General features: G+C 39.0%; 8 protein-coding genes and 1 long non-coding RNA gene across 10 annotated transcripts; 3 read left to right on the top strand and 6 right to left on the bottom strand.

Moving 5' to 3' along the window:
* Positions 1–10,441: 10,441 nt before the first annotated feature.
* LOC110675697 lies at positions 10,442–11,574 on the bottom strand. Its single transcript, XR_002499722.1, has 2 exons — positions 11,088–11,574; positions 10,442–10,882 (listed from the first exon to the last, which is right to left on the bottom strand). It is a non-coding gene; the product is annotated as an uncharacterized LOC110675697 (long non-coding RNA).
* Positions 11,575–24,927: 13,353 nt separating this feature from the next.
* LOC5564504 (FAS-associated factor 2) lies at positions 24,928–40,325 on the bottom strand. Its single transcript, XM_001648785.2, has 5 exons — positions 40,054–40,325; positions 39,849–39,966; positions 37,257–37,713; positions 35,240–36,009; positions 24,928–25,770 (listed from the first exon to the last, which is right to left on the bottom strand). Exons 3-5 carry the CDS (start codon positions 37,633–37,635, stop codon positions 25,582–25,584), a joined length of 1,338 nt encoding a protein of 445 aa, XP_001648835.1. The 5' UTR covers positions 37,636–37,713; positions 39,849–39,966; positions 40,054–40,325; the 3' UTR covers positions 24,928–25,581.
* A 1,536-nt stretch (positions 40,326–41,861) lies between these two features.
* LOC110676654 lies at positions 41,862–43,321 on the bottom strand. The gene is made up of 2 exons (XM_021845380.1): positions 43,108–43,321; positions 41,862–43,041 (listed from the first exon to the last, which is right to left on the bottom strand). The coding sequence occupies exon 2, from the start codon at positions 43,012–43,014 to the stop codon at positions 41,878–41,880; it is 1,137 nt and encodes a 378-aa protein (XP_021701072.1). The 5' UTR covers positions 43,015–43,041; positions 43,108–43,321; the 3' UTR covers positions 41,862–41,877.
* A 4,076-nt stretch (positions 43,322–47,397) lies between these two features.
* Positions 47,398–48,910, top strand: LOC110675696. Its single transcript, XM_021841345.1, has 2 exons — positions 47,398–47,611; positions 47,678–48,910. Exon 2 carries the CDS (start codon positions 47,705–47,707, stop codon positions 48,839–48,841), a length of 1,137 nt encoding a protein of 378 aa, XP_021697037.1. The 5' UTR covers positions 47,398–47,611; positions 47,678–47,704; the 3' UTR covers positions 48,842–48,910.
* A 2,157-nt stretch (positions 48,911–51,067) lies between these two features.
* LOC5564497 lies at positions 51,068–58,328 on the bottom strand. Its single transcript, XM_001648783.2, has 3 exons — positions 58,217–58,328; positions 57,807–58,145; positions 51,068–51,436 (listed from the first exon to the last, which is right to left on the bottom strand). Exons 1-3 carry the CDS (start codon positions 58,289–58,291, stop codon positions 51,263–51,265), a joined length of 588 nt encoding a protein of 195 aa, XP_001648833.1. The 5' UTR covers positions 58,292–58,328; the 3' UTR covers positions 51,068–51,262.
* Positions 58,329–75,692: 17,364 nt separating this feature from the next.
* Positions 75,693–105,165, bottom strand: LOC5564492 (dihydrolipoyllysine-residue acetyltransferase component of pyruvate dehydrogenase complex, mitochondrial). 2 transcript variants are annotated; one of them, XM_001648782.2, is made up of 7 exons: positions 104,693–105,165; positions 84,094–84,278; positions 83,391–83,780; positions 82,664–83,045; positions 82,300–82,602; positions 76,715–76,871; positions 75,693–76,655 (listed from the first exon to the last, which is right to left on the bottom strand). In XM_001648782.2, the coding sequence occupies exons 1-6, from the start codon at positions 104,812–104,814 to the stop codon at positions 76,742–76,744; spliced, it is 1,512 nt and encodes a 503-aa protein (XP_001648832.1). In that variant the 5' UTR covers positions 104,815–105,165; the 3' UTR covers positions 75,693–76,655; positions 76,715–76,741. The 2 variants fall into 2 exon arrangements, with proteins under 2 accessions (XP_001648832.1, XP_021701071.1); XM_021845379.1 differs by having other exon boundaries at positions 82,664–82,997.
* LOC110676653 lies at positions 90,977–95,264 on the top strand. Its single transcript, XM_021845378.1, has 9 exons — positions 90,977–91,333; positions 91,387–91,529; positions 91,589–91,879; positions 91,953–92,174; positions 92,241–92,459; positions 92,523–92,822; positions 92,899–93,240; positions 94,018–94,180; positions 94,239–95,264. Exons 1-9 carry the CDS (start codon positions 91,264–91,266, stop codon positions 94,697–94,699), a joined length of 2,211 nt encoding a protein of 736 aa, XP_021701070.1. The 5' UTR covers positions 90,977–91,263; the 3' UTR covers positions 94,700–95,264.
* A 2,446-nt stretch (positions 105,166–107,611) lies between the features above and the next one.
* LOC110676652 lies at positions 107,612–112,754 on the bottom strand. The gene is made up of 5 exons (XM_021845377.1): positions 112,575–112,754; positions 111,470–112,501; positions 110,721–110,801; positions 108,358–108,653; positions 107,612–108,293 (listed from the first exon to the last, which is right to left on the bottom strand). The coding sequence occupies exons 1-5, from the start codon at positions 112,606–112,608 to the stop codon at positions 107,736–107,738; spliced, it is 2,001 nt and encodes a 666-aa protein (XP_021701069.1). The 5' UTR covers positions 112,609–112,754; the 3' UTR covers positions 107,612–107,735.
* A 3,175-nt stretch (positions 112,755–115,929) lies between these two features.
* On the top strand, positions 115,930–143,238 carry LOC5564484 (transformer-2 protein homolog beta). Its single transcript, XM_001648781.2, has 4 exons — positions 115,930–115,972; positions 116,035–116,612; positions 142,687–142,866; positions 143,057–143,238. Exons 1-3 carry the CDS (start codon positions 115,970–115,972, stop codon positions 142,838–142,840), a joined length of 735 nt encoding a protein of 244 aa, XP_001648831.2. The 5' UTR covers positions 115,930–115,969; the 3' UTR covers positions 142,841–142,866; positions 143,057–143,238.
* Positions 143,239–143,529: the final 291 nt, after the last annotated feature.

The raw sequence follows: 143,529 nt of genomic DNA, 5'->3' as shown, positions 1-143,529 counted from the left end.
CTTCTTCTTCTTTCTGGCGTTACGTCCCAACCGGGACAAAGCCTGCTTCTCAGATTAGTGTTCTTATGAGCACTTCCACAGTTATTAACTGAGAGCTTTCTTTGCCGATTGACCATTTTTGCATGTGTGTATCGTGTGGCAGGTACGAAGATACTCTATGCCCTGGGAATCGAGAAAATTTCCTTTACGAAAAGTTCCTTGACCAGCGGGATTGGAACCCACGACCTTCAGCATGGTCATGCTGAATAGCTGCGCGTTTACCGCTACGGTTATCTGGGATTTAGAACTTAAGGTTGTCAAATTGGTAAAATCAAGTACAGTTTCAGTTGGGTGTAGTTCATGAGCAGTTGATAAGTTGAAAACTTAAAAAAAAATACAAAATTGTTTTTTCGCCTATTATAGCTTGAGCTTGAGCTTGAGCTTGATTGGCCGCCCGTGGATGCACTCCAGTATCGCCAGATCAGCTGCACTTACACAAGGAACCAACCGAATGACTGCTTGGGACTAACAGGCATCCTCAGTGTATAAGTGCAGGTGATCTTCTATTTTTTAGGCAACAATGTCACCTGCCACGTCAGAATGCAGACCAATGAGGGGGGAAGGGGGAGGAATTGATGATGCATTGAACTGACTCCCACGTAGACCGTATATTCCACTGCATCCACGCCAGTTCATGCGGGAGTGTATGGATTGGGGGAAAGGCATGGCAGAGAGGTTTGCTTTTGTGGTTAGCAGACTGCCTATTTATCAGGCGTAAGATAGGCGTGCGCTTGGAAGTAGGAAGCGTTAGGGGAAACGATTTCTTGTCCGTCTCTGATTCTAGCGTTTGCTATGAACGAATAGTTTGAGTGTGATATATTAAGAATGGAAGATAGAAGCAAGTGAGAGATATGCAACTACAAAGTACGAGGAAAGGGACGGGCCTGGGATTGAACCCATGACCTTCTGCATATGAAGCAGAAGCGGAAGCCATCAGACCACCAACCCCGTCTAAAATTAAAGCTTGAGCTTGAGCTTGATTGGCCGCCCGTGGATGCACTCCAGTATCGCCAGATCAGCTGCACTTACACAAGGAACCAACCGAATGACTGCTTGGGACTAACAGGCATCCTCAGTGTATAAGTGCTGGTGATCTTCTATTTTTAGGCAACAATGGCACCTGCCACGTCAGAATGCAGACCAATGAGGGGGGAAGGGGGAGGAATTGATGATGCATTGAACTGACTCCCACGTAGACCGTATATTCCACTGCATCCACGTCAGTTCATGCGGGAGTGTTTTGGATTGGGGGAAAGGCATGGCAGAGAGGTTTGCTTTTGTGGTTAGCAGACTGCCTATGTATCAGGCGTAAGAAAGGCGAGCGCGTGGAAGTAGGAAGCGTTAGGGAAACGGTTTCTTGTCCGTCTCTGGTTCTAGCGTTTGCTATGAACGAATAATTTGAGTGTGATATATTTAGAATGGAAGATAGAAGCAAGTGAGAGATATACAACTACAAAGTACGAGGAAAGGGACGGGCCTGGGATTGAACCCATGACCTTCTGCATATGAAGCAGAAGCGGTAGCCATCAGACCACCAACCCCGTCTGTTTTTTCGCCTATTATACAAAATAAATAAACACCTGGTGCAAAATTCTACAGGCTTCAGAGAAACCTACAAAACCTATTAGACGACTATTCCACAAGCTCTTAATTATATTTTTCTCATGTCTTCAGAATGCTTCAGGATTTCTAGTAATTTCTCCAGTGATTTCTTTTTGAATACTTTCATAAATTTTTTCAGGGATGCTACATGCGATTTTTCAATGGATGCTTAGAAGATTTTTTTTCAGGATTTGGTCCAAAAATCTTGAAGCGCTCTAACACTTCCACAAAAGCTTATTCGTTTCGACACTTTTCCACAAAAACCTACAATAATTCCTAAGCCGATTTTTTCATTTATTCCAGGCATTTTCATAAGGATTTTTTTTTAAATATTCATCCTCGATTACTTTCAGGAATTGCTTAAAAAATTCTTCAGGCGTTATTCGATGATGTCTATTATAAACTTTTCAAAGAACTTCTCGATAAATTTGTTTCTAGAATTCCTCATTAAGTTACTCCAGAAGTTTCTCTTGGAATGTCTCCAGCATGTCATCAATATATTGTTGCTGCTTTGATATTTTTTGTGTAAAATTTCCCAATCTCCATAGATTTTTTAAAACGTTATTCAAGGTTCAGGGATTCGGTCCAAATACCTCAATTATTTTCTTCAAAACGTCTTGTAGAACATTATTTGGAGATAATATTTGTTTGTATTTTAGGATGAACTTCATTAAACATTTAGGAGGTTTTTTACAGATCCTCGAAGGAATTCAAGGAAGTCGTACTTAGAACACATTTTCAAAATTCAACGCAGATTTTTTATTTTTATTTTTTTCAAAACAATCTAAAAAAATTGCTTGAAAGTTTGATAAATAACTAGAAAATATATAAAGATTTCAATGAAAATTGTTCAAAAAGTAAAATGGAGGAATAACTGTATGAATTTTTGAAGATACTCTAAACGGAAATGCTGGAGAAAGTCCTAGAGAAATTAATGGAATAATTTTTGGATGGATGATTCCTGATGTGGTTACCTTAGAAAAAATCCAGATCGAATTAATGAAGGTATAAAACATTTTTTTTGGAAGAATTATTTGGAAAGTTCATGAAAAATTTCAATACAAACTCCTGAAGAGATCTGCGGAGTAATACGTGAAAGAAATATATAGTAAATCAAGCTGTTATACTGGTAATGTCATGAGTAATTCCAAAAAGGCCCTTAGAATCATACATAGAAAAATGTCTGTTCAATGTAGCAATCAAACTCTCATCTCGTGCTTCCTGTTAGGTATCTCTTATTATTCATATAATATGTATGGTCTCGTTTTTTAACTAGAAGTGTCTAAAGTAATAATTTCTAATACCATCATTCTACCAGCCTTAATTTCCCCAGAGAAAAAATGCAAAACGCTCTCCAGAAAAATATTGTGGGTACGTCAATGAAGTCCATACATCTGAATCCCATTTTAAAAGAAAAGCCCTTTCAGATCATTGGATAAACATTCTTAATTTTTTTCCTAGATAAATTTATTTTCGAAGATACTTTTCATTTGAAAAAAAAAAACAAGTTTTTATTCGTCTTAAATTAACTATTTGTATGTTTTGGAAAATTTGTTTAACCTGTAATTATTTTTTGAAACCTGGAAAACTCAGGGAATTTCATTTCTGTAAATGAGTAGACACCCTGCCCGTCTGAAGGCGGGGTTGGGTATTAGAGGGTTAACAGATTTGTATTGAACTTGTAGCTTTCATTCAAGAAAGGTAGTGCTCCGTTACAGCATAAGCATAATGTGTTCATTTTTGAAAATTTTGTTTCATTTTCGGCGTTTTTCTGGGCATCGATTCATTATGGCCCAAATAAGCGTATTGGTGAACCTGAACAATTTGAAAGTGGTTCCTTGTTGCTCAGTCGAGGATGGACTATCGACTGGTGAGATCACTTTATGCTACTGTTCTAAATGTGATTATTTAGAATTTATTTAGAAAACAAAGGGGATATATTTGTTCAAATAAAAGTTCGTAGTCGGTTACACAGCGTAACAAAAATGACATTTTTGCGTGTCTCAAGGATCAAATTATGTGTCTCTAGTAGATTTGGGGTAGCTGAATCTGGTGCCATTTTCAGAAATGTTCCAGCACGTCACAATTTTTAGCTACAGGTCGCCAAAGTTGCATAAAACACTGGTTTTATTCACATTTACATGAAATTTAAAGTAAACTTTATCAAAATGTTTTGTAATCTAATCCACCAAACATGCAAAATAGAACTTGAACTTTCATTTCAGACATAATTTGATTGAAATAGCTCGATTAAATTTCGATTAAACCGATTTTTTCAACATGCTTGCAGTCTCCATACAAAATTCTTCGTTTCTTCTACATGGCAAAATACAAAAAAATCTCTAAACCATTAAACAATAACTTTTCCGCATCGAAAGTATTACAAACTTTGATGATAAGTATTGTTATACACATAAAGTTTGAGTTCTGTGGCAAATTAATCCAATGTATTACCTTACAAGGTGGCAAACTTGCATGCAAGTTGACTGAAATAGTCATTTTTTGCATTTTCAACAGTCAATATCTCAAAAACTAGACGTGCTATGATATTTCTGAAAACGGCAATGGATTCAGCAACCTTTAATAAAGTGAATAGCGGTATTTTGGTGCTGGAGACAAAAACGTGTTCCGCAGTGTTATTTTCGAAATAAACCTTGTTTCATGTTTTCAAATATTTAAGTGCAACAAGTCTCATATTCGGTTTAATTTAGAATTGTTAGATATTATAAATATCGACTTTTCCTTTAGATACTGATAGATTTCGTTTTAGATTGTTGTTGCATGATTCGCATAATTAAATTTTTGAATGATTCGTCCTTAAATGTGTCTTCATATATTGAGTCAGTCAAGTTTTGTAATTAAGAAAGAATTATTTTTTATTTTTATTATATTTCATTTATTATTTTGTTGACTTTATTATGTTTGGAGAGAGGTGTATCATAATCACCCTATGCGATGATCTCTAGGACTCTTGTAATTATGCGTTTTGTTTACCAAGACGAAGTCTGTAATATAACCCCCCATTTTCCAAACTCCCAATGATTTCTCATGGAAGTGCAGAGGACTCCAATAGCTTCCTCAGAGATAGCAACACGTAATGCATTTATTCCATAACCTAAACTGGTCTGTATTCGGACGCAGCCGGCGCCGATATTACTTAGTACAAGGAATGAGAATTCCATTGCTTACACACTGAGGTTGGTACAACAAATCCTAAGGGATGGTACACAAATTATGTCACGCTAAATTTCGACTTTTTCGACCCCCTCCCCCCCTATTGTCACGCTTTTTGTATGAGTCCTCTAAAAATTTTGTAAGGCTTGTCACGCTATGCCTGACCGCCTCTTCCCCCCTTGGAGCGTGACATAATTTGTGTACGAGCCCTAAGTAGCATCCGTCGGTTCCTTGTGCAAGTATAGTTGCTCTTGTAATAACAAAGAAGCAGCAGCGGGCGGTCAATCACGCTCTTTAATCATATTGGTTAACATATTGACAACATTTGTTGGGTTTAGTAATGGTAAAAACATTGAACGTGCTAATTAAAAATATCCAAAATTCGCTTTTCCGAAACTTCAAAGTACTCTAGTTATGTTGTCTATTGATAAAGCTTTCTCAAACTAACTTCGAAGTCAACTAGTGTATGTAGTCAACTTTATCTTTCAAATGCCGAGTCTCAGTTCTATAAACAATTTTATGTGTAAAATATGTACTTTAATATAACAAAGCCTTATAAATAAGCTCTTATTTAAACTTCATAGAAATAATGGCAAATACACAAATCATTGTAACTTTTGATTTTCTCGAAGGAATTATCTAAATTTTTCAGAGAATGTGCTTAGATATCATGTGTTCTGAATGCTCAATGCAAAGCTGATGGTTTCTTGGCTAGTTTACAAATTAATAATGATGCACTGATGGGGAAAATTGTGAAGTGTGTAAAAATCCCTTGCAGAACAGCACAAAACCTTCAAATCATCATAACTTTCGATTCCCTCGTTAAAATATTTTCAAATTCACGGAGAAGATGCTTGAATACTATATCTTTTGAATGGTAGGTACCAAATCCTTGGACATTTTTTTTTGCGTTAATAACGGGTTTTGGCACACCGTGCTCATTATTTTCTCCATGAATTGATTCATGTATTTGCCCAAAAATTTCAATCAGATAAATTACTACAAAGATTTCTTCAGGAGTTCATTTAGTGATGTGTACAGACTTCCTAGGGAATCTTCACGAATCACTAAATGAACTGCTCTACTAGTTTCTTCGTCTTCAGGATTTTTTCTAAGGATAACCACAGAAGTGATCTCTGAGATTCCATCAAAGATTATTACATTTTTTCAATCTTCCAGACATTTATCCAATGAGTCTACCATCGTTTTGCTTAGGACTTCCTCCAAGATTCTCTAGAATTCTCCTGTGATTTTCTACAAAATTTAACAGGGTTTCTTTAAGATTTCAATCGGAAATTGCTTTAAAAATGTCTTTAGAATTTTCTCTAGAGATTCCTTCAGGTTAATTCCCCAAGGAAGTCTTAAAATATTTCTTCTATTCATTTTTCCAGACATGTCCCCGAGAAAATGTCAAGTGCTCTGAAAGAAATCCAAAACTCTTGAGGAAATCCTAGAGGGTTTCCTAGACAAAATGTTAACATAATTGAAAAAAAAATCAATCAAATCTCTGGATAATATTGTACGAATTCCTTGAAAAAAAATATGTGAGAATAACTGGAATGATTATTGTAGCGATTAACTGGTGCGAATTTTTGATAGAATCCAGCCGTTTTCATATGAATTCCTTCGTGAATTCATACGCATTTTGTTTCAAGAATTGCTCTAAAATTCTTCCGAGGATTATTGCTGAAAATCAATTGAGAACACTTCAAGATATTCCTCGACAAATTCGACAAACGTTCAATCAGTAAGTTTCTCTGGAAATTTCTGTAGAAACATTCCCCTAATTCATCCACAATTATTCCTGCAGTTTTTCCAAATAATTCTCAAGTGGATTCCTCAAAATTTCACACCAACAAAATACTAATGCAATTGTTCCGTTTATCTGCAACAGTTTCTTCAGGGATTCTTTTCAATGTTTTTCAAGGAATGTCTCCAAAAAATCTGCAGGATTTTATTCAGGGATTCAATTGTTTTTTTTTCAATAATTATCTTAGCCTATCATCCAGATAAACCTCCAAGACTTCCTTCGAAGTTGTAGAGTTTTCCAGAGATTCTCGCAAGAGTTCATCAAGAATTTGTACAAAAGTTTCATCAAAGATTACAATAGAATTTTAGTGATATTTTCTGAGTTTTTCTGAAATTTCTCCTACCGTATAGTGCCGCAATTCAGCGCACCTAAGACCAGGGGCCCAGATAGCCGTAGCGGTAAACGCGCAGCTATTCAGCAAGACCAAGCTGAGGGTCGTGGGTTCGAATCCCACCGGTCGAGGATCTTTTCGGGTTGGAAATTTTCTCGACTTCCCAGGGCATAGAGTATCTTCGTACCTGCCACACGAAATACGTATGCAAAACTGGTCATTGGCATAGTAAGCTCTCAGTTAATGACTGTGGAAGTGCTCATAAGAGAACACTAAGCTGAGAAGCAGGCTCTGTCCCAGTGGGGACGTAACGCCAGAAAGAAGAAGAAGAAGACCAGGGCTGTTAAGTGAGTAATTCTCGCTGAGGTCGGCCCACTATTTACAATTGGTGTTTTAAAATGTTTAAATTTATTCTCATTCGAAAGCTCCTGTCAAGTAAGTTAACAAGCTGTATTCGGTTAGTCAAATTATTGGACCCCTTGGTAGTTACAATCAAAACCGTTTTTGAGGACCTCTCGAGTTTTGCCAATTCTTGTCTCACTCAATCTGCCATAACTCGAAAATTTCTTCAACAATCCTTTCACAATAACATGGTTGTGGAAAGAGAAAACGTAGGAGCTTTATTTGGGAAAATAAAAATATTTGGCGGCCATATTTAATTTGGCCGCCATATTGGATTTTATCAGAAAAATTAAATTATCATAATGTTCGCAACCACAGATTCTGAATGTTTTTGAATCACTTCAAAGATGAGTTAGTGTATGTTTCTTTGATCAAAAGTTATGTGCGACTGGTGTAATTTTCGGTCATATAACGGTGCGGTAGCGATTTTTGCTTGCTGTGACGTATATGAAATGTGGAATCTCCATAGGGGAAGTGGTGGTAAAATGAACACCTTGCCTTTTATCGAGAAAAAACAAATCTCGATAAATTTTTATCACGCACGGGCGATTTATAACATAAATCAGAGTGTTCGAGTTGATACGTAGGTCAATTGAAGTGAAAAAATCAACGAAATCTAAGGTTTTTCAGTGAGGTAAATATCGTTATGATATGAGGTCAAATCTGATACCTTTAGAATTCTTTTTGAATGGGTTACAATCATTAATAAATATATTTTCGGTTGATTTCTTAAAGGTGTTAATTTTACCACCCATTTCCCTAATGCTTAACAATAGATATTATACAAGCAAAAAAATTGTGCGGTAAAAACTACCATTTTAGGGGGTTAACTTAAGCGCTCGCACCGGCAATTTTCAGCAGACCAGAAATGCGCTTGATTTTACCATGTCTGTAATTGGAATCAGATTGTTGTAAATTATTTCTGTCAAATGTACCAGTAATGCGGTGGGGTGTACCGTAAACATAGTAAATTGGTCTGAATTTCCATGGTAGTTTTAAGGATGGGCGTAGTCAGCTAGAATAGTTATTTTTACCACAGATTTTTTCCCCGTGTATGTATTGGTGTTAGAAAGGAGGGTTACAAAGAGAGGGAGGGTGTTAAAACAGAAGCCCCTCCTCCTAATATTGAAATATAATTATCTCTTGTAATGATCATTCGATTCGCTATCGGGCACACATATCTTGTTGTTCTCAGTCTAGATACTTCATAGGGATTACACGCAAATCATGCCACGCTCCAAGGTGAGGCGTTAAAACCCTTCGAATCTTCGAAATCTGCAAATATTCTATGGGAACATCGAATTGTCAGACGCTTCGGAAACCGGGCGCTCGCCTTTTTAACGGTAAATTCCGATTTTTTTCGATTGGAATCCATCATTATAACGTGTTCTACGCCCTAGATTCTAAACGTTGGCAAAATAATCATTGTTGATGAGTTGGTCGCTGTCCGGGATTCAAGGCGTCAAACAGTGCATTGCTCCAAAGACAAAAATCAAATTTCAAATTATTTTATCCGGCGATTATAACAGGGTGTCGACTACCTGGAAAAACCTGGAAAGTCAGGGAATGTCAGGGAATTTATTTTTGACCTGGAAAGTCAGGGAAAATCAGGGAATTTCACTTGAGGTCAGGGAAAAAATATCAATACTACAACATCAAACGAATTTATCGTCTGCAAAGTAATTGATCATGCTAAATCAATACACCTAATGGCTTTGCTTTGCAGCCGTGGACTCTAACCACTCGACTAAGGAACCAGGACCCAGAAAATTCTCCAGAAATTCTGAGGATGATTCTCAAAGTTCCTCGATTAGTTTTAGTAATCCAGAAAATCATTGATTCGCAGAAATTTCAGGAATATCATTTGAAATAATCTTGATAATCTATTGACCAGTGCAGGGAATGGTAATAGTAGTAGGCTTGAATTTCGCGAAAATCACGTGGCTTTCCCAGTACAGTAGTTCAAAAACGTGAATCTCATCAAGTAAGGGGCTGTCCATTAATTACGTAAGACAATTTTCAGGGGTTTTCAACCCCCCTCCCCCCATGGTAAGATTTTTTGTATGAAAATGAAAAATAAATTGTATGGCAAGTAATGTCGAATTCGTTTTTGAACCTAGGTTGGAACTGGCGCAACCCGTTCTGAATCACAGTTTCAACCCCAGCCTGATTCAGGTTCGACCGAACTATAATTTGCTTGGTGTTGGTTTGTTAATGTGTTGATCACCGACCCAGTTCCTAAAAACGAAAACGACATAAGCAAACTGCTGCCCCCTCCCCCCATAAACCCTTACGTAATTAATGGATCGCCCCTAACCTATGTTGGGTGCATGAATTTTCTAAAACGTTAGTGTCATTGACGGCTCTTAATGCGGGAAATGCAGCGGAAAACAGAACATTTTTCTACAGTTATTTTGGGTTGCCCTTAGCAACAAGTGTTTTGCAATTTTCAAGGCTTTTTGTCTACAGCAGCGATGGACGTGAGTTTCACTGGCTTCGCTGGCTGTGATTGGCTTTGTTTGGCTACTGTTGAGTGAATTTCAGATTTTTGCCCAGCCCTGCTATTGACAATTTGTGATATTACTTAGAGATACTCGTAGATGAATTCTTAGAAGAGTTCCTCGGAGCACTTTTAAAGTTTCATGCCCGTAGAGGACTACCGGTCTTATTTATTTATTTATTTATTTATTCCAACTGATCTTACAACGATCTCATTGAAATTTGATTTAAAACTAAATATATTAACATAAAAACAACTAATACAAATACACAACGGAAGGCAAACAACAATTTTCAAATACAATTTCAAACAATACGGATTGCTTATTACATAACATTTGGCATCATTCTAAAGTTCCGAACACCTATGATCACGGTTCCCACGAGTGATTGTAAAACTCCCTGAAGAAAATTCCAGCAGGCCAAGTCGATGGAAGTAGAGCAGTTTGCTTGAGGCAACCTTCAATTCCAACTTTGAAGGAAACATACGGTAATGACGAAGGATCTTTCCATGCAGGTTTAAGCAGTTTCACTACAGCAGAGACGTTTGGGCCCAGAGAATTTACAACCATCTTGGTTATATCATGTTCTGTAACATGGTTCTTCAGCCTCGTAAAGAAGAGCCAACATTTTCCATTCAACACATCGGGGACAACGGAAGCGTTAGGGTTCGTAGTATTCTTTGTTCCGCATAGCAGTTTTGGTGACGTAATCGGGGAAGCAGCGGGCGGATCAGTATTGAAGGTTCGAATAGATTGCACTTCAATTCCAGTTTCGTTCATATTAACATTTCTAAGGGTATCCTGGATGGCAGCAATTTGTTTCTTTATTTCCAAAATTTCATCTCCGTGTGACATCTTTACTTTCACAGCTTCTGTTCGAGGGCTCGCCTGAAGATTAACGTCTTTCTGCGGTAAACGATCATTTCTTATTTCACGTATCTGTTGGATGCACATATCACAAATCCACCAAAAATTGGATTTTTTTAGGTATGCCTTCAATTCGTCTCTACTAAGCCCGACGCACTTAAGGTGATTATAAAACGAAGCCAAGCTTTGAATTTTCAAGAGCACAAGACTGGAGAGTCTGACAACAGTTCGCGTTGAAAATCAATCAAATTGCTTGCTTGCTGGTGGTGATCAATGGGATAAATTGTCAACGCGGAGAGCTGTTTGGTTCTCAAGTCTTGTGCTCTTGAAAATTTGAGGTGTGGCTTCGTTCTATAATCACCTTAATGTGATACACTTTGCCGCATAAACCTTCGCAAGCGATACAAGCATCACCTCGGACGATTGAAGAAGAGCATTGTTTGCAGATCGACGGTGTATTGCCAGTTTCTCTCATAGCCATCCTATACAGTGCACAGCGATAACAAACAATTAGCGTTATGGCGTTCGTAATCGGTGCGATAGAATTTCAATCCACTTTTTCACGGTAACCACCATACGAAATTGAGAATTTGATGATTGACAAAGGCAAATATCACAGCACAATAGCATAATCCGCGAACGGGCATCGATTTTGCGTCTTTAACACACCAAAAAAATTAATGCAAACTGCAGCTTGAGGCAAGGCAGCATTCACGTAACAACACAACACAGCATTGCTGAAGGTACGACAAGTACAAGAGAAACATTAGAAACCTTCTAATCAGCGCATTGTTCAAGCCCTGAATGCATTCTGTTAAGAATATTTAGACATTTTTTTCGGGGAGAAAAACTAGGGGTAATTCATTGTAACCCGGCAGCCTTACGAGTTTCCCGGATGTAAGTTAAAGTGGCTTATGCGCCACTCCGATTGGAGACCACTAACCGTTTTTGGAGGTTGCCCGACCTTTTGAGACCCTTCAGGGGAGGGTTAAAGATTTTTCCAAAGTTATTGGGCGGGAAACGAGTTGGCTGACCTAGGGAAACAAGATGCCTCACGACGGTGAAGTCGTGCGAATCAGAAAATTTGTGTGAGAAAAAGCGAACTCTGCCGGTAACTAGACAATTGTCGCGAGGGGTATCATCACGGGCAGACTTCACCAGTAAACACATCGAACAAGCCACGTTCGATGAGAGAAAAATCCTTGGTTGGATTCAGGACCAACCTTCCCAGAAAATACTCCAAAAGAGACTACAAAAAAAAACGACCGAAGTGTGAAAATACTTCTACACTTACCGCTTCAGATTTCTCTCATACGAAATGCTGTTCAAAAACTGTTGATCTATCGTGTAACCCAAACTCCCATTTATTCAACTAATTCAACTTTTCATTTCAACATTTGTATTTACAATTCTTCTTTATCGACATCGAGTTCATTTGCTTATGGACCAATGCACGAGTTCACTATTTGACGTTTGAGCGGTGCCGAATTCACTCGTTGCCATGGTCACATAAATAACACGGCACCGCTCAAACGTCAGATAGTGAACTCGTGCATCGGTCCATAGGCCTATCTATCTACTATTCAATCCCTCTTACGCTAGTTAACTATAAATCTAATATCGTGCGGTATTCTTGTGCGGTGCGGTGTTCATTTCGATGAGCGACTCAAATTCAAAACTTAAAGCCTGCTACCGGCGCTCACGCGCGGCCAAACGGTACGGCTATTTGCAGCGGCCGTGTAGTTCCGGCGTCCAGAATAGAACTACGGACAACCCGTTCCGGTGGTAAGAGTCCACCAAACGGGGTAACCCCAATTCAAGGTGTGATGCGAAAAACCGTGCTGAGGAATGAATGGTCGAAGGGGTGAAAAAGATGTTCGGCCATTAACGGAGCCTGTGGGGCACCTGGGCACCCCTCACAGTATTTTGTCCCTTACCGCGTTAATGCAGGGCTCTGGCGTGGTGGACCTCTTTTCCCGTGCTACTCGTGGGATTCAAAAATGAGTACAATATCTAATCAAAACAATAGTAGTAGTGCAGGTAGTAGCAGTAGTAGGGAAGCGAACCCCTTCGCAAGAAGTGGGCTAGCTAGATCTCCGTTGAGGAGAGTAGAAGCAGGAGGAGGCAGCAGTGCACGTAGTGCCAGTGCTGGAACCCATATTTCATCCCCGGCTAACGCATCGGGTGAAGTTATGGATGGAGCGTGGTTGATGAGGGCCATCAATAAAAGTAGAGATGGGCTCTCTGCGATGGAAGTGGCTGCACAGCAGCTCGACTCCATAATTGACTTTGCGTCCTCGAAGTCTAACATCAGCAAGGACCTCAAGCAGGCCTTGCTTAGACTTCGTAAGTCAATGTTGGCGGCCAAGCAGAACCATGCTGAACCCATGGTGACTGTGGCTGCGGCAGAACCCGTGGAACTGAAGGTGCCGAAGTCTACCCAGACGGAACCCTTCGTTTTCGCGGGCAGCCCCAAAAGCGTGGAAGCGAATGCTTACAGCAAGCAATCGCAGAAGCGCGCGAGGCAGCCGTCAGGGGAGGAGCTACCCGGCGGCGCTCGTAAGGCCAGGCGGATACTGACCCCGAAAACCGGCAGAAGTGCCGGAAAATCGGACCCCAGCCAGGCGTCCCGGAAAGCCGAGAAGGGTGGGCCCGAAAAGGCTGGCCCCTCACGGAGTGATGGGAACAGGGGGTTGCGACCTTTGAGAGGTCCTCCATCACCACAGGTCAGGGCGGAGCAGGGGGGGGACGCCCCCTGGACAACCGTAGTGAGGAAGAAGAAGAAGAAGAAACAGGAGAAACAGGAGCGCAGGGATACCAGACCTAAGAAAGGTAGGAGGGTAGGTGCCAAGCGCGAAAAGGGTGATGCGATCATCATCAAGACGGAAGAGTCCAAGTACTCGGAAGTCCTGAAGGCGATGCGCAGTGACGCGAAGCTTGCGGATCTAGGAGCCGACGTACGCAGTGTCAGACGCACTCGTACAGGTGAAATGATCCTCGAGCTTAAGCGCGACAAGGAGCGCAAGGGCGCCGCCTACAAAAGTTTGGCGGAAGAGGTCCTTGGCGCTGGTGTTGAAGTGAGGGCTCTGACGCAGTCAGTGACTCTGAAGGTGATGAACCTTGACGAGATCACTAACGCAGAAGAGCTCGTCACGGCACTGCGGCAACAGTGCGAAGTGCAGGTGCCCACCACCGCCGTTCAGCTACGGAAAGGTCCGGCAGGTACTCAGGTGGCCTTAGTACACCTACCTGTGGCAGACGCAAATAAGTCCGCTAAGGTAGGTAAGATCAAGGTTGGTTGGTCAGTATGTTCACTGAACATACATGAGCAACCAGTGATCTGCTTTAGGTGCAGGGAACCTGGACACAAGTCCTGGGGCTGTAAAGGCCCTGATAGGACTAAGTTGTGCAGGCGTTGTGGTGAGGAAGGTCATAAGGCACTAGGCTGCAAGAACCCTCCCAAGTGCTTGATTTGTTCCGGCAAGTCCGTGAACAACAATCACCCAACGGGAGGCTCAAGGTGCCCGACCTTCAAACGAGCCATCAACGAAAAATCACAGTGCAGGTAACGCAGCTGAACCTGAACCACTGTGACGCAGCTCAGCAACTGCTGTACCAGTCAGTTGCTGAGTGGGGGACGGACATCGCCATCATATCGGACCCATACCGAGTACCCGCCGGCAACGGCAACTGGGTCGTGGATGGATCCGGAAAAATGGCGGCGATATGGACAACGGGTAAATACCCTGTCCAGCAGTTGGTGTCTACTACCTACGAGGGCTTCGTGATCGCCAAAGTAAACGGGGTCCTCTTCTGTAGCTGCTATGCGCCTCCGAGTTGGTCGACCGAGCGGTTCACGCAGATGCTGGACTGCTTGACGACCGCGCTGACAGGGCGAAGGCCAGTTGTAATAGCGGGTGACTTCAATGCCTGGGCCGTGGAATGGGGAAGCCGTAACACGAACCAGCGAGGTCAAATCCTGCTAGAGGCACTGGCCGTGCTAGATGTCGATCTGGCTAATGTTGGTGCCAAAAGTACCTTCAGCCGTAACGGAGCGGAGTCGATTATCGACGTTACTTTTTGTAATCCTGGCCTAACGAGTAGTTCGAACTGGAGGGTAGACGATGCCTACACTCACAGCGACCACCTGGCGGTTCGCTACAGTATCGACTACAACAACAGCAGGCAGCGGGTTGAGGAAGCGGCTAGGTCAAGGCCAAGCCCTCGTAGGTGGAAGACATCGTACTTCAATGATGAAGTACTTAGGGAGGCGCTCCGCCGTGAGCGTAACCTACTCGGCCTAAGCGGGGACGAACTGGTAGCGGTGCTTACGCGTGCATGCGATGCGACCATGCCTAGAAAAGTCCACCCTAGGAATGGGAGACCACCGACATACTGGTGGACTCAAGCTATTGCGAACCTGCGCCGTGCCTGCCTACGGGCCAGGAGACGGATGCAGCGAGCACGTACCGAGCAGGAGCGTGAAGAACGACGGGCGGTGTTCACCGCTGCCAAAGTCGCGCTGAAGTCTGAGATAAGGGCAAGCAAAAAGGCCTGCTTCGAGGGACTCTGTCAGAGTGCCAACGCGAACCCGTGGGGTGATGCCTACAGGATCGTAATGGCGAAGACAAGAGGTGCAATTGCTCCTACGGAGCAGTCTCCACAGATGCTGGAGGGGATCATCGAGGGGCTCTTCCCGCGCCACAACCCTAGCCCATGGCCTCCTTTTGTAGGACAGCCGGGGATTGGGGCTGGTGATGAGGATAGAGTAACTGATGAGGAACTTGTAGGGATTGCAAAATCCCTAAGCATGGGGAAGGCACCAGGTCCGGACGGAGTTCCAAACCTGGCCCTCAAAGTCGCAATCTTGGAGGCTCCCGGTATGTTCAGATCTGCTATGCAGATATGCCTGGACGAGGGAGTATTTCCAGATGCGTGGAAGAGGCAGAGCCTGGTACTATTGCCAAAGGCGGGGAAACCACCCGGTGACCCGTCGGCGTATAGACCAATATGCTTGATTGACACGGTGGGGAAAGTGCTCGAGAAGATCATCCTCAACAGACTGTCGAGGTACACCGAGGGTGTAAATGGTCTCTCAGGCAACCAGTTCGGCTTCCGGAAAGGGAGGTCCACTGTAGACGCTATTCTGACGGTTAAGAAAACCGCTGAGATAGCACTCCAGCGTAAGAGGAGGGGTATTCGCTACTGCGCAGTAGTGACTCTGGATGTAAGGAATGCATTTAATAGTGCCAGTTGGGCGGCTATTGCTGATGCGCTCCTGCGTCTGGGGATACCCGAGTACCTGTATAAGATTCTCGGAAGTTACTTCCAGAATCGGGTATTAGTCTATGACACAGAGGTGGGTCGGAAGTGCTTTCACATAACCTCAGGAGTCCCGCAAGGTTCCATCCTGGGTCCGGTGTTATGGAATGTCATGTACGACGAGGTGTTGAGATTAAAATTCCCGGCGGGTGTGGTCATCGTTGGCTTTGCCGACGATATTACGCTGGAGGTCTACGGTGAATCGATCGAAGAAGTGGAATTGACTGCAGCCCACTCGATCGCAATTGTGGAGGAGTGGATGAGCTCCAGGAAACTGGAATTGGCTCACCACAAAACGGAGGCAGTTGTTGTTAACAACCGAAAGTCGGTGCAGCAAGCGGTGATCAGTGTAGGCGACTGCACAATCACTTCGAAGCGCTCCGTCAAACACTTGGGGGTGATGATCGACGACAAGCTTACCTTCGGTAGCCATGTCGATTATGCCTGCAAGAGAGCCTCCACAGCTATTGTGGCACTGTCCCGGATGATGTCCAATAGCTCTGCGGTGTACGCCAGCAAGCGTAAGCTTCTGGCCAGTGTCGCCTCGTCCATACTGAGGTATGGTGGCCCGGCTTGGGGCACGGCTTTGAGTACCGATAGCTACCGTAGCAAGCTAGAGAGTACTTATAGGCTAATGTGCCTGAGGGTTGCGAGCGCGTACCGTACCGTGTCACACGATGCACTTTGTGTCATCACCGGTATGATGCCTATTGGTATCCTTATCATGGAAGACATAGAGTGCTTCGAAAGGCGCGGCACAAGAGGCATACGCAGGACTGCCAGAACGACCTCCATGGTCAAATGGCAGCGTGCGTGGGACAGTTCCACCAAGGGAGTGTGGACTCACAGGTTGATTCCGAGGTTAGATATCTGGGTCAATAGGCGCCATGGGGAACTAACATTCCACCTAACACAGGTCCTTTCGGGTCATGGATGCTTTAGACAATATCTACACCGTTTCGGTCATGCGGGTTCTCCCGAATGTCCAGCTTGTGCAGGTTTAGAGGAAACGGCGGAACACGTTTTGTTCGTGTGCCCGCGTTTCCGCACAATGCGTGACCGCATGTTTGCCACATGCGGTCGGGACACGACTCCGGACAATTTGGTCCAGAGGATGTGTGCAGACGAGTTTGGCTGGAATGCCGTTTCATCGGCTATCACCCACATCGTCTCGGAACTCCAAAGGAGGTGGCGTGTGGACTCGAGGAGTGACTAGTGCAGACGCTAATCAACAGGTGGTCCAAGGGTTCGCAGTCGGCTACGTAGGTCATACCGGTGCCCTACGGTCGAAATCGACCCTTACAGCGATTAAGTGGCCGCGGGGAGAACATCCTGGTAGCGCTGCTGTCGTGGCGCCGGCCTACTGGGTGGATACGAGCCTCTGGTTGTTCGGGGCAGGTGGAGGCCCCTTCGTCAGCAATCCCAGCTGGTGCTAGCTGATAGGGCCTGAGCCTTCAGTAGGTCAAATTGCGAAGCCCGCAGTATCAGTTCTTGATACCTGCGGTGCAGCTGGGCGCGGGCTTAGTGGTCGACCCTGCCCGCCTTCAGCGGACAACGGGAGGTGAGGACCACCCGGGAAGCTGGCAATGCGCCAGCATGCTACCTTGGTGGACCCCCATAAGCGTGTCATCGATGTTCGTTGCTGCATGGCTACGCAGCTAACCTGGAGGATGCGATGTGCAATAGCCCCTCTCCGAAGCAATGCCTTCTTGGTGGTCCCGGAGAGACGAAGGGTTTGGCGGCAATGGAAATGGTTTAGTGGGTCGGGGGTGTAGTCCTGTTTACTGCTTGTACGTAGTAAATGGTCCCCAACCCCACACTCCCGGACCTCGGTCCGGAGTCTGTTGAGCAGATTATCCCCCCATTGCTTAGAAGGAAAAAAAAAAAAAAAAACACTAGCTGATTTGGCTAAGGCTAGGGGCAAATCTCACCATGCGCATGGGAATCAAAAAGCATGGATGCTACTTACGATTTGGACGATGTCTACTGTCGTGGGGGCATTTGCGGTTTGCGGGCTTGGACTATTAGTACCACGTGTACTACACGCGGTCTCCTCTCCGGGACTCGACTCTTGGTGCTACTCGCTCGCTCGCTCGCTCGATGATCTTGCTTGCCGTTCTCAACGGCGCAACGACGGGGTACGGCCGTCTCACCAACGATTGACACTGACGGTGGTCTAGTGGATAGGGTCCTCGCCTCTCACGCTGGTGGTCACCGGATCGAATCCGGTCGGGGAACTTTTTTCCTTCACTTTTTTTTCACTCGGACGTAACGTCGTCGGAGCTGAGAACCTCGCCGGTAGAAACCGGCCTCGTTGCTTGGCGCCCTGCCAAGGGCGCGGGAGTAACGTACGCTGCCCTCTTCGGCCACGTGTACCGCCGGGACTTCCTTCGCAGCAGGAAAGCGGGGGGTCGAAAACGGTCGCTATCAAAATGGGGGTGGTGCGACGGGCTCGCAACGTGCCACAAATCTATTTAAAAAAAGGTTGATGGCGGGTATTGAACACTGACGCTTCATCATTCTGCACAAAAATCTTACCGCTTAATCCGCAAGTCTACACTAGCACAAAACCGCAAGAAACGCACTACGCACTTTCTACTAACTACTAACTAGTCGAGGGAAACGAAAGAAAATCTAAATTAATAAACCTTGAAGCACTTTCACACTTTAATTTAGTTCACCTTCAAGAACACACCACGGCGCGGTAACCAAAGTTGGACCGTTCTCGCCTCTTCCGCGAACCTGAACGAAGTGAACGAGCTAAGTCTGAGGGTCCTCAGATAAGGCGCGAGATGTGAAGGTCTTCGTCACCGGATATTACGCGAAACTAACGAAGTTAATTTCGCGAAGGTCAAGACTTCGCTTTCACGCACACCAACGTTCTAACTCGTCGGGTGAAAGCATCCCCTTTCCCCAAGATAGATCCTCCAAATCGCTGCCCTCCCGAAGATTATGAATAGGCAAGGCCGGGTCAACGATTCTTCAATATGATCTCGACAGGTCGATGTCCGAGGATCGTCACATGGTCGCTTCAACAAAGTTCGTATGGCTGCTGAGGTTTGGCGCCAGAAGGCTAGTTGGAACTCATTTAGTTTATGGACTGCGGTGTGGAGCAAGTGAGCTCAGTGAGTTCATTGAGTTCTATCCTAATATCGAAATCCTAAAATATTAACTGTAACGAATCATTGTGAAGAGTTATCATAGATATTCTAAGAAAAAAAAATGAAAACAATTTGGAAAAAAATATGTTATCCTGAAAAATATTTTTATAAGCATTCCTGAAATAGTTCTAGATTTCAAATGCTATTTTAAGAAATATTTAAGACTGAAAGAAATTCTCTAACATTTTTTAGAGAATCTTGGAGATGAGGAGCTTCTGGAGGAAATCTTTCAAGAGTTCATTGAGAAGTATTGAAGGAATATCTGGAAAAATATCTTAAGAATTTTAAGAAGAATTTCTGAGCAATCTATGTGGAATTCCTTGAAGCAATTCTCCAAGAAAGTTCTATGGCATTGGCTAGTATTTAGCCTGGCAAAAGAAATAGCCAAATTTGAGGATAGCTTTCTTTCACCAAAAAAAAGTATGGTGGATGATCGTAATAGTGTTGCCTCTTGTATAAAAAAGTTATAATCAGGAAGGAGTCCAAAATATTCGTTCATGCCTAAAATTTTAAATTAGGTCTAAGGTAGTTCACTAGCCGAAAACATCTTTGTTCATACGGATCTTCAAGTTTGAAAAGTAAATAGATTCTCAGTTGTTCAGTTTTATCATATCAACTTGAATAAACGTTCAAAAATGTCATCTGGCAGGTACATATATCTCAATAAAGTAAAAGCTTTTGATCAGTTTATTCATACGACCTATAACATAACGAATATGTATCTTCTTGTAAAAATCTTACTTATTTCGGTTCAAATTAACCAACTCAGTGGTCTGGAACTTTTCTGGAAAATGACTGGAAGGTCAGGGAAAGTCGGGGAATTTTATTTTCAAAATTGAGTCGACACCCTGTATAAGTATCCACTAGTGTTAATAGATAGCATCCGTTATTGAAACATGCATTTATAAGCTATACAAAGCACTAAAACTACCACAACAAGCGTAAAAAATGACAGTTTTCGGAGTAGCAGAAAAACTAGATTTTGTCGCATGTTTTCAACCATCCTTTCAACTAGCACGGAGAGTGTTGAAACCAAGATATTCAATGAAAATCTGAAAGAGAACATGGCTGAAGGTTGTTAAAGTCTATTTGATGTGATGAGAACACCCATTTTTACTTTGAATATGAGAAATTGGCACGGTGAGTTGGCTATGAAATAAAACTTATGAAATACTAACATGTAACTTTGATTATCGATTCAATCTCAAGGCGTTATATTGCTCGTTTGTTCGTAGTATTTTGGAGTATGCTGTATGTGTATGGTCTCCACAACATACTACCCACATTATCCGGATTGAAAAGGTCATCCGCTTCGCCCTTCGGCAGCTGCCATGGTCGGATCCGTTTAACTTGCCTGATTACACGTCACGCTGCAGACTCATTGCTTTGCAAACACTTTCTTCGAGACGCAGTAACCTACAAAGGCTTTTTATGTTTGACTTGATCAGAGGAAATCTTGACTGTCCATCGCTCCTGCAAAATGTTTCGTTCTACGCACCAAACCGACATCTGCGACAACGTGATTTGCTGCTCATCAGACGGCATAGAACTTCCTATGGTTTCAACAATCCGTTATGTGTATGTTCTCGATTATTGAATAGTGTGAGTGACTTGTTTGACTTTAATGTATCCAAATCTGTGTTTGAAAGTAGAATTAGAGTTTTAGAATAAGAGACAGTCTGAGGAATCGTACTAGATTCAAGAGAGTGAATAAATAAATAAATAAATAAAAAAAAAAGTTCCACTGAGTTCCACCCCACATCATGCACAGACATGTTTCTTAGAGTGTCCTCCAAGATGTATGAGAGATACAGCTGCAACTCTTCGAGATTTTTGAGGTATACTCCTTAACCAGCACAAGTATGAAAATGAGTTCTTTGTGATAAAACAATTCGAAAATCTTGCAACGCTATGTGGTCTTGGCTCAACCAGACATTACACCAGAGCAAGTTTATGCTTTAAATTATATATCTTGAATGTGGTTTCCAAGATTTTATTAAAATTTTATATAAAAAGTCGAAAAATTGTAAAAAAAATCGATTTTTTTACATGGAGGCGTATAAGTCACGAGTGAGAAGAGACATATTTGCAAATAACTTCTTACATCATTATGAGCAATTAAAGTAGGTACAAATTGCAAGGTTTTTCTTGGAAAATAATGAAATTGGCGCTTGGGACAGATTTGCGATTATGCGTACATTATATGTCATTTATGAAAATTGTAGCTCTTTTGACCAGAAACAATTTTCACTTCTATACCAAGGTGCTCAAATGGCTTGATCTTCCAGTTTTGATTTTTGTCCCGCACCTCCATCAACGCACTGTGCGTCAGTGCGATTCGAACTGATATGGTATATAATTATGTGTAATCATAAATACAATACTCTAAATCTTCTTCTTCTTCTTCTGCTTGTCTTATGTCCCGACAGGGACAGCGCCTGCTTCTCAGCGTAGTTTTCTTAAGAAGGAACGTCCATAAATGACGTAGCATTTTTTGGAAGATTTTTGACACCCCCTCCCACTTCGTAGCCTTTTTTCGCATATCTAATACATGGTTCGTCACAAAAGAGTGTACTCCTCCCTCCCCTCTAGTCATTTATGGACGGTCCCTGAGCACTTCAACTATTATTATCCGAGAGCTTTCTTTGGCATTGTTGCCATTTTGCGCATCCGTATATCGAGCACAATAATACTCTATCAATGGTTAGGGGAGTAAATGAAATTTCCATTACAAAAAGGTTTTTGAATCGAGAATCGAACCCAGACACCTCTGTATCCGCGGACCTTACATATTTTTGACCGCTTATCCCCACCCTTCCTTGAATCGGTGCGAACGCCATGAAAATTCAATTTTACCGATAAAATCCAGTATGGCGGCCAAATTCAATATGGCAGCCAAATATTTTTATTTTTCCATATGAAGCTCCTATGTTTTATCTTTCCAAAACCATGTTATTTTAAGGCTAAGTAGCCCGTCATTCGTTTTGGCAACAATGATCACTTTTCAGCTTGCATTTCAAAGTGATAAAACTCAGTCTTGATAGTTTATATTGACTTAAAAAAGTATCACTGTACGCGCTGACATACATAAAGTATGTTGATACTTTTTCAGCAGTGCCAGTGAAAAACCAACTGATTTTCTTTGATTCGAAATCGTGAGATGAATTAGCAACAATCATCAACCACGCGTACACTTTTCAATGACGGCCTACTTCGCCTTAAAGAGAATTTGAAAAAAAAATCTCTCATTATCTCGCCTTCTGATGACAGTGAGGGAAGGCATCTATGTAAAAGTCGCACGACAATCTCTATTTACATTGACGTTTTCCAGCCCTGCCTAAGACCCTAATTCCGCGCATTTTGGAAAATTAATAATGAACTAGCTTACCCGACGTGGCTAGCCACGTTCCAACGAAATTTTAAAGCGAAAAGCTTCTGATAGTCTTTAAAATCGCATGATACTGATGACCGCAAAATCGCCTAAATTTATGCTCTGGCAATACTCCATCGAGCACGTAGCCCCAATACTTTTGTAGTGTTCTATTCTGAAATAATTATAACCTTCTATGCTGTTGTAGTGTTTCTTATGTTGTGAAATCTTTCAAAAGTTCCAGAAGTTTCTTTGAATTGGAGTGTAGAATCGTATCGAACATTCTAGCATATTCGGAAGCTGCTGTAATGTAGTATGATTCATTGCCATTTTTCAAAATAGCAGTTGTGAAAAGACCATCGACTCAGAGAAACTCGAGTCTTCTTCTTCTTGACATTACGTCCTCACTGGGACAGAGCCTGCTTCTCAGCTTAGTGTTCTTATGAGCACTTCCACAGTTATTAACTGAGAGCTTTCTTTTCCAAAGTTGCTATTTTCGCATAGGGATGGTACACAAATTATGTCACGCAAAATTTCAATTTTTTTACCCCCCCCCCTTTGTCACGTTTTTTGTATGAGTCCTCCAAAATTTTTGTAAGGCTTGTCACGCTTGGCTTGACCCCCTCCCCCCCTCGGAGCGTGACGTAATTTGTGCATGACCCCATACGTATATCGTGTGGTAGGTACGATTATACTTTATGCCCAGGAAAGTCAAGGTAACTCCCATTACGAAAAGATCCTACCCCGAGCAGGAATCGAACCCAGACACCTTCAGCATGGCTTTGCTTTGTAGCCGCGGACTCTAACCACTCGGCTAAGGAAGGCCCCAAACCATCGAAACCCCGAAACATCAAGTCATGGAACAGGAATGTTTTAAGGGATCGTCATAGTAAGCATACAATTTTGTTTTAAGTATGCATCCATGAGTTGACATTGAGTCATTGAGCATCGACTCAAGGAAGTTTCACTGTAAATTAACAAAACTCGAATATTTGCGCACATTCATCTCGTTCATGTTTATCTTGCTCTTACATATGTCGAACTCGTTTTTGAACCTGAAATGGAACTGGAGAAACCCGTTTCACATTTTCAACCAGTGTTGCCACATTTCTATCTGTACCGAAGGCTCAAAAATCTTTTTTATCTGTACCATAGATTCTAAAAATCTGTACCACATCCAATAGAAATTGTTGAAAAAACTCCTAATGAACTTGGAAGTTTAAAATAGTTTTTATTGAAATGATTTAACTTGTAATATAATTAATTATTATTCAAATCTATGGAAATTGTATCTTTCAATTGTAGTTTTGAAAAAGATAGTTTCAAATTTCACAATTTTTTTGGATTTTGTGTCACAAAATTACTAATTCCAAAAATCTGTACCAATCTGTACTTTTTCGTGAAAATCTGTAATCTGTACCGTACAGAATCTCTACCAAAAACAATCAAAAAATCTGTACCTTTCCAGATAAATCTGTACTTGTGGCATCACTGTTTTCAACTCACACCCGATTCAAGTTCGACATAATTACAATTTGCTTAAAGTTGAAGTTCACGTTTTATTCTCCAATCAAATTCCAAAACAGACGACAATGATGAAATGTTCGAGAATATTCTACGAATTGGAATTAACAAAGTTCCAGAAAACTCCAGAATATTCTGTCAAGGAGCTATTATAGTACTCCACAATTTGCAATTGTTATGCTCCAATGAGAATATATATCAAGGTGTGGAAGAAGAAGCAATGGCTTTGTATTAGTAAGGAGAAAATACGTAAACAAAAATAACTACGTCACCAATTTACACGGCTTCTTATGGAAGCTCACTTGCTTGTAGTTGTGAAACATTTTGCACCGAACACGGATGTCACGCACACTAAATGTCTTTTCCACACCTCGGTATATATTCTCATTGGTTATGCTCTATTATTAAAATGGACAGTTGTAGTGCTCTTAAATTGCTGTTGTAGTGCTCAACGAAACTTTTCGATGAAACATTTCAAAGCGTTACTGACAGACAGACAACTCTGGGATTTTATATATATGATTGGAAATGATTGCTAATAATAATTTTAAGTACAATTGTGATGTAAAGCCGTTGTTTACGGATAACGGTATGATAAAATTTGATAATTTTCAAAATTTCGACAATTTTTGGACCAAATTTCTCCAAGAATAGGTACCACTAGTAGCACTTGCATGAATTTGTCAAACAACATCCACCCTTGTAATTCTCCAAGGAATTCCTCCAAAAACTACCCGCAGTTTTTCTTCGTGTGCGAAATTACGAGTTGTGATATTATTGAAAGATCATCAAATGAAGACATGAAAAAGCAAACAACAGTGCACTAATTTTAAGATAAATCACTTTTATTACGACTTTAAATAAGTTACGATAGAATAAGGAATCTACTTCAAAATATAACGAAACGATTAATATTTTTGTATCATCCACAATGGGTACGATCCTTATTAAGTAAACGTACGGCTTCTTCGTAAAAAAAACAAAACGATTGAAAATGTATGTTTTTTTTGCGGCATAAAAACATTTGTTTCATTTTACATTAGAGAAGAAAAAAGGTACATCACGAAATATTCCCAACGTGATTAGAAAAAAATATATATCAAGACAAATTAATCAATTTACACGTTTTGCGTCTTTAAAATACGAATTTATAGTTTTTAGTGCCCAATGGTTGTAATGTGTAGCTTCGAAAATGATTATCCAATTGTAAATGTTTTCCATCATATTTAAGAACAGAGAGAAAAGACACATTCCAGAGCAAACGAATGTGTGCAGTAAATAGGATACTCTGCATTCGCGTAACCATTTTCCTGATTGCATAACACTTAACGTTTCAGCATTTCACACAATTAACTCCACACGCAGTCTCATGGTTCAAATCTTTTCGCAATCCTAACAACTTCGTTCGCTTTGCTTAGGACTATTATATGCTCTCGATTGATTAACCTTTGCCATTAGGGTCGGTGCTCTCTCTCTCTCTATGCGTCCAGGTCTGCTACGAATAGCACTTCGCGATTTTTCAATCCCGCATTGACGAGCGTCGGTAGCGACACGCCGTTTGATTCGTTATGATTGGCCTCACACTGTAGCACTCGCTTCGGGAAGTTGGTGGTGATCTCAAACGAATCCGGTGCATCCGGATGGCAGAAGATAAAATTGTGAACGTCCTGTGGGAATGAAATGGGAAGACATTTAGAAAGTGCAAAGTTGGGCGTTCCTGAAAAAAATCAATGTTCGAAAAGTCATGGAATTATATTTTCAATTTACAGCATTTTTGTACACCTTTTTTTAGGGGGAGCTTGTTTCATATTGGCCACTTCCTCCAGGGCACTTGGAACCTAGTACAGTATGGTCTTACTATTCAGAATGTGCTTTTGAAAGCATCATATTAAAATTTGATGCACAGTTCGCTATGGTTTCGAATATAATATACATGACTCATTGGCGTAAATACGGGGGGGCTAGGGGGGTCTTAGACCCCCCTAGAAAAGTTCAAGCCCCCCCTAGAAAATTTTAACTCTCATGCTAAGTATACACCTTACATAAGGGATTTTTTCGATCAGAAGAGTCAAGCCCCCTCTAGATTTGAGCTCAAGTTACGCTAATGACATGACTGCAACTGCAAACATGACTGAACATATACTCCGGAACCAGTTTTACGGAAATGGCCGTATTTCGGAAGTTTACCAACAAAACTTACTGCGTCCACCGGCTTTCAAATGTTGAACCTAGTGATGCCTTTTTCTTTTAATGCTTTGATACAGTGGCTATAGTATAGCCGATTCTGGAAACTATCTGTGATTTGAAATTAGCCTACCTACAGGGGCAGTGAATTCGGCTTGATAACTTCCCATCCCACGAACTCGTTGGCTATACACTACCGTGCGAAAGACAAAAAGTTATTTTTACTTCATATGTATTTTTCCAAACACAGTAAAAATTTAGTACCGTACCAGTACCATATTATAGACAGCGCCATATTCTGACGGTCCGTTCCTAATGCTGAACATTCATTATTTTTACATAAAAATAGATAGTAGACTGTCAGTTCGAAACATGATTCATTGTAACATTTCATTTTCATTTTCATTTTGCAGCGTTTGGTGGGGCAATGAGAGCGCAAGTCAGTCCAAAGCCGGGGTAAGGGATAGGTAATGGCCGTAATAGTCTATGCGGACCACTTGAACACCATCGGAAAGGATAAGAAGGGTTGGGGTAGGGTATAGGGAATGGAGAAGACTTGACACAGTAATGCGATTAATGCTGCAAAATGTAAATGTGCTGAAAGCAATTTAATTTGAGTTTTGAAGTTTGATTTGACTTATTAAAATTCCAAATAGATCGGCCATTGTACAAGTAAGAAAGAATATGCTGATCGCTTTCTAGAAATTTTATAAACAACAAAATAATAACAATATGAGAGTGATGCTAAGGGCTGCTGATGGCACAATGCGACGCTTTAGGAGATTTTGATACTGAATGAACATTACTATACAGAGCGCAATTTAATCGATGGTGATAACTTTACAAACTTTATCTGTTTTTACACTGATTGACGATGCTGATTTATATAACAATATTTAAAAAATATTTGATATTAGTTCATTTGTTTGTGTGATCTAGGTGTTAATAATGGAAAAATTTTACATACCCTTGATGAAATACTTCCCTGACCAGAAATATTATATTTTGAGCGCCCTTTTCGAAGCTATTCTATCCAGGTATCCATGTACTGCTTTCAATCCTGAAATTATTCTTATTGTGCATGCTCATGCATTATATTAGTGATGCTCATAATCATGCAACAGATAAGAAGGAGAGAAAAAGAGAATATAGGAACAGTGATTAGTAATGAGTTAATTATGTAGTTTTGTTAGAATTATAAACAATTAAACAGCAGTAATGAAAATAAAAAATAACTTATAAAATTACTTTGCAGCATAGCTGAGCCTTTCGGAACGTAAGACCGATGTATAAAAATAATTTGTTTCGAAATTGTCCGCGTGGTCTTCTAGTGCCCCTATTAGATCAGAATCAGTCATAGACATACATATCGAATGCTCGCCATGACCCTATGACCAACATTTGTACATGTATAGACTTAGCTGATGTGGCTTTTCTAATAGGTAGTTCTTTCACTCATTGATTGTCTTCAAAACCTTGTCAAGTATAGAAAATTGATTTTATTTCATTTATTACTACATTAAAGCTACATTGTACTTATTAAGTATTAGGTATTATTTTATGTTTTTATCACTATTGATATTATCAAGGCCAGAATTCCCAGTGAGTGAAGAATTTTATAGTACTAGAACACCATAGAAGATCGCTAAACATTACCTAATCATGGAACGGCTTTTTGCTCTATTATTTTAGGTAGATGCTATTGATCTCCCTTTGCTCCTATCCGCAACCCGGTGCACGCGCCCTGTTGGTTTTCGAAAACCTCGTAGAAGATTACAAACCGTCAATGGCATTCCCAATTACTACCCCACATTGCACATTCAAGGGTCTGATTGTGCTCCTAACCCACCCTCAGTCTGTAATCTTCTCGCCAGTTTGAAATTATATTTTCCCGAAGTGAAAGTAATTTTGATGAGTGATAGCGTAGTGCAGCCCAACTGCATAGTACAGTAGTTTAACCAGAATCTTTAGGTCAGAAGATAAAATCTAAATTTTGTAATAAAAAGGTTGCCATTGCTTTGAAATTTACCCAACATCTAATCAAAACTACTAACAACAGCGATCAATTATCAAAATTCATCGCTCCCTGGAAAATATAATCCCAAGCCCAGGGAACATGATTCATTGTAACATTTCAAAACTAAAATACATGGTTGAGTTGTTTTTTCAACAAATATAATACGTAAAGTTCGTTTGCTGTCCATAATAAGGAACAATGTGTGTTCCATTGATGTAAATGACGTCCATAATTAGGAACATGCATGCGTCTGACTAACATATGACGTTTTATTTAATCTATACGTTTATGAAGGGCTTCGTGGCCTTGCGGTTAGCGGCGTCAGTCGTCTAGGCGTATTGTGCCACGGGGTGTGGGTTCCATTCCCGCTCCAGTCGGTGAAAACTTTTCGTTAAACGAAAAATTCATCGCTGGGCGAATGTTTCGTGTTGTCCGTTGCTTAATGTTAGTGATCGTTCAGTCTGTGCAGCCTATGTGCTGAAGAGTTGTTTTCCCATTTGTTTTTCTCTGTTACCGCACTCGAGACGTGCATTCGCAGTAGACCGTTGAGTAATAGACCGTTAAGTGAGAACCACAGAGCCTAAATCCCATGTGCTCCCCAGATAGCCGGGTTAGGTGATAATTTCTAGCTTTGCTAAAAGTGCGAAAATTCTATTAAAAAAAGCACTTTGTAGGCTGCGTTTAGGTTAGTGATTGCACGATAGTTTTCACACTCCAGTTTGTCGTCCTTTTTGTAGATGGGGCATATAACTCCTCCGGTAGCTGTTCCGTCTCCCAGATTCTGACTATCAACCGATGCAGACATGCGGCCAGCTTCTCCGGACCCATTTTGATAAGTTCGGCTCCGATGCCATCCTTGCCAGCGGCCTTTTTGTTCTTGAGCTGTTGAATGGCGTCCTTAACTTCCCCATCGTGGAAGCTGATTGGTTACCACTGTTCGCAGTGCTGACTTAGCCATCACCTTCGCTGCTCTGATCTTCTGTGTCTGTGTTCTCTGTGTCCTTCATGTGCACATCGTAGTGCTACGACTACCTCGCGTCCGTCCGTTTAAATGGTCCCATCCTTATCCCCGCACATTTCAGCTCGTGACACAAAGCCTTTGCGGGATGCGTTAAGCTTCTGATAGAACTTCCGCGTTCCTTGAGAACGGTACATCAACTCCATCTCTTGGCGTTCCACCGCTCCCAGGCGGCGCTTTTTGTCCCGGAATAGGCGGGTTTGCTGTTTCCGCTTCAGTCTGTATCGTTCCACGTTTTGCCACGTACCATACTGCAGCATTGCAGCCCGCGCTGCATTCATCTCCAAAACCTCCTCGCACTGCTCGTCGAACCAATGGTTTCTTGAACTCCGTTTCTCGTACCCGACGATGCTTTCGGTAGCGTCGTTAATGCTGCTTTGACTGTCCTCCAGCAGTCCTTCATAAGGATAAGTGCCGTCCATCGATCAAAACGTAGTCGATTTGCGATTCTGTCTGCTAAGGTGATCTTCAGGTGTATCTATATGGGAGGCTGTGCTGGAAAACAGTGCTACAAATGGTTATATTCTTAGATGCGGCGAAATTTATCAGTCGTAGGCCGTGCTCGTCCCATCTACAAAAGGGCGACAAGTTTGATTGCGCCAATTATCCAGCGATCACAATTTTTAGCGCCGCCTACAAGGTACTCTGCCAAATTCTATGCCGCCGTCTATCACCAATTGCTATAGAATTTGTTGGGCAATATCAGGCAGGATTTATGGGCGAACGAGCAACAACGGACCAGATATTCGCCATCCGCCAGGTGTTGCAGAAATGCCGCAATACAATATACCCACAAATCATTTATTCATAGATTTCAAATCGACCTATGATACAATCGATCGAGAACAGCTATGGCAGATAATGCACGAATACGGTTTCCCGGACAAACTGATAAGATTGATCAAGGCGACGATGGAGCGAGTGATGTGCGTAGTCCGAGTATCAAGGACACTCTCGAGTCCCTTCGAATCTCGCAGAGGGTTACGGCAAGGTGATGGCCTTTCGTGTTTACTGTTCAACATTACTTTGGAGGGTGTGACAAGAACAGCGGGGATATACACGAGTGGCACGATTTTCTGAAAGTCCGTTCAGTTACTTGTTTCGTCGACGACATTGATATTGTTGCACGCAACTTTGAGACGATGGCGGATACGTACATCCGACTAAGGGCTGAAGCTAGGCGAATCGGACTGAACATCAATGTGTCGAAGACGAAGTACATGATAGCGAGTTCATATTGACGGTGACGAAATCGAGGTTGTCGAAGAATTCGTGTACTTGAGCTCACTGGTGACCGCCGACAACGACACCAGCAGAGAAATCCAGAGACGCGTCGTTACTGGAAATCGTACCTACTTTGGACTCCGCAGAACGCTCCGATCGAGCAAAGTTCGCCATCGCACGAAGTTAACCATCTACAAGACGCTAATTTGACCGGTACTCCTCTATGGGCACGAAACATGGACCCTACGTGCAGAGGATTGACGCGCCATTGGTGTTTTCGAACGGAAGGTGTTGCGGACCATCTTCGGCGGAGTGCAGATGGAAGACGGAACATGGAGAAGGCGGATGAACCATGAATTGCACCAGCTGCTGGGAGAACCAACCATTGTCCACCTCGCAAAAATTGGGAAGCTGCGGTGGGCCGGGCATGTCACCAGCATGTCGGATACCAACCCGGTGAAAATGGTTCTTGAAAACAATCCGAACGGCACAAGACGACGTGGTGCGCAGCGAGCAAGATGGATCGATCAAGTTGAGGACGATCTGCGGACCCTGCGTGGCTGGCGACGGGCAGCCATGGACCGAGTCGAATGGAAACGTCTCCTACGTGCAGCAGAGGCCACCCAGGCCTTAGCCTGACTGGTAAGGTAATGTAAGGCCGTGCTCGATCGTCAGCCGGTGGGCGCTGAACTTTTCAATCGTCGGTCTGAATTCCCTAGATTTCCGGAAGACCATTGCCCCTGAATTTTCGGAGGGCCATAGTGCACAGTTTAGCTTACAATTCTTCTCTGGCATTCGTGAGCGAAATTAAATTTGTTCTTAAACAAAATTATTGGAAAACAGAATGTTATTTAAAAAGTGAAGGGGCGAGGCAAATAGGTTGACCAAATATCGAAATTTAATACTAGAATTATGTGGTCTGTTTACTATATTTTACATTTCTATCAAAAATAAGCCGCTAGAAGTAATAACTTAAAGCAAAGCTAAAAAATCGTTACAATCTTCTATTGCCACGATTAATGCGTTATATGTTTAGGTTATGTTAGGTTAAGTATATTCAAAGCGTTTTTTTTTCTCTTATAAGCAGGTGAAATCAACTCACCTGTAAAAAATCTGATCTGGAGGGCTGTTACAACAGGCGCGAATTTCGCGATTCTCGCGGATTTCGCGATTTTCGCGGATTTGTAGCGGATTTGGCCAGCCAAGCGCGAAAATCGCGGGTGTATAAAATTCTGTCGCGAAAATCGCGGTTTCCTAAATCATGCGGAAATAATTGCGGTTATATACATACAGTCGTGATTTCATAATTAGGAAATTTCTATTTAAAACAGAAAATTCAAGTCTTCTCAATGAGAGCAGTAAAGTTCAGTTAGTATAGCCACTGATATCAAAAATATTGTTCAGGGAAATATAAAAAGCAGAAACATTTTATCTGTAAGTTATTTTTATTTTATTCGGAGTCGAGGGTCGCTAATCACTCAAGAGATAGTTCCTCTATAAATTCTTAATGACACTAATCTTAAATTCTATTGATTCTATTGATGGCGATCTATAGTTTCTTGACTTTTAGATAAACAGGAAATAGAAAATTATACCGTTCAAATCCTGTGAGTTTGAAGGACATTTTCTTCCGTTAAAAATCCTACAAAATGGCGCTTTTCAAAACCACTCAGCACATTTGGATTGGCGTTTAAAATATTTGAAATCAGAAATGTGTCAAATTTACTGATCATGTATTCATGATATGTCAAAATATTAAACCGTGTAGGAATGCTAAATTTGTTCAGTTTGATTACATAAATGCATACCTTCAAAGTTTGTACGGATAATATGCGGACACTCTGGCTGAGCGTTGGCGCTGCTGTCATAGTTGGTTACCCTATGAAATCTTAGGATCAATAGAAAAGTTCCCTTTAACAATAGATAGCTCCACAGTCAGATTATGAGTTTTGTCAGTGAAGAATATTGTAAATCTTGAAGATACAAATTACTTGAAGTTAATGGAAAGCAGCACTGACAGTTGTATGTATAATTAATGCAATATTTGATGTAAAAATAAAACTTCTTGCCGTTTAGGCTGGTCACCATAAAACCATTTACGATCTGCTTTGAAAACCAGTGCAACGATTGAAGCACCACCACAACACCCAAATAACCACTAGCCCGCTAAGTCGCCTTCTCTGACTTATAAGTCCATTGTACAGCTAACATAGGGCATGCCAGGCCTGAAATTACAATATATTGGTACGCAGGGCGAACTAAAGTGCTATTTGGGCACACCGGTTAAAAAATTAGCACCTGATGAAATCGCCTAAAATAATAGTAGTTTTTCTTGGTATATTTTTGTTCAGCAACAATTTTGTAAAACAAAAATGATTATTTATAAATTTGTAACTTTGGAGAAAATTGTTGAACACCAATGAGTGAAGAAAAATTTAAAAATCATAATGAAGCTGATATCAAAACTACTATTAATTTGAGCGATTACACCTTTTCAACTACACACTTACAAAAAATCATTGAATTTTACGTCATATGTTCCCGACATATTGAAGCAAGTTAAATGACTTGAACCTATGTCACAAATGACGTAATTTTCCGTCACAATACACTGAACATTATTTGAATCACAAAAAAATTCAATCACATTGGACGTGATTTTATAAAAATGACATATTTTTAAGTTCTAATGCCATCAAATTTTACATTTTTTTTTTATTATTATTTTATAGGCACTCCGTGCTCGTGGCCACTACTGTGCCGGACTCAGTTGATCTGTAGCTTCTTTATCGATACAGATCTATTTTCAACTTATCTATATTTACATCTAGTTTCACTCTCTCCTACTCTTTTACTCTCACACCGAGCAAGTAGGAGAGAGCTCTGCTATTAGTGAGGCTAGCTGCCTGCGAAGAGGGTCAGTTTGTCTAATTAAAGTCTTGTTAAAATTTCATCAAAATTAATTTCAGGGTGGCTCAGATTTGAACCTGTAGAGTTGGACATTTTGTGTGAAACGTCTAGAGAGTTTAAAATGTATAGTCGAATGTACTGCCAATGACTTATGAATATTACTGAAAAAAATGTAATAATTTTCATAAAAACATACATTTGTCAAACATATCAAATTATCAAAACAATCTTAAGTCTTTTTACCTCTAAAACTGGAAGTTTCATAAAATATAAAACAGTTTTCATACAATGAATGGCATGCATTTGAAACTTATTGTTTAACTGTCTTCATCTCATAAATAAAACAATATTTTTTGCAACATTATTTTCTAAAACAATATGATGGTGTTTGCCTATCCATGTATTTCATGAAAAAATACAGTATTGGTGATCTAATCGTATAAATGGCAATGTTTTCGCTCTCGATAACATCACCAATTAAAATACAGTGTAAAGTTAGATGAGATAAAAAGTCAAGATTCAAATAGCAATTCAAGGTTTTCTATGCTTATAATTGACAATGTAAAATTACTGTGTATGTTTTTCTTCTTAAGATATCATTAATAACTTCATTTTGCATCTCCTATTGTATGCAAAGATCATATCGAATTGTGTTAAGTATTGTTGCAAACTGGGCCTCCTCTCTGCTTGTAGCGACACTACCATTTATGAATTTAAACGATTTTCTACAAAAAATATATTGAAATGTTGATGATAAATAAATTTCGAGTGATATTTTTGTATACGATTTTCTCCATGAAAAACTCGAATTATTGGATTTTTCCGCTTTTTACCTGCCTAATTTACTTCAGTTAAATAATATATATTTCATCATTTAACTCTACCCTTAGTGTTGACAGAAATGCGTATAAAAACTTGTCTTGCTCAAGGGTAGATACTTTAAGATAAGGCGAAAATAATCACTTAGTATCATTGAAAACTTGTATTTAATCAAGCACGTTTAGGCATTTTTTTATAATGAGTAGTAAAGATGTCAATGAAACAGATTTTTTTAAAGGCGCGGATTGGTGTTTCTAGGCGCGGATCGAATGTCTGAAGTCGCGATTTTCGCGGATACGATTTTAAGATTTCTGTAACAGCCCTGGCAAATGAAATGTAATATGTTGTTAACAAAATGTTAATAAAATCTTAGATTTGTTTTACCAAATTAGGATGACAGTGTTGTCTAATAACACAGAACACCTAGATATAAGAAATAATGAATGTAATGTTTGGAATGATACTAAGAAAGAAATTAAAAAAAAAGCAAAGCTAATTAAATTTCCTTTCCCATATGGTTGGTGAACACGCAAAAGCACATGGTTTCTCAAAAACGTTCCTAAAATAAATTCAAGTCGATTTCAACATAAATTATCGACATAACATGGAAGAAAACATGTTATAGTACAAGTCACTTGCATTTACACGATAGTTTTTGCTGCTTTTCTTTGCATTCCATGACGTTTTCCTTAGGTGGCCCATATTGCCCCAATCACCCCTACCCACTTTTCCCCCAAAGTGCGGTAAGTTATTACCTCATACTTATTATTTCTGTACTCGTTTCGTTTGATTAGTTAATCAAGCAACATTTGGTTATTTCGTTGAGTAAGCTATAGACACCGCATTCTCAAAGATACCCTGTTACGTTACGGTAACTGTTATATCATTTTAATCCTTTGTAAAATATTGACTAAAGATTAAAATGAAATTCCTAATGAACTTTTTACATGAAATCAGAACTTACCTTGAGGGTATTGGACGCATGGAATCTCCGCTCTAATCGCAGGCCGCTGGGAAGTTTGAAGACTATGCTGATTGTACCAGGTGCGCCAGGTTCCGGCTCGGAAGGCACTTGGGTAGCCAGTTCCAGCTTGAGCCTCTCGATGTTTTCCAACCTTTGCTGCTCGGCTAACTGTTCTTCTACAATCGCTTGTTGGGCGCGTAATTCCTTTTCGCGCTCTTCCTGTTTCCGACGTTGCTTCTCCTGGTCGGCCCGCAGCGACATTTGGTATGCTTCGTCCTGCTGCTGTCGCAGGGTCTGTGTGAGATCACGTTCCAATCGTTCCTGGCGAGCTTGATTGAGCCAAACTTCATTATCGTTGACTACGGTTTCCATGCGTCGTATCAATTCCTCGGCACCACAGTAACCCTCCATGCGACCCATTATAACCATTTTGTTCGCTCTAAGAGCGATTATGACCAGCACTGGATACGTTCGGGCATTGATCGAGTGTGAAACACGGTATCCCTCTGGGGAAGATACATCGCATGCCCAGAACAGCATTCGCCGGTTGACGTACTCAACTACCTGAGGATTGGAAAGGGTATCCCTGCAGAAACTGGTCGTTTCGCTTTTTGACTCGGAATGCACATAGACTAGTAGGAATTTGAGCTCCCGCTTGGCATCGTTCAATGCTTGAGCGTAAGTGCCCTGATAAAATACCGGATGCTCTGGGAACTTCTCGTTATAATTTTGAATGAAGTTTAGAACATCTCCTAAAGGATCGGTTACAACTGCAAATAAGATAATTAAATAAAATGTATTGAGTGAATTCATCAAGTTTTATATACAGTGCCAGTGGTCGACATTCGTTTCGTCGAGCTTCTAAAATGGATCAAAAATTCCTGAAGAATGATTCAACAGAAATATTTTTTGAGCGTATATAACTACAGTCATCTCTCCCTTACTCGATATTGAAGGGACCATCGAGTTAGGGAGGTATCGAGTTACAGAAATAGAAATATTAGTAGTAGAACGCTAATGGCGCTGTTCTCACAAAACTGAATTAGTTTATTATCACCTTTAACTGTATCGTTTCGTTGTTTGTTCGATGGCATGTTGTAGTGGATGATTTTAAAATTTATTTGACACTTTGAGGACCGGTACTCAAGCTGTCAGCACGTGGCAAACTAGATGTTGGTAACACGAACAGTAGCGACATTAGCATTCTTAGGTTAATGCTTCTACTGTTACAGAACACAAAAGCAGTGCAACTGCGTTCCAAGGGACCATCGAGTTAGCCATGAAAACCAACTTTTACTATGGTTCTCTAACTCGATATCGAGATACGGAATATCGAGTAAGGGAGAGTTAACTGTAATATTTTTTCATGAGTGGGTAATGTACCATACATACACTAACAGAAAAACTAGTTTATTACAGTAAATAACATTTTTTATGGCGAGAATTCGTTTAGCTCAGTTTTTTTTTTATATTCTGCGACATCGAGAAAATATCATAGAAAGAAAATCATTGAGAAAGTGTCATAGCACCTAAAAAAATGTGTATTTTGACTAGATACTTCATGATATATTCGCTAAAAACACTCACCTGTTGTATTCATAATTTTTTTTCAGCATGAATTCAGGGTTCATGGAAAATTGAACTTAGATGCAATTCGACTAAATGAACATCTCGATCAAAAGACATTTGTTGAGTTTTTTTTATATAATCTACTCAAGAAAGAGTATTGTTAAGTACAGTCAACTTTCCCTTACTCGATATTCCGTTTCTCGATATCGAGTTAAAGAACCATAGTAAAAGTCGGTTTTCATGGCTACCTCATTTGCACTACTTCTGTGTTCTATAACTCGATACCTCCCTAACTCGATGATAACATCGAGTTATGAAGAGTTTACTTTATAATCACGAATGAAGAATTCTACAGTAAAACTAATATCCTGGTTTTGTGACCCTTTTGGATAAAAATTTGAACTCGGCTAAATTAATGTCGACCACTATATTAACCATTCCAACTTACTTCGTTCTCGATCTTTGAACAAACTGAGAAATGCGGTCACTATCGACGACAGCGTGCTGTAGCAAAAGTTGAACACATAGTTGACCACAAAGCCAATCATACCACCAATTCCGGATGGCACTGGAACGCTGGGACCACGCTGAGCTGCAAATACATGCTGCAGGAAGCGATCATTCACAACTTGTGGTGCCCGAGATTCGGTGGCGTAAGCGGACGGTCGTCCTTCGCGGATGTTCAAATGCTCCTGGAATGCTACCTCTAGGTCCCACTGATGGCGGATTAGAATGTCTCGGCACACGTTGATGTCATCCAGTCCAGTGATGTCCTGGAACTGCAGAACCTTCTCTGTTTGCTCATTCGACATGCCGTCGTTGTCCATGGTCGAAGCGTGTGAAACGATAGGTGTTCAGAGCGAGAGAGCCGTCTTGATGCTTCGATGGAGATGTATTTGAAGAGTCTGAAATAACAAATCAAATTACATATCGCAAGAAAAACTCCATTCCTTCTGCTTACTAGCAGAAGATCTGAACAAGGACATTCTTCGTAATTGAATCAAGCAGTATGTGTAGAGTACCGTAAATTCGGGTGAAATTGATCAGTAGGGTGAAATTGATCACTGTGTCACACGATTTTATATCCCTCTAATAGAGCACATAAACCAATGCAACCTATGTAAATGAACGTTGTTTGTCTTAACTATTGTCAAATTACATGTTGTAAAGCTTTTTGTGTTATGGAATGTTTATTTCTATTAAAATAATAGGAAATTCCATCATCGTGTTCTGTGTGGTACTGGCAGACATCAATAAACTTATAGTTTTAAACAAGGATTTGGACATGGTGTCAACCTGAAAATTTGTAAGGATGCTTGAAATATATCCCCAAAACGAATTTTATCATCAAAATTCGTGCCAATTTGTTCATTTTGTTGTAATAATTGAATTTTTGTATAGATATCATAAAATTCCTTCGGGGTTGCCTACATTTAGGCGTTTTCTGCGGTATTGCTGAAAATTAATTGTTAATTATTTCTATAAATTTTGCATTGTTAAGAATTTGGCAAGCATATTTGGATTCAGGAGGCTCAAATTAAATAAGTAAAGTTGTTTTCAAAACTAACAATAATTGTTTTAACAGGTGATGAATTTCACCCCGAAATAGAATTCCTTGATTTTTTATTTTAGAGACGATTTTCAGCACTAAAATCACAACTGTATGAAAATTTGAGTATATAAACCAATGAAGCTCACCGTCCTACTTGTTTTCCTGCATTAAGTTGTTTGGACTTGGCAACATCATAGAAAACAGAATGTAAAACAGTGAAAAGTGTTCAATTTCACCCGAAATTACGGTACACGTGGAATAGGATTCGCTCGAAAGTTGGATCCGCCGTAAACAAGAATTAGGGTGATAACAAATCTCAAACCCAGATGGTGATCTAACGGGGCACATGGATAACATGTAAATCTATTCGCTCGGTAACAACAGCTACACATTCGGTTACCAATGTTTTTAGGGCGAGATCACAAGTTATGCGAAAACTGTACAAACGTTTGCCTCAAAAGGAACTAGGCAACACCCATTTATAACGTAACGCTTAAATTGCAAATTTTTGACCCCCTAACCCTCCCTAAAAAGCGTTACTTTTGTATGAAAAATTTAATTTTTTGGTATGAGCCGTAACATTTGAGCCTACTCCTCCTCCCTCCAGAGCGTTACGTAATTTTGTTTTCACAAAACCAAAAGTTTTTTCTTGCGAATTCTAGAAAAGTCCTGGACGGATTGGATAAGAAATATCTAGAGATATTTTTGAAGGCATGCCTAGTGGGGTTCTTGAATGGGATTCCAAAAAAATAACCTTTAAACAAATCACTAGAAGAATTCTTGAAGCTTTTCTTCGAGGAATCTGTGGAGAGATTCCTTAAGAACCTGTGAAAAAGTCGAATCACTAAGGGTATCTTTCGAGCTTCTAGAATATTTTAACTTATTCACAAGCAGAAGAAAGGAAAAGTGACTTAAGAGACCATTTCGACAATACTATACTTGCATTGCCGTTTCGCAAACAATTTGAAAAATTACAAAGGCGAAGTTAAACTCACATACATTATGTTTAAATAACCTTAGTGAGATATATGATCGGATTCTTTACGGAATATTTATGAAAACTTTCATCCCCTGGCTCCTGTTTTGTTTTTGTATGTTATCTTGGTTCCTGTTTGATCTCGATCTGATTTTTTTTTGTATTTTATAAGTCAGTTACACGCAAACTCGGTGGAAAACTCTTGTCTGATATACGAGTTCTAACGTTTCTTTTTTTAAGACTTTCAGTCGCTACCAACCCTGCTGTGCATGACTATATATTATGGTGTTAAAAATCGCGTAACGAAACCGTCTAACTCCCTAAGCATCCCTTAATATAATCTGAAGCCAATTTGATCATTAAAAAGATTTCCAATACATTGGAAACTAATGCCTTTCAAAATATTGATTTTTTCCTCAAGTCGAGATCAGTGACACTAAATATCACCATGAATGGATGGGGGAGTTCATAGTAGGAAAAGCAGTCAAACATCCCGATCCCAGCTTACTTACCGGAACAAAGAAGCCGTCCCAAATCCGAGCACAATTCGTGGGCCTGTTATTGTTGGAGTTGTACCTTGTAGGAAGCTGCACGCTGATCGTGAAATTCCATTCAGCAGCACTGCGAAACCTGCTTCAAATTTTCCTATCAGTGTTTGTCCACTCTTCGTTTCCACCGGATAGACGTTTATCCCCCTGCGTGAAGAACCTTCCGTACCTTTCTTTTTTTGGCTTTTCTGCGGGCACAAGAGGCTTGAAATTATATAACCGCAGGCTTGAATTCCTCCGAAAAAACACGTTCCTTCCGAGGACGACCACTTTCCGCGTAATATGTCGCACCGAAATTGCAGATTATTAGATGTTTTCTACCGATTTTTTCACAATATAAATTCACCCGAATAAAATAAGTTTGTTTCGCTGATATATGATGATGGATGTTGAAAAAATATTGCCCTTCTCGTTTTCTCGCATGCAGCTCTCCTGTTTTTTTTTGACGACGTCTCCACCAATTTGACAGTTCTCGCACCAGCCTCTGTCACTGGAAAAACAGTCCCGATCTCTGACACGTGCGTGGAAGTTGTGGATCATGAATATGTACACTCGAATATTTAAAAAATTCCACCGACATTTGAGTTGATTAACAAGTTTCATATTGCTTCTTGCATTCGTTATTAGATTATTCGACATTTTTTCAAATCTGTCAAAAAGATTCCCACTTATGACTGACAGTTTTATTGACAGTTGATTTGTGTGAATAACAATAACATCGAGTGTTGATATTATCACGTTAGTTTCTATTTGTTTGAATATTTGTTAACCTAAAGCTTTGTTTTATAAACTAACTACTTCTTTTACCACAGCAAGGAATGGCAGCAATAATGCAGGCTGTGAAACAACGCCACGCATCATCCTGCACGGTATATCACGCACTATATGGATATTATTTCTTAGGTCTCTCGAGAGCCAAGCTCGCTTTTATCTATGGGAAGCACCGGTCAACCATAAGCAACTGGATTACCACGTATGAGCAACAAGGATCGTACGGAAGAATTCAGAATAAAACCACCACTCGAAAATTTGGTATAGAAAAACGTCGCTGGCTCGTCGATCTATATAAACAAAAACCACTACTTTATCTGCATGAAGCTGGAAAACTATTCGAAGATCATTTCCGGATGAAGATATCAGCCTCATCCATCTGCCGCATACTCCACAGTGAAGGGTTGACATGGAAGTGTCTTGAAAGACGAGCAATACAAGTTAGGCAAGATGATGTATACAGATTCTTCATGGAGCTGAACTCATTACCATGGGATTACTCGAACCTACTGTTTTTAGATGAAGTCTCTTTTGACAACCGAGGAATGCTTCGTAATAGAGGTTATGCAGAGAAGGGTAAAAGACTAATCTGTCGTGGAGAGTTTGTTCGTAAACCACGAGTGTCCTGTCTATGCATGATTGGTCAAGGTGGTATGTTGGAATGCAGCTACACAGAAGGAACATTTACCAGATTGAATTTCTTCCATCATATTCGCCAGTTTGCGCTCCAAAGCGATAAAGTTGAAACATATCCTGGCATACACTCAATTTGGATTCTAGATGGTGCACGGATCCATTGCGACGCGAGCATCATTTCTTACCTGAGATCGTTGGGTATTTACCCGATTTTTTTACCTGCATATACTCCCTTTTACAACCCAATCGAGATCGTTTTCGGAACCATAAAAAGAAGAGCTCAGCAAGACTGCAAAGAAAATGATACTCGTGATTTGAAACTGTTTATTTCTGAAATCATGACTAGTTTCTACTCATACAAAATGGATCGATTGTTTCGAAAATGTGGTTACATAAACGGGGGGAAGTTTGACCCAACTGTTGCTTCTCCGGAAAACATAATCGATCTAGGTTTCGAAGAAAATTCACACAAACGAAAAACAGTTTGATTAGGTTAAAATCAATCATTCATTGTTTTATTTCATTAAAATACATAATTCTTGTCCTTGTTCATAAAACTTAATAAAGCACATACAAACCCAAATTTTTACATGTGATCCATATCCTCCATGTCAATGATTTTTGACTTCAACTCCTGTCCCAGATCGTCTTCCTGAACCTTCACTGCCGTCTCCATGGCATTGATCATTGAATCACTCAGCCTGTCTCGTAATTCCAACGCCTCTAGACGAATCTTGAACATTTTCAGTGAGGCGTTCAAGCTTTCCACATTCGATTCGACTACGTCGAAAACTTGCCGCAATGCAACGACCTCTTCGTGATAACTATTATTCACGCTGTGTGCTACTGATAGTTCTCTTCGAATAGCATTGACATGCAATCCTTCCTTCACACGGAACAGATGTGCAAGATGCTGCGTAGGGTGATCCTTGAGTGATTCTCTCAGGTGGGCAGGACCATTTAGTATGGAGTTAGCCCAAAATGACCATGCCATACCGTGGACATCCAAATGTTTACCGTGTACTGACCTGAGCTCATCCGCCAGCCCGATTACAGCTTGTGTTGTAGCAGCACCCGAACGATCCCGTTCAGATGGGTCGATTAGGTTCTCCTTCACCGAGCTCCAGACTGTACGATTACTCACAGACAATGAGTACACGTGCAAAAGAACTGTTATTTCCTTGTTTCTCCAACTTTGTAATAGGTTGCTGCTTTCGGTGAGCTTCTCCAGAACGTAGTGTCGACGGCCCGATTGAAACAACACAAACTTGCCAAATTCCTTCTCAGAGGAAGATTCATTTTCCGCCCACACTGGGGAGGTTGTCCCGTCCGCTTTCACATCAAAGATAACCTCTCTATTCAAGTGCTCCTTGGCCAAGTTCCATACCTTACGAATGAAGCTTGTAGTACTATGGGCAGTAACTTGCCAGCGTGCAATATACGATCCGGAAGATTGACCTTTGAATTGCCGTTTATATGCTAACAGGACACAACTGAAAAGATCCTTCTCGACATGAATGGAGCATTCGCCATCCTCGGAAATACTGCTCTGTCCGTTTTCACGTGAATGGATAGCGGCACTCGAGTTTTCCAATTCATCCAATGTTTTGTCCAGAGGATCCTCCGGCAGCTGCGTACTCCATGCATCCGGCAACTCAAAATCATCCAGATATTCTGCTGCTGGTGCATCCGCATCGCTATCTGTTTCGGTTCCCTCGTTCATGCTGCCCGACCGAAAACGCTTTCTTTCCTATTCAACCAAAATTTAGTCATTATAGTTTGTGTTTAACTCGTTCGTTCTATTTGTAATACTTACAGAGGGATTAGAAAAGCAGTAAAATATAAATTTTCGAAAATGAACTTGAATCAGATCCGAAACACAGTCGGGAAAATACCGATACACAGAACAAAACAAAACAAACAAATGTCAAAAATGTGGTTACAGTGGAGTCTACAAAAATCGACCCATAAGGTAGCACTTGCATTTTGCGATTATCATTTACTATCAATTTTTATGATTGATAGTAGATATGTTTGCGCTACATTGCTATATTTAAAGAAAACGATAAATGAAAACAGTAAAACACATCAATTGAAGCAAAATTTTCAAACAACGAGAATATATACCTCTGTTTATTGTTATATGGCAAATCGCGCTAAATGTGGACTTGACTGTTGACTGGCGAGAACATATTTTGGTGTGACAAAATTTTTTGAGCAGGGGTCTAATACGGTGGAAAATTTGCAATAAATGTTTCACAAACAATTGCTATTGTGTTGAACAATATGAAGCGCAAAGTGAATAACAATAAAATGTGTTTAAAGTAATTCATACCGAACAGTAAAAAAAATAACTTAATGTGCTGATATTGTTCAACTATATTGGAACGAAATTTCTTTCGGCATTGTTGAAATGTTTTATATCATTTTGTCAAATGGGTTGAAATTTTTATATCCTTTTGTCAAATGGGTTTACTGCTTTTACTATAAGTAACTTATTTCCAACAGTTTGGCAAACAGTTGCCCACTTTGGTATTTGTGAGTGATTTTCATTATGCACGCTTGAAAAATTGTTAGTAGCTGCAAGCTAATAAAAATAAATGTTAATATTTTTATTGGAAAAAATAGGCACACATTTTTATAAAATTGTTGTTACATATTCCTCAAACAAACTCAAACAGTATTTGATTCTAGCCAAAATTAGGAAAAATAGAAAAAAATATATTGATCAGAGTACGAAATATATACAATCGCTGAGTTGATGTATTTTAGCGTGCATTTTCCTGTACAGATTTTGAAACCGCCAAAGTACGAAACAATGAAAACAAATAGAAATCTACTAGGTTTGCGAGTTTGTTCCGAGGTTTGTTCTGTTTCCACGTCCCAGAGGACTTGCCAAGCGGTAGCGCTACCTACTTCCAATGCCGCGCTGTTGTCCGAAACGTAAGTAGTTAACCGGGTCAAAGGTAAAACAAAATATCGAACATTTTCGTCAATTGCAGCTCAATCAAGTCAAAGGCCGTAAAAGGAGAGTAGCGGCATCAAATCATCGGCTCACTGCTCTCAGGTAAAAATTAAAAAAAAGTTTTTCAACCCAAGTTGTGAAACAATTCTTTCGTAATCAGTGTTGCTCAGACTCATTTCCCCGAAAATAACATTTTCCGAACTACGAAGCCACGAACAACTACAACCATGCTCTATCCTCCTAAGATAGAAAAGCAAATGGTTAAGCTTGAGTCACAGACAAACAGACGTCACACTCTCATCAATGTCCATCGACCACCTTTTTAACGGTCGATTTGAGTTAATGGTAGGTGGCCAACTCACCACTCGCAGCGCTCGCGTCGTTTTTGTTCGTGTTTGACGTTTACACACTACCGCCACCTGTTGGCCGATAGGCCAAACACACCGATTCTAGCATTGGGCGTATAGACCAATCCAGTTGCCTGCGTAGTAGTGCAATGTTGACAAAATTTTCTTTGTTTGATGTGAGAACTGTCACAACATTGCTTTTGTTTGCTGTGAGAATCCAAATATAAACAGAATTGCTGCAAAACAACCACTTCCTTGTTGGCCTGCTGTTGACCGAAAGCTCAATAACGTCAAACAAACATCGATACGTTTTCATTCTGAGGAAATCGACTTGTGTAAGATTGATTGTGCATTGGTGTTCGTGGCAGTTTGCTTGGGGACCTCTATATGTTCTCGCGACTATGATTTTCATCGAAATTTGTTCTAAGTGTTACGTCTGTTTGTCTGTGCTTGAGTACTGCACACAAAATCGATCAATTTCGATCCCAGAGAGCCACAATTTAAGTTTCGGTGAAATGAAATGAGTGAGTGAGTGAGTGCGAATCATTTCACCGAAACTTGAATTGCGGCCCACCGAGATCGAAACTGTCGGATCCCATGTGCAACACTCAAGCCCAACCACCTCCCCCTCCATCTCAGGAATACAACGCACAGTTATACCAGTTCATGGCTTAACAATTCGAATTTCGGGGAAATGAGTCTGGTCAACACTGTTCGTAATGCAGTTTTCCGGAAACCGGACCAATTTTGACTCTGAAGATCAACAAAACAGCTAGTTGCCAGCAAGCACCAAGCCAGCCAAGGAAGATGCCAAACCTTCTTGAATACCATGCCCACACAGTGACGGATCACTTTGGCGTTCAACATCGGATAACTCGCTCAAAACATAAACGTTGACGTAAAACATATTTTTCCCATGTTATAATATTTGTCTTCTACCATTTGCAATGTTAAGCACAAAATTCAACCGCTAAATAACGGTGTTTTTGACAAATGTTTAGTTGGTACCACACAGCTATCATTATATGGTTGTTTTCTGTAAGAAGTGCCGTCAGCATTCATAAGCTCCCACAGGTGGTAAAATTCAAATGTTATAGCATGTTTTATACTCGTTCGCTTCGATTTAGTATGAATTCATCTTTGGAAAACATTTTACATGAATTTTTATTCAAAACACCGAATATTAGCACTTCTAACTAGTGATCCATAATATGGACCAGGAAATGATTGTTTACCACGGTTATGGATCACTTCCAAAGAATGTAGATTACTGCTATTTTATGCATTGGATTCGACATTTTCAGACAATAGCACTAAGGAAAAAACTAATAAAACTTCAAGGTTTGTAAATTTCATATTTTAGCAGACAAAAATGGGTGGAAAACTTGGTGTGGAGCGGAAACAGTTCATGTCTCACTTACTACAATGCAGTATCACAATAAAAAGGGCATTTTACCCTTGTTTCCAGCTCTAACACTGCTATATTTGCAGTAATATATGTCACATTGTTAACTTTCGCCATACCATGCAATAAAGATGCATTGAGTTGAAAATCTCTTGATTTTGCGCACTGATCCGTAATATGTCACAATTTGATCCATAATATGAAAAATGATTCATAATATGGTTTTCAGGAACCGACACAATTTTTAATTTTTATGCAATCCTATGTAAATATTACACTCAAAACAGTTTACTAACCGAAGCTCCAATTTGAAACGATTCGATTCGTGCTTTTAAATTACAATTTAACGTTTTCCATGTCGTTTTATTGAATTTTATATGTTGAACTCCACACTATTTGATCCATAACTGTGGGGTCATGGTATGTCATGTGGAAGCGGAAGCTACGAATGCTTTTCATGCATATGTAATTGTGGCGATTATGGTCGGAATAATGCACAATATTACATTGATTTATTTCGTGTGCATTTGAAATTCTGTTATCGTGCTGATAGAACCACCCTAATGCGAACCCGCAACGAAAAGCAACCAGAAACGAGAGAAAACAAAACGAAGGCTCAAGTCGGCTAAGCCACGCATCGTACAAAATACGATTCGAAGCCGACGCTAGAATCGTGTGTGTTGAAAACGTGGTAGAACATAGAAAGAGGATTATGCGTCGCGTCGATGATGGAGATGTGGTAGTGAAAAGGCTCCGATTGCGCTGAAGCGGCTCGTGAGCAAGCATCAAAATTGACTCGAGCATTCTGCTAACTATTGTTGATGCGATTGGATGTCAATTTAATAATATCGTCCATCGTTTACTACAATGGCGCAGCCGGTAAACTGTTTGTCGATTCAGTGGAAGTATGAAGAAGTTTATATTTGTTTGTTTGTTATAAATTGTGAAAGAAGTGAATAAATAGTGAAAAAGTAAGCGGGGAATATGTGAAATATAATGGACGGTGAGGAGTTGTCGGAATTGCGGGTATATGGGAATGGGAGTGTAATAAAACTGACTAGCAAAAAAAAAAATGAAGAGGAATGCTGCAGAGAGAACAATGATAAATACGTAATAAAAAAACTGAGCGGGATGCAAATAAGAGAAAACAAAAGAAAAGTTAAAAAATATATTGCAAATTTTCCACCGTATTAGACCCCTGCTCAAAAAATTTTGTCACACCAAAATATGTTCTCGCCAGTCAACAGTCAAGTCCACATTTAGCGCGATTTGCCATATAACAATAAACAGAGGTATATATTCTCGTTGTTTGAAAATTTTGCTTCAATTGATGTGTTTTACTGTTTTCATTTATCGTTTTCTTTAAATATAGCAATGTAGCGCAAACATATCTACTATCAATCATAAAAATTGATAGTAAATGATAATCGCAAAATGCAAGTGCTACCTTATGGGTCGATTTTTGTAGACTCCACTGTAACCACATTTTTGACATTTGTTTGTTTTGTTTTGTTCTGTGTATCGGTATTTTCCCGACTGTGTTTCGGATCTGATTCAAGTTCATTTTCGAAAATTTATATTTTACTGCTTTTCTAATCCCTCTGTAAGTATTACAAATAGAACGAACGAGTTAAACACAAACTATAATGACTAAATTTTGGTTGAATAGGAAAGAAAGCGTTTTCGGTCGGGCAGCATGAACGAGGGAACCGAAACAGATAGCGATGCGGATGCACCAGCAGCAGAATATCTGGATGATTTTGAGTTGCCGGATGCATGGAGTACGCAGCTGCCGGAGGATCCTCTGGACAAAACATTGGATGAATTGGAAAACTCGAGTGCCGCTATCCATTCACGTGAAAACGGACAGAGCAGTATTTCCGAGGATGGCGAATGCTCCATTCATGTCGAGAAGGATCTTTTCAGTTGTGTCCTGTTAGCATATAAACGGCAATTCAAAGGTCAATCTTCCGGATCGTATATTGCACGCTGGCAAGTTACTGCCCATAGTACTACAAGCTTCATTCGTAAGGTATGGAACTTGGCCAAGGAGCACTTGAATAGAGAGGTTATCTTTGATGTGAAAGCGGACGGGACAACCTCCCCAGTGTGGGCGGAAAATGAATCTTCCTCTGAGAAGGAATTTGGCAAGTTTGTGTTGTTTCAATCGGGCCGTCGACACTACGTTCTGGAGAAGCTCACCGAAAGCAGCAACCTATTACAAAGTTGGAGAAACAAGGAAATAACAGTTCTTTTGCACGTGTACTCATTGTCTGTGAGTAATCGTACAGTCTGGAGCTCGGTGAAGGAGAACCTAATCGACCCATCTGAACGGGATCGTTCGGGTGCTGCTACAACACAAGCTGTAATCGGGCTGGCGGATGAGCTCAGGTCAGTACACGGTAAACATTTGGATGTCCACGGTATGGCATGGTCATTTTGGGCTAACTCCATACTAAATGGTCCTGCCCACCTGAGAGAATCACTCAAGGATCACCCTCCGCAGCATCTTGCACATCTGTTCCGTGTGAAGGAAGGATTGCATGTCAATGCTATTCGAAGAGAACTATCAGTAGCACACAGCGTGAATAATAGTTATCACGAAGAGGTCGTTGCATTGCGGCAAGTTTTCGACGTAGTCGAATCGAATGTGGAAAGCTTGAACGCCTCACTGAAAATGTTCAAGATTCGTCTAGAGGCGTTGGAATTACGAGACAGGCTGAGTGATTCAATGATCAATGCCATGGAGACGGCAGTGAAGGTTCAGGAAGACGATCTGGGACAGGAGTTGAAGTCAAAAATCATTGACATGGAGGATATGGATCACATGTAAAAATTTGGGTTTGTATGTGCTTTATTAAGTTTTATGAACAAGGACAAGAATTATGTATTTTAATGAAATAAAACAATGAATGATTGATTTTAACCTAATCAAACTGTTTTTTCGTTTGTGTGAATTTTCTTCGAAACCTAGATCGATTATGTTTTCCGGAGAAGCAACAGTTGGGTCAAACTTCCCCCCGTTTATGTAACCACATTTTCGAAACAATCGATCCATTTTGTATGAGTAGAAACTAGTCATGATTTCAGAAATAAACAGTTTCAAATCACGAGTATCATTTTCTTTGCAGTCTTGCTGAGCTCTTCTTTTTATGGTTCCGAAAACGATCTCGATTGGGTTGTAAAAGGGAGTATATGCAGGTAAAAAAATCGGGTAAATACCCAACGATCTCAGGTAAGAAATGATGCTCGCGTCGCAATGGATCCGTGCACCATCTAGAATCCAAATTGAGTGTATGCCAGGATATGTTTCAACTTTATCGCTTTGGAGCGCAAACTGGCGAATATGATGGAAGAAATTCAATCTGGTAAATGTTCCTTCTGTGTAGCTGCATTCCAACATACCACCTTGACCAATCATGCATAGACAGGACACTCGTGGTTTACGAACAAACTCTCCACGACAGATTAGTCTTTTACCCTTCTCTGCATAACCTCTATTACGAAGCATTCCTCGGTTGTCAAAAGAGACTTCATCTAAAAACAGTAGGTTCGAGTAATCCCATGGTAATGAGTTCAGCTCCATGAAGAATCTGTATACATCATCTTGCCTAACTTGTATTGCTCGTCTTTCAAGACACTTCCATGTCAACCCTTCACTGTGGAGTATGCGGCAGATGGATGAGGCTGATATCTTCATCCGGAAATGATCTTCGAATAGTTTTCCAGCTTCATGCAGATAAAGTAGTGGTTTTTGTTTATATAGATCGACGAGCCAGCGACGTTTTTCTATACCAAATTTTCGAGTGGTGGTTTTATTCTGAATTCTTCCGTACGATCCTTGTTGCTCATACGTGGTAATCCAGTTGCTTATGGTTGACCGGTGCTTCCCATAGATAAAAGCGAGCTTGGCTCTCGAGAGACCTAAGAAATAATATCCATATAGTGCGTGATATACCGTGCAGGATGATGCGTGGCGTTGTTTCACAGCCTGCATTATTGCTGCCATTCCTTGCTGTGGTAAAAGAAGTAGTTAGTTTATAAAACAAAGCTTTAGGTTAACAAATATTCAAACAAATAGAAACTAACGTGATAATATCAACACTCGATGTTATTGTTATTCACACAAATCAACTGTCAATAAAACTGTCAGTCATAAGTGGGAATCTTTTTGACAGATTTGAAAAAATGTCGAATAATCTAATAACGAATGCAAGAAGCAATATTGACTTCGCAGCACCAATCTGGACTTCGCCGGTTGGACTTCCGAAGCGAAGTTTTGAACGAACTAACTGTCATTGCTCTGCCGGCTCGGATTTTATCTCGACTGTTTTTGAAAACAGTCCAACATCACGTCGACGGAAGAAGTTTCGCTACAACGGAGGATTTGTCAGTTCGAGCGCGCCAAAATCCTTCCGATTGAAAATGTGTTGGCGGTGCTTAAGGTGCAACTGTTTGCTATCCATAAATGATTATCAATTTTGCAGTTTTCGGGGTGTGATATCGGTTCTACCAAACAGAGATGAACTGAAAGTGTATCAACATGCCTGTTGCTAGCAAGCATATGATCCGATAGATCACCGAATGACCGATATGATATAAAACAGAAATATTTTCTTTTCAACGATAGTTTGAACATAGATTGTTCATGGATGCCACGATGAGTCTATCGTGTGTTACCTTAAGTTCGTTGATAAAGAAGAGGAAAATGAGCGAAGTTCTCTCTCTGAATTTTATTGTGCTCTGCAAGATAAATCCACGTAATGCGATTATCTGGAAATGTCGATATACCGTCGCAGTGATAATAAAAATCACCTAATGTTTCAGATTTAGCAAATTTGAAACATTTGCGTCCATGAAGAACGAAAAAATCCAAGCCTACTTGAATTTTGACGTTGCGTTTGAATTGCGCGCATATCTTCTGCGCGTTACCGCCGCCGCTGGATGTGGATTTAAAATGAGCGCCGCAATATCGGGATGCACAATAGGTACGTCTGCTTGCTTCATTCCGTTTATATAAACGAAGTTAATACAATTCTTCGACAAATACACAAGCATATTTCAAACTCATATTCACGTCGCTGCTGTGATTTTATTTGTATGTGTTAAGAAACATTTCGATTATACATTATTATGCGTTAAGCTACTACAATACTGATCTATAGCTAGAGATGTCCGAGTGAATGATCGCCTTCGGGTCTATGCCACTTTGTAGTTAGTCGAGAGTTAGTTTAGGGTTGATTGGCGTTGCGCTTCAGTCATCAATGACGTCAAAGTCCATTTCGCAACATCCTTTAACGTTCTTCTCCGCCAAGTCGGTACCAGGAATATGGATCAGCATACGCACCCGATATGTACCCTTGCCAAGTTCGATGTAACTGTGAAGGTAGTTTATTTTCAGGACAGCCGCGTCCAAGTTGAAAACGCCCTGTAGCGGTAAAGGAGAGAAATGTTGTGATTAATGGCAGTTTTGAATTTGCTTAAACTCTCGCATAACTTGTGATCTCGCCCTAAAAGCCATTGGTAACCAAGTGTGTAGCTTGTTGTTACCAAACAATCGAATGGATTTACACGTTATTCAACAATTCTACGATAAATAAAAGATCCTCCTCTATCACCCAGTGGTGATAGTTTTCACCCTGGTCCAAACATTTGCTTAGAAAAGAGGAGCTACACACTCGGTTACCAATGGCTTTTAGGGCGAGATCTCAAGTTATGCGATAAATCTCGCATAACCTGTGATCTCGCCCTAAAAGCCATTTGGTACCGGGTGTGTAGCTCCTTGTTTCTAAGCAGATTATGCGAGAAATTAAATAAAACCGTAGCTAATGCCTGATAAAAAAAATAACATTTAAAAATCATAATATGTGATCACAGACAAACAGACGTCACACTCTCATCATTGTCCATCGACCACCTTCTTAACGGTCGATTCAAATATATGGTAGATGGCCAATCTGCCACCCGCAGCGCTCGCATCGTTTTTGTTCGTGTTTGACGTTTACACATTACCGCCATCTGTTGGCCTGTCGGCCAAACGCACCGATTTTAACATTGGGTGTACATGTTCTCGTGACTATGATTTTGATCGAGAATTGTTATAAGTGTCACGTCTGTTTGTCTGTGATGTTATTTTTTTCCCTTCTTACAACCATAGTGGTTTCTGCGCTCGTGTACATACACGTTACATGTCACCAACACTACTTCAAGAATGCTGGTTGAAAATATAAACAAAGATCAGCTGTTCCCAGCAAAATCAAACGGCAGTATTTTCAACCAGCAAATTTGCGCACGTGTTCGTGACACCGCTCGGCGAGAGCTGAATAAGAAGGGTATAAATATGTGGTATAAAGATCGCTTGAAAAACCAACTTTTGATCCGAGGCCCGGAGGGCCAAGTGTCGTATACCAATCAAAAAATATCACTCAATTATCTCAGCCGTTTGTCAACCGATTTAAACACTTTTAGCTCTAAAAGAAAGCTACAACATTCCCATAGAACGCTATTGAATTTCATTGCGATTGGACATTTCGTTACAGAGTTATGATTCAAACAGTATCATGAAGTACTAGAAAAAGCATATTCTAATATTTTCAACTGTCTAATGCATTTTGATTGATTTCTCAGCCATTTTTGAACCGATTCGAGTTCTTTTATCGACTAATGGAAGCTCTAACATTCATTCATAACCCTTCAAATTTTCATTGAAATCGGATTACTAGTTACAGAGATATCAAAAGAATTTCTTCTTTTGATATCTCTGTAACTAAGGTACTGGATTTTTTTTTTCTAAGATATTCAACCTTTTACATATTGATCAATTTCTCAACTATTTTTAATCCGATTTAATCTCTTATTTCATCGATTGAAAGCTCTGACATCATTCACAATCATACTGCAATTGAATTATAAATTATAGAGGTAAAAACATTTTTTTTTCAAAAATCTCTAAAATACCCCTTTTATTAATTTAAACCTGCACAAAAATCTTAAAAAAATCGCAAGCAAAATCATTTTAGGACATCAATTTTTCATTTTTCGATATTATTTTACAGGATGGCAACATGGGTTTATATACCCTCTTAAACTATGATAAAAAGCGTATGAAAAGTTATAAAGTTTGATATCCGCCAGGACCTTCTCGCAAACCATTAAACTATTAGAGCAGATAGAACATAGTCACAAAATTCTAATGTTTAGTTATACTGGTACAAGGTTCCAAATGAATGATGCATAATAATTATCTCAAACCTGTATGGAAATGTAAGAAGGGTTCAGTCTCACCATCGGTGGATTAAGTCAGGGTTTTCATCTAGCATAAGCTACGGCTGAGGGCCATATATAAGCCAAAAGTAATAAATATATAAAATATCTGTAGCCATTTATAAGCAAAAAAATCGTTACCTTACGAACAAGCTTTTGATGTTTTGATCTTCAAACAAATTTTCAGAACGGCCATATTGTATGCAACACCAATATAAGCTAGCTGTTGTAAAACTAAAAAGAAAATTCTACAGTGAATGCAAAATAAAATTGTGAAGCTGATTCTGAAGGAAGGCGCAAGTATAGTTCTTATTAATTACATAGAATACCCAATGTATGAACATTGGATTAAATGTCGAATAATACTATCAAAAATAATTGTTTAATATAGTTAGGTTAATTTAAGGTGGGATCCCGGTGATCAAGTCTTCCCTGTCTGCCCCATAAATATGTATACTGCTTCGCGACTAAAAATGGGTGAACCACCGTGCGAAGTTTGATTTTTTACCTACTTCGCCGCGTCGCAACTCGATTCTCAATAGTGCGCATAATGCACACTGCGGAGGGCATAGATGCGCACTATAGCGAAGCGACTCGCGACGCGGCGAAGTTGGTCAAAAATCAAACTTCGCACGGTGGTTCACCCATTTTTAGTCGCGAAGCAGTATATTATTCATGATCTTCATCTTTCGATCATTATGATTGGCTAATTTAGGGGGCTGGCTGCAGCCAGCATGAGGCAAGAAGCCTTAAGATATATCGGTTCAAATCATGGCCTAAAATTGGAACTATTTTTGAAGATTTTTGCGGTGTAAGGGCGAGCTCACCTGTTGTTCTACATGACGTTATCGAAGGTATTCCATTCTATTTTTGAATGTCCTAGAGGGTTCAATTTTATTATATAGTATGAAACATTGATTTGATGCAACTTCAAATAAGAAAAATAAAACTCAATTTATCCCTTCTGACCCTTAAGACATACTGTTTTTATACATGCAAAACTAAATGTCAAAAAAACTTTAACAAAAAAATCTTTACTACTATATTGAACAATTGTAGGGGCCCAGATAGCCGTAGCGGTAAACGCGCAACTATTCAGCAAGACCAAGCTGAGGGTCGTGGGTTCTAATCCCACCGGTCGAGGATCTTTGGGGCCGTTCAAATATTACGTAACGCAACAGGGGGAGGGAGGGGTTTTTTTAGTGTTATGGTCCATACACAAATTTAAAATTTTCCATACAAAAGCTGTTACGGTAAATTGGCAAATTTTGTGTTACGTAATATTTGAATTAACCCTTTTCGGATTGGAAATTTTCTCGACTTCCCAGGGAGCAAAGGAGCAGGACAACAACTCAACAATACGGGTGTCGCAGGTTCGAGACGCAAAATGAGGAATTTCATCATCATAAAACGAGGATCAAAATGTGGCAATTACAAGTCCTCAGAAGGATGAAAACTACCAAAACGAATATGTCGGATACGGAGAAATACTATCTGTATCATTTTATTACATTTTTTGCATACTATTAGAGGTTTCCGTTTTCATTCATTCATTTATTTACCTCATGTACCAGTTGCTTGGCCGCATACGCGAAAGCTCTCTGGCTGCGTACGCGAAAGCACAAAATATTCGCCCTAAAAACCTGGCGAAAACAACTGACGTTTCTCACGTGGTCTTATATCAGCATTAGTGGTGCAAAGAAGCACGGTTATATCTTGGCACTATAATGGCACGCTATTTCGCCTTTTCTGGCATTATAATAGCATTATATGCGTATATAAAACTGACATGCATCAAATGATTACCCTATATGCGCATATAATGCTGTTACCGTACCGCATTATCGTGCTTACTGGTTACTTGGGAATATATATTAAAAATTGGGTTTTTGTGTCATTTACAATTTAAGTTTTATTTTTGAAAATTAACATTAAAATATTTTTTCAGTGTATTTTTTTTTTGTAGTCCACCGTGACGGTTCACTACAATTTCTCCATAGAACGTCTTCTTCTTAACATAACGTCTTCACTGGGACAAAGCCTGCTTCTCAGCTTAGTGTTCTTATGAGCACTTCCACAGTTACTGAGAGCTTTCTTTGCCTAAGGTGCCATTTTCGTGTGGTAGGTACGATGATACTCTATGCCCAGGGAAGTGTGGTAGGTACGATGATACTCTATGCCCAGGGAAGTAAGGGAAGTCAAGGAAATTTCCGTTTAGAAAAGATCCTGAGAACCAACCGGGAATTGAACCCAGACACTTTCAGCATGGCTTTGCTTTGTAGCCGCGGACTCTAACCACTCGGCTTAGGAAGGCCCCAATTCTCCATAGAACATTTTTCTCTAAAACAATAATTTCGGAACTAGATTTTTTTCAATAAATTGCTTGCAAAAGCTCATAGGCCGTTTTCAACAGTTATTCTTGAGTCGAAATAATCGATTTATCCATAGAAAATATGTATTCTATAACACCGAAAACATGTGTAAATTTATCTTTTTTTATTCTCATCTGCTGAAAAACTATGTTTTTATAGCAAATACCCGTCAACTAAAATGTTTTGAACTATTATCACATATTTTTTTCATAACATTGATCGTATCACATTTTTATTATTAGAATTTTCATAGCACCAATCTCTGGTTTTTTTACCCACAATCTTGAGTTTTGATGAGAGAAAATACCAAATTAATAAAACCAACAAGAACAACTTTCAAATTGTGTTTTAACTACCGTTTTGATTTGTATTACGGACACTTAAGGCCTCTTTAAAGTGTGAGCCACCTAAAAGCTTATAAATTAAATCAATGTTCATGATTCCTTAGCGTTATCATGCTATCAGGACACTTACCTTTCGAATGGTAGGTGAAGATTTGAATTCCACAACTTCAATAAATTTAAATAAATAGAAATGTGTGCCCTCTTCACGATTCTTATTCCGGACACCACCTCACTTTTGCTTCTTATTCCGGACGCTTTGATTCAAATTCCGGACCGCTCGTGAAAAACAAAGTTGGAAAAGTTAAATCGTTAAATACATACTACCAACTATCAGATAAACGTCAAAACTAGTTGAGCATTATAAATTTTCATGGATTGCTATGGAAAAATCATATTAAAACGAGTCTCCAAATTGGGAACTTTTGAACGGCAAATTTTGAAACATTTCAATTGAAACCTTTCCCATACAAAGTTGAGTGTCCGGAATTTGAATCAGAATGGTAGTTACAATTTTAAGAACACTGCAGAAATGTTGCACTTAGAACTTGAAATCAATCATAGATTGTTCTAATTTGATATAACATGTATGCATATTATATCCTTCTCATTGTAAACATATTTCACAAGATTTGAAGAACTCTGGTACTGCGAAATATATTGCCCTTCTTAGCCCACTTGTGCCATGTTCTTTGCAAACATAAGCGTCTGTGAGATAATGTGTTCTTAAAGTCAGCTTTGATGGCAATTATTCTACATTCAGTTTTATATTTATGGACCATAAATATGCTTTTATTTTTTCACGAAAAATAAATTCATAACGTTTTTATTACACCATGAAGACAAGGTAAACACATACGCTGCTTGCGGATGATGATGACGCTTTTGATATTTATACATCCAAAAGAAGAAGAATTCGTTTGGAAAAGATGTATTCAAATAAATTTTAAGAAGCAATTGCTGCATTGATTTGACCAAATGTTCTTTGAAGGTTTATAGAAACGATAATTAATGAATATCACTAAAATATTATATTCTGTAAGGCTATACTGTTACAGTAAAAATGGCGTACATTATTTCAAAAGAAAAACGTTCAAGAAAAATCCAAAGCATCAACAAACAAATTTAAAACTTGAAAAAAAAAACAAAAATAATGAAAACTAACACTGAAAATAAAACATTTTATTTATTTCCCCCCTCTGACTTTTTGAAAAATTTGAAGGGGGGGGGATGACAAAAGTAAAATTTCAAATTTGTTCCGGCCCAAGTGACGAGAAAAAAATGTAACAATCTTCTTACCCATGCGACCATCCTAATTTCACATCACTGAGTCTGAAAAGATGGAAACATTTTTCCAAAGACGCTATACTTATATCTAAAACTGACGGTTTAGGCGCAAACATTGTCTTCCTCGATATGACTTTGAGAAAACCTTGGCATTGCATCGGTTTCTAATTGTGCTTACAATTTTAGTTTAATTAATTAATTTATGATTTGTGGGGGCCCGCAAGCGCCCTCGTCCTCATAAATATGGCTTTGAGTTCAATATATTAAACCATGTAGAAATACTCAATTAGTTCTATGTGATTACTTGGAGGCATACCTTCAAAATGTATACGTATAAAAAAGGTTAAGGGCATCGAATATTGTGAAAACTTGGGTTCTGGTTCATTTTCTATCGTACATTCAGATGATTTTTCATTATTTTTTTCTAGTTCTGGAAATTTGTCACAGGATATCAGTTGGGTTCAACAAATAAAGCGATTGAAAAAATGGATAAACGGCCACATTACGTATTCTCGTTGATTACCACAAATCTTACCTCGTGTCGTCCGCATTTGTCTCCATTGGACATGGCACTGGCCAACATAAACCAAGGCCCACTGTCGTCCGAATGGAACCTCTCGCAGTGCATTGGCTCGATGTATTCCTTCGGGTTGTCCAAGCAAACAGCGGTACTTCCCAGCGGGCACTTGTACGTCGTAAGCACTAGCTCGAACTGGACATCATCGCTGCTTTTGCGGATTTCGTACTCGGCATGCAGGGTGTTACAAACGCCATCGGCGTCCCGGTCATACGAAACCTTGGTCAACGCCACCGGAACTTTGTCGTAATCCAGCGTCACATCCTGACAGTTTGCGAACGTGGTCAAATTGACCCGCTACACACAGATATGGGAAAGCTTTGGGTCAGTTAAAAAAGTAATAAGAACGGTTATGCATTAGAACTCACAAGACCATTTACGCACTTTAGCAAATATGCCACGAGTAACAATATCCAATGCTTTCCGAACATACCTACTGCCATATGAACGAAATGCACTAGTTTAAATGGGAAAATGCAAAGAGACGATCATCTTCTTATACTGTCCCATTGATCGCTTGGTCGGTGCTACTGGAACCCGTGTGTCCATAATTACATCCTCCGATGCTAGTAATGATATGCTAAACGCACTAAATACGTTACTTATCAGAGGAAAAATCAATCAGCCTAAGTAAAACTGTCATTTCAATTACTGATTGAACTATATCGCGGAGCTGTGGTAACGACTACCTACTGTAGAGTGGCTGGTGTTCTCATCGATCGGCATCTATATGCAAAATTGAAGATTCATTGTGCTCTCCATTTTAGTTTAGTCATTCGACGATTCGCTTGTGCAATAGATTCTAGGAATTCCACTCGTTGATATGCTATGATTATGTAATAAGTAGTTCGTGATAAGCACCGCATGTATATTTGTAACGGTTCTAACATCAAGATTCATTATATTACTTGATTCTTACAAAAAGTATACTAATAGTTTGAAAACCATAGTACAGGTCGGACTCGATTATCCGGAGTATCGATTTTTTTTCACTCCGTATAATTTAATCCTCCGGATAATCGAATCACGAAAAGAAAAAGTAAAATCTGCGATAAAAGAACTTAAATATTATCATTTTTTGATGTTTAATTTAAATGATGCAGTGGCGCAGTCAGAAATTATTTCTAGGAACATTGGGGGTCTCGAGGAGAAAAAAACTATTTTTGACCAGCATACACAAAAAACACCTTTTTGCAATTCCGTTGCAAATCAATCAACTTTTCATTGAGAAGTTGATCAACACACCTACCGAAACAAACAGTGCTGAAAAGTAACACTTTTCAGTACTGTTTCTGTATGCGTCAACCGAATAACCCATTCTCTTCATGTCATATGTGTGTGAGTCGAGACGAGTCGTTCTCACCTCGATTGACGTGAGACGACTAATCTGATGGGAGCGAGTCGCCACCTCACCGACTCGTCTATAGCCTTTCATGGCGCACAGAATAAGCACAATTGCATCTGATTCTTGGGTTTATTCTACGACTGGCGTGTGGTGAGAATTGTCGGTGTCGACTCGAGTGAAGTGACTTTCCATTTGTTTCACACGGCGCGTCACTTCACTCGAGTCTATATCCGCTGTGCGATCCGGTTCCGACATAGGCTTACGATTCTGATGTGGGATCGGATCGTCATGCATTTTTAGTCAGCTACTGTATGTGCTATCTTACTTGTTCTTTCCTCAAATAGGGAATATAGAACTGCATGATACCGATGAGAGCGAGAAAATTGGTGACATTCATGGGTGTTACTGTATCACAGCCTACGTGATTGAAAAATACTGAATGCGTAGTTTCACGCATGGCTGTATGCCCATGTGGGTTCTCTTGAAATGTTAGTTCGCCGAGTACAACTCGTGCTGAAAAAATCATCATTTTGCAACTTGTTGCATAAACAGCTATTTCCAAACTCCCTTATCTTACCTACATCTAAAACTACTAAACCATTCATATTGTATATTGCAATACTAAATTATTTCAAATTTGTGCATAAAAACAAGAATATCAAAACAACATATTCAGAATAATTGAGCCTAAAATTCCGGATAATCGAATACCGGATAATCGAGTCACTGGATAATCGCGTCTGACCTGTACTAAACTAAATATTAAATTGAAGAAAACTTGCTAAAAGATGTCTATCTAATTGCAGGACAGATAACGTTAGCACTTCTGAAAATTAGATACTTCAGAAATCGTATTTTTAAGATTAAAAAGAGGCAGCACAGGAATCAAAACCAGCAAAAAGATTTTGTGATTCCTTGGGACAATGAGCCAGGTATAATTTTTACTATTTTTTCCAAGAACTCTACCCAAAATCAACATTGCCTTTCATTTAAAGTTTACTTCAGGCCGAAGATACCTCGAAGAATACATCCTTTAATTCTATCACGGATTTCCAAAGGAATTCCTCTAAAATCCGAGCTAATATCCTTTCCAAAAAATTGATCAATATCTAATATTTTTTTTAGAAATTTATCCAAAATGTTTGTTTAGGGTATTTCAAGAAATCCACCAGATATACCACATTTCCCAAAATTAATTCAACCAGATACGTCACAATGGTACCTCTCTAGAGTCTTTCAGAAATTCATCAGGCTTAAAATCAAGCAACCAACCAGTATTTTTTTCTTAAGTTTGTATCTGGATTCTTATAGAAATTATCCTATTTTTTGAAATCTTTTGATGAATTTCTACATGAATTCTACCATCACTGTTTAGCCAAAACGTGTGAACCTTTGTGGCATATAATGCACATAATTGAGTGTGATCTTTCAAACTTAAATTTTTATGACTTCCTATCAATATCGACTATATCTATATTCAATATAAAGTTTACGCGACGTCAGGGCTGGGTTTGTGTGTCTCAAGGATAGGAACATTGAAGATCTCATGCTTGAAGAAAGAGGTCAATAAGAGGCCAAAAAGGAAACAAAAAGGAACTAAAAAGACACCACCAGGTACCAAAATTAAACCAAACAGGAAAGGGGAGATAAAATGGAGAGAATCCTACCACTTATTTATGGATATTTCATTTTGTTTATTTATGATACTCCAGAGGTTCAACCATGAATTCATTCCTTCGAAGATTTTCATAAATCACTCAAGCTACCCAGAAGTCTTCCAGGAACTCAGTGATTCTTCCACAGATTACGCTTTGGAAACTGTCGTGCAGTATTTGTGAAACCTTTCAACCAGATGTTTTTTCTAAAGTAACCTTTAAAAATTATTCCAGAGATTTCTCCTAAGAATCCTTTAGAGGGACTTCCATGAATTCTTTGACAACGGTCGAAGATAACTTGTTTTAGAAATTATTGGGGAAATTCTTGAAAAAAATCAAATCTCGATTACTTTTTCAAATCGACGTAAGTAACTTTCATATGATTTTGAGAAAATTAATTAAGAATTGGTTCTTGTAAAACAGTTTTAAAATTAATCACCTTTTTAACATTTTGTCGCCGTGTACATCGCTTAAATTTTGCATACAATCAGCTCGCGTTCAAAAACTTTGTAATTTCTATTATTTCCCACAAAAAAAATATGACAGAATGATAAGCCGTTTTTTCAGTTACTTGCAACGTTTTCGTACCAGTCATAAATACGGACTCACTAAAAAAAGTATTGCAACACTCAGTTGAATATTGAATCACCCCCCAAAAAGTTTGACATCACCTCAAAACAAATATACATTGCTAAAGGGTGTACGAAATCAAATTGCACCGTTTCTAAATAGCTATTTACATTTTGGGTGTAATTTGTTCAATGTGTGTTTGCTTACGCTGTGTGATCGATGTGAAGATGGAGTTAGAAAAACAGCAATGGAGGAAAAAAGAAGCAAAGAACGTTTCACCATCGATCGGAAAGAAAAAAAAAAGTGGCAAAAATCGATCTCCGTATAGTGTTAAGGATCACAAACGGGTAGTTCAAACTTTCAAGAGGAATCTCAACAGTTCAATTCGAGATGTGGCGAAAAAATTCAAAAAGAAAGAAAAAATCTTTCGTGCCAGTTGCAAAAAAAACGTGAAGACATACGGTACAAAGTCCAAAAAGCGCCTAATCGCGATGAACGGCAGAATGCGGTAGGTAAACACGGAAGCTCTACGCCCAGATGTTGACGAAACCACATTGCCTCGTTATGGATGATAAGACGTATGTAAAAGCAGACTTCCGGCAGCTTACGGGGCTCCAGTTTTTCACTGCTCATCATAAATTCGATGTCCCTGAGAAAGTTAGAAAGCAGAAGATGTCAAAGTTTGCCAAAAATACCATGACCCAACAGTTATGGATCAAATAGTGTGGAGTCCAACCTATAAAATTCAATAAAACGACATGGAAAACGTAAAATTGTTATTTCAAAGCATGAATTGAATCGTTTCAAATTGGAACTTAGGTTAGTAAACTGTTTTGAGTGCAATATTTACATAGGATTGCATAAAAATTAAAAATTGTATCGGTTTCTGAAAACCATATTATGGATCAATTTTCATATTATGGATCACATTGTGACATATTATGGATCAGTGCGCAAAATCAAGAGATTTTCAACTTAATGCATCTGTATTCCATGATTTGGCGAAAGTTATCAATATGTCACATATTACTGCAAAAAAAAAGCAGTGTTAGAGCTGGAAACAAGGGTAAAATGGCATTTTTGTTGTGATACTGCATTGTAGTAAGTGAGACATGTACTGTTTTCGCTCCACACCAAGTTTTTCACCCATTTTTGTCTGCTAAAAAATGAAATTTACAAACCTTGTTGTTTTATTAGTTTTATCCTTAGTGCTATTGTCAGAAAATGTTGAATCCAATGTTTTAAATGGCAGAAATCTACATTATTGGAAGTGATCCATAACCGTGGTAAACAATCATTTCCTGGTCCATATTATGGATCACTAGTTAGAAGTGCTAATATTCGGTATTTAGAATCAACAATCGAGAAAAATGTTTTCCAAAGATGAATTCATACTAAATCGAAACGAACGAGCATGTTTTATAGTATAACATTTGAATTTTACCACCTGTGGGGGCTTATGAATGCTGACGGCACTTCTTACAGAAAACGACCATATAATGATAGCTGTATGGTACCAACTAAACATTTGTCAAATACACCGTTATTTAGCGGTTGAATGTTGTGCTTAACATTACAAATGGTAGAAGACAAATAGTATAACATGGGAAAAATATGTTTTAGGTCAATGTTTATGTTTTGAGCGAGTTATCCGATGTTGAACGCCAAAGTGATCCGTCACTGTGGGTGATCCGTAACTGTGTGGGCATTAGACTGATGCAAATTTTGAAGTTTTTGCTCCCCTATGCTTAAACGATGTCAATTATGATGAAAATGATCCTCCCAAAATTTGAAGCGATTCGGAAGAAATTTGGTTGTGCACACGCTATTTAAAGTTTATATGGAAATTACTATGGGAAAGGCAAACCTTCTGTGTTCAGTCCTCTAACTGCTCGTCATAATAATCTATGGAAAAGTGAACACACTCATCTCATGTGAAAACTTCCCAGCTACAACTTTGCCGAAGATCACATTTTGATAGGACGTAAGGATAATTTGTTATTATTGATAACAAAGTCTAAATCATGCTGAGATGATCATTCAATTACTTTCAGAGCAACACTGCTGTTTTGCTGTAGAACATAGTAGCCTGGATTACTTTGATCTATTCTTCCCGCCAGGAGCACCACTGTTGCCTGCCGAATAGTTGGTAGAGCATGCTACATGCAAACCAACTTTATGATGATGAATAACAATTTATCCTGACGTCCAATCAAAAAGTGGTCTTCGGCAAAGTTGTAGCTGGGAGAATTTCACATTAGAAGAATTTGTTCACTTTTCCATAGAATATTATGACGAAGAGATAGAGAACTGAGCACAAAAGATTGACGTTCTCCTTAGTAATCTCCATATAAACTTCAAATGGCTTGTGCACAGTCAAATTTATTCCGAATCATTTCAAACTTTGGGAGGATGCTATTTACCTTAATATAAATCGTTTAAGCATAGGGGAGCCAACATTTCAAAATTTGCATCACTCTAGTGGGCATGGTATATGATTTCGCAAGCAATTTGCTTGTGTGGAAAGCGGTGCGCCTCATTCGTGACAACTGGAACGGCCAATGGGCAGGTGTACGTAAAGGAATGGCTCCAAAATCGTCTGCTTCCTCTTCTAAAGTCACATGATGTTTCTCCTGCCATTACTCGTAAGAGGTTTTGGAGTGGCACAAGGCTAGGGAGGTCAATTTCGTGCCGATGCATCTTAACAAAAAGAAGCACACAAAAAAGTTGGTGCAAGAGTTGTACAGGATCTTATAAGTAGCGTGAAGAGAAAAGTTCGGGCATTTGGATATGGAATTGAAATTATTCTATTTTCAAATATGGGGAAATATTCATAAGATATTTTATTTTACTCCTTGAAAGATTGAAGATGATTGGTTGAACGTACGAATTTTGCTGAATATTTGTATGTGTCGCAATTTGTCTCCGTACACTCTTTATATCTCGAGATCTTTATGATTTGCAAAAAAGTGATCTTCACAAAAGTTGTTCAGTGGATCAAGGACATCCGGAAGGTAAACAGTTTGATTTGCAATTTTTCCGCTGGGTGGCGCTAGTGAGCATGACAAATTGAGCATTTTTGAGCATGAGCTATCTTGTGATCCACATGAGATAGAAAGTTCGAGTCTTAGACAAAGTTGTTTTGAAAGTCAAGGACATCCGAAAGCAAACAGTTAGTTTTGCCGATAGGTGACGGTAGTAAGCATGTAAAAATGAGCATTTTAAGCAAGTCAAAGTTGTTCAGGATGTCAAGGACATCCAGGAAGCAGACCTTTTTATTAAAAAAAATATCCGCTCGGTGCCGCTAATGAGCAAATAAAATTAAGAATTTCAAACGAGTTATATTTTTTGATTCAGATAAAATTGATAATTGGAGTTTTGAATATCAAATGTATGTAATAGATGCTTAAAAATAATTTACAATCTTCCTTTTCCGTTTTCATCACTTCAGCTGTACACTCATTTCCCACACAGGATATTGCCAGTACCGTAAGGACGCCATTCACCGCTCATGCTCCATTCACCGCTCATTGAATTATTTTGAAAAATCTGAACAAAATTTCACAATAAAAGTCATCAACATGTATTAGTATACCAGGATGGATTGTAACAGAATGAAATTCATTTGATTTAATATTATATACTATTTATGAAACATAATTTAAGGCTGTTTAAGGCGGTAAACATGAGTTGAAAAATGTTTTTATTATAGCAGATCGAAAAATGCTTCTTAGCTGCCATTCTTTAATATGTTGTTGTGCTATAGTACAAAGATAACAACCATCTAATGAAAGTAAATTAATTCCAACTAATTGTGTATATAGAGCCTCATACTTAGGATGAGCGGTGAATGGCGCCCTACACATGTATCATTGGCATACATGTTATATGGTACCATTATACGTTGTTCACATTTCAATTTCTTTCCTACAAAAACAAATGTTTTATCTTGTGTCAAGCGCAAAAAGTTGCGAAAAATATCGAAAAACCGATTTTTGACAGAGTTTAATGTGTTGAAATGCTGTTAAATGAGCGGTGAATGGCGTCCTTACGGTACAAGGAATGTGTGATGAACAAACTCTACTTTTAATTCATAATGTTCTGCATAAACCATCCAGTATGAATAACTTAAATATTTATGTTCTTCCACGGCTGCACAACACAAGGCAAAGGCATAATCTCTCACGATCTCGTGTAAATACAAACTTTGGACAGAAAAGGTTCACTTTCATAGGTCCAACCAAATTCAATAATCTACCAAGAGATATCCAATCAATAACTAATCGATTATCATTTAAATTCTGCATTAAACGTTTCCTTAAATCTCAAATTTCTGAATTACTTATTTAATTATACCTTTTCTTTTTTTTTAATATGTATGCTAACCGCCAACAAACAACTTAAATTAAGTAGATGAAAAAACCGAATTTAGTACTATACCATTTAATTCCACTAGAGTTTGTATCCTTTGACAGATACGCGTATTTCGACCTCAACTGTAAGGCCGTCTTCAGTGTCGTGTACTAGACTAGACAGTTGAGGTCGAAATACGCGTATCTGTCAAAGGATACAAACTCTAGTGGAATTAAATGGTATAGTACTAAATTCGTTTTTTTCATCTACTTATAGGTATTCTACTAAACAGCTCGAAGATTTATTATCAACTTAAATTATTTATAAAATTATTAAATCATATTTCTTAACCTTCGAATTTGAAATATGCTATCATTTTGCAATAAAGATATCTATCGACACCAAACCAAAATGTATTCCTCAAGAATCTTCTTAAGAACAATACTCGACAGTTTTTATTAACAGTATGACCCTCTATATTGCGGTAAAATCAACAAATGTACATGGAAGTCGCATAATAATGAACGCACTATATACGGTTCGAGAAAACCAAAATTTGAAATCGGTATATCTCAAAATCTAGATAATTTAGAAACTTGGGGTCTTGAGCAAAGTTGTTCTGGAGATGAAGCGCTATCTTATGGTACCTCATTTAATTCGGAATTTGACCGCTAGGTGGCACTAGTGAGCATGGAAGTTTTACTTTTGTTTTGCAGATATTTCAGTATCCTGATCATTTAGAAAGATGGCGTCTTCGGCAAAGTTGTTTAGTAAGTTAAGGACAATCATTTTTCGAGTTAGTTGATTCGAAATTTTGCCACTAGGCGACGCTAGTGAGCATGAAACTTTTCTTTGCAGATATCTCAGGAGCCTGACCCCTTAGAAAGGTAGCGTCTTCAGCAAAGTAGTTCAGTAACTCAAGGGCTATCATTATTCGAGCCAAGAAATACGATATTTTGCCACCAAGCGCGGCTAATAAGCATGATATTTTTGTTTTGCGAAGACAGCTGAATCTTGATTTCTTAGATATGCACCTTCGGCAAAGTTGTTCAGAAGCTCAGGGGCTATCATTATTTAACAAAATCTCGAACTTTAAAGATTGAACAAAGAAAGAATTTGAGCTACTGAACAATTCTGCCGAAGACGTCATCTTTCTAAGTGATCAGGCTCCTGAGATATTCGCGAAGCAAATGTTTTATGCTCACTAGCGCAGCCTAATGCCAAATTTTGAATCAACTAGCTCAAACAATGATAGTCCTTGAGCTACCGAACAACTTTGCCGAAGACGCCATCTTTCTAAGTAGTCAGGATCCTGAGATCTGTGAAACAAAAGTTTCATGCTCACTAGCGCCACCTAGTGGCGAATTTCTTGGCTAAAATAATGATAGCCCTTGAGCTACTGAACAATTTTGCCGAAGACGTCATCTTTCTAAGTGGTCAGACTCCTGGGATATTCGCAAAACCAAGGGTGTTGTACAAAGTACAACGCGTGACTACTCGCGTTACAAAAATTCGCGCGACGACCGAAAGGTTAATATTACGTAAAATATCTTTGGTATTCAACACTCAAAATAATCCTAACGTCATTGTTACGTGAAAACATACGTGATTTTTTTCCATCGCACTTTTCACGTAGCTCCTACGCAAACCATACACGGAGAAAACTGAAAATACTAGTTAGTGTACGATATATTACTTTTTCAATATTATGCTCTTTTGAACTTTGAAAAGCTTACAAATTATACACCGAATTATTATATTTTATACTTCACCATGCTTATGCGCGATTAATTTTTTGCCGTGCTTATGTAGTGAACAACGCTACTCTTGGGACTTGTTCAAATAAAATGCAATTTTGTTCAGTTCGGTTTTATCATTGCATCGTGTTGTTCAATATTTTCCGCAGAAACGTGTTTTAAAAAATTTCGGAAGTACATTATCGTCGCCACAATGCCGGTCTTTTCACAATTGTGCAGTGTTTGGCTCGCATCGGAAACAGCATCCTCGAAAGGTATTTCCCCAGGAAAGCTACCACAGGAAGTGGCCCAGAACTCAGCAATTGGAATTGAAATATGGATCCGATAATTTCGAGAATTAAGGTAAGTTCGGTAAACGTATTCATTTCGGAAATCCGTTATCATTTTGTCACACTTTTTCCAGTTTATTTGGTGGGAGTCCTCATCCATTCCTCATCCATTCCGGTCGAGCAAGATGAAAGCAACTGCGGGAAATATACGGAAAATGGAATTTGATCGAATCGAATACGTAGCAGCAACAGACAGAACAAGATATGATTAATATTGAAATAAATGAGTTACTTGTGAAAATCCATATTGTTCCACACGCAGAGACTTTACATCAATTCAAAACAATGATTATTATTGTTATTTTCAACAAGCACTTTCAATTTGTTGTAATTAAATAAATTGCGTTAAAACAACAATGATTTTTATTAAAACAAATTGGAAATATTGTTGAATTTACGGACAGCATTTTCAATCAGAAATATTTTTAAAACAACAAAAACACATTTCATTTCAAATGTAAGGTTTGTTTGTTTCAATTATCTCCATTGTTTGTGTGTCTAGTGACCCGCCATTTTTGTTTTTTGCTCTGAACGATGTAAAAGTGAAAATTTTCGACGCAGAAATATCTATTGAAACACTCGAAATGGAGGAAATTTCATCAAGATAAGTTAAGCCAACCGTTTTGGAACATCTGAAAAAACTATCAAAACCATTCTTGGTAAGTTATGACCAATTTTTCTAGAATGTTGATTCTAATTAGCTATTTTTATTGATTGCAGTTACACACAAGATTACATTAACATGGATACTAATTTAGTAGAATGCAATTGAGCTGCTAATTTCATCTCATAATTTGTAAAGTGGCGCAGGTACCTAGAAGATGTTAATGAATAATGTAAATAAATTAAGCGTTCCGAATCATATTTTTCTTTCATTTCAAAATAATAACAAAATGAAGAAAGAGGAGCCTGGGACTAACAAAAGATGTTATTATTTCAAATAAAAATAATATAAAAGCAAAAAACAGCGAGACTTTGTTTTAAAACAGTACAGTTTTATTTTAATGCAAAAATATTGTTGTTTCAAAAGAAAAATACATTGAATCAAAAAAAATATTTTGTTGAACCGTGTTACACTCAGCTGTCAAATTCAACAATAAATATTTTTGAACTAAATCATCAGCAGTAATTAAAACAATGAAAGGCTATTATAAGCCGGCAAATAATACAGAAAATTTGTTGTTATGATTCAGAATATATTTGAAATCAAAATTGTTTTCTCTGCGTGCATTGTTTGGCTTTTGTTTACTGCAATGAGCCATTTTACGAGACGTTTCGGAACAGCTGATCGCCGCAACGGCGTCAATTGACAGGAGACCTGGGATTAAATCCAGCGTGATTTTCAATAACGCCTAATCTTACCAAACGAGGACATGGAGAAAATGACAAAAATGTGATCCCAAAATGTTCGTTACTGCAATATTACACCTAGTTATTGTATCAGCTACCTCTTTGTTACCCATATTGCACATAAAAAAGCACTTTTGTGATCAGAAATATTTCAATAATTTTTCTCCATTTAAGTTTTCGCCTGGATGAAAAGCTACGCTAGAAATGCGCACAGTCATCAACCATCATCATCGCGAAAACTGACGCCGATGATTGAAAAATCCCAGGTCTCCTGTCATTTGACCAGGCTTCGTAAAATGGCTTATAAGCCATTTTACGAAGCCTAGGTGTAATGTTGCAGTAACGAACATTATTGAATCTCATTTTTGTCATTTTCTCCATGTCCTCGTTTGGTAAGATGAGGCGTTATTGAAAATCACGCTGGATTTAATCCCAGGTCTCCTGTCAATTGATGCGGTTGCGGCGATCAGCTGTTCCGAAACGTCTCGTAAAATGGCTCATTAAAAATATGGCTAATTTTATTCATATCACAGGATTTTATGACATTAAGCATCAAACGCATAATTTCCGAATAATCATTTACCAATATAAATTCCGTTTGTACTAGCCAAGCTTAATTCGTTAAAATGCATCGCAATGAGTGAATAGACCGAATATGGTTTTAGAATGGTATTTAAGCCATCTAGTATAATATTTCCTTAGCGTGTAGGTAGCCCAGAATGAACGCATGAACTTTGGAAGTTCGCCCATTCCACCGTCGCTAAACGTAAGAGCTACGTGGATTTTCCGGTAGCCTTTACGAAGCGTTTCAATAGGACCTAGATGGTTTTGCATTAAATTTAACTGTAATAAAGACCAATCTTATTTCTAATAGGCTTTGGAAGAAAACTAATTCCCAATTGGAAAATGTAAACAAACTTAAAAGATTGTGATATTTTTATTATCAATCTGAGCATTTTGAATCCTGTTTCCTCAATTTTGTGAGTTTGATCTGTCTTGTTTTAGACTTCGCGTGCTATAATTGATAAGAGGTTATAAATCGCGTGTAAAGTATGAAGTAATGCAGGGGTTCTTCGATATTCAAAGCATATTTACCTTGAAATCACACTTACACAGAGATTAAAGCAGCAGCAGCTTCTGAAGTTCTTCACAAAACAAGCGGGCGCCATCTTAGGATTTGAGCTTAACACCGAATGTACGTACAATATGCAGATGTCAAAATGAACTTAGGCACCTACGTGAATTCCGCGTAAGTGCGATTGGTAACCTCAGTAAACATTACCGAGTCACTGTTTGGTGGTTATTAATGGTTTAGTGATCTTTATCTTGGTCAGGTGAAGTGGAGGTAAAATGAATTTGGAATGATCTACGTGATTTTTCACGTAGCAATGACGTTTGGATTTTTTTGAGTGAATGATTAATTGTGCTTCTTTAAAAGGATACTCCATCCACTAGAAGCACATTTTCGTTTTTATTTCTAGTTTCAATCTCTCGTTTGATTAATAGAAAAGTCAGGAAAAATATCTGTAGGAAACCCTGGGATAATTTCCAAAGCAATCCATATGACAATCACTGGTAGTATGGGGATAAAGGGTAGAACGGGCACATTAAGCAAATGCTTGTTTCAAGACCATAAAATGGTTTCTGTCACACCGAGGACCTGGGATCGTATCCCATACCCGAGATAGTCACTTATGATGTATAAAGTTATAGTGACGACTTCCTTCGGAAGGAAAGTTAAGCCGTTGGTGCCTAGGGCTAAAAATCTCGGTAAAAAAGATAGTAAAAAAACAACATAAAATGGTAATACTTTTCAGTTACCCCGGGTAGTTTAAGCATAGTAACTATAATTTCCGGACAGATAAAATGGCTGTCAGGTAGGAAAATCACTTTGAACAGTTGTTGAACCGTGAAAATGAAAAAAAGCAAGAAATAGATCATATTAGAGATGTACCGAATAGCACTATTCGGCTTTCGTCCGAATACCAAATAGTTGAGAAATTATTATTCGGCCAAACGAATATTCGGCCGAATAATGACTCAATATTCAGCCGAATCAAACCCTAATTTTCGACCGAATAACACCTAGTTTTTAAATAGAGATAGCTTCCACGGTGAAGAATTGATCTGAATGATCGTTTTAAGCTTTTGAAACCGTGTGAAGAAAAAACAAAAATCATATGTTCTGAGGATTTATATTTCTAAAGTAAGGGATTTGTATCTTATTGGTTCCATTTTTGATCCATTTAACTGTTTAAGGAACTAGGTTAATACGTCACTTTATTTCTCATTCGTCTTCTGGAAGTGCTTCACATTAATTGGAGCAAATACATCGCATAGGGTCGGTGTTCCCTTAGTAGTCCCCTATATTCGCACTAGTTGTCTTTTACGACCGTTTATGTTGTGACATGAATGTCAGGAGCTATTTATCTAAGTACCATTGATTTACAGCTCTTTTTTTATTTTTCAAAAAATGTTTTTTTGCCTCAAATTCTATCTTCCTTGCACTTATAGTTCACCTATTGTTCCTATAGTAGAGAAACTTTTTTAATAAACTAAATAAAGAATTAAGAACTTTTTGGAATTATTCAACAGCCATTCTATAAAGTAAAAATATAAAAGTTTTGTAAAAATACGATTTTGATTTTTTTTAGTTTTACCTACGCCGTAAAGCTATTGGAACAGGTCTAACAGGAAATAGTGCTACTATAGTCACATGTGTTTTTTATAGTGGCACAAGCGATAATAAATGCAAAAATATAAATTTTCGTTGTTTTCATATTTTTTTAACAAAACCAAGATGAAAAGCACTTTCAGATTACGTAAAAATAATGTCACAATACAACCCATGCAAGATGAGTGAAAGATTGAATGGCTTATGTATTAATCAGCACCGTAAAATCAGTACCATAAAAATTTTCACATTTTTAAACATTTAGCATCAAACTCTATCCATGGAATCCATGTTATTATTCGGCTACTATTCGGCCGAATAACAGATTTCATTATTCGGCAGACCGAATATTCGGCAAACTCAAAATAATCGAGATATTCGGCCCGAATGTTCGGCCGGCCGAATATTCGGTACATCTCTAGTAAAGATAGTGCACAGAATAGAAATAATTGAGCTTATTCTGCGCGGCGTGTGAGGTGAGACGAGTCGAATGAGGTGACAATTGTCGACTCGTTCTCATTTGATTAACGTTGGTCGTCTCACGTCACCAGAGGTAAGAACGACTCGTCTCGACACACACGCCGCGAGGATAAGCACAAGTCTTAAGATATGTGCTTATTCTGCGCGGCGTGTGAGTCGAGACGAGTCAGCTAACAAGCTTTGAACTGATTGACAATTCACAATGGATTCGAGTTTCCAGTAAGCTTTTAGCTCTTTGAAGGGGAATTGTTTTACACTGATGTGAAACATTGATCAATTTTAGACAGCAAATCTTGCGAATATTTTGAGATTCCGCTAGCATAACTTACAGATTCGCTAAATGTTTGCTGAATTCAAGGCAGCGTAAGTTTCAGTGCAAGAAATAAGCTTTAGCAGAAAATGCCTGAACATGAATTTTTCGGCAAAACTAATTTGGTTGATACGTGCGACGCTGGATGGTTGGATGTCATGTATTCAGATTGCAGACGAAGTATCAGCTTCTTTTGTGACGATAGACGAATTGAAGAAACGCGTCCATCGCTAGCTTCTCAAGCGAATCCTGACTTAATACCATGTCCAACCCTCAGCTCCATAGCACTCATGAGGGTGTGTCACTGATTGGAGGCCGATAAGATATATGGTACAGCTGGACGTGGCTGAAAATAGCGATATTCATAGTTTTGCTATTATTGTTAAGATTAGAGCAATATTAATTTCCAAGCCTTGTTCCTGAAAGCAGTCATGAGACTATCAAAGAAAAAACATGAATATTGCTAGTGTCCAATCTACGAAGTATACCGACTTAGATGGATTGCATAGCAAATTCGAAAGTGGATCTCGTCGCTGAAATCCATTGCTCTCGAGGGTGCGATTAGGTGATATAAGGTATAGAGAAAGCTTGTATAAGTTTTTTGGCTTAGCGGACGATATCAACCTCATTAGCATCTATTGCATTACAGCGAAGGAGAACTTTCTTCCTCTGAAGAGAGATACAGCTAGGATAGGCTTGAGTCTTGACAAATGGTTCTACTAAAACGACGTACATGGTAGCAGATAGAGAAAGAGGAAGGCCTAGTTGTATTGGTGCTGAATGTACGTGTTGCTACTGTGAACATATTTCGATTATGAGAATAATATTGGATAAACAACAAGGTCGCGAATACGTTGGCTGTACGCAGAGCAGGGCTGGTAGCGAAAAGTGATGCCGAAAAAAGTTATTTTAGTGACCAGATTTGAGAAATAAGTGACTAAATAGTGACTTCCGATTCTCGAAAAAGTGACTTGAAAATCAAAACGTAATTAATTTTTTTTCAGTTCTACAACACTGTTTTACGATAAAGAAGGGAATACCCAATATGATCTACTGTAGGTAGTAGGTCTAGTAGAGTAGATACCAAATTTGGTTATTTCCGAAATTTCAAGATATTGACACCAATTTGTTTAAAAAGAAAAATTAGCATTTACACAAATAATACTTTTTTAGCAGAGTTCGAAACTTTTCAAAATTTAAGAAAGATGTTTTGAAGAAGATCACCGTTGGTGTCTTTTATATCACCAACATATTTTATTTAATAATATAAATTTTAAAAACAACTTGGCATACCTATTTGTGAAATCAAATTTTTTGTCATTTTACATTTACATTCATACTCCCAAAAAAAAAAGACTTCTTTAAAAACCGCTAAAATTGAATTCATTGTAAACTGTATAGATCTCATTTTTTTTCCATTACTTCAAGTCTATAATAAACTGTTGACATAGATGTGATATAGATGAAGTTGGATCAAATATAAAATGCGCGTGAGGATACTTTCTATTAGCTTTATTTTGTGTAACTAGATCAAGATTACGGAAAATATAATATTTGGCCATCAATCAATATTTCAATAAAAACGATGATAAAAGTTCGAATATGATTCTTAAGACCAATGTGTCATAGATGCGTCCTACGAACGCCGAGCGAAATTGAAATATTCCATCAGCAAGTTTGATGGGAGGTACGTTTGGCCGAAATGACATTTAGCATAAAGACGATAGGTTTGATAGGGCGTTCATCTGGGTTATGCTTTTAAAAAAGTTATTAGCACAAAGCTTCTGATTATTTAATAAAAATTACTAAGACACGTTCATGATTCACTTGGTATTGGTGGTTATAGTTGCTTGAATTGTCATAAACTATATAATTAAAAATACTTTAATAGCGCGCATATTATTGTCAAACATAAACTGCGTGGCTTTCTAAAAACCTCCCGCCGAAGTGAATCAAAAGAACCCAGAATAAGATCCGACTCCCCACATTTCTTTGAAGAAAACATGCATGATTTCATGAGCGATTCAATGAAAACGATAAATTCTCAGAAGCATTTTTGTATTATGTATTAATCCATTCTCAAGCAGCTTCGAAAGAGGTTCTTTCAATATTTATTCCTAGAAAGAATTGATAATATACTTTCCTGAAAGATGCTTAAATACATGCATAAGAAAAACAGAGGAAGAAAAATGCTTATACTGTACCGAAGGTCTATCCGGCCATTTTCAAAGGTTTGGTTTGTAAATAAAGAAGTATGGATGAGTTTCTAATCTCAAATAGAACATTAAATAATTATTCTTTGTTTTGTGTTTTAGTGTTAAATATCTATATAATTGATTTTGTAAAATTTTAAAAAGATAATATGGTTTGGTTAAAAAAGACGAATTTCAAAGACAAAGAGAATAATTTGGATACATATTTTAAAGTATAGTGTTCGATAATAGAAGACAAATATCTAATAATACACCACAAGAGTTGTTCAGAGATTTTTAAAAAGAATACTTAACATTTCAACCTTTAGTTTTACAACAATGAACTTACACCATACTAATGATAACTTAGATACTCTTATAAATTACGTGGAATTCTATGAAAAATAAACTTTTTTCACAAGAAAACCATGAACTAAAGTTTTGAACTGACAGGAAAATAAATGAAAACATAGCCTAAATAGAAAGAAAGCCGATTCGTAATTTTCTCTCGAAAATTTAGCTCAAAATAGTTGAGAAAAGTGACTTTTTGACGAAAAAAGTGACTTTAGTTGAAATGGCTTAAAAAAAGAGACTTGAAAGTGACTGGCTTAAAAAAAGTGACCAAGTCACTAAAAAGTGACTCGCTACCAGCCTTGGCAGAGTAAGACGATCTTTATCAATCATTCGGAGCAACTGGAGAAATATCGCCCAGAACTGACGAAGCATGCACGACAGCATGAAGCTGTTTGATACACCCGGCAACGCACGGCGAGATTTCACAAACCTTGAAGGCTTTCGGATACGCTGAGCAATGAAATGCTAAGTCGGGTTGCTTACACGCTGTGAAATACCAACGTTATATTGTACGACGAATCGATTCTTTCTAACATTAATTTCATCTCCTGCTGTATGGTTCAAAACGATGTCTTTAGACTGGTGCAAGGTTGTCCCTATGAAAATATCAACTTTAAAATAGCCACTAATATTCGTTTAAACACGATCCATTGTGTGTAGTACCTATGATGCTCCCTGGAGTCAGTTTTTCTCTGTTTCGATCGTTGCAATTGAAGGTTCGGAAGTTATGATTCGTGTGGGCATTTGACTAACCTCAAGATGTAATTTCGATTGACATGAATAAAATTTTGAAAATGTTCTATGAAGTTCCTTGATTTTTTTGTATACTAGCTACACGATTGAAGTTAAAATCAAACTTTGTTCAACATAAACCAATCAATCGCGATCAATTCGCAGTTGAAACCAATAAATATAAATTTTAGTCTTACTAACTGAACTAGAAAGCAGTAGCTTTGCTTGCAGATAAAGGTGAGAACCGCTCGGACAGTGATAATTTTACTTTTTCTCAAAACAAATCGGTTCCACGTTTTCACAGATTCTTCGTACGGATTGATGATCACTTTGCCTCATTGATTTTTTTGTTTTACTTTTCGTTACACTTAACAAGGTTTCTTATTTGTACGAGTGTGTCGTAACTACTAATATGACTGTTTCACTAAATAGTTTATTGGCAGACAGTTGTTCAAAGTGTCCGGAGCATATCGTAACGAGAGGGATGTTTCTCGCCATGGACGATGGCTGCTCCAGTACCACTTGAAGCAAAAATGTGATGGGGATAACGGCGCTTGTCTATGGATAACTGTACAATATTCTACTTATTTCTGCAGGTGAGTGTGGTGGTAGTTGTGAAAACATTTTTCCCGGAGACCTGGTAGCCCTGATGGTGATGGAGCGGGTTGGTTGTTCTTTTTTGGGTTTCAAATAAGGCATGGATACTCTGAGGTTGAAAACGATAATCTTCAGTCAGCTTAAAATAAACGGGTATTTTGTACTTACCATTCAATTTTCAAGCTTAGTACGCCTTTACAGCAGCATTGAATGGGGATCTTCTAGGAACTGACGGAAATGCTGCAACCAGCGAGCACCGACAGCGCCGTCCACCGTGCGATGATCACAGCTCAGAGTTACCGCTACGTAGTCACTCTCTTTCCAGCTGGAATGAGAAAAATCGTATGATTACCTTTTATACAGCTGATAGCGAATGAGGATCTTACAAATGGCCTGAAAAAAAGAGACCAAACTGGAACCAAGAAAACTAAAACGAGTTAAGGTGACACAGTTTGGAATCAACTTCTAAGATTGCACTAAAACTTCAAAGGCACAAATCTCGCGAAGAAAGCATCCAACAACAGTGAACTTTTTATTTTGGCTTTGTTCACTAGCAGAAGCTTAAAATAAGGAGATCAGAAACGTTTGCCAACTATTTCTCCAGTTGAGTGTCTTTGAAAACGTGAGTAGGGGCACAAGTCGGCCATTGTAACGGCCATCTTTGGATTCCAAGATGTTTCACCTTAAAGGGATCTTCTATGATCCACGTGGTCATTTAGAAGGGAAGGGAGGTGTCTGGTCATTTGCCATCCATACAATGACGATCCAAACAAATTTTAATCTTTTGTATGGACAAAAGATCAGGGAAGAGGGCGGTTGTTTGAACATCGGGAAAAAATGACCACGTGGTTAATGAACAACCTCAAATAGGAATCAGGTGATAAGAGTTTTTATAGGAATTCCTCAGAAAATCTGACAGACATCCCTTTATGGATAACATTACGACAAATATTATTGTATGTACTTTACATTACTTTCTCCAAAAATTTTTTCAAAGTTAATTCAGGTATTTCAATATAAACATGTCAAATGGTCCTATCTGCAACATAGAGGCTCTTTTTGAGTACGTTCTCTTTCGGTATTTATTTATACTTTTCAATTAATTCTGAAGTTCTTTTGGCATAGAACAAGATACTACCAGAAATCCTTCTATAACATCGTCGTAATTATCAAAAGAAAACATAATCGCAAAGCTTTTTAGATGGGACCGTTTGACATGTTTTTGTTGATTTGCTTATATTTGCCTTAGGTTTCCTTTTACTGCTGTAGATTTTCCACCAAGAAAAAGAACTCCAACCAAAATTGTATATTGAGACTTGATGTATCATCTCCGGGCTTTTAAATACTCAATATTCGTGGAATCGAAATACTCTCAGTCGCTATGGTAGCAATACACAACTGAATTGTTTCTTCTATCACGACATACATATAATCCCATACCGCATGTTATTTTGTGTTATTGAATAGTTATTTAAGATCAAAATGTAAAAAGTTTTAAGTGTTTCGTTGATCCTCTGAGTGTCAGCTTGTGCATCGGAGGTAATGAATCATCCTCTATAGTTAATTTCTGTGTTGGTGATTTCTTACGGATTCTGAATCTCCTGAAATAACACAACATAGGTTTAGGTCCTTGCCTAACATTGTTTTAAGAAGCGCGGGGATGAACCAGCCTCGGGCTGAATTTCCCCTTAATAAAGAGTCAATCAATCAATTGTTTAAAGAAATTCTCTAAATATTCTTTCGGAAATTTCTCAAGAAAGCCCTAAGTCTTGCAGGCATTTATGTAGCGATTCTCGCATTGATTTCTCTCGGATTTGTCCAATTTGTTCTGTTTCAGACGTTTACGAGAATTTAACCAGTAATTTCTCCAGATATGGCTCCAGTGCATTATTAGGACTTCAAAACTGATGTTCAAGAATTTCTGAAATTTCTCTTCGGAACTAACTTCAGAGATTCCTTCTAAGTTCCCTTCAGGAATGCTTTTTGATTTTCTTTGATAAATTATAAAAGGATGAGCTCAAAGAATGTATTCAGGTATACTTCCAACGATGTCCAAAAGAAATTGTCTAGGAATTTTTTTCAGAAATTATTGGAGAAGTTTTCTGAAGAAATTGTTAGAAAAACATCTGACAAATGTGTAGAAATGGTCGGAAGGATTAGTGGGATTATTGTTGAATGTTCTGTGAATCCCTAACCCTCTTTTTCCTATGGGAGCTCTAGAACTCCATTGATTTCCGACAAATTGGAGACAAGTCGAATTAGATCAATACTGCGCAATAGTAACTAGAGTATAATTCTATTACTATTGAAAAAAAAAACTAGAACGAGGACCGATTCTAATAATTTACCCATTGCATTTTTTATAAAATGTTTTTTTTAAGCAGAAATAGTCGTCCAAAGTCATGGTAAACAAGAGGATAAACCATGGCTAAATTCTTAACCCTTTTCCGCCTAACAGAAAAAAAGAGTTCAAATTGCTGCCAGTTTGGAAAGCCTTGACAAATTGCCTTTGTTTTAGCTCGAATGAAAATCTGAATGTCTAGTTTTTCAAATGTCGTAGGATTTTGTTGGAAACGTCCACCGGTTCGGAAAAGGTCTCTGAGTCAGATCAAACTTCAAAACAACTTTTCTCTCCTAATAATTAGTAATGGTATTCGGATCCGGGTCATTTGGCATAAAGGACATTTGACATACGGTCATTTGGCATAACGGTCATTTGTCATAACATTTTCTGATCAAGAACAGCCATCTTTTGATAGAAGGGATATAATTCCGATAATGCCAAATGACCATTATGGCAAATGGCCTGCTCCCTTAGTATTCAACTTATTTTTATAGTTTCGACCATTTGAGAACTACATAAAAAGCGAAACCAGCTTTGGCCTTGGGTATATTTTCGGTTTTGTTATGAGGCCTTTTTGGAACCGACACGAGATAGATAGAGATTAGGGGCCCATATAGCCGTAGCGGTAAACGCGCAGCTATTCAGCAAGACCAAGCTGAGGGTCGTGGGTTCGAATCCCACCGGTCGAGGATCTTTTCGGGTTGGACATTTTCTCGACTTCCCAGGGCATAGAGTATCTTCGTACCTGCCACACGATATACACATGCAAAAATGGTCATTGGCATAGTAAGTCTCAGTTAATAACTGTGGAAGTGCTCATAAGAACACTAAGCTGAGAAGCAGGCTCTGTCCCAGTGGGGACGTAACGCCAGTAAGAAGAACGAGATAGATCAATTTTATTTTTATTTTTAACTGTCAAATATGGGTGTTAAATTTCATCTTAAAAAACAGCTTAGACTCTATCGAACGAGGTCATTTTAATGGCATTGACCACCTAGAAATAGAAGAACACTTCACAATATTCCCAAAGATATTTTCCCGATTTTCAGAAAAAAAATAGGTCTCAACAAAGTTACTGGCCCTGTCATCTAGATAGGCAATATCCTTCAAATGATTCCTCAAGACCATGTGTGAGTTACATTTGACTGTTAAAAACAAAGTTGGCATATATTGTTCCGGTTCCATAAATAATCGAAAAAATACCCAAGGCAGCAGTTGGTAAATTATTTAATTCTCACATAATGTCCGAAGTAGAAACTATAAAAATAAGTTACACTGTTTGACTATACTTATTATTAAGGTACAAGTTTTTTTTTTTTAATTCAATCAAATTGGGGTATTTTTTACCCGATCTGACCCAGTGACTTACCAGAATAACTCCGCACCGGTGGATATCTTCAAAAACTTAAATGAACCTTGGAAAACTAGACATCCAAACAATTCTATTCGAGCTAAAACGAAGGCAATCCGTCAAGAATTGACGAGAGGACAGCAGTTTACACTTTTTTGCATTTGCTGGGTGGATTCGGGTTTAAAAGATCAATATGAAAATAGTTGGAAGAACACCAGGAGGAATTTTTGCAATGCTTCCAGGAAAAAATCCCTTGACGATTTTATCTCAAATTCAGAAGATACTAATTTAGAAGTGCACAGGTTGACAATGAGGCCACGCGACGCCTCTGCAAATTCTATTCAACAGTTCAGGACTTTCTTGGAAGAACTTTTAGAGGGTCTCTTAGATTGACGAATGGATAAATCGGTGAAGAATAAGTGAAGCAATCTTTAGAGAAAAACTAGGAGAGGCCCTGCGAATGTTTTCAGAGTACATAATGTTGGAGAGCAGGTACATCACACACAGAAGAAATCCTGACGCTTTTTCTAGAGAAAACTAATAAGGGTCTGGGTCATTTGATATAAAGCAATTTAGCATCAGGTCATTTGGCATAACATTTTTTCATCAATAACAGACATCTTTTGAAAGAAGAGCTATAGTTCTGTTTTTGCCAAATGGCGTTATTCCAAATGGCCCGCTCCCATTTTGCACCATGATTGACTGTGAAAAAGTTATTGTTCGGACTCACCGCAAACGGTATCTCCCGTTGTAGGGCGCATTCAGCCAAAGCAGCGATGCGCTGTAAGTTGTGATGGTAACCGTCCAGTATTTCCCAACTCCCTGAAGGCTAAGTAGCCCGTCATTCGTTTTGGCAACATTGATGACTTTTCAGCTTGCATTTCAAAGTGATGAAACTCAGTATTGATAGTTTGCATTGACTTGAAAAAGTATCACTGTACGCGCTAACATGCATAAAGTATGCTGATACTTTTTCAGATGTGTCAGTGCAAAACCAACTGATTTTCTTTGATTTGAAATCGTGAGATGAATTAGCAACAATCAACGACGCGTACAAATTTCAATGACGGCCTACTTCGCCTGAATAAAGCGCTAGTTCTTGAGGCCAGCCACCATCTGTGTGGCGCTAGTGCTGAGTAAACAAATTTAGGATTTGCCCTCATCAAAACCCGCGCGGAAGCGACAAATGTCGTATGAGAAAAAAAATATACTATTGATAATCGTTTATCTTTGTGCCTAATAAAATGTGACCAAATTATCTAGCAATTACAGAAAACTGGATGAAGTAATACGCACTTAACACCAGAATGATAGGTAAAATATGAATGTCGCATTCCAAAACTAGTGTGTCTCGTGCCTGAAACGATATTTTTGGACGAGCTGTCAAATCAGCTCAAAATTTCACTCAAGTTATTCGTGGATGACAGCCGTTTCAGTTTTGTGGTATTTCCCACCGAGCAGGAGCACTGCCTCTCGGTGGTGGGTAATAAATCAGTATAGTAGAGAATAATCGTTAAATTATTCGTCTGCTCCTTGGGAACCACGATAAGACACATCGTAGGGCCTGGTCAACCTTGGACGTAACAGTGACTTTATAGATCATTTGAATATTTAAAAGAAGAGACTTAGAGGCTTTCTTTAGAAAAGTTACCAAGTCTCTAAATAAGGACCTGCTACCAGTCCTGCTTTTAGTTTCGATCGACGACTAATTTTTAAAAAATGTTCGTAGGCACGCTTAGGAGAGTCGAATTGGCCGAAGGAGATGTAGGGTTGTGAAGGAGAATATGGGGTCGTGACGGACTTTGGTTTCAGTTTGGCTGATTGCGCTGCAGAATCGTTACCCGTTCTGTGGCGTAGTTGGTTAAAGCGTTCAGTCTAGCGTATTGGGAGTCGTGGGATCGAAGCCCACCAGAACGATTCTATTATTTTTCACAATTTTACATCTCGATTTGTCCAAATTAACTTTTGTGTCTACGACCTTCAAGATTTTTCGGCTGGTTAAGGCCGTAAAACACATGACAACCCTAGTTGCGACTAGTTTTACCCCAAAGAACTTACCCTTGTTCCGAATCCTTATCAGGTACGATCCGTTTCTGGGTGCCACCAACCGCCAGAATACAGCTCTGCGGAGGGTTGATAATGGCGCAGAAGTGCGTCACGCCGAACATGCCGAGATTGGATACGCTGAAGGTACCACCCTGGAATTCCTGAGGTTGCAATTTACCGTCCCGCGCCTTAGCCGCCAGGTTCTTGACATCCTTAGAAATATCGGACAGTCCCTTACGATCGGCACTGAACACGATAGGCGTAATGAGACCACGATCTGTAGAAACTGCCACCGAAACATCCACGGCGTCGAACCTGTTGAGTGGAGAACAATTAGAAAGATCTTGAGGACTTCTACAGGAATGACTAAACCTACTGTCTGATAACAGTGTCCATCCATGCGGAGTTCGCCTCAGGAACCTTTTTGCAAGCCAAGGCAGCTGCTTTGATGATGAAATCGTTGATCGACAGTTTCACGCCATCATTCTCCAGCTGTTTGTTGAACTTGGATCGCAGCTTGTTGATTTTGTCCATGTTAACGTCCACCGTGAGGTAGTAGTGTGGAATGGTGGTCTTCGATTCAAGCAATCGCTTGGCGATCACTCCACGAATGTTCGACACCGGAATATCAACGTAGGCTGCCCCGGCCGGAACGCTGGGTGCTCCTGCCGCTGCAGCACGGGCTTCTGGTGCACCAGCCGCCTGCAGACCTGCAAGATCCTTAGACGTTAGTGAGCCATAAAGACCGGATCCTCGGCCTGCAAACAAGGAGAGACAAAACGGCAACGAAGGGTTAATAGCACGCATTCAAACAGTGCGGTGTTAATATATGGCAGTGCTCCCAACCTTTCTGAAGCTACGACCCCCTTTAAAGTTCTACAAATATCCTACAAATAGATTTGTTGGGAACTCTTCTAAAACCTTGTCAGATATCCGTCTGTGAGTTTCACAGAAATTTACTTTAGTATTTAGTAACTAAAATAATCCTAACATTGTAACATCTATCAAGAAAAACGACGTCTATTCTCAATGGTTCACGGCCCCAAAGGTCCACGGACCACCGGTTGGAAACCGCTGCTAGGGTGCCTTAACTATCTACATACCTTCCAATCGTAGTCGCTGCTGTTCAGCAAGTTTCTTGGCCATAGGACTAGCGTAGACCCGGGGTCCACGCTGTTCAACGGCGGTCATCGGTGCGGGGGCAGCTGCCATTGGTGGCGGTGCAGCCGCAACCGGTGGGGGAGTTGGTACCGGAGGTGCAGCTGCAGCTGCTGGTGGAGCAGGGGCAGCAGGCTTGGCTGCTGGAGCACCAGTGTCTTTGTAGTCCTTGAAGGCAGCGACGTCCGCTTCGTTCTCGACAATGATGCACACCAGCTTACCAATGGGAACGTCCTTCTGACCGGCTGGCACTAAAATTTTGGCCAGGTAACCTTCTTCGGGAGTTTCGAATCCCATGGTGGCCTTATCGGTTTCGATTTCGGCCAAGAGATCACCTATTGAAGCACAGAAAAGCGAAAGTTTTTAGTCATATTGAGGAAGGTCATTCATTCAAGCTATATTCAGTAGCAAGTGGACTAATATGAAAGCATGAGAAATCGTTATCAGCGAATGAGCGTGATTTGCTTTATTTGTTTTTATTTAGGACGTATATTCTATAGCTACTAGCTGTGAAGCAGCTTTGATTTCTTCATGATGATCGCGTGATTCTTTTTCCAAACAATGTCTGACGAAACAAAACTACCGTTAAACCGGTATAGCTCAATGCTTCTTCATATTACAAGCTTATCGCCGTATTGAAATACGAACCTTCGTTCAGCTTGTCGCCTTCCTTCTTCTCCCAGCTGACGATGGTACCGAGTTCCATTGTGGGTGAAAGCGCTGGCAGAAGGACCTTATTGTGGGCTGGATAGTTACTGCAGTAACCACGGACGAAGTTCACCTGCCATAGCGAGGCCATTTGGGATCCCGTTGAAGTCCATTTTTGAGAGTTTCTGGAATAAAACAAGTAAAGGATAGTATTGTTTAATTGTACGGATTTTTCTTTTTATGAAGCTAATATAGAGATTTGAACCAAGAATTCCACGTATGCTATACAGGCGTTTCGACAAAATAAGCTGCAAACTCAAAACAGGATAGAGTTATTAATCTTTAAATACTTAGCATATTCACAGAAGTTCAATGTAATAAGTTGCCTAAAGTATACCATTAGGTGTTGTAGTAAAAATATGTGCTGAGTCATCCAAAAACTTCCTTTAAATTCCTTCAGATCGACATGTTTAATAAATGATATATTGGAGGATTATTTATGCTTATAGTAATTTCCCTGGCCACGATCACAGGGTTTGACGGTGCCAAAGTAGAAGGTGCACCATAATAATATCCGTCTGTGAAACATATCACCTTCCCAATACTTTGGCACACCTCTAACGGTTCATGATTTATCATGAAACGGCTGCATTCAGGCGGAGGATCTGTTAATATGTTTCGGCATATTATCAGGTCCTCTTCGAACGGAGGGACCGCCAGGGCTCAGTAGTTACTTATAAACTAGTGCTGGTTGTTGATGTTTCAGTCCGTTTACACGAGCTGTAGCATCCTTTGTACTAATCAGTTATGGTGGTTAAGTTTCAAAGCTAACGTGTGATCAATCGTTTTATAATGCAACATAAGAATGGGTGTTTGGGGAAACTGTGAGTTACACTCGTCGTTATAAAATAAGTGATTGTGTAAGTGCTAATAACGATATTTGAAGAAAATGTATGGTGATGAAAGTGGCATTAGAAGTGATTGTGACAGCTTTGTTTAAAACACGTACATGATAATGATAATATAAACCCTACTAGTTTATTGATGATTATAATACATTCTGCAATAATTTCTCTGAATTCGTGATAAAAGTGACAGCAAGTGCAGTAGAATTGATCGAAGTGCTTTTATTTTTTCTGTAACTTTCTTAATCGTAGTCCGATTATCTTTCAATAATTTATTAATGATAACAGATGGGAAATGGTAATAAAAATGAATTATAAAAGTATTGTGACGTTATTGTGATATAAATTGTAGTTGTGATAGTGAAGTGATAAAATGGAAAGTATACATATATGCTGTGTATTACGGAAGTTAATGAGTGATAATCGGTGGTATAAGTGATAGTGTCAAAAACAAAAGTGTGGTAATTATGTGACAGTGACTGATGAAATGAAATGGGGAATGAGGAGTTTTTAATAAAACTATTTCGTTCTTCACTTCAACCACTTTAGTAGCATTTCAGGTCTTATCATAGTTTCATAGTAGTCTGGAATACTAGACTTCAAAACTACGGCAAGGGCTGATTGCTGCTAGGGTACACAGTGACCATTTGAGCAACATTGCTTAGGAACGTCTGTGTGATGAACGTAATAGAGGCTTATAAAGGCAAATGTAGGGAAGGAGCTTAGGGTAGATAAAAAGTCCCAGTACTACTCCTATCGCTGCTTACAAAAAAAAAAGCAAAGAAAAAAGAAATTTATGCGCATAGTAATTTAATTTTTTTTTACAATTTCCTTCCCGAATAACGTTGAAAGCGTTTGTTAAAATCAAATTCGTTGAATTCCGCCAAGGAACGCCTTAGGATTTTTCATTATCTTGCCAGCAAACAGGAAAGATCCCTGAAGAGATCGACCCGAAAATATTCCACGAATTATGTGTGAATACCTACAGAAGCAATCTTTACTTTTCAATAGATTTGTTACTCGTTATGTGTCTATTTTAAAAAGCACGATAAGGATAAAGGTGAAGCTCTTACTTGCCACATAACGTGTATTATTTCTTGATAAATTGCTGTCGACAGTGTCGACTCGACACCTAAGGAATATTGCTGTTATAAGGTTTCCTTAGGCAGGAACTGACTACAACTTGATCATTAATTAACTGTGCAATTAATATGAGCAACGGTCTCTCTACCGTAATCGATCGGCCGAGATCCGATCTCGTTGGGCGACGACCACGCCCTAACGTGCCTATTCTGCGCGGCGTGTGAGGTGACACGAGTCGAATGAGGTGACCAATGATGGAAAGTGGCGAACGCTTCATCTGAAGTGGAACAAAAACAAAACCAAACGCTCCCGCTGTCAGAGCGCTGGCTTACTCGCATCTGTCGAATCCCGAGTAACTGAAGCTAAAAGTGATTCGCGAACGTGTTCGGAGCTGCTCAGAGTCATATTGTGCTTTTGGGAAAAAATCTGCTTACCCTCCGAGATTTATGGTTTTCAAGGGCTTTTGCCTACAAACGAGTAGTTTACTGTCGATATGATGGTTATACAATTAATTTATCTGTCAAAACCATAATAAATCACACCTTGCTCGGTTACTCGCGAGTAAACGCTCGCGATGTTGTTGCTACTTCTTTTGACATGTTTTCCCGAGCAGACGGGTGCGGGCTTACTCACACCTAGCCAGATCCCGAGTCTGTGATGTTTGTTATGCGTTGGTATACACTCGTGAGCTGCTTCGTGATGCGAACTTTTCCAGCACTGTTGTCGACTCGCTCCCATTTGATTAACATTAGTCGTCTCACGTCACTCGCGGTGAGAGCGACTCGTCTCGACTCACACGCCGCGCAGAATAAGCACAATTGGCTTCGCTACCTACCAATCACTTATTGGTCAGGAAATTTATGTGCTTATTCTGCGCGGCGTGTGAGTCGAGACGAGTCGCTCTCACCGCGAGTGACGTGAGACGACTAATGTTAATCAAATGGGAGCGAGTCGACAATTGTCACCTCATTCGACTCGTGTCACCTCACGCCGCGCAGAATAGGCACGGATGTCCTAAAATAACATCTCGTTCGCTTTGATGTATACATGTACACGACGATGTATGTGTCAAATGTACATCTCATATACTGCCCCTCTTTGCACAACAGTCCCATGTTGGAAAACGAAAAACTGAGAAAAAGACGATTGAAATTTGGAAACAATTGGGGCTGCCCAACGTACGACGTCATTTTGTGCGGCCCGCGAAGAATTTGAAGACTTTTCTCTCAGATGGCCAACAACAGCCAACAGGTTGTATGTTTTACTATAATCACACTTCGGAACAAATGTTTGTCTCAAACTCCAAAATACCGCTATATGTATACTAAATGTCTTGTCTATGACTCTTTTGCCGTTTTCATAAATGTCATAGCACGTCGAGTTTTTGAGATATTGATTGTTGAAAATACTTGCACGCAAGTTAACCAGCTTGAAAGCTGATTTTGTGTTTCAATTACTACAGAAATCTTTGTTTGGGGTCATGCACAAATTACGTCACGCTCCAAGGGGGGGAGAGGGTCGAGCCGAGCGTGACAAGCCTTACAAAATTTTCGGAGGACTCATACAAAAAATGTGACAAAGGGGGGGGGGAGGGGGTCGAAAAAGTTGAAATTTGGCGTGACATAATTTGTGTACCATCCCAGGTACTGAAGAATACGAATCAGCGAAGTTTGTAATGTTTTCGTTACTAAAACGATACTTTTTATGGTTTGGAAAAGTACTGCATTTGGCCATATGAAGGAAACGACTTATATGCAGCATTTCTGAAAGCGGCAAGTAGTTCAAAAACTTCCAATTTAGTGGAGACACATAATTTGAAAAGGTTATTTTTGTACCGCTGTGTCATTACTAAAACTTTCAATTAATTTGCATGCTTAATTTCAATACGATGCTCCTATTTCTTCTAAATTTACTTCATTTCACAAATAAGGCTGATACAAATATTAAATTTCTTTTATGTCCGAGACCACTTGGAAGGTACGAGGGGGGGGGGGATAAAAATAAATAAGGAACAAAAAAATAAAAATAAAAAAAAAGTATTTTTTTCGAATTTTTATTTTTAACGATAATTGTTGAACTTTTTTCAAACGTTCTCTGGATCATTATTTTACTTGTTTTTTACTTTAAAAATTGAAAAAACCTAACTGATGTCAAAAAAATTATGAATCTTTTTTTTTCTCCCCTTCAAAATTTTCGGATTTTTGAAGGGGGGGGTGACATAAAAGAAAATTAATATTTGTATCAGCCTAATTCAAAACTATTCAATTTCAAATAAGAAAAATGGAAAATTTGGCAGCATTTTCTATCGAAGTTATTTAGCGTTAAAATTATTCTAACCGGCAAGAATCAGTTTGAAATTAGCAATTAGAAACCCTACTTTTTATACTTAGAATAGTGTTATTAAGATTACAAGAAAACTGGAATGGCTTTCTTCAATATTAAATAAGAAAAAAAGTAAACATCAATCAAATTAGAAAAAATATGGTGAGACAGTTTTTAATTAGTCATCCTTACAAAATTCTATACACTCACAAAACCTATAGCAGGATTTTTACGAACCCTTAGAATCAAGTTTTCACAAAATTCAGGGTTCATATAAAATCCTCGATAAATATCTCACAGATTCCAAAACAGGATTTTGGAATGCAGATTCTGACGGTATCCTAAAAGCAATTCTCACAGAATCCTGCGAGGATTTTCGCAAAATGTCACGAAGGATTCTCACATATCCATCGGCAAGAGTTTTAAATAATAGTGGGTAGGATTGTAACAAAAAGTCTGAGTGAGATTCTTTGGCATGATTCTAATATAAAATTTAAAGTAGAATTTTTAACAATTCCTGACTAAATTCTAACGTAGTCTTCGTAATATAATTATAGAATACTGAGAGGAATTCTAACTGAATCCCAAGTAACATGTTGGAAATGCTTTGGCCCGCCACGCAACATTTTTCTGAGATTTGGCCCGCGGTTCAAAAAGGTTGGGCAGGCCTGATGTAAATGAATAAACCTCAATCTGGATATTGTGTTTCGTATGGCGATAAACAGACTCTTATAATAAACTGTAATTTTTTTATGGTTGCAGAGAGCGATAAGTGAGAGGTTCTCTCAGGATTCAATGAGCCTATGCATGCAAAAAAAAGGTTGGACTTTTACTGTGCGCCTTGTTTTCAAGTTGCCATTGAGAGATTGAGCGAGACAACACCAATACAAGGCGCAAAAAGCAAAAGTCAGAAAAAAAAGACTTTATGGTACGTACAGAGGCTCATCCTTGCTCATCATTTTTCATTTAAAATTCTACTCAGCGATGATTCATTGACATAGATTTTTCTTTGTTTGATTTATTTATTGAGAGATTATCTTCAACATATTTCAGCATGTTGATGAAGTAGTTTATGGTGATGATCAATTTGGTGAGCTCGTTCCATGCTTTTCTTTTAAATGCATAGGACAAACGCTCCTTCGGTGGAGGTAGCTCCAAAAGTGGAGGTAGTGTGATATTTTTCGCATAAATAAATTATTATATGATATTTTTCTATGGCATACGATGCGAAAATGATACAAGCAATCGAATACAATTCATGAAAGTAATCGTAATCGTAAAGCTGTTTAAAACAATAATTTTGCCTAAAATGTTTGCTCTTTGCACCTAACGAGGTGCATAAGTACCCATGGTGGAGAATCCCATAAGATCAATGCTGTGCGCCATTAAAGGAATCCCCGAGATAGTCACTAAAAATTTTTGTGACGACTTCCTTCGGAAGGGAAGTAAAGCCGTTGGTCCCGAGATGAACTAGCCCAGGGCTAAAAATCTCGTTAATAAAGATTAAAAAAAAATTAAATGAATCGTGATTTTCATACATTTGAATGATAGAAGGATCTGGGGCCTTCCTTAGCCGAGAGTTCGCGGCTACCAAGCATAGCCATGCTAAAGGTGTCTGAGTTCGATTCCCGGTCGTTTCAGGATCTTTTCGTAAATGAAATTTCCATGACTTCCCTGGGCATAGAGTATCGTCGTACCTGCCACACGATATAAGAATGTGAAAATGGCTACTTTTCATGTAAAATATAAACTGCGTAGCTTTCTAAAAACCTACTGCCGAAGTGAATCAAAAGTGCCCAGAAGAGCATCCAACTCCTCACATTTCTTTGAAGAAAGCATGCATGATTTTATGAACGATTCAATGAAAATAATAAATTCTTTGAAGCTTACTGTTATGTATTAATCCATAAAAAATATTTCCTAACAAATATAATAAGTTTTTAATTTCAAATAGAACATTAAATAGCTTTTCATTGTTATGCGTGTTAAATACCTATTTTATAGATTTTGTAAGATTTTGTAAAGTCATACACGAAAAACGCAGAGTCGATGAGTGGAGAGTTGCACGAAAATTGAAACCAAGTCTACCAAGTCTGTCAAATCGTCTACCTATCGAGCAAAATAAACAAACACGTTTTGAAGCGAGAGGGGTATTGTTATCATGAAGAAATTAAAAGAAAAAGATTTACAATGATGTAACGAAATAATTCTCGAAAACTTATTCTAACAGACTCAAGTCAAAAAAAGTATACAAACTTACTTATCGATTCTACGTGTTTCGCAGACGAAATTCTACACGTTGCGCTCTGAACCAACTCGATTTTTCACTTTTAAAACGTTTAATTTCCGGATTTACAAAACGACAAAAGTAAGATTCTCAACTTTCGCAACCTAACCACTACTTTCGCCGCCCCGCTGTATGGAGAGACAAAGTGACTTAACCACGAATCAAAACAAAACACTACTTGAGCCGATTTTACACTGGTAGAAAAACGTCGAAAGTAACTGAATAAATCGGCTTATCATTTTGTAATATTTTTTCTTTGTGGGAAATAACAGGAACTCCCTACACTGAAATTATTCTACGTGTTTATTGTATAAGCAATTTCATATGAGTTTAAATCATAGCCGGTCTAATTAATTTCAATTGATCACTTATATGTGTCACAACAAAAACCTTTTGGATTCAATGGCCTTCAAATAAATATTAGTAACAGTAGCTCTTGTTCAAGTTATATGAATATGTCATAACCGACTTACGTTCCGTGCATATAATTTCGGCTAACTTTTCTCGCTGTGAAAGTTATATGCGTGTATGTCATATTGACATTATCATTTCGGTAGAGCACAAAAATCAACAATGGCGGACAAACGTGAGCAGTTGTTGTTGGATTCCGGACTCCCAATAACATTTTTCGATCTTCTTGCTGGTAAGTTAGTACAGAATATGATAAAATGTAATTACATTGGAGCTGGTTTTCAGATTTAAACATTGGTCTTCGAGAACTATGCGTAATTACTATCGGAGAGCTAGAAGAAGCACTACAGTTGGCGAGCTTGGATGAAGGGTACGTTTGGAACACACAACAAATTTTCGGCGCCATAGTTCCGTGGCGACATAGAAATGTGAGGGTTATTTTGGAAAGAATTATAATTTCAGAGGATAATCTTTTTTTTTCTCACAGCAAATTGAGCTCCATAATCTTCTGGACTGCGAAAATAATCTGCCGAAAACAAAGGAAATCAAGTCGGAAAACGAGCGTCATCAAGAGTCGGACGAAGTCCATGTTGGAAGAAAGGATTGTAAAGGAGATATTCCCAGTACTGAAATCAACAACAGTGCAGCTAAAAGTAGCACAGAGACTCCTCAGTGTACCCTCTCTTGCGAACTGCTCAACGCCTCTCTGCTAAGCAATGCTTCAGGGGATTTTTCGTTTCGGAGACATCAAAACAAAGAATCGATTGACACTAAACAGGTAACAAACGTCTACTCATTCATTTTTTTATGAATTATGATCAATAGCATACATTTTTTCTGTTTCTTCACAGCGTGATATTGCCAGCAGCAGCGAGCGCAGTTCAGGAAGGGATCCATCGACAGGAGAATTTGTAACCTGTCCTATTGTTCCACACACTCAGCCAAGGAGCTTCCAAAACAGTAAGCTAGGAGTATCAACAGGGGAGACTAACGGCCATCATTATTCCGGCTATGTAACGTTAAAGGCGTCAGGTGATAATGCGTTTCCAATCGAATTCGTAAGACCCGGACAGGTACGTTTTGTTGTCTGAAATTACGTATTTTGTTGCGTTTATTTCATAATTGTCGCTTCTTTGTAGCAACTGTGTAACAAGGATAAAACCGATCTTGATTGCTGTGCTGATCGGTCTGAAGTGGCAGAAGCGACCACTCTACACAGCAGCGAGTCAGAGATTATTCCTGCAAATTCGAGCATTCATCATCATTCCCCCAATCCAAGTTCCAATCCTACATCATCGGTTTTGAGTATCCCTCCAGGTGACTCTGTACCACTGACAGATATAACAAACATCGGACAGGTACTATAAATAATTCATTAGACTTTGGCTACAATTAAGAGCTTTCTTTTAATTTCTCAATAGCGTTCGAGTGACCGAGCTACAGTAGACTGCAGTAGTCGCAGTGCAGGAGTGAATGTGGTGAACGAAAATACTGTCCGAAAATTGTTTAGTCCGTCTGTTTTACATCAGTTACTTAATTCATCCGAATTGGGTAAAGACATTGTGCGTCGATCTGAAATAGGAGAATTGTCAACCGGAAGACAGCACGAGCTAGCAGGAATAGTGGGTGAATGGCATTTGGCGAATAAAGCTCGACTGTTGCAAGAAGACCTTGAAGAGTATGCTACTACAATAAAAGCAGTGTTCAAATCGGAAAGGAAGGTAAGGTTAACTACAATGAAACTCAGTAATAGGATTTAGTTTAAATAAAATTAATAAAAAACAATACATTTTGTAGGAAACATACTATCTGGAAAAAGGTGGCACTAAAAGGAATCCAGGTGGTATCATTTACAACAAAATTTGTAATTTGAAAACCAAAGCTCGTAAACGTGATAAAACGGAAGCCGAATATGCCAAACGAATCAGAACAGGATCTGTAGAGACGAAAAACATAAAAGTTACATCATTGTCTATGAACTGGTTGATGCTCAATGAAGGGCCATGGGGCACTGTGCTTGATAAATGGAAGGAAAGCTTCGAATCGCGTTCCCAGTTCGTAGGAAAGTCGACAGCTGAGCAGAATTTGCGGAAAAAACAAATTTGGAAGCACTTTCAACATGAATTTGGCTATCAGTTGGTAAGTAATTAAGCAAAAAAAATATGCATCCCCAAGTAACCATCAAGGTTAAACGTACGTGTATTGTATGTATAAAACATAAACACTACCCTCCAAAAGTATTGCAACAGTTGATTTGAATATTGCAACACTTTTTGGGGTGTTTAGAATCATCGAAAAGCACAAGTTGCTGTTGTAGTGATTTTAAACTTTTCGGGGGTGCTGCAATGAGCCTCTGTACGTGCAATAAATTCAGAAATTTTTATTTTTTGGAGCGAAACAGCAAACTTAGCTTTATAATCGTAATTCAACTAATTTAGCGCCACTTTCAGTTTCAATTCTACTCTAATGGTAGCTATGGAATAACGCCCATATATACTTTATATATACTATACGTAACGCTTAAATTGATGATTACTTATCCATTATAGATTAACAACTTCTTGCAAAAATTATGATAAGAGCTAAAAAAAATCACGATTAATCAATCGTGTAGTTGTTTTTAGTGTTTCAGTTTTTTATATGTTTCAGTAATATTTTAAGCAAGTTTTACGTAAAAAAACAAAAAAAAGGTTACATGAAAATATATTTACGGTATTCTATTTTTCAACCGAAATAAATATAATATACTATCTTCTCGTGGTGTTGGTTTTCATGAATACTATCAATACATTGCTCTGAAACAATTAGCTACATACTGGGTTAACAATGGCTTGGAGGCTCTTATCATAAATTATGCAGGATTTGTTAGTCAAATGCATTATGTTACCAAATGCTAATCTTCCTTGATGCTTTCAGTTTGATGTTGATTTTGAATTGAAATACCCTACCGCTAGGAATGGAATGCTTGTATGGGACGGTCTGCTGATTCATATAACTGATTACTTGAAGGTTCATGTGAGTGACGAGTACTCCATCAGAATTTTGCATGATCTTACGGAGGTACCTGAATTGACGGAAGGTGACTATTCAAATGTTACAAACAAGATATGATGTTATTAATATTCAAAATATTTCAGATTCTCGTTTGTGTGCAATTTTAATATTGTTAAACTGTGTTCTACCACCGGTCAGAGTAACTCCAGGCTATAAGCCTACAGTTTCATCCGCCCAAGAAGAAACCATTTTATTCGACCAGACGGAACAGGGAGCAAAGCAAAAACTGCTAGCTCTGTATGCACGATTCAAGGACCTCGGATTGCCGCACGTACCCAAATTGATAGCTCTTGGTGCAAACTACAAAGACCTGCAGGGATCCTTCTTTGTATGTTACGGTGAACTAAGTTACAAACTGTCCTGTATGAAACGTGCCGTGGACGTATTCATCAAGCTGACACTTACTCTTGGATTGCAGCACTCAAAATTCTCAAAACTTGTGTGGCTGTTTGTCGTCAGGTGTGTTTATGGTGTATACGTTCCAGAAAAGTACTCGAGCATTGAGAAGCTGGTGATTCATCTCAATAACGTTCAAAATGCCTAATCATATTGTTTGTTTTGTGAAAGAATGCAAGGAAACATTCGAACAAGCGCAGCTGTACATAGCACATTTGAACGAATATCATAAAATACCCAGTAATCATAGGTGTATTTGTACAGTGCAAAACTGTGGACAAATTTTCCAAAAATATTATTCTTTCAAAAGGCATTTACTTAATCATAAGTTTTTAGAGTTAGAAAAAACTAGAGAAAACCAGCAAGAAATTCTCCATTCAAGCTTTGTAGAAAATAATGATTCTGTACATATTAACAAAATACGCCCAGAAACGTATCAAGATAATAGCTTAATGATAGAATCATTATCCAAAATCGATGAACATGCCGTAGAATTAAGTTTAAGTTTGCATAAACGTCCAAATCTGACCAGAAATGATGTAAATGAAATTCAACAGAGTACACAAAACTTGTATAAGGAAATAGCCAAACAAATCGAGAAATTAGAATTGATTTCACCAAAACCAGACGATAACTATGAATTTCATTATTATTTACAAAAATTAAAAAATACTTTCGAGTTTATCGATTCTGATTATAAATTATTTAAACTACTAGAGGAACAAAATTTATTCCAAAAACCACAGATCATAATCGTAGAAAAAGATAGATGTACATCCGTTTTGAACGAAGAAGTAACTCTAAAATCAAATTTTTTAATTCTCATGCCACTAGCATTCCAGATCAAAAATTTTTTCGAAATCGATAACATTTTAGAGAGAACGTTAGAATACGTTGAAGACCTAGAAAAGTCAGATCGCATTCAAAATTTGATCAATGGTAGAGTATGGAAAGATGTACGAAAAACTTATGGGTCTGACCTGTTAATACCAATTTCATTTTATGCCGATGAGTTCGAGGTGAATGACCCGCTTAGTTCACATAACAAGCGCCATTCGGTATGTGGACTCTACTATAGTTTTCCAGTCACACCCAGAGAATTTTCTTCGAGGCTTCGCAATATTTTTATTGCAGGAATGGTTAGAAAGATTGATATTAATGAGATAGGTATTAATTCACTTATACAAAAGCTGATCGATGCGTTCAAAGATATAGAGGAAAATGGCATAGTTATTAATTTAAATGGAAGACAAGTAACTGTTAGATTTATCCTTTCGTTATTCTTAGGAGATAATTTGGGGGTCCATTCTTTTCTTCTATTTTCTGGCAGTTTTAGTGCTACATTTTACTGCAGATTTTGCAAACGATCAAAGTATGAGCTACAAAAGGATGAATGCTTACATTCAGAATATTTGCGAAATGAGGAAAATTATCAAAATGATGCACAATTGCGGAATCAGGCTCTCACGGGCATAAAAGGAATATCTGTTTTCAATCAGCTTCCGTCGTTCAATGTAGTAAAAAATATCAGCGTAGATCCTATGCACGATCTGTTTAGCACTGGGGTCTGCAAATATGGACTAACAGAAGTACTAAATTATTGTATATTTAAAAAGAATTTTGCGTCTTTAAATGAAGTGAATACTCGAAGAAGGTTGATCAGCTTGGTTGCTAATGATGAAGCGTTATCAAGAATGCCAGATTTAGAAGAAACATACTCTAAGGAAAAGAAAACCAAATCCGTAAATATTCGTACGACTTCAAGTGAAATGAAATCATTTTGTTTCTTTATAACTTTTATATTAGGACCTTTCTTTCCCGAAGATGACCCTGTTTGGGATTTTTGTAAAACGCTTGTCAAACTCGTGGACTTTGCACTTCTTCCTTCATTTAGCGAGGCTGATATAGAGCAGTTCAGGCAAATCATTTCTAAGCATCATAAACTTTATATTGAATTGTTTGAAGAACAACTAAAGCCTAAGCAACATTTGCTCCTTCATTATCCGTCTGTGATTGAAGAATGTGGTCCTGTTCTCAACATGTCTTGTTTCAGGTTTGAAGCAAAGCATAAAGTGCATAAACAATACGCAAGCGTCATTTCATCGAGGCGAAACATTTGTTACACATTATGCTTAAAATCTTCATTGCAGTTTGCTCACGATATTATCACCTCGAGTTTTTTCAAATCATCAATTGAAGGAGACTTCACAGCAACTAAGCTCTCGTGTCGATCTTATTATGCAAACCTACTATATCCTATTCCATTTGATTCTGAACTCGAAATATTAGTATCATACAACTGTCGCTTCAAAGGAACAATATATAAGATCGGATTATTTTTAACAATGACAAGAGATCATGTAACCGAATTATATGAAATAATCGAATTATTAACGTATGAAAAAAGTTATTCATCGTCGGGCAAATATGGCAATGTGGCCCATATAATGAACATCTTTTGGCACATGAAGCTTTAAATTGCAGTGGATTGAAACAGATTCGCAACTCAAATGATTTTGATGGACCCCCATTAATGATTCACTCTATAAATAATAGATTTTACTTTAGAAAAAGATACGATTTCTATGAAGATGATAACGATTTGTGATCGAAGTAAAAATGTATTTTATAAGTAAATAAACATGTATTTTTGTATTTAAATTGTATAGTTGTTCCTTATTATTAATCAATTGGCGTGATTATTTCAATAGGGCACAACTAAGCTTAGGAATAAACGCTTATTACAACTTAGTCGAGCATATAAGTGCAATCCAAAATACCGAATCAAGAACTGATTTCATCTGTTACTAGTGCTGGTTTGCATTTATATCTTTAAATGAGCAGGCTCGCTAAGGCGTACTAGGATTTTATTCTTAAAAGCCCTTTATTGAAATATTCATGCCAATTTTTAATACACATTCCTTTATTACAAGCATATTTTTGGCACTGCTTAATATATGAAGGTCAATTGAACATCACATGAATTACATATAAATTTGGATCGGTAGTTGTGTTTGATCATTATTGTGTAATCAAATGAATAACGTATTGTCCCGGTGTTTGTGAAGGCTAAGTGTAATGCATATAACTATAATTTCAATATCCGTGAGTCTTATCATATGTGTTGCATATAACTTGTAATCCCCATTTCTGTCCCATGCTTATATTCATATGATTTTCCAATAGTGCAGAATTATATGACTTCCATATACCCTTTAACGAGAGAGTTGGCTCAGTGTAGTTTTTGAACGCGAGCTTAATGTATGCAAAATTTAAGCGATGTACACGGCGAAAAAAAATTAAAAAGTTGATTAATTTTAAAACAGTTTTAAAAGACAGGTTGTGATTCTTCTGAATTAATTTTCTCAAAACCATATGAAAGTTACTTACGTCGATTTGAAAAAGTAATCGAGAATTGCTCTTGTTTTTTGAAAGAGCACCCTACTTGTTACATTTAATGTGACGGTAATCTCCCTCCATCAGTGGAAATATATAAATACGTTCCATAGTTGGAATGTTGCTGAAATTTAATAAACTATACAAAATTAGTTAATTTGAAAAACTATATACAGTCAACTTTTCACTAATCGGGCTGAGTTTTCAGCTGTCAAATATCGAATACAATAGAAATACAGGGCTACTAACATTGATAAATCGAGATTTATGTCAAAAAGTGACGTTTGTGTTCGTTTTAAGTGGGCTGTAGCCCACCTAAGGGATGATTCAAATATTACGTAACGCAAAATGTGCCAATTTTAGACCCCCTCCCCCACGTAACAGCTTTTGTATGAAAAAATTAAAATTTTTGTATGGACCGTAACACTACGAAAGACCCCCTCCCTCCCCCAGTTGCGTTACGTAATATTTGAATGATCCCTAACGGGAGCCCAATTGCAAAGCCCACCTAAAGATAGTGCAACGAACGAAATTCGACTGAAATTGTTATTCCAACCACACTAACGCTAAAGATGCGGTTTTCGGCCAATTCTCAGAGGGCGGCAAGCGGCAAAAAAAAAATGCACCGTTTTCTCGGTTGCTCATTACACGGAAACCGAAAAAGATTATGTTTTTTGAGTTCATACTGTTTGTTGTATGTGTGTTGCAATTCTCTACAAAACAAATCATTATGATTACTTTATAATTAAATTACAAAACCAGAGACCAATTTCAATTTTATTCTTTGCGACTTTGCACACAAACATTCGAGCTGAGAGTACATTTGAGTGAAGTCACTGTAAAACACACACAGTAAAATAGGTGGCCAGAATAAACAAATGATTTGTGATTGGGGAACTTGTTGCCAGTTCTCTTTGCACAACTCTCCAATCATAGACTCTGGAAAAACGCATAGAATCAGTACAGAAGCAATTCCTTTATACGAAATAGAGTTGGATTGTACTGCCACTTTCGTCGTATGAAGCAAGCTGCATGCTAATCAACTTGGAAACACTTAAGCAACGCTGGGAATTCGCAATGATTCTCTTCATCAACAACATTATTTCTCTCTAAATTAAACTTCTACACACCCTCTCGGCATTTAAGAACAAGAAAATTGTTTTCTATTAACCAATTTCCTGGTAATAAACGCCGAGTATCAGTAAATCGTACTTCATTGCTAAGCAACCAAAGTATTTGTTAGCTGAGTCTCGTTTAAAATTGGCACAGCCGAGCTCGTGAAACAAATCTTTGTGTGTATGATGCATCAGTATAATGTACATTGCGAAGTTACGTTAATTACTATATCCGAAAAGGAGTTTGAAAAACAACTAAAAACCAGCAAAAGTAATCCTAGCATGTAAGAAATTATTGTACGTACTCTATCTATGCTAAACAAATAGAATGTTAAATAAAATGTCAATTAGAAAATTGCCACAGCTGTTGACTATGTTCAAAAAATCCTATATACTTATTCTCGTCAATCTTTTAAAGCTAATTACATATATATGCCCTTTATGCTCAATAATACTTTAAATTACCTAAGGTTTTGCGGAAACAGCTGGTGTTAATTTCTTAAACTTGATTCTTAAGCAAGAATGTAAACTGCAAGAATTCTAAAACTTGCTTGGTAAATAAATTATTAGAATACAATGTTAGAAGGAAAAGTAAAAAAAAATGATATGCTTTTCTTTGGCCGTGGAGTTGGGTTATGTTTTCAACTTGATTTCTTAAATAGGGGCATCTTGACAATTGCCTGTATCAATATTGCTAGTCAGGGACCATCCATAAATGACGTAGCATTTTTTGGACAATTTTTGACACCCCCTCCCCCATCGTAGCCTATTTTCCCATACATAATACATGGTTAGTGGCGCGGTAAATGGCTGGGCATGGCGTACCATTGGTACCTCGCGTACCTGCAGGAATAAAATAGACCCCTTTGTGCGGTCCTTAGCCTCTTGCCCAGCAACTCCTATCCCTACCTCCTCGTGGTACTGGCCGGGGTACGAGTAACCTTGGGGAAGATCGGGTAACCAACCCCCGGTGGGAACTTTGGTCGTATGCTGACAGGGAAGGGGGGGTTTGCTTTTGCAAACCTGGAGCGTCTGCACTCCATGTTAGGAGCGGCTCACAACAGTGTCTGTTCCCCATGTCAGGGGCGGCTGATCATCGTCCGAGTGCCAGAGAAGGACTCTAAGCTAAACTGCGCACTATGGCCCTCCGAACATTTAGGGGGAATGGTCCTCCGGAAATCTAGGGGGTTGGTGTCAGGCCCTGCAAGCCAACCGTAAAAACACATCAGCACAGGAACGTCAACGAGAGAAAACGGACCGGAACAATTGGCAAAGACCACAGCGACGAAAAAGGACTAGCGATTGGAAACTCGGTACGTGGAACTGCAAATCTCTCAACTTCATTGGAAGTACTCGCATACTCTCCGATGTACTGAAGACCCGTGGTTTCGATATCGTAGCGCTGCAGGAGGTGTGCTGGACAGGAGCATTGGTGCGAACGTTTAGAGGTAATCATACCATCTATCAGAGCTGCGGCAACACACGCGAGCTGGGAACAGCTTTCATTGTGATGGGTGATATGCAAAGGCACGTGATCGGGTGGTGGCCGATCAATGAACGAATGTGCAAGTTAAGAATCAAAGGCCGATTCTTTAACTTCAGCATAATCAACGTGCATAGCCTACACTCCGGAAGCACTGATGATGACAAGGACGCATTTTACGCGCAGCTCGACCGCTGCCCAAGCCACGACGTCAAGATCATCATAGGAGATTTGAACGCTCAGGTTGACCAGGAGGAGGAGTTCATACCGACGATTGGAAAGTTCAGCGCCCACCGGCTGACGAACGAGAACGGCCTACGACTGATAGATTTTGCCGCCTCCAAGAATATGGCCATTCGTAGCACCTATTTCCAACACAGCCTCCCGTATCGGTACACCTGGAGATCACCTCAGCAGACAGAATCGCAAATCGACCACGTTTTGATCGATGGACGGCACTTCTCCGACATAACCGACGTCAGAACCTATCGTGGCGCCAACATTGACTCCGACCACTACCTGGTGATGGTGAAACTGCGTCCAAAACTATCCGTCATCAATGATGTACGGTACCGACACCCGCCCCATTACAATCTCGAGCGACTGAAACAACCGGATGTCGCAAATGCGTACGCGCAGCATCTTGAGACAGCGTTGCCGGATGAGGGCGAGCTCGATAGGGCCCCTCTTGAGGACTGCTGGAGGACAGTCAAAGCAGCCATTAACGACGCTGCCGAAAGCATTGTCGGATATGTGGAACGGAGCTCAAGAAACGATTGGATCGACGAGGAGTGCCAGGAGGTTTTAGAGGAGAAGAATGCAGCGCGGGCTGCAATGCTGCAGCATGGTACGCGACAAAACGTGGAGCGATACAGACTGAAGCGGAAACAGCAAACCCGCCTATTCCGGGACAAAAAGCGCCGCCTGGAGGGGGTGGAATGCCACGAGATGGAGTTGCTGTACCGTTCTCAAGAAACGCGGAATTTCTATCAGAAGCTCAACACATCCAGCAAAGGCTTCGTGCCGCGAGCCGAGATGTGCCGGGATAAGGATGGGAGAATCTTGACGGACGGACGCGAGGTGATCGAAAGGTGGAAGCAGCATTACGATGAACACCTGAATGGCGCAGAGAACACAGGCACAGAAGGTCAGGACAACGAAGGCGATGGCTACTCAGCACAGCGGACAGCGGAGACCAACCAGCTCCCACGATGGGGGAAGTTAGGGATGCCATTCAACAGCTCAAGAACAGCAAGGCCGCTGGCAAGAATGGTATCGGAGCCGAACTCATCAAGATGGGCCCGGACAGGTTGGCCGCTTGTCTGGGAAACGGAACAACTCCGGAGGAGTGGAAGCAAGGCGTTATATGTCCTATCTACAAAAAGGGCGACAAACTAGAGTGTGAAAATTATCGTGCAATCACCATCCTAAACGCCGCCTACAAAGTGCTATCCCAGATTTTCTTCCGTCGTCTATCACCTATAGCAAACGAGTTCGTGGGAAGTTATCAAGCAGGTTTCATCGACGGCCGCTCGACAACGGAACAGATCTTTTCCGTGCGGCAAATCCTCCAGAAATGCCGCGAGTACCAAGTCCCTACGCACCATTTGTTCATCGATTTCAAGGCGGCATACGATAGTATCGACCGCGTAGAGCTATGGGAAATCATGGACGAGAACAGCTTTCCCGGGAAGCTCACAAGATTGATCAGAGCAACGATGGACGATGTGCAAAACTGCGTGAAGATCTCGGGCGAACACTCCAGTTCGTTCGAGTTTCGGCGGGGATTACGACTGGGCGATGGACTTTCGTGCCTGTTGTTCAATATTGCGCTTGAAGGTGTTATGCGGAGAGCCGGACTTAACAGTCGAGGCACGATTTTCACGAGATCCGGACAATTTGTTTGCTTCGCGGACGACATGGATATTATTGGGAGAAAATTTGAAACGGTGGCAGATCTGTTCACCCGCCTAAAACGCGAAGCAACAAGAGTCGGGCTAATGGTGAATGCGTCGAAAACAAAGTACATGCTGGTTGGCGGAACTGAGCGCGACAGGACCCGCCTAGGAAGCAGTGTTACGATAGACGGAGATACCTTCGAGGTGGTGGACGAGTTCGTCTACCTCGGATCCTTGTTGACGGCTGACAACAATGTTAGTCGGGAAATACGAAGGCGCATCATCAGCGGAAGTCGTGCCTACTATGGGATCCAGAAGAAACTGCGGTCAAGAAAAATTCACCCCCGCACCAAATGTACGATGTACAAAACGCTCATAAGACCGGTAGTCCTCTATGGGCATGAGGCGTGGACTATGTTCGAGGAGGACTTGCAAGCTCTTGGGGTTTTCGAACGCCGAGTGCTAAGGACGATCTTCGGCGGCGTGCAGGAGAACGGCGTGTGGCGGCGAAGGATGAACCACGAGCTCGCTCAACTCTACGGCGAACCCAGTATCGTGAAGGTAGCTAGACATGTTGCAAGAATGCCGGACAACAACCCTGTAAAGATGGTGTTCGCTACGAATCCGGTCGGAACAAGAAGGCGTGGAGCGCAGCGAGCTAGGTGGATTGACCAGGTGCACCAGGACCTGGAGAGCGTGGGTCACAGTCGAGGATGGAGAGAAGCGGCCATGAACCGAGTGAATTGGCGAATTATTGTTGGCGAGGCTTTATCAAGATAATTGATGTAAAGCCAAATAAACTTAATACAAGGTTAGTAGCAAAGTCGTAGAAACCCCCCTCCCCCTAAAATGCTACGTCATTTATGGACGGTCCTTCATCACATCCCTCGGTTATGAAATTCGACTATTTTGCTGAATAATCTAAGTAACCTTGACAGATTTGAACATCAAAAATTCTGAACAATTTCATAAAATTATTTCAAATTCTTCTAATCTCTATGATTTTTATATGTTTCAAATGTTTGGAATCGTACGGATTTTGTTTTATTCCGAGAAATAAACCTTAAAACAGTTCATTCATTGTGTACCTAACTGTTAATTTTTTTTTTGTTTTCCACACATGGAGAACACGATGAAGGCCAATGCTGGCAATAATAGGAACATTAGTGTTTCGCCGGAATTTACAATCAATAAAGTATGATAGTCCAAATTCATACTTAGACACGTCACGCTTGAAATGAAGAATGATTAGAATAATGCATCCTTTATTTTTACTCTTTCTATAGATGTCAAAATCCTTCTGGGTTGAAAATTCCCGAAGGCTCATCATGGTTCCCGAGCTTTTTCCGGTAGTTTCAAAATACCGAATGGGTGGCCACCCTGTATACAATGTTGTGCAGAATTCGGTGCATATTATCCACATAATCTACTTCATTTCAACGCAGCTCACAAACTTCTGTTCATCCGAATGTTTTCAAAACAGAAACATAGTTCTATTTTTACTTAGCCTAGAGACCACCATGCATCAGTAGATATTTATCGCACGCGCCAAGCTTATCGGCTAAGAAATTCCTTTGCAAAATACAAACACATCACCTACCGATAGCTAATCGATGTGAATGAATAAACCTCAATGGTGATCTTGTTTTTTTGTGCAATACTGTTCTTTGAAGGTGTTTGATATTAAGAGCTGTTAATTAGCTGCGATTCTAGTGCATAAGTGGGCTTACATTTGTGAGTTTTAATCGAACCAATGCTCATCATTTCTCGCTGGATTCTAATACCAAACTAAGTTGAAATGAAACCAAACCCCATGGAATCACTTCCTGGGGTTACTTCATGCAGTTTCATGTTTTAGAATACATCTTATTCCCATTCCTTATCGCATCTCGAATGCCTTTCAAACGGCATAATCTCCGTCAGCTAGTCAAAGATGACGGAAACGAATTCAAATAATCGCAGCCCCAATCGAATCAATCGTCTGTGACGTTTTCCCCCCTTTATTAATACCATCACACACACGTTTGGGTGTTTTTTTTTTCAATCATTAGCTGTCTCAGAAAACCATTCAATTCGGAAGATCATGATTACACAACTCTAACCTCCCCAACGTATATCTCTATGAAGAAAAATCCTTTACCCCCAAAACTGGCGACACAGAGCCAAATTCAAGATATTCTTGCACTTCCAGCTTTCATTGCTGTTACATAACTAGAAGATCATTAGAGGATTTTCCCAAATGAACTCACTTTTGGACAGTGCACTTCCGGGCGGCTTCGCAGCTTAGCGCCCTGCTGGCAGTTCCCCGGAGAACTTTGCGGGATCCCTGGAGCAGGAGCTTCTCATTCCTTACGGCGATGGTTCGCAGCATTGCTGGCTTTTCTCGTTCTTCTTCGGCGACCTTCACAAATCAGCGGAATCCGACCGGCACAAAAACTGGAGGGATTGTTACTTCGGTACTGGTTGAACTTCTTTTTCCCGTTTCCCAAAACCGTGCAAGTTTGGGCAGCTGCTGGGAGATTTTGTAGGTCTTCTCACTTTTTATGGATGGATACGAGAGCAAAACACTATCAATCCGCGACGACCGACTACCACCCGGACACGACCTTCTTGCGACGTTCGATAGGTCAATCTAGTGAAGATTACACACCATGGGGCACGAGACGGAGACGACGAAGACGATGAAATTCTACCACATACAGATGATTATTCGCGTGTCTGATGGATGCAAAACAGGCGAAACGTCAAAATACATCGCCGTCTGAGAGTGTGGGTGGTTGTTGACGTTGTTGAGGGAACTGTCATGTTGCGGGTTGTGGAAGACTTGCTACAGCTGGAAATATTTCGAGGTTGTGGAACATGTTCTTATAAAGGTTGGAGCAGGCCCATGACAACCATATATCGATACACAGTGTTCTTTGTAGCCAGGATGTCCCGGGCGATAAGTGAATATCGCCCACTGTCAGTTGTAAGAACTGTGAAAATAGAGACCATTGTTTTGTTTAATTGTTTGTTATGATTTGATTATCAATTTTTGATATTGTTAAATCAGCTAATAATGTACCAAAAAAATGAAGCACATTCAACATTTCGATGACTTTGGAAGGAGAGCAAACTATAAAAGGCATCCTGCGAGCCTCCAAGCAAGCAATCAGTGATTTGATTGCGACTCTTGCTCGATTATGGATCATAAACATTAAACAAAACTTCACATTCTGATTGCACTCTCGATTCAAATTACCCGATAATGAGTAAACACATGGAGATGTTGACTACGCTAAAAATCGTCCCGTGCCATGGGCCTGGGTTGGAGTCTGTGATAAAATCAAGACTAACAATTCAAAAGGCCTCATCTACAAAAAGTAAACAATGAGAAAAATGCAATCTTGTTTTGTCAAACAATAAATCAAATTTAAATTATGAATTTAAGCATTGTATGATATTTTATCGTCCAGAAAGTCGATGGATAAACTGGTTTATAGCTATGAATATTCATTACTATCATTTTAGCAGAAAATCCTGCTAAAAAAACGAGTCAAAGGAAATGAGGCTTTTATTTCACCAAAAGCTGTGCAGCCCTTTTCATTTGTGGCCATAGACGCCGGCCGACGCTGATGAGGCCTGTGAGTTGACGCCTTTGTTTACTCTAAAATGTGTTGAGGCCTTCTAGTTGTGGCTTGTTTTTTCATCATTTTCTGATGTGGCCTTTTGAAAATCATTCAAAATTGATGATGAAATAAGAACTTTGAAGTGTAGAAGAGTGTTAAATTAGTTAGAAACCGATTGTTTTCGAATACTAAACAATGTTTTGGAGAAAATAGTGTTAAAAGATAACTTTCAAGCTAGATTAACTTCCAACAGAAGGTTTTCATTTAGTTAATGGAGCATTTACGTTGGGCTACCTTTAAGAATCGACGCTCCGCACTTTTTGTTCCTGCTGACTTAATTCTCATGGAGTAATTTTGAAAAATAGGAATTTGCGGCCGCGTGAAAAGAGTGCTTGGTGGCAACCAAACCAAACCACTGTGGCGTACGCTATCCAAGGAATCTGGCAAGGGGCCCCACCCTTACCCCGTAACCGCATACGTAATCAATGGACGGCCACCAATATATTTTACGTTGTACGTTCTCAATAATACATAACGGGATTCTGTGAGATAAAAGTTTTATTATTTCGAAAGATTTACAAAGTTATATTAATGAAAAGACTTTTCGTATAGATATATTAAAATAATCAAAAAAATTTCTCATATTTGTTTTATTAGTCAAAAGTAAAAAAAGTTTCGTTTAGTATCAGTCATCATGAAGATCAAGATCGTCATCGAAGTGGTATTCTTCGTCAGTTTTCTTCCGCCTGCCGCGTTTTGTTGCTACAAGGTTTTTTAAAAGTGTCTCATAGTATGGCTTGTTCGTAACGTAGGGGAGGAGATTTTTCAAATCTTACAACTTGGCCTGTGCAAGTGGAAGTGGTTCCGTGTTGATCGGGCTCAAATGTGGAAGTGGAGCTTCTAAAAGGGAGTCTTGCATCGCGAAGTGGAATTGATGATAGTTTTCATCTGCGGGATTGGTTTTATAAAAAACCGTGCCCAAAGCACTCGGCCGATACTCGAAAACCATAATTTCCTTCAGTTTAAGAACCTCTCCAACACTATTTGTCTTTGGACGTCCATATCTGTTTTCCAGCATCTTGAGGTTAACGAAATCGTTCAAACTCCTCTCGATCACTTTGAACGGCACACGTCTTCGAATTTGGGAGATAAACACAGCCCAATCACGTGGGGTTTCAATATCGATATGCGTATTTTTTTTTGATCTTTCAATGGCAGCATGGACCGAATCAACTTCCATATGGGAGTGTCCTGATACCATAAGATTATGTGTTATGACTACCTGGTAGTTTTTTGCCTTTAACCATTCTCGCAGGTAAATAAAGGTCATAACGATGACATAATTTAGGTTTTGTCCGCTGCATCTATCTGAATACAGGTTCAATTGTTGGATAGGAACTCCGTCTGAATGCGCCTTTTCAACGAGGTTTTGCACATAGTGCAATACGCATGAGCCAATTTCTTGTGCTCCTCTACGAGCCTTTGATTCATCCCACAGATAACAATGGGCTTCGTTATGTCCTCTGTGGGTTTGAAAAATTGTGAAGTTCAACGTATAGAGCTGCCTACTGTAGAATGCCTGACCGCATGTTAAATGCGGTGTGGGAAGGCACTTTTGCAAGTCAAATGAAACGGTGCACACACCTTCATTTCTCTTCGCCGACACGACATCCCTTTTCTTACATTAATACACCTTTTCTGCCCTCGCTTGGTGTGCTTCTTGCGCTTTTTTTAAAATTTCCAGCTCTGCATTGTCTTTCGCCTGTTTTACTTTTACATTAAGCTTGTCACACTCCCCACAAGTATCCGCTTTAGGTTTGCGGAATCCAATGTTGTACGATCGAAATATATTCCGATATGTATTATAATGTACCGGCGAGAAGAGCTTGTCTTTGCATTGAATGCAGTATAAATCATACATTTTTGAAACATTCAAATCAGCGCTTAAATACATTTTCGACGATTTTTTACGGGCGTAATGAGATGTATACGCTGGGAATGATTCAATATGACGTTCTATAAACTTTTTTTCCTCAGCGCTTATCGTCTGCCTTCTAGTGTTGTCTTTTCGAGCGTCTTCGGACACGATTCCAAGTCCCTTGATCTTCTTGCGCACTAAGCAACGTGCCTTTTTCTCCTTGATGTCAAACGTGGACATGAACATTGTTTTGCACACCCGCACCATTCCACCATTACCAGGTAGGTAATACTTATAGGCGTAAACTCGTTTCGAATTGACTACCTAAAACAATGAATATGAAGTTGTTATAGAAAACAGTAAAACATATATATTGTTTAGTCTTTACCCTGCTTGATGCCGTGTATGAAATAGTGATATGATTTGCCAAAAATTGGTTTTGAGCCGATGTTGAGAGTAGCGAAAAATTCCTCAACATGGTCTTTCGCATCTCTATGTTGTACTTAGTATCACATTTCAACTTGACACAATAGCAAGGATCCCGACAGCTTCTTGGCGGTGCTTTAGTTCCATTAGTACGCGTATACGGCATTCCTCTTTGTTTATAAAATTTGTTTAGGAGCTTTGGGTCTGCATTTTTCAAAACCTTATTGTTCTGTAGCGCAACATCATCATAGTCGTCATCTGAAATAGATATTATTATTGAAAGTCAGCTAGAATCTGTGTTGTAACATCTTATCAGAGACAAAAAGGCGTAACACTAAGAAAAGCAGCGAACAAATTGGCGGACGGTGGGGTGTCGATGACTATTTCAATATTTTTGGAATCGCTATTGCTAAATAACTGGTAATTCGTGTCAAAAACCACTAATGATAAGAATTCTCTTTGCCGATGACATGTGTCTCAAGCACGTGTCCCAAAGGTTCTGGTAATGTTTGGCGCTAACAAGCACACAAAAAGTTTTTTGATTGATTTGGATATTTGATATTAGGTGGGTAAAAAATATGGTTCATATTACTCTCAGCGTACTCCATATAACTCATGACTAATTTTCGAATCACTCAACTACCGCTGCACAGACTTTTGACTAATTCTTGACCAATCATCAACTCTCTGTAAAGTTTCGACTAACTCTTTATATAACATAATGGAGAGTTAATCGAAAAATAAAGATTTTTCTTGGCGTTACATTAGATTTGCTCTCAATTACATCATGACCTATTATTGATTTATTTTTGATTAACTCTCTATTATTCTTTTTTTTTCTAGAATTTCTGTCCTTTAGACACATTTTTAAATCACTCTTCATTTTCTTTAACTGAATCTCGGTTCTCTTTACTTACACTTTGGTCTCAGATGTAATTAGGCTTTCACTAATGCAATTCTCAAGTAATCCTTATTTAATTTCGATGAAAATTTTGCTCTCGAAAAATTAAACTCACTTTCGGTACAATATATACGTATATTATTCTTTAATTTCTATTAATTTACTTTAGAATTATTTTCGACTTACTGCATTTTTCCATTTTAACCAAAGACGAATTAAAGACTTCCATGTTCCATGTAATTGCCCAACATTTTATGGCACATGAGGTTATAGAGCAAAATCTAGAATACCTTGAAAAGTATACTGCGATCTGTAAAACTTGGGTACCTTTTGCAGTACCAAATGCAGTACTAGAAGTGGTACCCAATTTGAACCCGAGTGGGACGGACCTGTTTCAACTCTAGTTAAATTTTGCGCACTATGCAATATTTGATTTATATTTACTCCGTTTAGCTTTTTCAAACGATATGCGAAATGTTGGCAAAGCTTTTAGATTAAAACATTAAATATATTTATAAAAATAACAATAAATTTTTATTTTTTTTATATAATAAAATCATAATTTATTTTCTATTTACTCTCGAGTACACATTCAAGTTCAGTAAAAATTAATGGGTATTTGGACTACCGAAAAAGTCAGTGAACTAAAAAAATGTAATAAATCGAAAAAACAGATTTTTCTAAGAAATTCCTATCAGAATTATTTTCTGACTATTCACCCAATATGTGAGACGAGTTGTACAAAATTTCAGCTTCATATAAGCATTCTTGAATTCTCAGTAATTTATTGAAATTTAGGGGCCTTCTCATACTGACGAGAAATTTACATTTGGTATTCCATTTACTCAGTGCCTACTTTTGTCGAATGTTACAAATATGCAGTTATGGGCAGTTTAGTAATCTAAGTTATTTCTCAAAACATTTTTTTTCGCTCTGTTTAATTTTTGTTTTAGTGGTGAACAACTCCTTACCATAATTTGAAATTTCTAATTTTTACACTTTCTTTGGAAAGTCACATTTCCAAAATGGAGATAATTGTTTCAAAATCTGTTTGCTGTTTTTTTAATTTGATTTTTTTAATTTAATTTGATTTAATTTGATTGGGGGAGAGGGGAGTAGGCTCAAGCGTTACGGCTCATACAAAAAAATGAAATTTTTCATACAAAAAGCGTTACGGAGGGGGTCAAAAATTTCCAATTTTAGCGTTACGTAATAAATGGACGCTGTCTTAATGATTATCCAAAGAATGATCGCGCAGAAGACAACGATTTGAAGTAACTTCGACAATCGACGATGATCCTTACTGCATTTTAAGATCGACTGCGTGAGATTTGTTAGCGCCTCACATAATATTTGAAATAATCGTTAAGACAGTGGCCAAAAACGAGAGTGTGATGCATGTTTGCTTTGAGTATAAAACATACCAGAGGAAGAAATATCCATGTCATCACTAGCTTCATTTGATTTTCGCTTTCGATTTTCAGGCAATCCTTCCGATAATGCACCTAAAATGAAAAAAATGGAAATGCATGACTCAAATATTCCTTTTTTAATTAATGTGTACCGTAAAGTGCCCTAATTCAGCGCATTGTCTAAATTCGCGTAGTTGGTACACGAATTTTATGAAATTTTCTACTATTTGTCCATATTGTTATCTGTATATAATGCTAATACATCACTATTGCACAATTGATTATTGTTATCAATCATTTACAATTTCTTAGAAATTTTCAAAAATTACAGAACTTTACGGTAGCCGTATATGCGTATATAATTTGCCCACTTCCATTTGATTTTTCTGTAAATGGTCAAATTATGTACGCGTTATGGTCTGTCCAGAACACTTTGATGACCATAGTATTCAAATGCTTCTTATTGCAAAGATTTTAAAAAATGGTCTAAACCACCGTGCCAAAGTGAATCATGGAAGTGTCCAAGAACAGTCTGGTCTCCTAAAAGACGCTGCCACCCACTTTCCTCCCACCGCAAAATCCCAGCTGTTTTTAATCCAGTGAAGCTGATTTTTTGTTTGTGACTGAGGCATTGTATAAGCTAATTACCTAGCAAATTACACTAGTATTAATTGAATGACAGCTAAGAAATCGCGGTGGACTTAAAGTGGGTGGCAATGTCTAATAAGAGACCTGACTGTAGTTTTTTTTACCCTACTTACCTTGAGAATCCAAATTTTCTTTATTTGAGTCCACATCGCAGCAACCAACGACCGAGGCATTCAAGTAGGGCTCAAAATATTCGCGGATGGAAAAATTATTCAACAATGTCACGTTTCCAATCTCAATGTCCTCGTCATCATCGGAATCATCATCACAATCTTCTGTATGTTCCTGTGAACTTGAGGGACCAACAAAAGGCTGCGATGTGGAGGGTCCAGCAAACGGGCACGAGGTTGAAGGTCCAGCGCACGCTTGAAAATTTGAGAGACCAGCAATGGGCTGCAAAGTTGAGGGTCCTGGCTGGCTGTGAACGGTTGTCATTTGAGAGGGATCCGTACAGCCGTCATCTTCCTCTGAAGGATTATATGTCGGACAAGCGAGTTGACTTCTCATAGGCGATTTTTTTATTTCAAATTGATGCACAAGCTGACTTTCTTCGACAAGGATTTCACTAGTAGTTAAATATATGCTTTGATCGTTGGGTGTCGTCAGTAGTCGACTGACCCTGGCTGCAATCTCGGTGTGCTCACCCTTCATCCCTTCCATTTTGCTAGGAGCTAGCACTTGGAAGTTTTGCTCGGTACGTAAAGCAGCAATGGTCGCCGAAGTTGACAAAAACTCGGGTTTGTTGTTTCCACATTCGGCTTCCGGAATCGGAACATTACCATCATCTGCTTCATCTGAATCCTTTTTTAAATTTAACGGACAGCAACTGTATAAAGAAGCCGCAGCAACGGATGGAGGCGCTTTTGCCAATGCCAAGTTGAGAGGTCGATATTCATCCTCCAAATCGAAATCTCTGATCGATAAATTAATTGGCGAGTCTTCCTGCATGCTCCTTGATAGATCCATGGGAATTGAACAACTTGGATCCTCTACGGCCTTCATCGGAGTAGATGCTCTAACAGCCGAGAATGAGAGCTCCAAACTATGTGATGGCATCGTACTGCTATGGGCGGCCACCTCTTCAAATCTTGCCACCGACACATTGCGACCATCGCTTTCGTCCTGGTCAACCGATTCAGCAGCAGCTGAAATTTAAGAATAATGAATTGTATTTTGTATTGAATAGGTTCTATATGACGGAGGACTTCTTTCGCTTACCTAACAGCATTTCAATTCTGCTATTGAAATCCATTCGAAATAGCAGTTCTCAGATTTTTCTGATCCGTCGATAAATTTCACTGCTTTACAGGAACCTGCTCTTATCTTCGACGAGTTATCAGCTGGTGGAGATTTTATTTTTTGGCACAAACAACGAGAGCAAAATAATACTTCTTTACATTGTGTTGATCTTGAAATGTTTGTTTTGAGAACAATTTTCTGGAAGGCCTCAACACCGAAATAAAAAATTTTGACATGAGGCTTTTTCAATCAAAGGCCTCATCACAAACAGAAAAAAATGCTGTTGAGGCCTTTTAAGAAATTGATGTTTATTAGTATAAATGCGATGTTTTCCATAAATTTTCAACTCAGACAACTAAAACTAATAGCAATCTATTGAACTATAGAAAAAAAATATTTGTTTACATTTTGGACTTAGGGCCTTTTCAATTGTTGGTCTTGAAATATTTCATTTGAATTGACGCCAATAAATTTCTTCTCATCGTTCATTATTTTTATTTTTATTTTTAACAGAACGTAATGAATTAATCAAAATATTCGGATATTGATTTTTATTTATTGATCACAGGGTGGGTGTACGGCTGTCAACTACAAACAAAGCTCGCCTAACAATCATCTCTCGGGCGGGCCGTCCCAAACAGCATCATCTCTCACACGGGGCGACCCAAACCAGGGGGGGTATACGCAACGAGATGCGCCTACCGTTGATGTTTTGTGGGTGTATTCGTTTGGCTCACAACGCTGCTAGGCAGGGTGGGTGTACGGCTGTCAACTACAAACAAAGCTCGCCTAACAATCATCTCTCGGGCGGGCCGTCCCAAACAGCATCATCTCTCACACGGGGCGACCCAAACCAGGGGGGGTATACGCAACGAGATGCGCCTACCGTTGATGTTTTGTGGGTGTATTCGTTTGGCTCACAACGCTGCTAGGCAACCCGCTGTTTGAGTGTTGAAATGCATCAGCATTTGCTGCCTGGCATGGCCCGCGTTCGACCTGTGCTGTTTGGGGTCGGCCCGCGTGAGAGATGATGCTGTTTAAGACGGCCCGCCCGAGAGATGATTGTTAGGCGAGCTTTGTTTGTAGTTGACAGCCGTACACCCACCCTGACCCAAACAGCACAGGTCGAACGCGGGCCATGCCAGACAGCAAATGCTGATGCATTTCAACACTCAAACAGCGGGATGCCTAGCAGCGTTGTGAGCCAAACGAATACACCCACAAAACATGTACGGTAGGCAAACCTGGTTGCGTATACCCCCCCTGGCGCCGAGTTGTGCGCCAGCCAAAAAGTAAATAAAGAAATGTCAAAATATCTCGACGAGGAAGTGAATCACTTTTAGGGCTCGAGTCCTAAACTGGAAAGCGATCATATTGAGCTTCTCGAGAATTTTTAGCATTTCGATCACTTCCTCTTTACTTTGAATGTTACGCGCCATGGTCTGGTACTAGTTGGGCATTTTGCGAATCTTTTCTCGAAACCGCAGGCCACCAAATAAGTTGCGCGCCGATCGCCGAGTTGTGGATCGGTCAAAACGATTTTAATCGCTTGCAACTTGAACACAAGAAGGTACGAACTAATTTATTCCATATGTTTTGTATTGATAAAACAATTATGATCGCTTTCCAGTTTAGGACTCGAGCCCTAAAAGTGATTCACTTCCTAGGCGAGATATTTTGACATTTCTTTATTTACTTTTTGGCTGGCGCACAACTCGGCGCATGGGCCACCGGCGCGCAACTTGTTGGACAGTCTGCGGATTTAAATAAAGATTCGCAATAATTGTTTTATCAATACAAAACATATGGAATAAATTAGTTCGTACTAGAAATCCTTTATAAGAGAGATTTGCGGAAGCTGACATTTCTGTCAAAGTGTAAGCCAATCGAGCAGCGAGAGCTGTCAAAGTGTGAGCCAAACGAACATGCGTTATGTTTGTTTTGAACTTTTCTTGAGGAGTAATGTTATCCACTTGAAATTAATTCGGTAAAAGTAATTTTGCATGAAGCAAAATAAATGAAATATTTTTCTTTTTTTAATTTCTTTCAATGCGATTTTTAGTTGTTGATTTTTTGGGCTGTTTATTAGTTTGAATGTGTAGCTCAAAGATCTATAACGAAACAAAATAATATTTTTAGCGATGATGAAGTCATGTCCGTGTTACAATATTGTTCTCGACGCCGAGCAAAATCAGCACTGCTGGTCTGTTGCCAAATATTTCCATTTTACTTCCGCGTATCTCTCTATATAGGATCACTAGTTCGTACCTTCTTGTGTTCAAGTTGCAAGCGATTGAAATCGTTTTGACCGATCCACAACTCGGCGATCGGCGCGCAACTTATTTGGTGGCCTGCGGTTTCGAGAAAAGATTCGCAAAATGCCCAACTAGTACCAGACCATGGCGCGTAACATTCAAAGTAAAGAGGAAGTGATCGAAATGCTAAAAATTCTCGAGAAGCTCAATAAATGGTTGGACAAGTCTATCTTAAATTTTATGACTCAAAGAAATGCTTGTAAGCTATACAAGTTAGGGTGCCGGTGCCATTAGTGGACTACCTAAGCTATAAAAAATCATAACAAAATAACAAAAAGCCTTAGCAGAGATCTTTTGGCGTCAACAGAAAGATTTCAACCTCTAATATATGGGAAAAATATAAAAAGAGTGATAAAACTAATGTTTAACATAAAATCGTTTGAGCCACTATTGGTACACGTGTTCCAGTAGTTGCGCTAGTGCTCCAGTAGTAGACGTTCTGGAATTATACAAGGAATTTTAAACAAAATGGCAAATTTTTACAAAGGTTTAACATTTTTCCCTCGGAAAAGCAGCTAATATCTTTCGAATGAAGCATAAAGATCATCTCTAGGAATTTTCTCCATTTTATACCTCAATTTTAAAAACTGATTTCATCCATTGATCCACTACTGGAACACGACGCCAACTATTGGTGCAAGGGAGCAAATTATTTGCGTAAACTTAATTATTTATATGACTTTTTGATGAAATAAAAAGCTGAAATTTGGCAAATCGACTAAACTAGAGGCGATCTATCCATCAAAAATAGCACATGTCGTTTTTATCGAAAAATTTACGTTTTGTTCCATAGTCCAATCTACTGGTACATTACAACCATTGGCACCAGCACCCTATGTAATGACCACGGATGTATCATCTGCGCTGCTACGTCGTGTAGTAAATACCGTAAATACAAAGTTGTGTCCAGAGTTTGAATCTAAACGGTACCACCCTAGCACGAAATATTTCATCTCATCCGGCACGGCAAGCGCAAGGCAAAGAAGGCCAAGAAAATTTGAATTTAAAAATTTGCACATTCCAATTTTGCTTCTAGACCGCGCAGCTGATAAAATCAAAATGGTAATCATCTTTAGCAATTTAAGCCCCAAAAATCCCGTTTCTTTATTATATATTCTTCACAGGTTCAGTCCCGAAGCCGTAGTCGAAGTCCGCCGCGCAGTTACCGCAAGAACAACAGCAGCGATGAAGGTCGCCACCGAGAGCATCGCCATCGCAGCCGTACGACGCATGGTCACCGTTCGTTCCGGCACCGTCGTCATCACTACCGTAGCGTTAGCAGCACTGCCAGCGAAACATCGGCCTGTTCATCCTGCCGGTCCACTCCGGAACGTTCCAACCGGCCGGTGGATCCCCCGAAGAGTAAGTGCCTCGGTGTGTTCGGCCTAAGCAGCTACACCAACGAAACCAGCCTGATGGACGTTTTCGCACCGTACGGAACCATTGACAAGGCGATGATTGTCTACGATGCCAAGACGAAGGTTTCCCGAGGGTTCGGATTCGTGTACTTCCAGGAGCAGAGTGCGGCCACCGAAGCCAAAATGCAGTGTAATGGAATGATGCTGCATGAGCGCACGATTAGAGTGGATTATTCGGTGACCGAAAGACCGCATACGCCCACGCCCGGTGTCTACATGGGAGCTAGAAGCACTGAGAAACGGAAGCACCGCAGTTCCTATAGCTACAGGGGACGGAGCTATGAGTGAGTACCTTACAAATTTATATTTTATTTTACAACATATCGGGATACCAAGTAAATTTTTCAAAAATCTGGGAGATTTTGAAAAATTTTCTATAAAAGTCTGGATCGAAAATTGAGTGTTTGCGGATGCCCCCAAGGGGGAGTCTTGTCGCCACTTTTGTGGAATCTCGTAGCAGATACGGTATTGAGGCAACTCAATAATAGCAGTTTTCCAACTTATGGATTTTCCGACGACTATCTAGCTCTGATAGTTGGTATGGTAACTCGGTGTAATACGCCCCTCTGAATTTTCACGGGATTGAAGCTTTTTATACACGTAAATATGATTACATTTCTTAACTGTGGAACTTCCAGTCTTTACTGCTTGACAACTTGAATAATAATAACATTGTTCTTCCAAGTCATGGCTTGCTGTAAATGATAAATCACCACATCTCTTTTTCTTCCAAGGGATTTGAGGGGACGATAATATAAAAAGAACTCCATTTATGTTTAATTTGAACTCGGAATCTTTCAAGGGATGGGTCCAAGATGGGTCCAAAGACTAACTAGCTGTTTCCATGAGCCCAATGAGTTTATTCTTCACCACACACGTCGTTCAAGATCTGCACCCTACTAATGGACACATGTGTTGCTACAACCTGTGTGTAATTTACCACATTTACCCGAGTTATACTTGCATTGGACATAAGTAGTTGTACCCTACTGCTTTCAAATACATTATTGCTTTTTTCGCTGAACCTGGATGACCAACAACTTGTTCAGCGCTTCCTACTGAGGCCATTATTCTATGTCCACTAGATCCGACAGTTCAACTCTCTCACATTTTCGGTGTGACTACTCCCTTCTAAGGCGAGTATTTCAATTTTTACCGGACTCAACGGATCGTATCCGTACCGGTTGCTCCCTTCTAAGGCGAGCTTTTCTTTTCTTTCCACCGACCCAACAGATCAAATCCGTTGCTTTGACAGCTCCTTTCTAAAGTGAGCATTTTCAAACGTCCGCCGGACCCGACAGATCGAATCTGCCGCTTCGGCACTCGTTTTGAAACGAGTTTTATTGCATCCGCCGGACCCAACGGATCGTATCCGTCGCTACGGCTGCTCCCTCTAAAGGTGAACATTACATGCTTACTCGCCGCACCCGACAGCTCGAAACTGTCGCGGCTGCTCCCTTCTAAGGCGAGCATTTTTTTTTTAACAGCCTGACCCGGTGGATCGCATCCACCGCTAAGGCAACTTGCCAGAAGTTTTACTTATTTGACTTACAGGTTTGATATCCTTTTTGTTATCCGTTCATCCTGACATCGAATACAGTTAGGACCCGATTTTGTCAGCCCTTCGATGAATTTTAGACTGACAAAATGGGGAACCTGATAAAATCGGGACATTATATTTTGTTCCTGTTTTCAAATTTTGACATGTTACATAGTTAAATGGACTTTTAAGAGGGCGATGAACATGAGCGTAGCCAGTTTTTTTTATCAGGGGCTCCCCCTCCCTTATATTGGTAATATCGATTTTTAACACTTAAATAAAGGCGTTGCCATTGCCCCCTCCGGCTATGCCTATGCGTCCATGACATCAAACATCATCATAAATTTTAATGTAAACGTGATAAAACATGACGATAACAATTTTCTGAGAAATTTAAAATAGGCTGACAAAATCGGGTCAAAAAGCTGACAAAATCGAGGGTAGACAAAATCGGGGGCAGACAAAATCGGGGGCTGACAAAATCGGGTCAGTACTGTATTGACATTCTTCTCTAATTCTTCAATGGAACTCTTCAAAATTCCATAATATTCTTCAAATATTTTTTTTCTTACCGAATAAACTAAATTTCGTAACTCACAGAAGAACGTGGGTTCTATCGTCGCCAATGTGGAACTTCCAGTCTTTACTGCTTGACAACTTGAATAATAATAACATTGTTCTTCCAAGTCATGGCTTGCTGTAAATGATAAATCACCACATTAACTATTCGCGAAAAAATGACGTCGCGCATATATGTTCTTTGAGAACTATAAACAATCAATAGAAATTCTAAAAATATCGAAAATCAGGTTTTTGGCGTAAAAGTATGCGTCCGATAAGCAAGCCTTGCCGTAAATGAAGCCCTTCCTTTACTATTGTACTTATTACAAAAACTTTTACCGGAAGACGACTGCTAATGGACCCCTTTAAGCTTAGCAAGTGGTGGAATTCTCCTTGGACACGTTTCTACAACACTGTGGACCTTTTTTCTATGGGAGGGGCATATTGCCCGGGTTGTTTTGAAATGTAAACATTGGGACGGATTACAAAAAAAAACATCTTGTACACTTTTTAGAAGCAATCTGGAAAGAGAAAGTTACATGCAGAGCATGACCAACTAAATAAGCAACACCTTGACATATAAAACTTGAGGAGTGATGCATTAGCTACTGCGATAGAGCAGTTTTTCCTTAAGGGGGGGGGGCGTATTACACCTTTTTACCTTATGTGCATAAGAACCCTATTCGACCTGATGCAAAGTGCTCTTCAGGTAGTCAGTTGGTGTCGCCAATATGACCTTTAGGCTGTGAACCGTTTCACCAGTTCGTTTAACTATTAGATAAAAATTTGACATTTCAATAGTTATTTTCCCCTCAAATGGTTAAATTGAACATCGCAGTCGACCCATTTGAGCTTTGACAGTCGAGTAGTTATTTCAGAACAAAGTTGACAGATGGTTACCCCATTAAACATTTGACAGTTCAACAGCCGACTAAATTTGTTGAAAAATCGGTCGATTGTTGCACCGACGCTTATGGAAGATTAACACAGGGATCAACCGAATATCACCCGATTTGATAGGGTGGGCCGACGTAATCCTACTAAATAGGTGGATAAATCGGTATTTTAAGTAAAATCCAAGCAAGTTGACCTACTAAACACCAGATTTCGTCGGCCACCCGATTTAATCTGGTGATTAGTCAGTTGATCGCTGTGTTAAACTTCCATAAGCGTCGGTGCAACAATCGACCGATTTTTCAACCAATTTAGTCGGCTGTTAACTGTCAAAATGTTTAATGGGGATAGTTATTCTCAAATTCACGGGAGCAAAAAATAACTTTCGAACTGTCAAGTTTAACCATGCTCCAGAGCAGGGTTATTTCTAACCGGAGGGGAAATAACTATCGAGCTGTCAAATTTTAACTAAAAGTTAAACGAACTGGTGAAACGGTTCACAGCCTTAGATTAACCCGAATAAAACATCTATTGTTCTTTTTACGGAAACATGAATCCGCGATGGAATTCGACCTTCACGTCTTTTTAACACTGGGGTTAATGTGACTGATCAAGTGAAGTATGTCGGAGTCATTCTAGATTCGAAATTTTCTTGGACACCTCACATTGATTTCAGAGTGGTAAAATCTGGGGCTCAAACCCAAGTACCTATATCAAATTGATTTCTACAACAGTTGTTCGACCAATATTGACATATGGATGTCTTGTATGGTGGCAAAAGGGCGAAGTGAGAACAATCAAATCCCAAATTGGGCCATCTCCAAAAGATGTGCTTGATGACGATGTCTGGTGCGTTCTCTTCAACTCCCACAGCAGCGCTCGAGGCCCATTTCGACGTTGCACCACTACACATACATCTTAAACAAGAAGCACTTTCTTGCTCTTATCGGTACTGGTTCTACTGGAGAAAAATCCAGTGAATCGTAGATCTACACACACTTCGTTGTTTCCACTTTTGGTGAATTGGGACAAAATTGTCCTTGCTCCAAGTGATCTCAATACTTTTATGACCACTTCTACTACAATACTACTACAGGTCGGACTCGATTATCCGGAGACTCGATTATCCGGGGACTCGATTATCCGGGATTCGATTATCCGGAATTTTAGACTCGATTATCCGGAATTTGTTTTTTGATGTTCTTGTTTTTCAATTTTTATTCATAAATCTGAGATAATTTGGTATCGCCATATACAATATGAATGATTTTGCAGTTTAGAACGTATTTAAGAAGAAGGGGTTTGAAAAAGATTTTTTTTGTGTATGATGGCCAAAAATTGTTTTTCTTGTAAAGGCCCCTACTGTTCCTAGAAAAAAAAATTCTGGCTACACCACCGCATCATATAAATAAAATAACGAAAAAAGATAATATTTTAGTTCTTTTATCCAAGATTTCAATATTTTTCTTTTTGTGATTCGATTATCCGGAAAATTCGATTATCCGGAGTGAAAAAAAAAATCGACACTCCGGATAATCGAGTCCGACCGTATTTTGTTGACAGCATTTTGAAAAAAATATCTTTGGGAACATATTTCAAAATGCTCGAAAAATCCCTTCTTTAACTAAAAAAATATTTTTTTTTTATTTTTATGTTTTTAACTTTTATTACATTTTGCAAGTCCTTTATTCACTGCAAAACCAGAAATGGTCCATGTTTCCCTGTATAAAAATGCGTTTTTAGATGAATATGGAGGGAAATTTTCCTCCCACGTGACATCGACTAGTGGAGATATCGAGTTATAGAAATACAGTGATACCTCCATGAGTCGATGTTCCATGACTCAATATCGACTCATGGAACCATACTAAAAACAAAATTTCATGGTTACTATGATGGTCCCTAGAAGCAGCTTTCCAAAGGATTGCTGTTCCATGACTCGATATTTCCATGAGTCGATGGTCCCTTCAATATCGACTCATGGAGGTTTCACTGTATCGACTTATGGAGAGCATGATGTATGGAAATTTGAAGGGACCGCAAAATCCATTGAGTTATAGAATGCTGTAATGCTCCGATTTTGTCAGCCCCATGCCGCATTTAGGGTTGACAAAATTGGAAAAGAGCTAAAATCGGGATAAAATTTTTCGACTGGTTTCAAGTTTTATTTTAACTTAAGTACTTAGTTTTATGATTATGTTAATATAAACATTGTTTTTTACTTCCATTTTCTATGTACCGTAATCCAAGGTAACATTGATAAGTTTCTTCTTTTACTAAAAAAATATTTTTTTTTATTTTTATGTTTTTAACTTTTATTACATCTTGCAAGTCCTTTATTCACTGCCAAACCAGAAATGGTCCATGTTTCCCTGTATAAAAATGCGTTTTTAGATGAATATGGAGGGAAATTTTCCTCCCACGTGACATCGACTAGTGGAGATATCGAGTTATAGAAATACAGTGATACCTCCAAGAGTCGATGTTCCATGACTCTATATCGACTCATGGAACCATACTAAAAACAAAATTTCATGGTTACTGTGATGGTCCATAGAAGCAGTTTTCCAAAGGATTGCTGTTCCATGACTCGATGTTTCCATGAATCGATGGTCCCTTCAATATCGACTCATGGAGGTTTCACTGTATTAGGAATTTCAAATTTTAAAAATTCGATCTTTAGATGATTGTATAGACGTGGCCAAGGTCATAATTGACTTTATGCACCCAATATTGCCAGTATAGATGTGTTTAGTCTAATTAAAAAAATATATAAATTTAAGGCGTACAAAATCGGGAACAAAGGATGATAAAATCGGGGGTAGACAAAATCGAGTCAAAAAGGGTGCTAAAATCGGGGGTAGACGAAATCGGGGGCTGACAAAATCGGGTCATTACTGTATATCGAGTCATATAATATCGAGTTGTGGAGAGTCAACTGTATATCAAACAATATAGTACAGTGGGATTCCGATTTTGGCAACAAAGTCGAAATTTTCAGTTGCCAAAAACGGAACCATGCCAAAATCGGAACTTATTTTTTTATTTTATTTTTCAAGTACAGTAATACCTCGATATAACGTAACCTCGATATAACGTAACCTCTTTATAACGTAACTCGATATAACGTAATTTTTACCTCGATATAAGGTAACTTTTTTTTTGACCCCATTTATTTTACAATTTTTATTAAAAACATGGTTTATGAACTGCTATAAACCTTTTACAAGATTCAAACACCAACCAATACTAAATCAAAGCAATTCAAGCGTTTACTATCACTGAATATAGTCATAAATCGATATCGAAATTTCTCGCCGGATTCTGAGGATGCCTCCAGATATTCCGATAATAATTGCTCCATGGGCTTTTCTTAAACTCTCCTGGTATTCATGTATAAAACTTAAAACCTATTCTTAAAATAATTCCGACAAGGATATTCCAGAAATTCCACAAGTTAACGCTCCTGATATTCATGTGTAATTTCTCCAGGATACAAAGTGGATTCAACTATGAATTCCTCAAACAATTCCACATATGATACCTTATATTTTTCCGGAGTCTAGAAATTTATAAATTATTTCAGCATTTTTTCATGAATTCTTCCAGCGGCCCTTTTAAAGAACAATCCAGTTATAATGCTCTACAAATTATTTAAAAAACCGTACATGTAGGGTGCAGAGCTACTTGGGCACTTCCATGATTCACTTTGGCATGTGGGGTTTTTCTTGGCCGAATTGTCTAAAACTTTGGAATAAGAAGCACTTCAATGCACCGCATATTCTGGCCAAATATGAACTCAGTAGCTTTCAAAAAAGTCCACTGCCGAAGTGAATCAAAAGTGCCAAGAATAGGATCCGGCTCCCTATTCGTCCAAAAACCTGAAAAACAATTTTCTTGGCATTTCTCCACCAATTTAATTATGGTTTTCTGTAGAAATTTTTACAAATATTTATACAGAAACCATTCTATTTTCTACTTTAGGTTCTTCAAGGATTCTATGTGAAATGAAATCTTTCATTGAATTTCATTGATTTCATCGCGAATTTCGAAAGATTCCAATGATTCTACGATTCAACGATAAGTCTAGAAATTTTTCTATGCATAGTTTTTATTACAAAAATATATTCAGGGATTTCAAAAACTGAGCATCCTCCTCCTGAGATCCCCCAGAAATTTCTCCTAAAATACTACCGAAAATTCCACAACGTATTCGTTCAGGAACTTTTGCATGAAATATTACTCGAAGATAGTTCTTGTTTTTGATAGTTTTCTAGTGATTTTTTCATGAATGCTGAAAAAAAAATTTCAAAGAATTCTTGGGACATTCATTCTAAAATTATGTTTATAAATTACAAAAAGATTTGCTTTAGGAGTTTTACCACGAGTTCCTCATAACAAAATTCTTAAAATTCCATCACTGCTTGCTAGAAATGTTCATGGTTTGCTCAACATTAACATTTTAAAGATTTCTGAAAGATCTCATCTATGAATTTCTTTTATAGTTTCTCCGAGTGTTCAAGGATTCCTTAAAAGTTTTTTCCTGAATACATTTCATTAGGGATTACTGCAATAAAAAGGTAAAAGTAAAAAATAAAACAAAAAGAAAAATTTAAAAAATATATACGGAAAAATAAGTTAAAACATATGTGAGATAAACTGAAAATGCCTGCTAGTTCAATAATATCAGTGTTAGACCCATTTTCTCACCAAACAATACATGATGAACGAAATTCAGAAAAAAATATTTTGCTTCGATATAACGTAACCTCGATATAACGTAATGAAAATAAAAATCGAGTTACGTTATATCGAGGTATTACTGTATTGGTTTTGAAAACATCATTAGAATATTATTACATCATCCCTATAAAACGATATGGCATCGTGACTTCGGAACGGTTCACTTCGAAGCAGATTTCTCTTGAGATGGACTTTGTCATGAATCTATATCCCCGTAATGTTAATTGTGACAAACGTTTTACATACTTTTAATCACGTAAATATCTTCAACGATTTTCAAGAAGCTCTGTGCACACTATTTGTATGCAAGGGTAATGCAAAATCAATTATCGCATAAATGACCTTTATTCAAGAACTGGACATTTGTTAAAAACTGTAAAGACACAAACAAAAATGAAATTTATTTCTTTATTCCAACAGAACAAAGACACTGGGTATTACAAAACTGCATGAGTCTTTTGTATTTAATTAGCATTAAAAATCAGTTCAACTTTTAGGCTCTAGCGTTAAATTTGACAAAATTAAGTTTAGAATCGCTCCATCCATATATATGGTTTGTAATTTTGTAGAATACACAAACAAGCTTCTTATCGTGTTTATTTGAAATAAGTTTTAATTGAGCTTGATATATGTTATAAAACTACCTTATGATATCAACGAGAAATTAACAGAATTCTGCTATAAAATCTCAAGAGCCTGATAGGAATCTTCGGGTACTTGCAACAATCTACAAGAACATGCTTAGCCTCTGAAGCATGTTGTTAGGAATCCGCAGGATCCCGCCTAGAATTCTCAGGATCTAGCTTTGGATTTCAATTATAGTCTATATATTCTGTATTTGCGATATATTCTCGATTCTTCGATTAACATTTTCAAAAGTTTATAACTCTTAAGCTAACACTAGAACAGACCTGCCCAACCTTCTTGAAGCGCGGGCCAAATCGCAGAAACAATATTGTTTGGCGGGCCAGGTTTCCAAATGCATAAATATTCGCATGAAATCTGAGACAATTTAGTAAATGAAACAAAAAAGTTGAAATTTAGCGTGACATAATTTGTGTACTATCCCATTGAATCAAAAGTGCCAAGAATAGGATCCGGCTCCCTATAATACGAAATCCATTAGATTTTGTGAGGCTCATGACCCGGAATAAGGAACTATTCTCTTGGTCAGAATCCTGTCCAGGATTTCACAAGAATTATGCCTAAGATTTCTAAGCCTAAGAATTTTGCCTAATATTATTTTAGAGATTCTACCTTGAAATTTTCGAGAATGCTGTCCAAGAATTCTTTCTAATCGTAGCCAGGATTTTAGAAACTTGCGTATTATATTCGATGTAAATCTTGGCTAGATATCTGTGAAATCTTGTTTAAGATTCTGTGAGAAGCCTGTCTATGTTATCCGTAAAAATCGTGTCCAGAATTCATGACAAATCTTGTTTAATATTTTCTACAAGCCTGCTGATTTTTATTTTTATAATCCTGCCAAGGATTCTAACTCCCATGAGTTGGTTAAACCTTTTTTTTCAGGATTCTGGGAGAAAGTTTAGATTAAGAATAGTTATGTTTGAAAATTAAGCCTTTTAGCAATAATTTTTGTTCTGGCTTAATTTCGAATGTAGAAGGAAGTCAAGATTAAAAAATGTTGTATTTTGAACCAGATCAATCTACTAAACTTGATTGTTTATAATAAATTTCAAATTTAACTTCTCAAATTAGATTCATTCGCTGATTAAATTTCACCCGTTTTTTAACTCCAATCTACAGTACCTAAAATTAAGTTGAAAACGATTTAAGACAAAGGTTTGATACCAAGGGATTCTAATGACAAGAAAATTCTAAAACAAAATAAATGATCACTCAGTTGAAATATTTGTTCCAAGCTAAATTAAAAATTAAAACAGTTAGCCTTAGTATGTCTAACTTCAAGTAGGTAAGGTCAAAGGGCCAAAAAATGAGAAGAATCTATAAATCTTCCGCGGGTCGCACAAAATCGCGGGACGGATGCGGCCCGCGGGCCGTACGTTGGGCAGGCCTGCACTAGAACTTCACAAATGTCTCTGGACACCTTTTCAAAATCCTCAAAATTTCGCCAGAAATGCTCAAAATACCACTAGAAATCCACATGATTTCGCTTGGAAATCACAGAACGCTTTAGAAATTTTAAGAGTTTGTTGGGAATCACTAGATTTTGGACATAACACCCAATAATCAATTATACATTCTCAGTATAACGCTAGAAACCCTCAGTTTCCGCAAGAAATTTGCAGACATCCTCAAGAATGCGTTGAAATATCCGAGAAGTTCCCTAAAACCACGAATCTCCTAAGGATTCCTTAGAGGATTAGGAATGATTATTTTATGAATAACGCAATTTATTTTATGAAATTCCTTAAAAGTTATGATACACGACATTTTGCTTTATTTGTTTCTATTACTACAGTGTGTTTTATATATGCAATGTATGCAATTCCATAATAATTAGAACAGTGAACTAAAATGTGAGACGAAATGCATGATTGTAAATATGAATGAGTCAAAGACATTTTGTTGCTCTTGTGTCAGTGCTTGTGCTTTGTTCAAACAAGCTGTTCCAAATCTGAAGCAAGTCGGTTTCAATAAGTATATCACCTACTGGCAGACTCAAGTGGGCTGGTCACTCAGTATGAATGCCTAAGAAAAAAAGGTTGTTCTCTAGTTCAGAAACTGGTGATGCCCTCATGAAACGTTGTGAATGCATGACCAATGACCATCCCGAAGTAAACAAGCGCGCACGAGAGCCCTTAGTAGATGATGGGAATTGGGGGAATATCGACGAAAATGGAGCTCTGGAAAGTAGTTGGTGAGTAGTTGACTTACTATTCAAATGACTAAAGCAACAGACACAATAATATGTATTTACAAAAAAATACTAATTTCAATGGTCTTTAAAAATGTTGCCAAAGACGGATCCATTTTGTTGCCAAAATCGGGGGGTGCCAAAAATGGAGCATGCCAAAACGGAATCCCACTGTATGTTACACTGATGGCTCCCTTCTTGAACTGGTATAACTGGTGCAGGTGTATATTCTCGTGAACTAAGGTTGAATCAGTTTTACTCACTTGGTAGAAGCTGCACCGTTTTTCAGGCGGAAATATTTGCTCGTATGTGTGGAGTGCAATCATCACTTCAACAGCTCGTAATGGGTAAAGTCATAAACAGGTCGGACTTGATTATCCGGAGTATCGATTTTTTTTCACTCCGGATAATCGAATCCTCCGAATAACGAATCACTAAACTACCGATACTCGCATAACAGTCCCATATGAATTTTCACCATTTTTGAGTTAGCTTCGTAAATGGTGTTTATTTATACAGTGGGATTCCGTTTTTGGCATGCTCCGTTTTTGGCATGCTCCGATTTTGGCACCCCCCGATTTTGGCAACAAAATGGATCCGTTTTTGGCAACATTTTTCAATACCAATAAAATTTGATTTTTTTTTTTGGTAAATATTATCGTGTCTTTTGCTTTAGTCATTTGAACAGCATGTCACCTCCACACTGATTACATTCAGAGCTCCATTTTCGTCGATATTTCCCCAAATCACACCAACTACTAAGGACTCGCGTACGCGCTTATTTACTTCAGAATGGTCATTGGTCATACATTGACAACGTTTCATGTGGCCAATAATCTCCACCAGTATCTCAACTAAAAACTCTTTCCTTAGGCATTCATATTGAGTGTCCAGCCCACTTGAGTCTGCCAGTAGGTGATACAATAAAAAACACTTCTTCAGATTTGGAACAGCTTGTTTGAACAAAGCACCAGCAACGACATAAGAGCATAATCTATGACTCACACAGAGTTACAATCATAAATCTTGTCTCATCTTTTTGGCTCACTGTCTTTATAATTATGGATTTACAAACATAGCGCATGTAAAAACACACCGCAATAATATATACAAATATGTACAGCAAAATGTCGTGCATCATAACTTTTAATAAATTTCATTAAATAACATGACAAATGCGAAAACAGTCCAATCTACAATTTATTCTAAAATAATATCATTGAAGCGTGCGATAAATACGACTGAGAGTGTTTTAACTATTTGTCTGTGGTATTGGTGTGTATATTGATCTCTCTGCGTCAACTATTGAAAGCAACGTTTCCTTGTTTCTATAGACTCTGTAAGGCGTTAGATTTGTTAATAGACGATCCAGAATTCTGTAATCAAGCACACGTGTCTTAACATCATCAAAATGTTCCTTACGAGCTGAGTCTAAGAGATTCCTAACTGTACCCTGGAGAATTCTTAAGGGTTTCTTGGTTCTAGTGGGACTTTCCAGAAATTTTAACGAATTCATGAGGATATCTGCAGATTCCTAGTGGACACTGAGCGCTTCTTGAGGGATCCTTAAAGTGTATAAATGGTTATGGAGAATTATGTCCAAAATCTGGTAATTCATAATAAACACTAGGGCGTCCTGTAAATTTTAAGCGGGATAATGTGAATTTCTAGTGGTATTTTTAATATTTCCGGCGAAAGCTTGGGGGTTTTGAAAAGCTTCCCAGAGGAATTTGAGGTGTGCTAGTGGTAGCCTAATAATAATAAACTTACAATATTTTTCATTGGAGACTTAAGAATTTTCAGCAACATCGCAGCGGAATTCCAAGATATTAACTCCTAGCAAAATCCTTAGCATGATCCTGAGAACTCTATGCAAGATCCTGCGGATGCTTGGCAAGATGCTTCAGAGCTCAAGCATTTTTCTGTATATTTCTTATGAGAACCTGAAGATTCCTATAAGGTTCTTGAGGTTTCATAACAGGATCCTGTAAATTTCAGTTGATTTCATAAGGTAGGTGTAAAACATATATCAAGCTCAATGAAAAATTATTTCAAGTAAAAATAAAATTCTACAGAATTACAAGTCACATTTATGCATCATATCATCTTTATGTTTGCCCTTATGATTGCAGTCAACCGTTCATTATAAAATGCTTTACTTTATCAGAAACATTAATTGAAAAAGCAATTCTAAACTTACCAAATTTTTCAAATTTAACGCTTAAGTCCAAAAGTTAAACTGATTTTAAATGTTCATTCAATGAAAAAAAAGGTAATGCCGTTTTGCAATACCCAGCGCTTTTGATTTGTAAATACGTCTTTATAAGAAAACAAAAAATTTTTTTTTTCGTGTTCTTTCATAGTTTTAAGAAAATGTCTAGTTCTTGAATAAAGGTCACTTATGCGATTATTGGTTTTACAACGCCCTTTTATACAAAAATTAAATAAAGCTTCTAAATATAATTGAAGACGTTGAGGCGTAAAAACGCCACTAGAAAAACGTTTGCCAGATTTAACATTACAGGGCTATAGATTCATACCATAGTATAACCCTTCGGAAAAATACTTCGAAGTGAACCTTTTCGAAGTCTCAAAGCCTTATGATTCCACAAAAATGATGTATTAACATTTTAATGATGTTTTGAAAACCAATAATTGAAAAATAAAATTTGAAATATGGGTTCCGATTTTGGCACGGTTCCGTTTTTGGCAACTGAAAATTTAAACTGTGTTGCCAAAAACGGAATCCCACTGTAGTGTACTTTTCATATTCATGCTAAAATTTGAGTTTTTGTATGGACCAAATGTGAGAAAAATACCAAACCATGTGCGTCCCATATTGAGAATACCCGCATAACAGTCCCATTAGTGGAAAACGAATAAATTGAAGTAAACCTATTCTGCCCATAAACGCATAATTGTCCCATGTGAATAGGAAATCCAGCAAACATGGGACTGACATGCGTTTATGGGCAGTATTCCTATTATACTACAGTCGACTCTCCACAACTCGATATTCTATAACTCAATATACTTTATAACTCGATGGATTTTTCGGTCCCTTCAAATTCCCATACATCATGCTCTCCATAAGTCGATACAGTAAGGACCCGATTTTGTCAGCCCCTCGATGAAGTTTAGGCTGACAAAATCGGGTCATCTAATTTTGTTCCAGTTTTTCAAATTTTGACATGTTACATGGTTACATGGACTTTTAAGAGGGTGATGGACATGGGTGTAGCCAGTTTTTTTTATCAGAAGCTCCCCCTCCCTTATATTAGTAATATTGAATTTTAACACTTAATGAAAGACATTGCCATTGCCCCCTCTGGCTACGCCCTTGCGTGTATGACATCAAACATCATCATCAATTTTAATGTTAACGTGGTAAAACATGATGATAACATTTTTTTTACAAATTTAAAATAGGCTGACAAAATCTGGTAAAAAAGCCGACAAAATCGGGTCAGTACTGTACTTTCAGCAGCATTGAAATGAAAATACAGGTCGGACTCGATTATCCGGAGTATTGATTTTTTTTTACTCCGGATAATCGAATCACTAAGAAAAAAAATTATAATCTTCGATAAAAGAACTTAAATATTATCTTTTTTCGTTGGTTTATTTGTATGATGCGGTGGCGTAGTCTGAAATTATTTCTAGGAACAGTAGGGGTCTTTACAAGAAAATAAAATTTTTGATCAGCATACTCAAAAAATCACTTTTTCAAACCCCCTTTTTCTTAAATACGTTCAAAACTGCAAAAACATTCATATTGTATATTGCAATACCAAATTATCTCAGATTTATGCATAAAAATTGAAAAACAAGAATATCAAAAACCATCGAGTCGATAATCGAGTCTAAAATTCCGGATAATCGAATCCCGGATAATCGAGTCACCGGATAATCGAGTCTCCGGATAATCGAGTCCGACCTGTATTTGCAATCATGTTTGGAATCGTTTTTAATACAGTCCCATTTTTCTAATGGGACTGTTGCGGATCGTTCAGGTTTCAAGCAGTTCAAACACTTCTTGTAGCAGTTCGTTACAGAAGCAGCTTAAAAGCTGTAATTTTATTGAAAAATTCATTAGTTTGTAAATAAATTTCATTAGTACAAAGCTCGTGACTTACATTCAGTATTTTACTGCAGGATTTAAGAAACCTCGACTCACAACAGATCTTAGCTCAGTTCAATATCTTGATTGCCTAGTAAATGTATATTTTTAGTATTAGAATAAGAACAATTTTATGGTATGGAATTAAGCTAGGTTTTAACTAGGATTTTCAAATTACCGAATTAATTAATAACTCAAAGATTAGAGTATGCGTATCCCGATCACGCTTCAGCTATGAACATCGGCGACGATATCTCTCGTCTGGATTTCTAGTCGACTACAGCTTCTAGCTGGTAACCCGAACAACTCCTGGAGAGTACACACTGTGAGGTGGATGCTATGGATGATGTATAATGCTCAATTTCGGGAATTTCGTTCCGGCTTACCGTGGTTAGATACCAATGCTGGTCCTTTAGTTAGAGAACCAATCAACTTTGCAAATACTTTTGCCAAAAGAAAACAATCTATGCCGTAATGCAGCGAATAACATCGACCACGTTCATCTATCTATTGTTTGCTCTCACTGACGTCCGTTTGCCTTCGCTGTCGAGGTGATGGATAGTGAAGAGGGGCGTCCGGAATTCACTCCACTATGACCAGTGTTGGAAGATTGGCAGTTCTCAACATCCTCCCTCCCGTGTATTTCCGGAAGGCCCTGCACATGGTCATCACCACGAACATCCAATAGAGCTAGCTTTACTGCAGGTCTTTTGACTATCCCATCTGCTGTGCATACAACTGCACTTCGAACCTGTCCATCCTTGCCTCGCATTACGTCGACGATACGCCCACGTAGCCATCCGTTTCGTTTGTTTTCTTCGATAACAATAACCAAATCTCCGGGCTTCAAAGGCTTCGTTGGCTCAAACCATTTCGTCCGTCTAGTCAATGTTGGTAGGTATTCACGTACCCAGCGTCTCCAAAACTCGTCTGCTAGATACTGCGCCATTTTCCAACTGTCTCGTAGCACTACTCCTTCATCCAGTAACGACGACCTCGGCTGTACTACACCACTTGTCCCATACAGCAGAAAATGATTGGGTGTTAACACTTCTTGCTCTGGATCGTCAAGGGGCACGTAGGTCAGCGGACGTGAGTTGACGATTGCTTCCGCTTCCAACACAACTGTTTCTAAAATTTCGTCGCTTGGATAACGAGGGTACTCTGCTATGACTCCCATTGCAGCTTTGACGGAACGCACCATACGTTCCCATGAACCGCCCATGTGAGGAGCTGACGGGGGGTTGAAGTGTCAGCTCGTTCTCGCATTGGTGAAAGTTACTGCGCAATCTTCATGGATAGCATCAATCTGCTCCTTTAGCAAGTTGCAGGCACCTCTAAAACAAGTTCCGTTGTCTGAGTAGAAGTCAGTTGGAAATCCTCTGCGTGCGCCAAATCTGCGAATTGCCATTACGCAGGACTGTGTGGATAGGCTGTGTACTATTTCTAAATGTACCGCTCGTGTCGTGAGACATGTGAATAATGCCACCCATCGTTTTGCCAAACTACGACCTTGTTTTACTTGTAGGGGACCAAAGTAGTCGACACCAGTATAGCAAAACGGCCTGATGTGAGGTGTTAATCGAACTTTCGGTAGTGATGCCATCATAGGTGTTCTGGGTGTTGCTTTCCGGACCTTGCAGTACTGGCAGTTCTTCGCCACACGTTGAATCAACGAGCGTAACTTCGGTATTCGAAACCGCTGACGAATTTCGTTAAAAACTGTCTCACGGTACTGATGTTTGAACCGACGGTGGTAACTATCGACGAGAAGGGCTGTTACCTTGTGATCTTTCGGCAATATTATGGGGTACCTGGTTTCAAATGATAATGTTGGTGCCGCAATTATTCTGCTATTCATTCTTATTACGCCAGTATCGACCATACACGGTGACTGTTCGTACAAAGGACTTTGCTTATCAATTTGCTTTTGATCCATTCCTGGGTTCGTTTTGTTGAACTCCAGGTTACGATATTCGTCGGGAAAGGCTTCATATTGCACCTGCCGCCACAACAAGTTCTCCGCTTGTAGTAAATCTTCGCTTGTCAGTGGTCCAAGCTGGCATTTTTTGCAAAACAGCTTGACCGCCTTTAATACGAAGGCTGTCGCTCGTAGCAATCGGTTCCAATTCGAGAATCTGTTTACATCGATCAATGGATGAACTACTTCGTCATGGTGGTGAAACATTACTCGTAATTCTTCTTCAGTAGTGATTTCCTTGCCCGGTTGCTCGGGCCATTCTTTTTCCGATAAGTAGAGAAAACTCGGCCCAGTGTACCAGCGGCAACCAGAGTTGAAGCATGGGCCTACACCCCACTTCGTTGCATCGTCAGCTACATTGTGTTTTGAAGGAACATAGTGCCACTCATCTACGACAGAGACATTTAAAATTTCGCCGACTCTGAAGCCTATGTACGGGTGATATCTCCGACTGTCCGAGCGAATCCACGAAAGGCATGTTTTAGAATCTGTCCACAAACATCGCTTTTCTAGGGGAAGATTCAGAGCTGCACATATACTTTCCATCAATCGACAGCCTATTAAACCGGCTTGCAACTCTAGTCGGGGGATAGAGAGTGGTTTGAGCGGCGCCACTTTCGTCTTTGCCGCAACCAGCACGCACCGCACTACTCCATCTTGTAGAATCCGAAGATACACCACACACGCATACGCCAACTCACTGGCGTCAACAAACACGTGTAGTTGTATTCCGTTGTGCAACTTACTGCTTGAATAGCCGAAAAAACAACGAGGAACATTTACTTCGTGCAATTGGCTTAAAAGTCGAGTCCAGTCATCCCACAAATCCCGTAGATCGTCTCCAATACTTTCATCCCAGTCTACACCAGATCTCCAGATGTGTTGCATAAGAATCTTGCCATGGATTACGAAGTGAGCAATCAACCCACATGGATCAAACAGCGACATAACGAGCCTCAACACCTGTCTTTTAGTGGGCGCCTTGTCTTCCTCTAACAACACAGTAAGATCAGCCTTCCAGGTACTTTCGAAAGTAAATACGTCCTCAGCCGGTTTCCACATCATCCCTAGTACACGCTCTGTATCCGTAATCTTGTCTAGAATCATGGACTTTTCATTTAAGCATTCGGTTTGACCCAAACGCTGAAGTACTTCAAGCGAATTGGATGCAAAATTGCGGATTTCAAATCCTCCCTGAGCGTGCACGTACTTCACTTCTTCGACCAGCTGTACTGCCTCCTCAATCGTGTCAACGCTGTCCAAGTAGTCGTCAACATAATGTGCATTGATAATAGCTTCAGCTGCCCTCGGAAAATGCGGAGCGAAATCCTTTGCATTCGTATTTTTGACATGCTGCGCAGAACACGGCGAGCACGTAGCACCGAATGTTGCCACATCCATGACGAAAACCTGTGGAGTCTGATCTCGATGTTCTCGGTAAATGAATCGTTGCGACTGTTTGTCTTGTGGGATGATCCGAACTTGGTGGAACATTTCCCGGATATCCCCACATACAGCAACTGGTCGCTGACGGAACCTCAGAAGAATAGCGAAGAGTGACGTCAGCATATCTGGTCCTTTCAGGAGCATGTCATTGAATGAGATACCGTTTACTCGAGCCGCAGCATCCCAAATCAGCCGAATCTTCCCCGGTTTCTTGGGATTCCTCACGATACCTAGCGGCAGGTACCACACACGATCCGAATTTGTCGACTCAACTTCCACTTGTGTAATTCGGTGAGCGTATCCTTTCGTTTCGTATTCAGCTATCAGTTCATTTACTCGTTCTTGAAGTGCCGGTTCCTTTGTAAGCTTTTTCTCTAACGATTGCATTCTGCGTACAGCAAGGGAGTAGCTATTTGGAAACGTCGGTCGATCATATTTCCACAAAAGCCCGGTCTCAAAACCTCCGTCGATTCGCCGAGTTGTTTGTTCGAGTATACCACGAGCTCGTCTGTCCTCCTCTGATTCCAGTGGGGTAGCCACCGCGGCCTCTTCAACGCTGAAGTATTGTTTCATTTGCTCGTGTAGTTCTCGGTTTCCAATTTCGTTAGAATGAACATGCAGTCGGGTAACTGTGCTGTTTCCACTGACTTGTTTTCCGTACACGCACCAGCCCAGCCGCGTTTTGGCTGCAACAGGATCATTTGAACCGCCTTCGCGAACCTTCAGAGTGGTGAGCATCTGCACGTGTTCAATGCCAATGATCATCCTCGGTATGGCGTCTGAGTAGCTGCGCAATGGAAGTCCTCGCAGGTGTGGGTAGATCTTCTGAAGCTCGTTGTATTGAAATGACTGGCTTTGTAACTTTAACGTCTGTACTGTACGCACATTGTTCAATCGGAATTTACCTTTTAACCCGGTTCCTGAAATGACAACCGAGATTCGTTGAGATCCCTTCTCTTCTCGAGATATATCCCCAGTCCAACCTAGCCAAAGGGGCTCCTCAGAACCGCTTATATTCAACTCCGCTGCTAGCCCGGATTCCATTAATGTGGATTCACTCCCATCGTCCAAAAACGCAAAAGTATTAACTTTCTTTCCATTTCCTTCCAATGTTACTGGTATATAGCGAAACAGAGAGAATTTCGTAACAGAGTGGAAATTCTGTCGCACGACGTTTTCACTTGAAGCTGTACTAGGGACTGACTCCGTAGCTATCCGTGAATGCAGCAACGCATGGTGGCGGAATCGGCAACCATCCACTCCGCACTCCTTTCCAGAGCGGCACGGCCACTTCCGATGTGGGATTAAACAAGTTCGGCAAAGTCCTTTTGATCTAATCGCCTTCCATCTGCCATCAAGATCTAAAGCCTTGAACTGATGGCATCGAGCAATTTCGTGAGATTCGTCAGAACAGTAAGCACATTGTCTCTTCATGATTTCTGCTTCTCTAGAAGGATTACGTAAGTTGTCTGTCGCTTCTGTTAATTGAGCATTATCGGCCTCCGCATGAACATACAGCTTTTGTTTTTCACGTCCCACGGTCAAGAATTTTGTCTGCTGTGTCGACGCATCCGATGGAATCGTCACGTCTGTTGCTGTTTTCACCAACTCCGACATAAAATCGCCAAAGGTCGCCAGGTTGACATCACAAATTGAGCGCTTGTACCAGGACCATTGCATTCGCATTTGGGGTGGAAGTTTCTCCACTAGCTCATGCACCAACATAGGATTACGCAAATGATCTTCTAGATTTGCAATGTGCATGTGATCGACAAGGTTACGCACTGCTAAGCCGTAAGTGATAATTGATTGCAAGTTATCGTTTTTTGGCGAAGGAACGCTTCGCAACTTCTGCAGTAGGGAGTGTATCAAGATTTCAGGTCGTCCATATAACATCCGCAAAGTCTCCATCACGTGCGGTACTGACTGGGGCATTAACAGACGACTTTTTACAGATTCTAGCGCATGTCCCTTCAAGCATCGTTGCAAACGGGCCAGATTTTCCGCGTCCGAGAATCCGCAGGCGACCGTAGAGTTATAAAATGAACTGGAGAATAACGGCCAGTCCTGAGGATCACCTGAGAATGACGGTAGATCTCTTGGCATGACCTGTCGTGCTGCTATCTGAACGCTTGAAGGAGCTGCCTGAAGCGACGTATCAAGTGAACCATCGACTCGCTGAGTGTCGTTATTTCCCGTCGCTGGTGACAACGCTGAACTCGAAGTAGCCATTCGCCCGCCTGCTCCAGGTTGTCCACGTACACCTGATGACGGCACTGATACAGTTGTGGCAGTTACAGCTGGTATAGTCCAAGGTTGATTCCACTGTCCAGAACAAGGCACACCCGAATTAGATCGCGACTGCGTTGTAACTACATTTGACACACGTCCGCTCGGTGGTGTCGATACGGATTGTGAACCGGAATTGACAGATACTATTTGTCCCAAGGACATACTTTCACAACCAACGGTAGACATTTTGTTAGACCTAGCAGTATACGTTGGAGGCAATTGACTATCGTGAATTTTGGAAGCAAGAGGAGCCGATGACGCAACTCCAAGACTTCCAAAAGTTACATTTGTTTGTGTGGCATTAGTCGCATTCGATTGGGATTCAAAAATCGTCGGAAGCGCGGACGATGTGTGAATATTTGCCCCAGGATAGTACCCAGCCCACTTCGAAACTGATGAACTGTTGGTCACTTGATATGGCAAGTTCGAAAAAGGGATTGTTGCATTAGGAATTACTGAAGATGTACTTAAATGTTTGTGTGGTGTTGACGTCGATTTGGGTCTGTTGTCGTCCTTCATTGCATTCGCGTCCAACAAAGCGTCGAAACCAGCTTTCAAGTTTGACATCGAAACTGCTTCTGCTGTTAGCTTTGGGATCCCAGGTTGATCTACACTACCAGATACTTGCGGCTCCTCAACTATCCTGGCTGGTACAGGACAAGAAGCAGTCCCAAGCCACGACTCTACCTTCTTCCGACTTGCCTTACTACTCATGACGCTTCGAACGCTTCCGTTTTCGTCCTCCAAAGACTGCAGCAGTTCATGTTTCTGTTTGAGCAGCCGAGCATCTTCTTCTGCTCTCGTCTTCTGAATTTCTTGTTCTTTTCGACGAAACTCATCCTCCTTCTCACGATTCCTCCTGATCAACTCTTGTTCCTCCTCGAGAAGCTTTAAAGCTAACTCAGCCCGTTGAGCTCGAATGCTGCTTGACGTTCTTGTAGTATGCTGAGTGCGGTGGCTTGCCACTTCCGTCGCCTCGTAATGAAGGCATCGCTCACAGCGCCAGCTTTTGTTGGGATCAAGGGTCTCGCTCGAAAAGCCTGCACAATCCCGGTGGAGCCAAATGTCGCACATATCGCATCCAACCATATGGCTTACCCAGCCATCTGCTCGACATTTTCCGCAAGTCCGAGCGGAATTCATGTTGCTGCTTACTTCGCAGAACTTCCTACTGCTTACTGCGCAGTGACAGATTCAATCAGTGAATCTTTTAAGTTTGTTGCGGATCGTTCAGGTTTCAAGCAGTTCAAACACTTCTTGTAGCAGTTCGTTACAGAAGCAGCTTAAAAGCTGTAATTTTATTGAAAAATTCATTAGTTTGTAAATAAATTTCATTAGTACAAAACTCGTGACTTACATTCAGTATTTTACTGCAGGATTTAAGAAACCTCGACTCACAACAGATCTTAGCTCAGTTCAATATCTTGATTGCCTAGTAAATGTATATTTTTAGTATTAGAATAAGAACAATTTTATGGTATGGAATTAAGCTAGGTTTTAACTAGGATTTTCAAATTACCGAATTAATTAATAACTCAAAGATTAGAGTATGCGTATCCCGATCACGCTTCAGCTATGAACATCGGCGACGATATCTCTCGTCTGGATTTCTAGTCGACTACAGCTTCTAGCTGGTAACCCGAACAACTCCTGGAGAGTACACACTGTGAGGTGGATGCTATGGATGATGTATAATGCTCAATTTCGGGAATTTCGTTCCGGCTTACCGTGGTTAGATACCAATGCTGGTCCTTTAGTTAGAGAACCAATCAACTTTGCAAATACTTTTGCCAAAAGAAAACAATCTATGCCGTAATGCAGCGAATAACATCGACCACGTGCATCTATCTATTGTTTGCTCTCACTGACGTCCGTTTGCCTTCGCTGTCGAGGTGATGGATAGTGAAGAGGGGCGTCCGGAATTCACTCCACTATGACCAGTGTTGGAAGATTGGCAGTTCTCAACAGGGACTGTATTGCGAGTATGGGCAGTACACACTTAATTTATTTCGCCGAGGCCGGTAAAAATAATTGCCGAGAACCCAACAGCTGAGATTTCGGCAAAAATCTCGGTAAAAGTTCAAAGTGCCGATTGAACTGCAAAATGTTAAATCAACCCAGCTGTCAAAATTTGACGAAAATATCGGCAATCATTTGCTGAAAATCTCGGCACACCGCTACCGAGATTCGGTAAATGGTATTTTTTTTTACTATTGGAAGAAGAATAAGAAGAAAAAAACTCACATAAATTTCAATGATCGAAACAAAATTATATATTATAATTCCGTTTTATAGTTGAAATGTAACTGAAACTTAATAAACCATACAAAACAAGTTAGTTTGAAAACTATATAATAGATATTCAGCCCAGAGTTACGCTGCAGATGCGGCTGTTTTGGTCAATTCTCAGTCGGGCGGGAAACGGCAAATAGGAATTCCCCGGTTTTTCGGTTAGTTTTGGAAACCGAAAAAAGCTTAAGTTTTTGAGTACATCCTGTTTGTTGTATGTGTTGTTGCAATTTTCCACTTAACACTCCATTGTGATAACATTTCAATTACAAAAACAGAGATCAATTTAAATTTTGTTCTTCGCGACTTTGCAAACAAACATTCGAGCTGAGAATGCATTTGAGTGAAGTCACTGGAAAGCGCACACAGTAAAATAAGTTGGTAGAATAATTAACTAACTTAAGGCTAAGTAGCCCGTCATTCGTTTTGGCAACAATGCTGACTTTTCAGCTTGTATTTCAAAGTGATAAAACTCAGTCTTGATAGTTTATATTGACTAGAAAAAGTATCACTGTACGCGCTTACATGCATAAAGTATGCTGATACTTTTTCAGCTGTGTCAGTGCGAAACTAACTGATTTTCTTTTATTCGAAATCGTGAGATGAGTTAGCAATAATCATCAACGACGCGTACAAATTTCAATGACGGCCTACTTCGCCTTTATAATTAATTGTTTTGTGATTGAGTAACTTGTTGCCAGTTCTCTTTGCGGAATTCTCTATTCATAGACTCTAGTTTTTGTTTGTCTTGTTTTCGTTCATGGCTTGTTATCTTTCACGAACGATAAATGTTATGTGTGTTGTGTAAATACAGGCGGATAAATGGGATGAAGTTATGGCTCGTATGTCAATGATCGTTACATTTCCCAAAGCCAGCAAGAAAATGTCAATAAATATTTTGTCATCAAGCTTGACAGAAAATAAGTAAATTTACATTATTTGATAGCAAAATTTTCAGATTCAATGTTACTTGTAGTAAAAATAGCCAATAACTCGTGAAGTGGCAGATGGTGGCATTTTGCCTAAGACTAGTCAAGAACATTAGTTTTCTTACTTCATCACTTCATCTTGGCATTACGCCCTCACTGGGACGGGGACTGGGCTTCTTAGCTTATTGTTCAATGAGTATTTCCACAGTTGTTAACTGAGAGCTTTCTTTGTCAAAGTTGTCATTTTCATACCTGGACTGACCGGGAATCGAATTTAGACACCTTCAACATGGCTTTGCTTTGTAGCCGCGGACTCTAACCACTCGGCTAAGGAAGGCCCTAACATTAGTTTAATTGTCGCGAATAAAGAAAAGTGGGCCACGTGGGGCTTTTTTGATGTGGTGGTTTGTAATTTTGATGGAAATATTTTTAAATATTTAAATACGTTCGATTAGATTTAAATGCATTTTTTTTGTATGGTATTCAGTTGGAGCTGCCTGACAGCTTAACTTGTCAAGGCTGAACCCTCGATCTGGCTTTTGCCAAGTTTCCCCTCTACCAGGACCAATACTCAGACGGACTAGGCAATGGCGCCCACATGAACACTGTTTTTTTATTAGTATTGTGACGTGGTAGTTTTTGAAAAGTACCCATATTCCCTTGCTTCTGAGAAAAGGAAGCATTATGAAAATCAGCAGCTCCATTAGAATTTGTTTGAAATAGTAGTGTAGAATTTGTTTGAAATAGTAGTGCATTACTAATACTGTCTAGTCGAAATGGTTTTGAATAATTTGTCATTCAAGTGCTATTCTGATTACTATTGTCTTTTACGTAAGATTAGAGTCTTAAATGTCAAGTGTCGTCAAGTCTTAACAAAATTAGGCTGTTTAGTAGTAGTTCTAGTTAATTTCATTTTTTGTTGTTAAAAATATTTATTGGTCATTACGTTCATATATCCTTAAAAAAAAAGTCGCTTTCCTTGTCTGTTCAACAATTTTTCGAAACTAGCAAGTGTACCCTAATGATCGATCTCAGCGTCTTACTTTCCATAGTCATTTTTATAGTGAATATTGAAGAGTAGAGTTACCTTAGGCTTCTATTACAGTCTCCTACAAGATTCACTTTTCGGTGGCAAATGCAATGCTTCACAACGCCTACTTTCTACTTGTAAATTTTGCGAAAATGAAGCTGGAATTAGATTATTTATACCACTGTTACAAAAGAGGTATTTCTTATTATGGCAATGTAAAAACCATATTAAAATAAGATTGTCGCCACTCATTTCTACTCAGTGAATCTACTAGTCATTTTCCTAAGAGTTCCTAAGTATTCCCTACGTCGTATATGATAACGATGTATCTAGCTAGCTAATAGTAAGAGTGGCTACGGATCATTCTGGTTAGCAAAAGGCAAACTGAACGTCACCAATAGTATTAATGTCCACTTAGAATAGATTAATTATTTGAAATGGGCATCAATTCTATTAATGACGCAGAATGTCCGTTAGATCACATCCGAGATATTATTGCGTCTATGTCATATGAATTGTGACGCGGCTTTAAGCAAAAAATGCCAAAATGTGATACCACCACTACAGGTTACGTCATTGGTTTCCATCATATGGGCTAATGGATTATGCCCTCCCATCGCGGCAAGGTCGCATAACCAAGGGGAGGGATTAGATTTAAATGCATTTATATTAATAAAATGTATAAAAACATAGTAAATGCTGACAAAGTATTTTCAAGAATTCATCACTAAACTAATGTTTTAGTAAACATTTAAACAAAATCCAAGAAACATCGGTCGATATGAGCACCTACACCCGTCGATACGTCGATACAATACTTTTTTCATTGCATAAACATCCTTCTTCAATTCTGAGAAATTGAAAAAGAATTTGACAGCTTCATAAGCTAGAAAACATGAAAATTGCTTAGGGTGTTCATTTTACCCCCAGTTCCTCTAGATGCTCCAATCAAGAAGCGAAGAGAAACCAAACCGGAAGTTTTACCGTTCGAAAACAAAGAACTTATGCCTAGGATAAATGAATTTCGGTGTTTTCTCCAGGGTTGAACGGGCAGCTCCTCAGAAAAAGGTTATTTTTCAAAAGTGTTCCTATTTCATTCAGATTTTATGAGAATTATTATACATAATGAGAACCTTACAGAAATATTTGACCCGTGACTTGCGGTTCACGGAGTCCACGTAGACTACTACAGCCAGTGCTGCTAAATGTCATGAATGTCACGTTATTTTGACAATTGAGTTCACATTCTGTTTTTGCACGGATTTTTTTACACGGCCGTGCAGAAAAAGTTTCCATACATTTTTTCCGCCAAAGCCTCATTTTTTCATGAAACGTCGAGAAACGGTGTTACTTTTTATGCACGGCTTTTTGAAATTTTAAACAAAAAACTTCTTTTGCACGGTACGCATCCCCCGTGCAAAAACAGAATCGGGTGTATTGCGAATATATTTCTTCCTCGTAAAAAATGTCATCGGAAATCGCATGTTTCCGATACCTTTCTTAAATACTATCGGTTGGTCATATTAGCTGAGCCATACTTAGCATAAAAGTGTGATATTAGCATTTGTTTTTTTTTTCTCAAAATTTTGCTCCTTGCAATTGCTCCTTGCTGATCATCCGCATTAAATTGATTAACGCTTCCAGCAAATACACAAAGCAGCAGATATTACTAAACGATTTGTTTTGTTATGCAGTGACGATTACCATCATCGGCGGTCAAGACGCAGCAGATCTCGTTCCTGTCATCATCACCGTAGATCTAGTCATCGCCATCACCATCGACGTGACCGTGCTCGTGATCGTTCTCCATCTTATTCCTCAGTTGACTCACGTCGATCCTATCGATAATGTGCTAGAAGGATTGTGTTTTTGACGTAAGTCATCTTTTTCAAGACCTCACGAAGACCCTACAAACAAAGAAGTTCAAGTCAAGTATTATTGAAGATAGAATCTGTATCAGTAAAAACTATTCTTCAAATGACACAAGGGAAGAACAGATTACTCTTCATTAATCCAAGGGTAAATTGTATGTAGCTAACCGTTCTGTTTTTCTTTTCGTTTCAGGATGTTTGGATTTCTTCACATTTTAGAGAACTAGTTTTCATTATTCCGCGATTCAAACTAAACATTTTATTTATTTATTAGTTAAAGATCGTGTGGTTTATGAAATGTCGTTTGTGCAACAATAAACAAAAATAAAGAAACCGACTGCATCGCAATTGATTCAGTCATTCAAAGATCAAAAATACAAATTTTGGTTCAATCAACTACATTAGATGTTACGATCGACGATCGAACATTGAACCAATAACATTTCTTTCATGCTCAGATAAAGGTGGAGCTTGCTCGAGCACACTCCGCCTATTGATTGGGGAAGGATATCAACTACGGAGCGATTTACTGTGCAGCGATCGTTTTACGCTTCTTTTTCTCGCTTTATATAAAGTCTTCAGAAACTAAATTACTATTCTTTGGATCAGCATTAAAATGATAAGTATTGGAATTCAAAATAAAACAAAACAAAGAAATTGGATTCA

This window comes from Aedes aegypti, chromosome 2 (assembly GCF_002204515.2).
Source record: "Aedes aegypti strain LVP_AGWG chromosome 2, AaegL5.0 Primary Assembly, whole genome shotgun sequence".
NCBI lineage: Eukaryota > Metazoa > Arthropoda > Insecta > Diptera > Culicidae > Aedes > Aedes aegypti.
Note: the sequence above shows the minus strand (reverse complement) of the source record. Positions and strands in the feature narration are given on the sequence as shown.

Excerpts from the sequence above, each read along its gene's own strand:
- LOC5564504 (XM_001648785.2), bottom strand. The coding sequence starts at position 37,635 with ATGGACAACGACGGCATGTCGAATGAGCAAACAGAGAAGGTTCTGCAG. Across the intron at positions 36,010-37,256 it reads GTTCAAAGATCGAGAACGAA|TTGTAACCGATCCTTTAGGA; the intron begins GTAAGTTGGAAT and ends TCTTATTTGCAG. Across the intron at positions 25,771-35,239 it reads ATGCGTCCAATACCCTCAAG|GACGTTCACAATTTTATCTT; the intron begins GTAAGTTCTGAT and ends TCATTCCCACAG.
- LOC110676654 (XM_021845380.1), bottom strand. The coding sequence starts at position 43,014 with ATGAACGAGGGAACCGAAACAGATAGCGATGCGGATGCACCAGCAGCA.
- LOC110675696 (XM_021841345.1), top strand. The coding sequence starts at position 47,705 with ATGAACGAGGGAACCGAAACAGATAGCGATGCGGATGCACCAGCAGCA.
- LOC5564497 (XM_001648783.2), bottom strand. The coding sequence starts at position 58,291 with ATGGCAGTAGGTATGTTCGGAAAGCATTGGATATTGTTACTCGTGGCA. Across the intron at positions 58,146-58,216 it reads TAAAGTGCGTAAATGGTCTT|CGGGTCAATTTGACCACGTT; the intron begins GTGAGTTCTAAT and ends ATCTGTGTGTAG. Across the intron at positions 51,437-57,806 it reads ACAAATGCGGACGACACGAG|GGCGTTTTCAACTTGGACGC; the intron begins GTAAGATTTGTG and ends TTACCGCTACAG.
- LOC110676653 (XM_021845378.1), top strand. The coding sequence starts at position 91,264 with ATGGCGGACAAACGTGAGCAGTTGTTGTTGGATTCCGGACTCCCAATA. Across the intron at positions 91,530-91,588 it reads TTCCGTGGCGACATAGAAAT|CAAATTGAGCTCCATAATCT; the intron begins GTGAGGGTTATT and ends TTTTTCTCACAG. Across the intron at positions 92,175-92,240 it reads AATTCGTAAGACCCGGACAG|CAACTGTGTAACAAGGATAA; the intron begins GTACGTTTTGTT and ends GCTTCTTTGTAG.
- LOC5564492 (XM_001648782.2), bottom strand. The coding sequence starts at position 104,814 with ATGCTGCGAACCATCGCCGTAAGGAATGAGAAGCTCCTGCTCCAGGGA. Across the intron at positions 84,279-104,692 it reads CGGAAGTGCACTGTCCAAAA|AAACTCTCAAAAATGGACTT; the intron begins GTGAGTTCATTT and ends GTTTTATTCCAG. Across the intron at positions 83,781-84,093 it reads AGGCGACAAGCTGAACGAAG|GTGATCTCTTGGCCGAAATC; the intron begins GTTCGTATTTCA and ends GTGCTTCAATAG.
- LOC110676652 (XM_021845377.1), bottom strand. The coding sequence starts at position 112,608 with ATGGATTTCAATAGCAGAATTGAAATGCTGTTAG. Across the intron at positions 112,502-112,574 it reads CAGAATTGAAATGCTGTTAG|CTGCTGCTGAATCGGTTGAC; the intron begins GTAAGCGAAAGA and ends CTTAAATTTCAG. Across the intron at positions 110,802-111,469 it reads AGAAAATTTGGATTCTCAAG|GTGCATTATCGGAAGGATTG; the intron begins GTAAGTAGGGTA and ends TTTTCATTTTAG.
- LOC5564484 (XM_001648781.2), top strand. Across the intron at positions 116,613-142,686 it reads TACAGGGGACGGAGCTATGA|TGACGATTACCATCATCGGC; the intron begins GTGAGTACCTTA and ends TTTGTTATGCAG.